Here is a 144179-nt window from a genome sequence, read left to right as displayed (position 1 = left end):
ATTTCTTCCAGACAGTAGAAGAGGGAATGATCACCATTTTATTTATTGTATCTAGAATTGTCCTGATACCAAAAATTAGTTAGAGTGGTGGAGAAAAAGGGGAAAGTGATGGATTGAAATTCCACATAAAAACGTAACAATTTGGTGCTGGAGCGATAGTCCTGTGGGTAGGGCATTTGCCTTGCACGCAGCCAACCAGCGTTCAATTCCCAGTAACCCATGCATTCCCCAAAGCACCACCAGAAGTAATTCTTCGGTGCAAAGCCAGGAACAACCCCTGTACATCTCCAGGTGTGACCCAAAAAGCGAAAACAAAAAAGAGTAACAATTCTTCCAAAATATTAAGTTCAGAAATATTTAAGAAGGATAGAAGACCATACAGGTTTTAAAAGTATGCAGCCCACTCAATATTCAAAAAATAATCAATATAATTTTCCATAAAAACATTTAACAATACTCAATGCTTATTCATGAGCAGAATTCTCAGAGAAGTGTGATAGAAGATAACTGCAACCTGATAAAGACCATCTACAAAATAACTATAATTAACATCATATAACACTGAAAATTTTCTGCTTTCCCCAAAATAGAAATACAAAGCAAGAATCTTATTCTCTCTATTCCTATTCAACACTACAGTAGGGGGCTGGAGAAATATATAGTGAGTTGGGAATTTGCCTTGCATGCCACTGACCTGGGTTAGATCTCCTACACCCATATGGTCCCCCAAGCCCACTAGGAATGATTACTGAGCACATAACCAGGAGTAAGCTTGAGTACCACTGAATGTGGACCCAAAGAAAAATAAGAACAACATCACATTAAAAGAGATAGCTAGTGCAATAATACAAATATATCAAAATTAAAATGGTACCTATTTACAGTCAACATAAAAATGTCAAGTTTAAAAAATTCTATAGCTTAAATGTGGCTTTATCAAGGTCATAGGATACATAACCAACATATGAAAACCAAGTATTATTTCATACTAGCAGTAAACTGGTGTGAAATAAATAAGCAAAAGAAGTTAATGGTGGTGAAGGGATGGGTATTCGAGCATTGTATAACTGAGATTTAAACCTGAAAACTTTGTAACTTTGTAACTTTCCACAATAAAAAATTAAAAAAAAAAGAAGTTAATGGCATTTACTATAGTTTCCTCCCAAAATAAATAGTTTGAGGGACTATCAGATTTAGTCAACAAAAGTATAGCATACCTAATTTAATTAGAATCCCAAATAGTAAAACATATTTTAATATGATCATGTCCCAAGTATTACATGGATTTAAGTAGGTATATACAAGTATGCATACGTTATACTAAAATTTTACATATTATTTATCTGAAATTCAGATTCAACTTGACTGCATTTTATTTGGCAACCTTGATTTAGGAATAAATCTAACAAGACTTAGACATAACTTATTTGTTAGAAAGTTGATGTTGGGGCTAGCAGATGGGGCATTTTCCTTGCCCACAGCTGACCCTGGTTCTATCCCTGGCACTACATGTTTTCTCCTGAACCCAGTGATCCTAGCGCAGGACCATGAGTAAGCTCTGAGAAGCACCAGGTGTATAAAAAAGAAGGAAGGAGGGGCTGGAGCAATAGCACAGCAGGTAGGGAGTTTGCCTTGCACGTGGCCGACCCAGGTTCGATTCCCAGCATCCCATATGGTCCCCTGAGCACCTCCAGGAGTAATTCCTGAGTGCAAAGCCAGAAGTAATCCCTGTGCATCGCCAGGTGTGACCCAAAAAGCAAAAAAAAAAAAAAGGAAGGAAGGAAGGAAGGAAGGAAGGAAAGAAGGAAGGAAGGAAGGAAGGAAGGAAGGAAGGAAAGAAGGAAGGAAGGAAGGAAGGGAGGGAGGGTGGGAGGGAGGGAGGGAGGAAGGAAGAAAGAGGGATGGAGGGAGGGAAGGAGGGGGAAGGGAGGGAAAGAAAAGAAAAGGTTGATGTTGGCTAGCGCATACCTACCAACAATGGTTCAAACTTGAATATGATTTAACACAAATTGTAATGCATATGTCAACATGTTAAGCATGATACTGCATTGACGATATCAAATATTTAAAGATGTAAAAGACAGGAATAGAAAGGTAATACAGAAGCCACAGTTTATATGTGCAGACACTGGTTTGATCTCCAGCACCTCATATGGTCTCCCCCTAGCATCTTCAGGCTCGCTTCCTGAGCACAGAGCAGAAGTAGACTGTGAGCACAGCCCAGTATGACCCCACAACCAAAAAGAGAAAAAGAAGTAAAAGATATAACATTCTATAAAATCAATGGACTTGGACAGTGTCACTCTGAGAGAAATGAGACAGGAGGAGAGGGACAGATATAGAATGACTGCATTCATTTGTGAGATATTTAAAAAAAAGTGTGAAACTAATATCCAAGGCCAGGAAAAATGGGCAAGTAGGACTGGTCAATTGTTGGAAATTACCCACAAAGGTTTGGGGTGGGGGTAGTTAAGATAGATAAGGATCTATTATGACAACATTGGTTGGTGATCATCACTCTGGACAAGAAATGACTGTTCAAGGAAGTAAAGGAATATACATGATAACATTTAAGCATCTGCATTGCAAACCATAATGCCTAAATGAGAGATAGAGAGAGCAAGAGAGAGAGAGAGGTGCCTGCCATAGAGGCAGGCTGGGGTGGGAGATGGTAAGTGGGGGGAAGAGGAATTGGGGACATTGCTGCTGGAAATTACACTGGTGAAGGATGGGTGTTGCAACATTGTATGACTGAAATCCAATCATGAACAGCTTTGTAGTGCTCTATTTCACGGTGATTCAGCAAGATAAAAAATTAATATTAAAAAAGATATGGCATGTTAGAAGACATAACACATTAAAGTCAGGATTTTCCCAAAATTGATTTGTAAATTTTACCAATTGCAATTAAAAAGTCCAGTCATATTAATAAGGAGAAGCTGATCTTTTTTAATTTATAGAGTAAGGCAAATAAAACTAGTCAGGCCAAATTTGTTAGAAAAGAATGAAATTAAAGGTGTAGGGCTGCCTGATTTTTAAACTTACTATAAAATACAGCAAATGTGATCATGTGAGGAGCTGGAGCAGTACTATACTCTCCTTGCATGTGGCCAACCGGCATCTGATCCCCAGCATTCCATATAGTCCCCTGAGCACTGCTAGTAGTAATTCTTGAGTGCAGAGCCAAAAGTGAGCCCTAGCATCACTGATAAGGTGTGACCCCCAAACAAACAACATTATATGATCATGTAATATTGGTGAAGGGTAAGAAACAGAGATTCACAGGACAGAATTGAGTTCAGAAACAGAACACAGTCAACTCACTTTTTTTTCTTCTTGAACCACACCCAGAAGTTCTCAGGGCTTGCTCCTGTATCTGTACTCAGGGATCACTACTTGGTAGTGCTCATATGGGATGCCAGCGATTGAACCCGGGTTGGCCTCATGCAAGGCAAAAGTGTTTCTATCACTATGTTCTATCACTATGGACCCCCAAGGTAAATCACTTTTAACAAAGGTAATAAAAGCAGTCCAATAGATAACATACATGCTTTATTCTCAGCAAAAGGTGTTGGGATAGAGTGGGGGAGGAATGGACACTTGTGTGCAAAATAAGCCAATCTTGAGCTTAACATCAGATGTGCAAAATTAGCTAACATGGGAGACCTCATGGGACCAATCTAAAGGGGCCACTAAATGAAGAAGAATGGGCCATTATTATCTAGATAAACAACTCCATTATTATCTGGATTTCTCAAATTTAAAATCATATGTGTCCTAGGATTCAACTGGCATATAAATTAAATGAGCTGAGGCAGGAATGAACATCTTTGACTTGCCTGAAAACAGATTTGTATTGAAGTTGTTTACAGGGCCCCTGTGCCTCTCTCTGTAAGAGGGATCTGTAAAACTCAATAGCTACCATGCTCACGACTGATCTCCATAGGCTTGGATGAGCCTCACCCATGAGTGAATCTCCTGACAAATCCAGGTATAAGGGACTTGTGACTGAAATCTCCAGGCTCGCATGGAGGCAGGCAGGAATGGGTGACCTGTCCCCATCTCCCTGTGCTTCTGGTAGCCTGGCAGTCACTGCCTCTGGCTAGTAACAAATAAGCTGATTAATCACCAATCTAGAGACTCACAAATAAATTTCTCAGAAGAGAGAAACATGAGAGCAATACCAGACTCCAAAGTCACCATCTAATTAAAAAAATTAAATTGACCTCAGCTGTATAATTAAAAATTTTAGAATTCGTGCAGCATGCAGCTACATTCACAGCCATGCAACATCTCATACTCTATACCGCTGATATACCAAGAGTAGCACACTACATTTAATGGGGTGTAAAGTAGAAGAGGGATTAAAATGCACACACACACATATAAGCACACAAGTCTCTGTCTTTAACAACATGTTAGTAATATCTTATATAAGGGTTTAATAGCTCCAATGTGAAATACCACAATCTTTACACACTTTCCTCTAAGGAAACTTTTTTGAATGATTTTAGTGGATTATGCATAACAAGCAATACAAAATAAATTATTTAGTCCTGCTTTGGGGGCAAGATTTTGGGGTTGGGGTGGAAACATTTGAAATATGGTGGTGGGAAGGTATGATGGTGGCGGGATTTTGTTGGAATATTAAACACAATAAATTATTGTGAATAACTTTATTAAAAAATAAAATTTTATAAAAGAGGGGCCCACAGGCAAGGGGGCCAAAGCACTGCAGAGTCAACCACCCTGCCACAGATGCCCTGCGGTGAGGCTCTCCCGAGCAGACCTCTGAGGAGAGGCTGTGGTGACCTGTGAGTCAGCCCAGAAAAAAAGGAGACTACTTAGTTTGGTCCAGGTCAGAGTATCACAACGAATGAAAACAAAACAAGTAGTCATTCAACAGTACTTATTCAGGAAATATGTCTTGAGCCCCTACTATGGGGTGAGCTGTATGCCAGGGGCTGGGAATGGAACAACAAGGAGGACAAAAGGAAGGAGTTCACATTTTGTAGAGGAAACAGCCAAGGCAGCCAGACAACAAACAAGCTGGTACATAAGTGAGTGGAGAAAATCCAGGGGAGGGAGAGTGGGGCACACTGTGTTCAGAAGGGAAGGATGCAGAGGGAGGGAAAGGCTGGTGGCCATGTCTGGAGGGCTGAACACACAGAGAGGCTGCCCCTTCCTTTGTCATGAGTCAGAAAAGGGAACAAATGGAGACCAATGGAAGGAAAATTGTGGGATTTGGTAGTCCCAGAACATTTCCTGGTGACAACTGTTATTGTTATTGTCCACCTAACTAACAGAATCATTCTGGATCCTGCATGCCACAGAAGCCATGGACCAGTAACAGATAAGCATATCCATTTCTCCATACTTGCTTCCTCACAAAGGACAATGACACCAACACACAGGATTTGTCAGGAGGAGTCACTGAAGCACTACATTTACACATATTCCATTAATGTGTACCACTGTGTCTAGAAATAATTCCCCAGGTAATGTTTTATTTGTGAATCTACTATTTGTTTGGATAATACTCAGTATGTTCAGGGGTTATTACTGGCTCTGAACACAAGTATCACTCCTGGAAGTGCTCAGGGGGAGGTTGAGTATTGATGGGATGTTGAGTATTGAACTCAGGTTGGCTGTATACAAGGCAAGTGTCCTACCTACTGTACTGTCTCTTAGCCCTGGTAGTGCATCTACTTTTATTTGTAAAAACCAACAAAACTAAGAACTCAGAATGATAAAGTCTATTCTTAATTTTCCTGGGAGGTTTCTTTCATTTTTCAGAAGTGACAGACACTTAAAATCTTCCCCTGCTGCTTTTCATTCTCTCTGCAGGATCAGGGGTTGCCATCCTTTCCAGCTACATGTTTTCCTACAGGAAGTTCTTCCACAAAGCAGAGAAAATCAACTTTTACAACTGGGGAGCTGAAAGAAGATAGGACATATGTGGGTTAGGTGGGATGCTGAGCTGATCTGGAAGATCTTTAATTGTCGAGTGTGCACACATGGTCTCTTTAAGGCAGCACAAGACAGAAGTTAACAAGAGAGTGATTCAGAATCCTCTTTATGCTTTGATGCCAAACACACTCCACTCTAGCTCTGCAATTAGGTCCAAATTCCGGAGTTCACCTATGCTTCTCTGGGCTGCCTCAGAACCTGTGTCTCAGTTAACAGGTTAAAGATCCTTGTTTAAGTCACCTAACAGTCTATGTCCTCCTGAGCCCACATGTGTCCCACAATACAACACACACATACATAAACACACACACAGAGGATCAGGGAGTGCCCATCATATCCAGCTACATGTTTTCCCACAAGGGGCTCTTCCATAGAGCAGAGAATGTCAACTCTGAGCAAGTCCAGTTCTGAAGTTATTCAGAGCAGAAGCATAGCCAGTGTTGATGTTTGAATCACTGTTCTGTCATCAATGTTTTCTCATCTGCGAAGATCCTCTTCTAAATATACTGCCAACAACCACATCACAGCTTGGAGACAGGAGAAAGTAGCCTTAAAAACACAATATTGAAGCTTAGAAACTTCCCTCCTCTTATGTATACTGCAGTCCATATCTACAAAGTCCAAACAAACTCTTAAGCTTCTAGGAAACTGTCTTTCTAGTGCCAGCCTATGCTACTGCAATGACTAGAGCCCTCCTAGCCCCTACCTACAGATCTGCAAAAAGGATTCCTAAGATTCCAGTCTGGGTGTTGTTGCATCATGTTTTCAATGTCCTTTGACCTTGAGGTTTACAGTGGCTTTCTACAGTAGTCCAAGCTGCAAAGTATTTGGGAACATCTGGGGTTACTTTGGATTTTGGGGCCATGCCCAGTGGTGTTCAAAGGTTAACTCCTGTCTCTGTATTCAGAGGTCAATATTGGAAAGCTAAAGGGTACACAGTTGTCTTAGGTTTGTCTAAGCCATATACCCCTGCCTTGGCATGAGTTATGGGTCAGGCTCTGATGAGGCACACAAATCTGTTCTAGACAAGCCAAATCTGAAAATACTGATCTTTTATTAGAGGAATATAATTTTAAAAGTATTATTAAAAATTATGTGTTAATACTTTTAAAATGTACATAAAATAGGTAAATCCTACAAAAGTAAAATTTAGTATAAGAAAAGAGAAGAAAATTTTTTATTTTAAATTTTGGCCCACACCTGGTGGTGTTCAAGGGCTGTTTCTGGGCTCTGCGTTCAGAGGTCACTACTGGTTTACTCAAGGGACTGTACGGGATGCTGAGCAGCAAAAGCCAAGTTGCAAGGCAAGCACTCTATCCACTGTACTATCACTCCTGCCCAAAGAAGAAAAAATTAAAAAAAATTTTTATTGAATCACCATGAGAACAGTTACAAAGCTTTCAGGTTTAAGTCTCAGTCATACAATGATCAAATACCCATCCCTTCACCAGTACACATGTTCCACCACCAAGAATCCCGGTATACTCCCCATCCCACCCCCCACCTTGCCTGTGTGGCAGATGATTTTCAGTTTACTCTCTCTTAACTTTGATTATATTCAATTTTCAACAGAAAACCCACTATTATTTAGGATTTTCCCCCCAACAATCAGACCTGCTGAAAAGGCATCATTTGATAATTTGTTTTCTATTGCTGGTAATGAAGAATATATGATTTGGATTTCTGGTATTTTAGTAATTAAGTCCATAGTGATTTTTGCCAGAAGCTACTGGGTTCCGAAATTGGTTTGTGTACCTCTGGAATCATGGCCGTTCAGGAGCATGTTCTGGGCAGCTGCTCAGGGTCTTGTCTGCGCGGGGAGCAGCGCCAGTACCGCCCCCCCATCCCAACATTTCCCGTGCGCTCGTCCCTGCAAACTCGTACCTCCATCCAATGGGCTCTGAAAGATGGCGGTCGCCATGCCGCTGCCGCTGAAAGGAAAGGCCAAGGGACAAAAAACTTTCCCCTTCCAGGGTGGTACAGGGCTGTAGTTTAGTTCACAGTCTAGAGGCATTTCTGCAAGAAGCCACTGGCTTCCGAACTTGGTTTGTGTGCCTCTAGGGCTCTCTCTCACTAGTTTTGGGCATTATATTTTGCTTGAATACACCACCATTCAAGCCTGCCTTCTAGGGGCAGATGCTAGATCATCTATTTTCTATTGCTCACTTTGTATATCAAGAAAGGTCACGTGGTGCATAAGTGACCATGCAGTTTGGAGAAATAGTACTGGTCCCCACGTACCGGAGCCATGTTTGTAGAAACTCAGTTTCACCAGGATTCCATCTGGAGAAGGCAGAAAGACTGCACCTCTTGCATGTGGGGCACTTCGGTGTTATCAGCTCGGTTTGGGGCAAGGAGGATTCTCTGGTGTTGCGTTGCCCACCGGCCAGAATTCTTCACTCCCAAAGAAGAAAATTTTAAGGAAAAATATGAGTAGGCTATACAGGTGTGTTTTATATAAATAAAGGGAATATTAGACTTACATTAGAAAATATATATAGTTTATATGGGCTGGAGCGATAGCACAGCGGTTGGGCTTTCACCTTTCATGCGGCCAACCCGTGTTCGATTCCTCCACCCCTCTTGGAGAGCCCGGCAAGCCAAGGAGAGTATGGAGCCCACACAGCAGAGCCTGGCAAGCTACCTGTGCGTATTGGATATGCCAAAAACAGTAAAAATAAGTCTCTCAATGAGAGACGTTACTGGTGCCCGCTCGAACAAGTCAGTGAGCAACGGGATGACAGTGACAGATATATGACATCATGTATGTCTGTAATAAAATTTTTTTTCATCCAATAAGAAGCCATAACTTTATTAATGATAGAAACAGTACAAATTTCAAACCAAGCTGCAGTTACTCTTTTGAAACACCAAAAAAAGTGTCTCCATTTTTCCAGATGGCTATATTGTTAATTCCATAATAACATTTACAATATCATTACTGTTGTTCTTCAGGGCTCGGACTGCCTTTGCTCTCGACACATTTGCTTGTGATACGACCAATTCAATATCCTTAACTTCCACACCCGTTTCATCAACCTCTTCCTCTTCACTCTCCTCTTGTACAGTTGGAGTCTGGGTGTTTTCTTGCATGTTTGACAGAGCTTCACCTTGAACTTTGAATTTCTCGGCAGCTGCTAGCTGTGCTTGTTGAGGTAAATCTTCGATCTTTGCTTCCCCAAAGGCTATGTAGGTATCTGAAGCTGGGCTCTTACAGATATCTGGCTTTATGATGACAAAGAGGATATTCTTAGACTTTCGGATTGTGACTCTAGTAACCCCTGTAACCTGTGGAAGACCCAGTTTGGACATAGCCTTCCGCGCCTTCTTTTCACTTCGGCTCTGTTTTGCTTTACTGACTGGTTCTTCATCGATGCCAGCTGCTGCCGCCCGCTGAGCTTGCTGTGTGGTTGCCTGTATGGAATCCTGTTCCTCGAGTTCTGGTACTGATTCACCACTGTCAGATTCTGTTCCAGATGCTGTCTCAGCCTGGGGCTGTGGCTACTCCTGGTTGGTGGCAGGGACGGTTTCTGTGGCTTCACGGGGCATTTTGTGCGGGGAACGCGGAACCGAGATGGCGGCAGAAAGAGAATGAGCGAAAGTGTAATAAAAATTTCTATGGATAAAAATCTGACCAGACTTAGAACATTCAGTATAAATGCTAATTTGTTATTGAAAATATGTAAAATGCGTTAGCAAGCTAGGAGTAAACATACCTTTCTTAAAATAGAGAGCAAACCATACAAGCCATGAGTTTAATGCCATACTCAGTGCCAAGTTCTGAGAAATGTGTCTTGTCTTTTAAAGAATCTAATGCTTCTTGCAAAACTGGTTTCAAGGTTCACTAAGCTGTTGCCTGTCCATAAAGCTCTATATGCTTCCTTCACATCTGAATGATAATCTAGCTGGATAATGTTCTTCGTGAGACTTTCATTTTATTGACTTTTTGTACTACATCCCTCCATTTTCTTCTGCCTCGTAGAGTCTCATTTGATAGATCTGCTGTACATCTTATGGGATTTCCTTCGTATCTAACTTCCTTTTTTGAGCTTGGTGCTTTTAATATTCTGTCTTTGTCTTTGGATTTTATCGTTCTGAGTATAACGTGTCTCAGAGTTTTCCTATTTGAATCTATTTTTACAGGGCCTCTTGCACTTGATTGCCTGCTTTTCTCAACTCTGGGAAGTGATTAATTTAATTATCGATTCTTCATCAAGTTCACCTTCTTCAGGGATTTTGATGCTTCTTATACTGTTCTTCTTGAACCCATCTCATAGTTCTTTGGTATGCTGTTCATTTTTAAAAAGATTTTTCTCCTGTTCTTTTCTAGAAATTTCCTACATCTCACCTTAGAGCTCAATGATTTTTCTCCGCTTCTGTTATCTTGATGCTCAGACCTTCTAAGAATGGTTTTTTGTAATATCACTTAGCATACTTTTCATTTCTGATCATAATTTTCTCATTTGTACTTTGCTACTTGTGCCATCATTATTTTGAGCTCATTAAATATCTTCACTGTGGTGTCATAGAAATCTTTCTCTGAGAATTTACAGAGCTGGTTGGTATGATTTGAGCTTTCTGTGTAACTGTTTTTGCTTGTACACTTGGGCTTGTACATGTCTTCCTCATTGGGTCTGCATTGCTCCTGCTGTGCTGAAAGTAAATCAATTTTGTTGGTCCCTCTGGGAGTTCCTGAAGGACTGAATTGGGAACTGTTCTTTTTCTTCACTGCCCTTCTTCACCCACTGAAAGAAAATGACTGAGTAGTATGAGATTTGGTGAGTAGAGTTGTCACATGGTCACATACGCTCCAGGAGTTGTGAATTGGATCCATTGTATGTCAGAGGTCAGGCATGGAAGCTGCCAAGACCTAACCAGAAGGGAGGGATAGATGTCTCCATTCTGAAAAGGGTCCAGAGATGCCAGCTAGGAAATTAGTCTCACCTGGAAGGGTGGGGAAGCAGGCAGATGTGTGGCAGTGAAAGAGGTCAGGCATGGAGACTGCTGGTACCTAACTGGAATGGAGGGGCAAGTCAAAGTAGTTTTAAATGCCCTGTAGCCAATAGGAAGAGGTGATGACTTATGTACCAAATCATGTAGTTCAATTAGATAAAGCAGGACTGAAGGACCAGCTTGTGGGCCTGAGCGCATTCTCTGCAGGTGGGAGGCCTAAGTTCCACCCTCAGCACTACATGTTCCCCCAAGCACTGTCCTGCGAGTACTGCCACACAGCACCTGAAGTCCTGCTGCTTGGCCCTGGCTGACGACAGGGCAAATAAAAATGCTTCTCACAGGCTGCCTGCAGCCTGTATACCCTTGCTAAAGGGACCACAAATGACACTATAATAGTCTAATGGCCCATGGCAGAGAAGGGTTCCTCAGCCCTGCCATAAAGGCAAGACAAGGAAAAGTCAGAACAATTGTCAGGATTGTCAGCCAAGGAACATGAGTCTGGAATCACCCAAGGAGACACATCCAAGGAATTTCCTGGCTTCTATTTCACTCCTTGACACAAGCAGCAATACCCTATATGCCCTTTATTATTCTTTACTCAGCTGTCCTTGAATTTGTAAGCCAGTGTAGGTAGGTTGTTGATTAACCAGTAAAAGCAATGTTTGCAAAAACTTGAAAAAGGCTAGACAGAGGGTGCATGGGCTCCACCCTGCACGGCCAAGCTCTGTCTTCTTTCCTGTATCCTTCACTCACCTGCTCCACTGTCCTCTCCTTTCCCAGGCAACTGAGTGTATCAGGTCCTGCAGTGAAGAGTCCCCCAACAGCAGCTTGCTCCTGGACAGAAATAATATTTCCTACTCTCGAGAGCGCCAGGTGTGGACCTGAGGAAATGCCTTCAGCTCATTTGGGTTCTGGGTCCTAGTCCTGCCTCTAATCCTATAGAGAGACCTGGGCCCAAACCACCTGGGCCCAAGCCCACTCTGGTTTATCAGAACATTCAGCTTCGGTGCCACAAACACATCTGCCAGTCACCTCCCATGCTGGGATCTGGAAGGGGCAGAAGCTGTGTTAGGGCAGAACTCAAACATTGGGGATCTTCAACACTTTGGGACATCATCTGTTCTCAAAAGCCAGTGCCAAGGAGGGATGGTGAAAATAGGGAATTCAAGTGTGGTCATTGGAGTAAACAATCTCAAAACCATGCTCCTTATAGTTAAATTCCTGGCAACACATTGTGGTCTGAGCCTCCCCAAGAATGATATCTGAGAGAAGGGAGGGAGGGAGAGAAGGAGGAAGGGAGGGAGGGAGGGCCATAACCCAAAATTTCCCTGGGCTGGGACATTTCTAGTTCATGGTGGGGTCTCACCCAGAGCCCTTGTCTTCCAGGCACAGTTTTTCCTTTACTTGTATCACTTATATCACTTGTCAATCCGTTGATCTTTGATTTCCTCGAGTGGACGCCAGTAATGTCTCCATTTTTCCCTGTCGTGTGCTAGTGTAGCCCAATGATATCTGCTCGCTCCAGGAATAGGAAGACCCTCAAATTGTTCATTTCATTTGGATTTTGAAGAAGTCTGATCACTTCATTGGTGGGTGGCCACGCGGTCTTTTGACGTACCATGGAATCCAGTCGGTAACAGCTCTAGTCCAGTCTCTGAATCGCATCACATTCTGGCCCATCTGATTTTTGACGCCTTGGCAAATGAGACAGCATCCCTGATTCTTGACCATCGACGGAGGTCGGAACTCCGGATTCCTTCTCTCACTTGAGTGAAATGTGATACTCCAAGCATAGCTCTTTTGATTCCTCTTTAGGATACCAGAATAATGTTTTCATCCTGTTTTCGTAAGGCCCAGGTCTCTGAGGTGTATGTTAGTGCAGGAAGAACGATGGAGTCAAAAAGATGTGCCTGGAGCCGGAGGTTCTTTGTCCTCTTAACCACTTCTTCGATGTTCTTGAAAGCATTCCACGCTGCTCTCTTCCTCCTGCGCAGTTCTGGCTCCAAGTCGCTCCTCATGTTGAGTTCTTGACCCAGGTACACATAGCTGGTGCATTCAGAAATGCTCTTTCCATTGAGAGCAAATGGAATGTCAGGGACTAGTTTGTTTTTCATTGACATCGTTTTGCTGAGATTCAGCTGCAGTCCAACCTTTCCACACTCACGGTCTAAGTCAGCCAGCATTTGTGCCGCTTGGCTAATGTTTGGTGTTATGAAAACGATGTCATCATTGAAGCGGAGGTCGTGTAGTTGCTGACCATCTATCTTCACTCCCATTCCTTCCCATTCCAGTAATTTCATGATGTTCTTGAGGGTGGCACTGAAGAGTTTCGGTCAAATGGTATCATCCTGCCGAACCCTGCTCTTTATGTCAATGATCACTTCCTTGTAGAATGGTGAGATCCTGGTGGTGAATCCATAATACAGCTTGCGGAGGATCTTGATGTACTGAGTTTGAACGCCTTTTTGGCTAGGGCTTCGATGACCACTTCAGTCTCAACAGAATCGAAGGTCTTCTTTAAATTGATAAACGTTAGACATCTTGAACTCTCGCAAAACTTCAATGAGCTTGGTCACTGTGTGGATATGATCGATCATGTTGAATCCTTTTGGGAACCCGGCTTGCTCGCATGGTTGTCCTTCATCTAGTGTTCTCCCTATTCTATTCAGGATGACTCGAGTGAACAACTTGTAGATGACAGACAACAGGCAGATTGGGCAATAGTTGCTGATGTCGTGGATGTCTCCCTTCTTGTATAACAGAACGGTCCTGCTGGTTTTCCATTGGGATGGAATCTTGCATTCAGACAGGTAGCATGTGAAGAGCTGAGCCAGTGTATTTATGAGTACTGGAGGCAGTACTTCAGGTCTGACCTTATCTGGACTGGGTGCTTTATGAATCTTTATTGACGAAATGGTGTGTCGGATTTCAGAAGGGAGGACGTTGGGATGACATATCCATCCTGCAGAATTTGGTATGGAGCAGGTGGGCGTGCTGTCAAAGAGATCTGAGTAGAAGTCATGAATAATACTCTCCATTGCCCTTCTGGAAGATGTGATAGATCCATCAGGACATCAGAGGGCAGTCATCTTGGTCTTGTAGTTGGCGAAGGACAGGCGAGCGTTGTGAATACTTTTCCTGGCTTCTGCTGCATCGGCCAACACTGCTGCTCTTTTCTCTTTGAGGTCTTCCTTTATCACTTCACTGCACAGCTTTGCAAGCTCAGAGGTTAGCTTGTGGTTTCCTGAGGCTCATGCCAAACCACGCTGGCGAATGAGCTTGAGAGTTTCCGAAGACAGGCGTTTGTTTGTGGCTTTTCCACTCTCGGCATTCTTCGCGCAGTCATGGAGGTGCTGAACCAGTGAATCGTATTCCTCGTAGATGTTGTCAACGACGGCATCTTCCCCCATTTCCTCAACAGTGCCAAAGAGCTCCCAGTTGGTGCTCATTCTGGGAGTTCTCTTCTTAAATTTTGCAGTCCTTTCTCCCCACTCTGTGAAGTAAAATTTTGCATGAAGGAGATGGTGGTCCGATCCTGTTTGGAATTTTGGGACAACAGCGATATTGGTCAGGCAAAACCTTCGATTGAATATGTGGTCAATTTCTTTGTGGAACTTTCCACTGGGAGACTCCCATGTCCAAAGTTTAGATTCGGCCTTCTGGAACTGTGAGTTACCATGGATGGTCTTGGTCGACATGATGAACTCAGGCAGTCTCTCACCCTGTTTGTTCCATTCTAGGCCATGGTACCCAATGTGGAGTTCTTCGAGCCAACTTCTCAGTCCTATCTTGGCATTAAAATCACCAACAATGATCTTGTAGGTTTGGTCTTCTTCATAGAACTTCTCCTGCTCCATGTAGAACTTCTCAATTTCTTCTTCTTCGTAGTTGGATGTTGGTGAGTAGATGACGAAGATAGAAAGTGCCAGCGGTGAGCCACATCTATTCAAGTGTAATCGTCTGATTCGGGTTGTTAGGCACTTGAATGAATCATTGGTCATGCCCAAGTTCGTGTTGATAAGGACACCAATACCACTGACGCCTCTGTTGTCACATATTCCAAGGAACAGTTCTTCTTTAGTGTCGAAAATGACATGATTTGATTGATGCCTTCTAGTTTTGGTCAGACCAATAATGTCATACTTGATCTTCTGTGTTTGCACCATCAGGTTCTTGATGTATGCTTCTGATGCCAGCGTACATGCGTTGAAAGTACAGACAGTCATTTTAATCTTTCTTCATTTTGGCAGACTAGTTCATCCCTGAGATTTTATCATTCTCTCCTTATTCATACTTCTTAACGTTGCTGTATTGGGGCCTCTTTCGGTGTCAGGCAAATGAGGCCCATTGTTGTTACTGTTTTTGTTATATAGAATATGCTATGGATAGCTTGCCAGACTCTGCCGTGCAGGCAGGGTACTCTCAGTAGCTTGCCAGGCTCTCCAAGAGGGATAGTGGCTTTTAGGGCAGCCTCCAATCGCCCTTATAGCTGTTCCCATGGTTCACACCATCTTTGTAGCCCATCAAGTATGGTGCGAAAATTATGGAAAACAGGTATTAAGTGTCTTATGCTGTGTCGCATAGCCGCAAAGTGGCCACACCGTTTGGAAAGCGGTGTGGAGCCTAGCAGTGGCTGGGTAGTGGAGGTAGTGGAGGTCTGCTGGTGAGGTATTTATCTTGTTAATTAGCTGATAACTGTAGGTAAAATAGATTACCAGAAAGAGCAGTTTTTCTCAAGTTTTTAAAGCAGAGTGTGGACCTAAAGCCTGAAAAATGAAAACCTTGTGTTTATATTTCACTTCATGAGAATTTTGATGAGTAGCCTTCCCCACCAGCTTCTCATCAAACATGGACACACTCAGCTCCATGGGCACCGGGCCATCTCTCCCTGCCACAGGCCAGGCTGCTCACACCCCCCAGCAAGGCAGGTATGCTGCAAAGACAAAAACAGGAAAAGAAAAAAGCTGGTCTGTCCTCTCCTAGACTAGAAAAGCAGAAATTCAGGAGACTAGAGAAAAGGACTCTTGGGCTGAGAAAAGGCCTTCCGATCTGGGCCTGCCTCCCCACAGCTGCAAGTCAACTCTCCTGGTTTACAGAAAACTATGAACCTGCCTGGATAAACCCCTGGGCCCCCAATGACTGTCAGCTGAGATGTCAAAGGTAGGGAGGCCCTTGGGGTCACTGTGGAAAGATGAAGGTTTCAGGCATTCAGTGTTCCAACACCACCACCACCACCACCAGAGTGTCAGCATCTGTCCACCATTGTTTCTAGATCTCCCTGCACCTCACAACCGCCATCCCAATCTTTTGGCAAACTCAATTCTGTAGGCCAATTCTCAAGGTCTGTTTTCATTGCCCATTGGTTATTCTTTTACTATGTTTCTTTCTATTCCACAGATGAGAGATCATTCTGTGTCTATCTTCTTCCTCTGATTCAATTCACTAAGGGTGATGCCTTGCATTCATTCCTGTGGCAGTAAGTTGCAGAATTTCATCCTTTCTTAGAAGCTGAGTAGTATTCCATTTTGTATCCATATCACAATTTCTTTCCTGACTCATCTGTACTTGGCTATGGCTGTTTCCAGATCTTGGCTATTATGACCAGTGTTGCAATAAACATAGGAGTGCCAATATCCTTCCAATTAATGCTTGTGTGGTATTGTGATAAATGCCTAGCAGTGGAATCGCCAATCACATGGAAGCTCAATTCTTTACTTTTTTGAAAAGTATCCATACTGTTTTCCAAGAGGCTGAGCCAGACATTCCCAGTAGTGGATGAGGGAGCCTTTCACCACATGTCTCCACGAACAGTGGTTACTTTGAAAGTCATTTCACACCTTCACTACTATCTTTTTCTGTCAGCAGGACACTGTTTATATGTTTCCAGGGATGATCCAGATGTGCCCTCTGCCCTCAGTCAGACTGAAAGCTGGTAGCAAAGTCCACTGGGTGAGCAACTTCCAAGAGTGCAGGTCAGGGGAGATGGAAGGAAGACAGTTGAGACTAGTAAGGCTGTGCAAAGTGACTAACATTACAGACAGGAGTCGAAGGAAACCTGAGGAAGGAAGGCTGAGGGACCAAAGTGGAAACACCCAGGAAGCATAGAGCCATCAACTGTGCAGATCAAACTGGAGCCTGGTTCTCCTGGGTCCCAATCCCAACTTCCACCAGTCTGGTGGTGATGTGACTTTGCCAGGCAGTGAATTCATCCTTCCGAGTCTCCTTTTCGTCTCCTGTTGACAAGAACTTCTATCTGATACCCTGGTTCCTGTCCTCTGCATCACTTACCAATGGTTGGAGTTAGAGAATTCCCATAATAGAGAACCAAATAGAGAGTTCTAGTCATAGAAAACCAGTGTAAGTAGAAGGAGGCCATGCCTTAAATGTGCTAAGCCTGATACCTGCCCAGAGAAAGGCTCCCTACACATAAGCTGCCTTTGCATTTGGGGTCCCACTGAGCAATCCTATCTGGATGCAGCAATCCTGTTTGGATATAGATTTCTCATCTCAAGGATTATGCACATTTCTTGGTATATCTTCAATACTCACTGTAACAGAGTCTTTTTACCTTAATCAATGGCTGAACAAATAGTAGTACCTCTACATTATTAAAAATAAATTATTATTTTGAACAACTTATGAAAAATTTAAAAAATTAAAAATATTTTTAAAAAATGTGGAGTTCATGTTTGCTTCAAGCAGCTTAATCAGAATCAGTGGCTGAATAAATAGTACTCAGTCACTGTATCACTGTCATCCCCTGGTTCATCAATTTGCTCAAGCGGGCACCAGTAACGTCTCCATTCATCCCTGTCGTGTGCTAATGTAGCCTGATGGCATATTGGGTGCTCTTTCAGGATCAGGGGAATGAGGACAATCGTTGTTACTGTTTATGGCATATTGAGTACGCCACGGTTAGCTTGCCAGGCTCTGCCATGCGGGCGGGGTATTCTCTGTAGCTTGCCAGCCTCTACGAGAGGGATGGAGGCTTTTGGGGTGGCCTCTAATCGCCTTTACAGGTGTGTCCAATCTATTGAATGTAAGCTTTTGGCCAACTGGTATGTAGTAACAATTTGCACACTGACAAACATGCACCTGACTACATCTCTGGGCAGCACCTGGGACATCTGCAGCCTCAGGTTGATCTCACTGAGGTTGATGGGGTGCGGCTAAATGTTGTTGAGCAGCTGGCAGAGCAGGACCCTATTGCAGAGGGTCTGTTTCAGGTTGAACACCTGCGCCGAGTCTCAGGTCACCCAGTGGTTGGTTGACAGCATCCCGCAGTGGATGAGCCACAGTGCACACTGCCGCCACAGCTCTATGTCCGATGGTGCTGCACCTTGGCACAACTGGGGCAGGTGGTGACACTGCGACCGCCATTGAGGTTTCTTCATGCCCCACCAATGTCATTCTGTCCTAATCTTGCAAAACAGCCAATGATGTCCATCAGAAATCACACATAGAGTTCCAGCAGGAATCACGCGTAGAGTTCCATGCCTGGCATGCTAAGCTACGTGCTATCTAAGGCGAGATGGTGAGCTGGGCTCAGGAGAGCACAAGGGGTTCGGGCGGCATTGGCACCATCTTTTCTCCAATCAAATATGGTGTGGTAATTATGGAAAATGAGTAGGAAGTGTCTTATTTTGTGGCCACGTGGCTTAGGAATGTTCACGCATGCGTGACACGTGGCCCGAGTGGGTGGGGAGCAGCCTGGATCATGGCAGCAGTTGGGAGATGGAGGTTGGCTGCTGGGGCTGGGTCCCTTGGGGTGGGGAGGGCTCTCACCCGCCCACCTCTGGGGCGCCCCGAGTTAAAACAGCCTGATGTGGAGTCTGGTGTTATGGTTATGAGGGCCTCATTTTATGCTCCCTTCTGGGAGAAGCAGCCCTGAGTAAAAATAGTACTCTACATTAAAAAAAAAAAAAGAAGAAGAATGGCCCACCTCCACATCTACACAAAAAAAGAACAATGTGATCCTAAATCTTCCTAGGTGGATCCAGTCTATGGGCTGAAAACTCTGAGGCCTTCTTAGAAATGGGAGTGGGCATATTCTCTTTTCTGCTTCAAGGCACAGCAACCCACAGCCATATCCAACACATTCCAACTTAGGAATGGTCTAGCTCCACAACCAAACCTTACCAAGCTGCCAAGCCACCAAACTGTTCCAGCTCCACAGCTCTTGGACTGCACTGCCACACTCTTAGTCAAGTAAAGTCACAGCAAATCTCATGGGAAAGCTGCATAGAGGACCACGCTCCTCGAGTGAAAATAACACAGAAGGTTCAATGAGCACCAATCAGGCCAATAAATCCTCAGAGAATGATTTCAGTAACACCTTGTGAGATATAACAATCATCACAAACTGACTTTTATTTTTTTTATACTTAGTTCTTTTATTGAAATGTCAGATTTGCTCCGATCATTAGCAATAAAACAAGATTATGAGTATTTAGTGTTTTTTTAAAAATTATAATGAGTTTGAGAGTTTCCAAAGACAGGCGTCTGTTTGTGGCTTTCTCACTCCGGCATTCTTTGTGCAGTTATGGAGGTGCTGAACCAGTCAATCTTATTCCTTGTTGATGTTGGCAAGGACGGCATCTTCCCACGTTGTCGCGATGGTGCCAAAGAGCTCCCAGTTGGTGGTTATTCTGGGAGTTCCTTTCTTTTATTTATTTTAAATTTATTTATTTTTAATTAGTGAATTATCGTGAGGGTACAGTTACATATTTATACATTTTTGTGCTCATGTTTCCCTCATACAAAGTTTGAGAAACTATCCCTTCACCAGTGCCCATTCTCCACCACCAGTAAACCCAGCATCCCTCCTACCTTCCCAAATCCCATCTCCCCCCACCTCACCCCGCCACTGTGGCAGGGTATTTCCTTTTGTTCTCTCTCTCTAATTAGGTATTGTGGTTTGCAATAAAGGTGTTGAGTGGCCACTGTGTTCAGTCTCTAGTCTACATTCGGCCCGCATCACCCTTTCCCCACATAGCCTCCGACCGCATTATACTTGGTGATCCCTTCTCTGAGTTGCCCTCTCCCCAGAATGTGAGGCCAGCCTCCAAGCCATGGAGTCAACCTCCTGGTACTTATTTCCACTATTTTTGGGTGTTAGTCTCCTACTCTGTTATTCTATATTCCACAGATGAGTGCAATCTTTCTATGTCTGTCTCTCTCTTTCTGACTCATTTCACTTAGCATGATACTCTCCATGCCGATCCACTTATATGCAAAATTCATGACCTCCTTTTTTCTAACAGCTGCATAGTATTCCGTTGTATAGATGTACCGAAGTTTCTTCAACCAGTCATCTGTTCTAGAGCACTCGGGTTTTTTTTCCAGATTCTGGCTATTGTAAACAGTGCTGCAATGAACGTATAAGTGCAGATGTCATTTCGACTATACTTTTTTGCTTCTCTGGGGTATATTCCCAGCAGTGGTATTGATGGGTCAAATGGGAGCTCAATTTCTAATTTTTTGAGAAGCGTCCATATTGTTTTCCAAAAGGGCTGAACCAGTCGGCATTCCCACCAGCAGTGTAGAAGGGTCCTTTTCTCCCCACATCCTCTCCAACAGTGGTTGCTTTTGTTCTTTTGGATGTGTGCCATTCTCTGTTCTGTGAGGTGGTATCTCATGGTTGTTTTGATCTGCATCTCCCTGATGATTAGTGATATAGAGCACTTTTTCATGTGCTTTTGGCCATTCGTATCTCTTCCTTGGGAAAGTTTCTGTTCATTTCTTTGCCCCATTTTCTGATAGGGTTGGATGTTTTCTTCTTGTAGAGTTCAACCAGTGTTTTATATACCATTAATATCAACCCCTTATCTGATGGGTATTGTGTAAATATCCTTTCCCATTCTGTAGATAGTCTGTATTCTGGTCACTGTATCTTTTGCAGTGCAGAAGCTTTTTAGTTTAATGTAGTCCCATTTGTTGATCTCTGTTTCCATTTGGTTGGCCAGTTGCATGTCATCTTTGAAGATACCTTTATCTTCAATATCGTGGAGGGTTTTGCCGACCTTGTCTTCAATGTACCTTATGGTTTGTGGTCTGATGTTGAGGTCTTTAATCCATTTTGATCTGACTTTTGTGCATGGTGTCAGGTCGAGGTCTAAGTCCATTCTTTTGCATGTGGTTGTCCAGTTGTGCCAGCACCATTTGTTAAAGAGGCTTTCCTTGCTCCACTTCACATCTCTTGCTCCCTTATCAAAGACTAGATGATCATACATTTCGGGTTGTGTGTAGGGATATTCCACCCTGTTCCATTGGTCTGCGGCTCTGCCTTTGTTCCAGTACCATGCTGTTTTAATTGTTACTGCTTTGTAATAAAGTTTGAGGTTGGGGAGGGTGATGCCTCCCATCGTCTTTTTCCCAAGAATTGTTTTAGCTATCCATGGGCGTTTGATGTTCCATATGAATTTTAGGATTGCTTGATCCATTTCTTTGTAGAATGTCATGGGTATCCTTATAGGGATCGCGTTGAATCTGTATAATGCTTTGGGGATTATTGCCATTTTTACAATATTGATTCTCCCTATCCATGAGCAGGGTATCTGTTTCCATTTCCTCATGTCCTCTTTTATTTCATGGAGTAGCGTTTAATTGTTTTCTTTGTAGAGGTGTTTTACTTCCCTGGTTAAGCTGATTCCGAGGTACTTAGTTTTCTGGGTCACGGTTGTGAATGGGATTGCTTTTTTCATGTCCCTTTCCTCTGCCTCATTGTTTCATATAAGAAGGCCATGGATTTTTGGGTATTGATTTTGTAGCCTGCAACTTTACTGTATAAGTCTATTGTTTCTAAGAGTTTCTTAGTAGAGGCTTTAGGCTTCTATAGATGTAGTATCATATCGTGTGCAAATAGTGAGAGTTTGATTTCTTCCTTTCCTATCTGGATGCCCTTAATCTCTTTTTCTTGTCTAATAGCTATCGCAAGTACTTCCAGTACTATATTGAAGAGAAGTGGTGAGAGTGGGCATCCTTGTCTTGTGCCTGATCTTAGAGGAAAGGCCCTCAGTTTTTCCCCGTTGAGGGTAATGCTTGCCGTAGGCTTGTGATAGACGGCTTCGACTATCTTGAGGAAAGTTCCTCCAAACCCCATTTTTAAAAAAATTATTTTTAATTTTTTTAATTTTTAAAAAAATTTTATCACCCTGTGGAAAGTTACAGAGTTCTCAGGTTTATGTCTCAGTTATACCATATTCAAACACCATCCCTTCACCAGTGCCCATATTCCACCACCAAAATCCCCGGTATACCCCCCCCCCCACCCCAACTGTATAACTGATGAATTTCACTGTATTTTCTCTTCACCTTCATTACGTTCCATATTTCAACACAAAACTCACTATTGTTGTGGGAGTTATATCCCCAAACAAGATAACCCTAATAAGGAGGCATTTGATAATTAGTTTTCCATTAAAAGATTGTATGTTTTCAGGTTTGAGAAAAGGTCGCATGGCCGCATAAGCAGCCGCACGGCTCGGATGTGTCCCAGTCCCGAATCCGGGAGCCATGTTAGTTGCTGCTCAGTGTCGCCAGGGCTCCATCTGGAGAAGGTGTGCTGGCGGCACCTCCTCCTTCTGGCTCCCCGGTGTTGCTGGCCCTGATTCGGGTCCGGAGCATTGTCCGGGCCGTGTTGCTCACCAGAATGCCTGCCTCTTCTCTGTGGATTGTGGCAGCAAGATGGCGCCGAAGGTGGGTCGAGGGCGTGACTTCCGGCAGCCGGGACCACTTGGAGTTTTGGGCTGGCGCCGCCCCACTCCAGTGCCCCCCCCCCCCGCGGCTCAGATGTGTCCCAGTCCCGAATCCTGGAGCCGTGTTAGTTGCTGCTCAGTGTCGCCAGGGTTTCATCTGGAGAAGGTGTGCTGGCGGCACCTCCTCCTTCCGGCCCCCCGGTCCAAACACCATTTTGGTGAGGGTTTTCATCATAAAGGATGTTGGATCTTGTCAAATGCTTTCTCTGCATCTATTGATATGATCATATGGTTTTTATCTTTACTTTTGTTGATATGGTGGATTATGTTGATTGATTTCCGAATGTTAAACCATCCTTGCATCCCCGGGATGAATCCCACTTGGTCATCTTTTTGATGAGTTGTTGGATCCTATTTGCTAAGATTTTGTTGAGGATCTTCGCATCGGTGTTCATCAGGGATACTGGTCTATAATTTTCTTTGTTAGTGGTGTCTTTGTTTCCTTTTGGTATTAGGGAGATGTATGCTTCATAGAAACTGTTTGGGAGAGTTCCTATTTTTTCAATTTCCTGGAAAAGCTTGAGGAGAACTGGCAACAGGTCTTCTTTAAATGTTTGGAAGAATTCACCAGTGAAACTGTCTGGGCCTGGGCTTTTGTTTTTGGGGAGGTTTTTTTTTTTATTAGTTTATTTTTAATTAGTGAGTCAACGTGAGGGTACAGTTACAGATTTATACTTTTTTGTGCTCATGTTTCCCCCATACAAAGTTCGATAACCCATCCCTTCACCAGTGCCCATTCTCCACCACCAGAAAAACCAACATCCCTCCCACCCTCCCCAGTCCCGTCTCCCCCCACCCCACACTCCCACTATGGCAGGGTCTTCCCTTTTGTTCTCTCTCTCTCTGATTAGGTGTTGTGGTTTGCAATAAAGGTGTTGAGTGGCCATTGTGTTCAGTCTCTAGTCTATATTCGGCCCGCATCACCCTTCCCCCACATGACCTCCGACCACATTTTACTTGGTGGTCCCTTCCCTGAATTACCCAGAATGAGAGACCAGCCTCCAAGCCATGGAGACAACCTCCTGGTACTTATTTCCACTATTCTTGGGCGTTAGTTTTATAGTCTATTATTCTATATTCCACAGATGAGTGCAATCTTTCTATGTCTGTCTCTCTCTTTCTGACTCATTTCACTTAGCATGATACTTTCCATGCTGATCCACTTATATGCAAACGTCATGACCTCATTTTTTCTAACAGCTGCATAGTATTCCATTGTATAGATGTACCAGATTTTCTTCAACCAGTCATCTGTACTAGGGCACTCGGGTTTTTTCCAGATTCTGGCTATTGGCTACAGTGCTGCAATGAACATATAAGTGCAGATGGCCTTTCGACTATACTTTTTGGCTTTTCTGGGATATATTCCCAGCAGTGGTATTGCTGGGTCAAATGGGAGCTCAACCTCTAGTTTTTTGAGAATCGTCCATATTGTTTTCCAAAAGGGTTGAACTAGCCGGCATTCCCACCAGCAGTGTAGAAGGGTCCCTTTCTTTTTGGGGAGATTTTTATCACAGTTTCAATTTCCTTATCATTGATGGGTCTATTCAGGTATAGACCTTCAAAGTAGTCTCTAATGATCTTTTGAATCTCACTGGTTTCTGTTATGATGTCCCCCTTTTCATTTCTGATTCGATTTATTAGGGTTCTCTCTCTTTCTTTGTGAGTCTTGCTAGCGTTTTATCAATCTTATTTATTTTCTTGAAGAACCAGCTCTTTGTTTCATTTATCTTTCGGATTGTTTTTTTGGTTTCAATGTCATTAATTTCTGCTCTAATTTTTATTATTTCTTTCCTTCGGTCTAGTTTGGGTTCCTTTTTCTGGTCCTTTTCTAAGGTCTTGAGCCGTGAAGTCAAGCTATCTATGTGGGCCCTTTCTTCCTTCCTGAGGAATGCTTGGAGAGCTATAAAATTTCCCCTTAACACAGCTTTAGCTGCGTCCCATAGGTTTTGGTAGCTTGTGTCTTTATTCTTTATTCTCATTTGTTTCTAAGTATCTTTTGATTTCTTCCTTGATTTCCTTCCTGATCCACTCATTGTTCAACATTGAGTTAATTTCTAGGTGTTTGATTGGTTCTCCGTGTCGGTGAGTGGTTAGCTTCTATCTTCAGCGTATCGTGGTCTGAAAAGATGGTTGGTACAATTTCTATTTTTCCGATTCTATTGAGGTATGTTCTGGGGCCCAGTACATGGTCTATTTTGGAAAATGTTTTGTGTGTACTGGAAAAGAACGTGTATTCTTTCTTTTTGGTAGACTGTTGCAGTGCTTCATTCATCTCCTCTCTTAATTTATTGGATGTCTGTTCCATGGTTGCTTGGAGTACGTTGACTCTCCTCCAGATTTCAACTCTGAATTCTTTATCTGAGAGGTCTTAGATGTGATCAGCCCCTGTTGATGTTTCTGGAATCTTTTCTTCTCCCTCTCTTCGTGGAGGGGATTTTCTCTGCTTCTTCATATTGTAGAGTTGGAACTTTGTAGTTATTTATTCCTATTCCCTCTTGTTGTGGGAAGGAGGGGCTCTGGTTGTGCTAAGCTTGCCTTATTCAGTGATAGCTTTTATAAAGTTAAACTAAGCTAATGGGTATTTTGCATAAGTGGTTGAGATGGCTAAAGTGATTTTCAAAGAAATAGACAATACCTATTGTGCTAAGGTAAAAAATAATAACTGCGGCTGCTCCGACGGGAGGCCACGCCCACTGAGATACAGGCCACGCCCCCAGTATCTTCCTGGCGGGGTCGTGGGATGTGGGCCGGCTGCAGGACATCTGGGACCCCTGGCGGCTGTGGGAATCGGGGGACCGAGGAGGTGTGGCCGGGGGTTGGTCTCAGTACCTGATGAGAGGGCCGATATTAGAGAGCCAGAGGGGAAGACGGGGGTGGGGGGGTGGGGAGGGGGGGAGCGGGATGCGGGGCGGGACGGCTGCAGGACGTCCACAAATTGACTTTTATTGATCTAAGTTTTGATAATTGCCTTTGTGTTGTAACAATATGAAATAAGCTTGTGCCTGCTAAGAGGGTAGGCTGGGGGCAATGGTAGCATATTACACTGGCCATGGGATTGGTGCTGAAACATTTAATGCGTAAAACAATTGGATTATGAACAACCTGGTTGATCACTGTGCTGAAATTAAAATTTTTAAATTTTTTTTAAAAATTAAATTTTAATTTTTTTTTAAAAAAGAAGAAAATGTTAGAGGATTTTGTGTGACACATTTATGCGTGTCTGGGGAAGCTGGATCTGATGAAATGGAGAACTGGATACTGTAGCCTGATCTATGCAGATGGTCCCTTAGAGTTTTCCAGCTCCACCATGCTTGGTGGCTTGTTGGTATCACATCTGCTCCCAGCCCTCTCTGGGGAAGTTGTTGTCAGAGATATCCTGGCAGTGAGTCAAGTTTCTTTGGCACAGATATCTTGGCATTTTCCCCAGCACCAGTGTGGACTCGAAGAGATGACTGCCTGGTGACCATTATTTGCGACCTTTTTTGTACACTGAACTAAGTATCTGCACTCTAGGTGGACAGGGCATCAGCCTTTCCCTACTTCAGGTAGGAACAAAAGTTGCATTGTCCCTGCACCCCATTCTTCAGTTATAAACCAACAGCTTCTGGACTGCTGGAAACTCTAGTGAGGCTAGTTACCCATGGCTAGTACAATTCACAGTCACAATTCCTCAGACTGTAGTGTCTAAAAATGGAGGTTAAGTTCTCAGGCATTTATTGAGTATGTAGCATGGGTGACATAATGGCTTGTATTTTTAATGTTGAGATAGAAAAAAGGTCTATTTTCTATTTAGTTTCTAGTTTCCTGGAACTATGTAGAACTTGATTTTTTCATAAAAGCTGACAAATTGTGGATAAAATGTTCCTTGGGTTTTGAAGGAGTGTTTTATTTATCCTAATGATAATGGTGTAGTTCTAAACTCTAGGGAAGGTTGGGTCAAGACTGACCTCAGGCTCTTCAGGGTCTAGTTGCTGCTTGAGACCTGGTGGTTGAGATGACATTGCCAAGGACGCACATACAGGTGATACTGTGCACTGTCATACCCAGCCCCACCACTGCATGTACGAACCTGAGCAAAATGCCTGTGCTGCAGTCTCTAGTGTATAGGATGGAAACACTGTGGATGTCACCGTGAGTCATAATATTGATCAGCATTCAGGAAGGAGAATGATGCTGAAAGTGCTCAGTGGCTATTATCAGGTCTATATTTACCCAATTAACAGTAATTAAGTTCCTGTTGTAAGCCAGCTACAGAGAGCACAAAGCCAAGTGCGACTTTGTGTGTGCAGGCCGGGGAGGGAAGCAGACATATCAATAATCACAGTGGTACAAAATGCCGAAAGCAATAATGGAAACATTATAAAATGTTTCCATAAAACAAAAGCATTCAATCACTGTGGAGCAGAGGCTTCACAGAGGAAATACCACTGAGCCTTGCTTTCAAGGAGATGAGGTCAAGGAGAGGGGAGGGGGGATAAGTAACTGTATTCCAGATGTACAGAAACAGAGAGAAGGCCCAGGGGCATAAACACATTTCATACTGGGAAGTCAAGGTTGTAAATGGCTAAAGCAGGGAATCTGCAGCCATTAGGCAAAAAAGTCTTCTAATTCCATGAGACCTAACTTATCAAAGATTAAGCGTTTAGAGTTTTCTAAAATAGGAATAGGAAACACTGGTACTGTTTTCATCTTTTTCCATTCTGCTGTTGAGCCTTCTATTGCATTTTGGTCCAGCTACTAGATTCCTCAGCTGACATTGGTTTGGACTTTTCTCATTTCTCTCCTATGTTGTTTCATGCTCCATGGCTCTTCTCCATAGATTTCACCATTTCTTGTGGCTGTCCTTCAAAGTTCTCAGGCAGCAGGCATATCTGTGCTTGATAACGGGTTTCAGGGTGTCATGATCTCCCAGTGTGGATGGGTCAGCCATATCCCCTTTATGTCTGGTGCTCTATGAGACCTGAGTACTGGCTGGAATTTGTGTTGAAACTAGCCTGGGGGATTTGAGGTAGCTAATACTGGGGCCACCTGAGTACTGCATTGAAGGCTGGGGCTGAAACTTAAGGTGCACCAGGCTGCCATGGTCCTTGGGGAACTCGCCTGACAGCCTGACAGCAAGTGCACTCCAGGGATGGTGAGGAGACCCTTAGTCCCTTTAGGGAGGGTTTTTTTTTTTTTTTTTGTCTATATGGGGTGTTATTTTCTTGCACAGTTGGCTGACAGGCTCTGGGTCTGTTGCCCACCTCCCCTTGGGGATTTGCTCCCAGAGATCTATCTTCCTTCCTGTCTTCCTTCCTGTCTCCCTCCCTCCCTCCCTCCCTTCCTTCTGTCTTGAATGCACTATAGTGTTGAATATAGGCCTCCTGTCACATTGACAATTTGTCTCATGATAGGAATTTTTTGGGGTTTCTTTTTTTCTTTTTGGGTCACACCTGGCGATGCACAGGGGTTACTCCTGGCTCTGCACTCAGGAATTACCTCCTGGCGGTGCTCAAGTAACCATATGGGCTACTGGGAATCGAACCCGGGTCAGCTGCATGCAAGGCAAACACCTTACCCGCTGTGCTATTTCTCCAGCCCCCATGATAGGAATTTTTGAAATACAGATGGGAACAATCGGATTCTTAAATTGATAAATATATGTAATAATGAAAAAATGTTGGGTGCCTAACCTGTTTTTTTTTAGACATTCCCTTATTGCATCCAATAATCTAACCCACTAAGATCTATTTTTCATCATTCTATCACCCCCGCTTTCTTTAAAATTTAACAAGACAGTCAAGGGTTAAGGCATATACCCGGCATGCGGCCAATTTGGGTTCAATCTCTGGCACTATATACAGTCCCCTGAGCATTGCTGGGCGCAGCCCTGGAGGCATCGAGCATGGTTAGGGTAGCCCGGGTGCTCCCCAGGCACTGTAAGGATGAGCAGAACATCCTCCATCCTTGGGCTGCACAATTTAACCACTGGCTCAGTTGACCAAGATTTGCCAGTAACTCCCCCTTCCTGCAACCAAAAATTATTTAGATACCAAACCGGAAAGTTTTGTATATCTATAGACAGTATAAAAGTCCAGCCAATAAACGATTCACTTTATAGTCCAAAACTTTATTTTTATTTAGCTGATATGCTTAAGAAAGTGTTTTGCAGCTGAAAATAAATAGCATCATAAAATTATTTCCACCTGAGAGAAGAAACACAGCTGTGTCGAAAGAGACACAGATAACCTGTGCATTATCATATCAAAAAGTGCAGAGTTTATCACTGTGCTATCTTGTTTCTGGGCCTAGCAGTAGATAAATAGTAGATAAAAACTTTGTAATGATGTCAGTCTCAGTAAAATACAAACCACAGTCCATTCTTCAGTCTCATTAAACCCAGGGCCTCCCCCAAGCAAAGGATGTGCTCTAACCACTAAGAAACTTCCCCTGTGATCTTTTGAACAGACCAGCACACACTGTCAAAGATGTGGATGGTGGGGCAACTGCAGCATTAAAGAACAGTTAACTTAGGTGGTCCCTAAGTTACCCTCCCTTACAACACTATGGATCATAGTTTTGTGCATACACTGTTCCAACATTAGAGTGCCCCTTCCCTCCACCAATGTCCCAAAGTCCCCCTCCAAACCACTCACAGGTAAGCTCAGTTCTGCGGCCCAACACTACAGTTCTTTGGCCATTCATGGCTCCCTCCCTGTTTATACCCCGCATATGAAAGATCATTTTCTATCTGTCCCTCTGACTCACCTCAGATATTTTCAATGTCTCCTATGAACCTGATCACAATTAAGAGTCTCCTAAATCTTAAAAATCTGAATGTGTTGATGGAGAATGGGCAGTGGTGGAGGGATGAGTATGACCGAAACGCAAGCATGAAAGTTTGTAAATCTGTAACTGTACCCCACGGTGATTCACTAATAAAAAATTTAAAAAAAAAATCTGAATGTTCTTAAAGAGCTTAAAAACAATTTATCTGAGATCATGCCTGCCCAAACTTAACACAACATAAATAAAAATTTTGCCCCTCTCAGAATCTTGAGATTGATATTCATTCACTCAAACCACCTCCCTCTTCCCCATCAGGGAACGGAGAAGGGATGTTTCTCATCTTCCTATTCTCTATTTTAGGCGACTAAGGGCAGTATGATGTATGTATCCTGGCATGAAAAAATACAGCTAAAATGTGTCCTGGAATGGAAAAACACGACTTGAAAGATACCAACTCTGCTGTTTGCCCTCACTCTTCCTGTCCTATCTGGGAGGAAGTTTAAGATTATCTTGCTAAATCTCCAGCAGCTGAGAATCCCACCCACAATGGTCAAACGGCAGCAGCTCAAATACTCCATGCCCAGCAAGGACTCCTTCCACTGCACAGCCAGAATATCCTCCTTGTACTTAGAACTGTTCCTCTGCCCTTCAAATGCTGCACCAGTTTTCAGTCCCATCGTGATGGTTCCTTGTTACCCAGCTCTTAGACAACAGTCCCATCACATCAACTCCAGATTAGCAGTGACCCAAGAGAAATATGACAGAATCTTCAGATGGCTGCTCTCAGAAGTTCAAACACCAATGATCATGACCATCAAGGGGCTTTTGAAAACTGCATATACATGTATACATATATGTAAAACATATATATCATATAGTTTGGAGTTTGGGGGCCATATCCAGACATGCTCAGGGGTCACTCCTGGCAGTGCCCAAACGAGGTACACAGTATAAGTAGGGCATGTGTAAAACAAGCACCTAACCCCTATGCTATTTCTCCACCCCTCAAATGACTTATTTCCCAAGATAAAAAAAAAATATCTCAGGAATCTAAACCCAGCGGTGTTACTAACTGCAGACTTAGGAATGACTTGTCTAATCAGTACAGCAGGACTGTTTTTCCTGACTTTCGATTCTTTGAAAAGAATTAAGAGGGATGAAGTTTTCTTAATTATGAGGTACAAGCTTTCTTAATTAAAACTCATCAGAGTTTAATTCTAGGGTTAATCATTGATAGGTGAGAAAATTTAATACAGGAAACAGCTATTATAAAGTAATAAATGGTGTTTAAGAGAAAGTTTGCTTTCTCAGCAGGGGTCTATAGTGGCTCCTTCAGTGAGAATTCCTGGTGTGTGGGGGGGTAGTTTAGAGCCTCTCTTTAGGGAAACTAGAAGAAATATTCTGAAACTACGAACAATTTTATAGTTAATAGGCTTCTGAAGTTTACAAACAATTCTGAATAGTCTTCAATTCTGTAATATTTGGCATTCCCCGCTGCTTTGTGATTTAACCTCCAGACTCCTCTCAGTCTCACACTGTGACTGTGTCTCAGTGGGGGGGTGCCAATGAAACCTTTCAACCATGAACTTCTCCATGTCTGCAAAATTTTCTCCATGTTCGAATCTACAACTGATAGTCTGAGAAACCTGTTTCTTTTGATTGACACATTGTGGTTAATAGTCAAGACTATGCCTACAACTTTCTTCATCATCATCTAAAGTGTGCAAAGACATTTGTAAAATATTCATGACTTTTAAACTCTCCCAAATATGCTGAAATAGAACCCTTCCTAACACATTCATGAGAAGCCTGCATCACTACTGTAGCACTGTTGTCCCGTTGTTCATCCGATTTGCTCGAGCAGGCACCAGTAACATCTCCATTGTGAGACTTGTACTGTTTTTGGCATATTGAATATGCCACGGGTAGCTTGCCAGGCTCTGCCATACGGATGGAATACTCTGGGTAGCTTGCCGGGCTCTCCGAGAGGGGCGGAGGAATCGAACACGGGTCGGCTGCGTGAAAGGTGAACGCCCTACCACTGTGCTATCGCTCCAGCCCATATTTACATCAAGGAAGACTTATTGAATAAAGGAACAGAGCACAGAATCAACATTTGTGCATGGCCAATAACTTTTGATGTGGTGGCCCACACTCCAACAAGTGGTGCTGGAGAAACTGGATATTCACATGCGAAAGAATGAAGATGGAATCTTGCCTACTCTTTATACAAAAATTAACTCAAAGTGAGTCAAAGACTTACATGTAAAAGTTAAAACTACAAAGTGTAGAGAAAAGAAAAAAGCTTTAAGACACTGGATGTGGTGACGTCTTGGATATAACAAAATAAAATGTAATTTGGATGGCATCAAATTTTTACAATTTTGTGTACCAAAGGATACTATCTAAAAAGGAAGCTCAAGAATGAGAGAAAAATATTCACAAACCATGTAGCTGAACAAATATTTAAATGTAGGCCTGATTAAAAAAAAACCCATACAACTCAACAACAATTAGTTTTTTTAAACGCGCAAAGAAAGATACACAGGCTGGGGATATGGCTCAAAGTGGCAGGTCTGACTCCTTCAGTACACGGTCTTAGTCCTCAAGAACCAGGGTGGGAGAGTAACCCCAGGGCAGCAATGGATCCTGTGCCCCCTACTCCAAAGATTAAACAAATGACCAATAAGCATGTAAAAATGTGTGCAATACTAGTAAGTCATCAGAGAAATGTAAATCAAAACCACAATGAGTTCCTACCTCATACCAGCTAGGGTGGCCACAATTTTTTAAAAAGCAACAAAACAGAAAATAAGTATTCTCAATCCAGAGAAACTAAAATTCCTGGAACTGTAGGAATGTAAAATTGTGTGGCTGAATTTTCAACACACTGGAAATTTTTCAAAAACAGCTAAACAGACATTCTGAATATATCTTTGAAAAATAAGACCGGGCACAAATGGTTGTGTACACATATTCTTTACATTATTAGTCTAATGTGGAAAAAACCCAGATGACTATCAAGAGATGAATAAAATTGGTGGCATAACCATTCAATGGAATATCAGTCTTGAAAATAAAGAGAAATTTTGACACATACTTTTATCTTTGAAAACAGTACACTAAGTGAAAGAAACAGGGCGGAAGAGAGAAATACTATTCAATTCCTCTTGTGTATCCAGTAAGTAACTAAAGCAGGAAATTTATGAAGACAGGAAGTAGAAAATAATCTATGAATCTATGAAACAAACTTCAAGTACAGGTTAAATAACCATGTTACAGATTTTAAGGTACAACTGTTATAGGGGGGCTAGAAGGTGGCAGAAATACCTTCTTTCTTAAAGGAAATAATGAAGTATTTTTCCTTTAAGATTCTATCAAATGGGTTTCTTTTGAGAGACAATACTATTACAAAGACAAAGCAAGATGAGTGCTGATCAAACACTGGTGCATATGGGTTTCTATTTTTCATACATGGTGTGCTATCGGTGAAATATCTGTGGATAATAAAAATAATACCTTCTGGTCAAAAGCCATAAGACCATTTCCAAAGCATATACTCCCAATTTCCAAATGCTTTTTAGGTATAAGGGGAGAAAAAACACACACACACTTAAAACCCCACAAGCACAAATAAACCAACTTTAATAGATATTATTTTGTATTTATATAGTGCTTTCTTCAAGAACCTTAGATGCTTTACAGTCATTATATCTAATTAAGCCCCACAACAACCCTGTGAGGTAGGTATTACTCCCATTTTACAAGATAGGGAGGCTGAAGCACAGAGAGGTTAAGTGACTTGCCCAAGGTCACACAGTTAAATTCAATGAAGAACCAGGACCTGAGCGCCTTAGCTTCCCAGTTCCCAGCTACCTCACGAGAATATCTCATGAGAATCTTTAATGAAAAGTATCTTTAAAGAAAGTATCAAGAGTAGTATGTTAAAACAAGGGGTCTTTCCACTGCTATCCAGGAATGAAAAACCCTACACCGATGGTTAAGTGGCAACAAGACCTGTATTTTATTACACTCCTTTTGTCCCCTTTCTCCAATTCCCATGGCTCTTGTCTTGAGTGAGCTACTGGTAAAATTTCCAAGACAGAAGCCCTATGACTTTGAAATGAGACTTAATTTAGCATATTCACTTTTAATCACGACAATTTATAGAACCTTTTATTCCAATATACAAAATATGTGACAGCTGCCCCCACACACATGTACACAGAGAGCAATCGGTTGGCATGTGCCACTGAGGCCCGTCCCTCCTGTCCCCAACAGTCACCAACACACACACTCTCACACTCTGCCTGACATGGGGTCACTTCTCTTGGCGACTCCCTCTGCACTTTCCCTGCAACCATGACCCCGAGTGCCTCTAAAGTATACTGAATTTCTGATTTCCAAGCTTCTGACACTTGACTTAGCTGCAGCTGCACTGAGAGCAGAAAGTTTAGTGGAGGAGAAACATCCCACAGTGTGTGCCCCCCACCCCCACAAATCACACCTACTGAACAGGGTGTGAGGTGAGCAGTGTGTGACTGCTGTGGAGCTCAGTAAAAACACTGATAAGTTAAAATGCTCAAGAACTTGCTTTCACACAAAATGTCACCTTGGTGTTTACTCTATTTTCTTAAATGTGAAATGTAAAAACAGATACAACATAGTATTTCCAACACTGTACCTTAATGCAAATGACTTCATCTATCTTTCTTATATATGTTGTGGCCTCACACATGTGAAAATTGATCCAGCTTCAATTTACTCTTCTCTATACTGAAAGCTACATGAACTGCAAGCTTTAAATTCTAGACAATTTGGTATAAGCCCTCAAAATGAAAAGATACCCACTGCTATGACCTTCTCACATTCTCTGTTGTGATTCTCTGTGCAATGTTGGGAAGGCCAGTAATTTACACAAAATTCCAGGCAGGGTAAGGCTTTAGAAACTATATCTTAGAAAGCAATTTGTCAAAAATACATAATCATTTCCTCCCAGCACATCTGTTTAAGCAGTCCAATTAGTTGAGTGACCCTGTTAAAGATCTGTTCAAGGAATGAATAGGTGAAGTCATTTCCTGAGCTAAAAGATACAGATAATAAACATTAGTAATAGCAGCAGACAAAAACATTCTTTTCTGTTGTTTCTCATAGTCAACAGAATTAGTAAAAATAAGTTTATAAAATTACAGCAATTAAAAAAAAGAGTACTGTCTAAAAAGATTTGATAGAGAGCATTCATGAACTGATTGCTATTTTTAATATATGTTCAATTGTTTTCTGCAAGTTACATCGGCCACTGTCAGACAACTTACTGATTCCTAGAAAAGTGTCGTTTACATACATTTTACATTACATACATCATTTATTAAAACTCCCAATAAAACAAAGTCTAACAAACACAAAGTTTAATTTCTGAACAATCTGTCAGTAAAATTCAAGTTGGAATGGTGGGGTGGGGTCAAGGGGGACTTGCTTTGTGTCTTCCCGGTTTACATCCCTAAAATTTCATCTTTCAGGGGTTTTAGCCAACCATTCAGACTGTGGGGGTTACAATGAATGATCTCTTCTTTCCATATTACTGGAAATAACATAACTGGTATAACATGGATATCCCAAGCATGGCCTAAACTCGAAACATTAAAGTTAATAGTTCTAAATATTAGTATGCTACCACTGCAACCAGAATTTTTTTTTTATCATTTTATCAACTAAAGGCAACTTCTGACAGTTTTTCATTTTACTGAAATTAAAGTTGAATAAAATAACTGAGCTACAAGCTAAACAAAGGGACAAATATTTAGCCAGAGATATCAGTTCCTCCTGAACAAGAATATTTACCTCCTCTCATTGCAATTTTTCTTTAGGTATCTTACTGATATAAAATAGTTTAAAATTCACCATAAAAATAGAAACACACAAAAGACTAGTTAAACAGACAAAAACTAACAAAAATATGCTCAAATTTACTGACAGAATCATGGACACTTCATACAATACTTAGACTCTATCAGTTCTAAGTAAAATAAATAAGAAAAAATTGTAATTACAAAGCCAGTCTTTCCCCTTGGGGAAACAAAAAGTCACGTTTGACCAATTGTTCCCTACATATACATATACTGTATATTATTATAAGCTTCTTCAGAGAAGCAAAACATATTTGTCTTCCTGACACTGGATTCCAGTATGTCAGTTCTTTTTTTCCTCTAACATCAGGAAGGCAACTCCAAGTGTTGGGCCCAAAAGTATTTTATTTTTGGTTCACGTTTGCGAAGACCACCCAATTCTGCTATACATACTCAACACAGGCAAATTTATGCCATGTGTTCAATGTACCTCCTTATAACTGACACAACTTAGCACAGATTCCTATTCTTCCTACTGTACCCCAAGGAGTTCTGATCATTATTGGTACAACTAGTAAAGAGAAAATGCATGTCAATTACTGAAAGGTTTAACTAGAGGAGCTGGTATCTCTGATCTCATTTCCTTGTTGCATGGGACTGCAGATACAGCACGATACCTGAGCAAAGAAATCAACTGCCATGATAGGAAGAGCTTGTTAATCATAGTCTTTGCTTTATTGTGTGCAAAGTGTGCTACTGCCCCCTGAGCTTCCTGCATTTCTCTTTTCTTAAAAAAAAAAAAGAAAAAGAAAAAAAGAAAGGAAAGAAAGAAGAAAAAAATCAGTGCTTGATCTTTCCCAAATAACCAGAGAAGAAACGAGGCAGAAAGTATCTCTTCATCACTGTTCTCCCTCAGTCCCGGGACTGATAGAAAAGAATGTAACCAGACTCAGAGTTCTTTGAGATATCTGATGTCAACCCGTAGAATTCTTCAATTGCTTGTGCATCTATTTTCTGGGAGGCAAAAAATAAAAGTTAGTGTATAAATGAGCTCTTCAAAATGCTTAAATCCAATAGAATCTTTAGTATTTCTTAGAATCATGCTTTTATGTCCTCATTCATAAATAGCTCTAAACAGAATGGCTTAAATTAAAGAGATCATCACTACCAAGTATTCATGATAACATGGAACAGCTAGAAGACACTGGGTGGGAGTGTGTAGATACTGGTATACACTTTTTGTGTAAACACATTCTCTTCTACAGCTGAACATACAACTACCCTTTGGTTAACAACTCTTAATTCCAGAAAGAGTTGAACTATATAAAATCACAAATTGTCAACCATCTGAGAAATCCAGAAACCTCAATTTCTTTCAGTCCAACCTAATCGATACCAACAAAGAACAATGAGTGCATGAGCCTAGTAAAAAAACTTTTAAAATAAATATTAGATAAACATTTTTCTAATAAATAGACCATGAAAAATTATACAGTAATAAAAGAAAACTGTTATTGCAAGTACTAAGAATGACTCTCACAGAGGTCATGAGTGGAAAAAAACAAAACACAAAAGTAGTTAGAATGGATAATTCATTTACATTCAAACACAGGTAAAATGAATCCTATGACAAAAATCAATTCTGTGATGTTTCAAGGAATGGTGGGCAGAGGGGAGGAGAGCTGTGGGTGCCGAGCATAATGGGGACTGAGAAAATGTACTGGTTCTTGGTCTGGAAGTAATGTGCAAGTGTGCGCACACGTGCATGAATGTAGATGTTAAAAGTCATGATTGTTGCCTAGGGTTTATAAATCTTACTGCATGCCATGCTTGCCGGGCTCTCCGAGAGGGGCAGAGGAATTGAATTTGGGTCAGCAGCGTGCAAGGCAAACGCCCTACCCGCTTGCTATCGCTCCTGATGCCCGCTCAAGCAATTCGATAAGCAACGGGATGACAGTGACAGTGACTGCATGCCATGCTCAATAAAACTTTTTTAATAATGTATTTTTTAAAACTAGCTATAGCTTGATAGCTTTTCCATGTTTTAATCTAAATGTGGTCAAGGTCAGATGATCATCCAAGACAGGATTCGACAGTATGGAGCAAGCCCTGGGATCAGTGTGGAGATCAGGCAAAAGCTCACGTGGTGGAAGAACACACTGAAGGCTTAGACACATATACAACTTTGAAGAAAAACAAGAGATGAAGAAACTACTTACCTCTACAATGTCGTCATCAAACAACAACCAAAACTCATGACTCTTAACTATTGCAATGTAATGGCCTCGATTTGGACCACTAAAATAAAGCAAAAGTTAATTCTAGTAAATGTTTATTAATATTACTTTTTCTAAACCCAAAATTTAATGTTTCATAAAACATTTAAATAGATTAAAAAATCTTAACCTATTCTCCGTTCTGCATTGATCTGTACTCCATTTAATTAAAAAAATTTAAAAAATACCAAGAATTACCAGTGTTTTTTAAAGGTATGCTATTCAAATTAATATATTTGTAAAAATTTTACATTTCTTTATCATGATTTTTCACATATGCCTCTATGAAAGATTTAAATAAACGTATTAGCATTATGAGGAGAAGAAAGATTGTCTTAGCCAGAATAAGCATGTTCTGCACAGAACACACAGAATAATGCATACGGAAGGATCTCTAAGTCTTATACTGTATGGCAATAGTTTTCTCTTGAAGAATGATCTCAATATATTCCTCGAAAGGGCAAAGATACTAAATTCATGATTCAGAAATTCAAAAATAAAAAATAAAAAAATTTATACATTTAAAAAAATTTCTTTCTCTTTTATAATAACTGCTTTAAAAAGGACATGGCAAGAAACCACAATAGCTAATTAGAGGGAGAGAACAGAAGGGAATGCCCTGCCACAGTGACAGGGTGGGGTGGGGGGAGATGGGATTGGGGGAGGATGGGAGGGATGCTGGGTTTACTGGTGGTGGAGTATGGGCACTGGTGAAGGGATGGGTTCCCGAACTTTGTATGGGGGAAGCATAAGCACAGATGTGTATAAATCCGTAACTGTACCCTCATGGTGATTCATTAATTAAAAATAAATAAATTTATTAAAAAAAAAAAGGACATGGCAAAGAGTTTAACCTCTACCAGTTTAAGTATGATTCATTTTAAGTAATTTGAAATAATGACTCTATAACTGATACCACAGAACTTAAAATTAATTCAACACTATGCATTCTTTATGGTGCATGCTATTTTAACAGTAAGGACCTCATGCATCAGAAGAGCCACTAGGATGTCGCAAATCTTTTGATCTGCATGTGAAATAAATTTTAGGTAATAAAATGACATGAAAGAGTACTTTTTCACTCACCTCAAAGCCTCAAAACTTGTTTCAAGAAATATCTAATGCCAAACTAATCTGCTTTCGCTGTTTCAGCTAGAGTCTTGTATTTTGTAGTGAGACAGTAAGAAATACTCTAATTTTAGAGAGGTGAGAAAAAGTGAAAAAATCCTAGTAGGGTTGAGGAACAGTGCCTCAGACTAAGGCTGACAGCAGATCTGAGTGGAAATGTGAAAAGGTTAGGCAGCTGTTTCCTTTGGCAACAAGTCTGAAAAAGGGTGTATAAGAGCAAGTTACAAAAACTAAAATTAAGATGAAGAGTGGAGGCTAACAAAAGGAATGAACTTTCATTTGAGGAAGCTGTTTACTGCAGACTTGGATTCTGAACCTAAGACATGTTCAGTTGTGCATATACGTGTGCCGAGTGTTTGCAAACACCTGTGCTGATTGCTATGGAAAGAAAAGACTACAAGAAAACTATCCCAGAGACATGACCAACCCTGTTGAAGCTCCAAAGCCAGAACACAGGGCAGAGCAGGAGATGACCATAGTAACAGCATGGAAAAACCACATCCAGTAGGAGAGAGGAACAAACTGAGAGACCCAACACTGATCACACAGTGAGCTGAGTCTGAATAGTTTATGGGATGATATCAAACAATGCAGCAAATATTTCTTGGCAGTCTCAACTACACACCAGCACTGGTGGCAGAAAATGAGTGAGGTATATTAGTATTAGCATTCTGAACATGAGATGCCTTGCTAGTTAGAGCATAAGGGCAAATGTAAGCCCTTTCCCTGATAAATCTTAAAGAAGGGCTGGAGAGACAGTACAGTGGGGACAGTGCTTCCTTATGGACACCTGAGTTTAATTCCCAGAACCACAGTCTCCTGAGCTCCAGTGTACCACTAGAGTGATCCCTGAATACAGTCTGGGTGTGGTCCAAAAGCAACAACAATGAAACTTTCAAAAGAGAAAAAGGGTTTCAAGTACTATTACTTTTGCTAGCACAACAATTATTTCCTGTTAAGATGTGCTGATTTTCATCAAGAAAACAGGCACTGCATACCATAAGCAGTAAGTCATGGTGAGCAGTATGCCCCACTTTCTCCCCCTGCTGTGCCCCCTCCCCCCACACTTGAATAGAGACACGGATGGGAGACTGAGGCTGCAGAGAAGGACCCTGGAGACCAGGGAGCAGCGAGGTCTTCCAGTGAGATGTGACAGCGGAATCAGGAGAGAGCAGAAAGAAGGTAGCAGACAACGTGTAATGATGGTGAGAGACATAGAAGAGCGGGAAAGGGGGCCGTGGGCAAGGGCCCGCTGAGAATCTGACCAGAAGGTTTTCCACTGAGGTCAGTTCACATTTCCGGGCAATTTTCTAGAGCATTCTGACTGCTGAGATTGAAGAAATGGGTAGAGGGATGGCAAGATAAATTTCAAGTATTTGTGCAAACCTGTACTCAATAAATGACTGATGGTAACACTTGCAGGAGAAGCAAGTGAAGGCAAAAAAAGAATTTGTTAAAAAAAAAAAAAGGAAAATGGTCAATAGATGGTCAATAGTCTAAGGGTTTGGGTTAGAGAGAGTACAGCATGGGGGATATTTTTACTTGCAGGCCTGAGTTCAATCCCTGGCACACCAGGCATGATTCCTGAGCAGAGAACCAGGAGTAAGCTATGAAACAGTGATCTCTCTCTCTCTCTCTCTCTCTCTCTCTCTCTCTCTCTCTCTCTCTCTCTCTCTCTCTCTCTCTCTCTCTCTCTCTCCTCTCTCTCTCTCTCTCTCTCTCTCTCTCTCTCCCTCTCTCTCTCCTCTCTCTCTCTCTCTCTCTCTCTCTCTCTCTCTCTCTCTCTCTCTCTCTCTCTCTCTCTCTCTCTCTCTCTCTCTCTCTCTCTCTCTCTCTCTCTCTCTCGTGCAGCCATTCAAGAAGATCTGGTCTAATTTTAGTAGCGGAAAACGTCATTGAATTTGAAGAAACAGTTGAAGAACAGCAGGCAGAGTCAAGGATGCAAACTGTTTTTATTATTGCTATTACTAAACAGTAATAATAACTTAAGTGACTTGCTCCTAATACTTTTACTCCTAATAGTTCAGAGAGGTGGTCATACTATTTGTTTGATAGAAGAAAAAATCGTGGATTTATGATGAAGTCACACTAGTCAGAAATGGCAGGTTTCTCCCACTCTAAAGCCTCTGGTTTGAAGCAATGCCCATGAATTTATTGAGTTACACGAACTTGCCTTCATATACCACACTCTTAACTTTAATACAAAAAGCTCCCCCAAAATGAAAGAGATGATTTCTGGGGATAGAATGCCAATAAATGCAGATGGAAGCGACTGAATGTCAGAACCATCACCTTTTTCCAGATGCTGTTAAGAGATTCTGAGTAGAAAGCTGGGAGAGACAGCAGGATATGAGGAAGCTGGGATTTCAGCTGGATAAACATGCTGTTATTATACAAGTTTTGAAAAACCAGGCAGGAAAGGGTGAGTGCCCAATTTTAAAATTATAGGAAATCTTGGAATAGAGATGAATATCCTGTCACAGACGCCCAAATATACGGCCACTTAATATCTGACAAAGGAGAAAGAAATGTGAAGTGGAACAAGAAAAGCCTCTTCAACAAGTGCTGCTAGGAAAACTGGATAACTACATGCAAAAAAATGAACTCTGACCTCTGTCTAATGCCAGCACAAGTCAGATCAAAGTGAATTAAAGACCTCAACATCAGACATGAATCTATAAGGTACATAGAAGAAAATGTAAGCAAACTCTCCATGACATTGAAGCTAAAAGCATCCTTAAGGATGAAACAGCACTGACCATGCAAGTGGAAGCAAATATAAACGAATGGGACTACATCAAACTAAGAAGCTTCTACACTTCAAAAGAAACAGTGACTGAAATACAAAAGAGCCCACAGAATGGGAAAGAATATTTACCCATTACCCATCTGATAAGGGATTAATATCCAGGATATACAAGACACTAGTAGAATTGTATAAGGAAAACCCTCCAACCCCATCAAAAAATGGGGAGAAGAAATGAACAGAAGTTTCCTCAAAAAAAAAAATATATACAAATGGCCAAAAGGCACATGGAAAAATGCTCCAAATCTCCAGTCATCAGAGAGATGCAAATCAAAACAATGAGATATCAACTCACACTTCAGAGACTGGCACACATTCAAAAGAACAAAAGCAACTAGTGCTGGTGTGGATGTGGGGGAAAAAGGGACGACTCTCTTTCACTGTTGGCGGGAATGCTGACTGGTCCAGCCTTTTGGAAAACAATACGACAGTCCTTCAAAAACTAGAAATTGAGCTTCCATATGACCCCGCAATACCATTCCTGGGAATATATCCCAAGGATGCAAAAAAGCACAGTAAAAATGACATCTGTCCCTATATGTTCATTGCAGCACTGTTCCCAATAGCCAAAATCTGGAAACAACCCAAGTGCCCTAGAACAGATGACTAGTTAAAGAAACTCTGGTATATCTACACTATGGAATACTATGCAGCTGTTAGAAGAGATGAAGTCAAGAAATTTGCTTATAAATGGATAGACATGGAGAGCATCATAGTAAGTGAAAGGAGTCAGAAAGAGAGGGACAGACACAGAAGGACTGCATTCATTTGTGGAATACAGAATAACATAACATGAGGCTGACACCCAAGAACAGTAGGTACAAGGGCCAGGAGGATTGCCCCATAGCTGGAAGCCTGCTTCATGAGCAGAGGGTAGAAGGCAGATGGAATAGAGAAGAGATCAGTAAGAAAATGATGGCTGGAGGAACCAGTTGGGATGGGAGATGTGTGTTGAAAGTAGATAATGGACCAAACATGATGACCTCTCAGTATCTGTTTTGCAAGGCATAATGCCCAAAAGTAGAGAGTATGGGGAATATTGTCTGCCATGGAGGCAGGGGGAGGATGGGAAAGGGGGGGTATACCGGGGATATTGGTGGTGGGGAATGTGCACTTGTGGAGGAATGGGTGTTTGATCATTGTGTGATTGTAACCCAAACATGAAAGCTTGTAACTATCTCACAGTGATTCAATAAAATTAAAAAAATAAAATTACAGGAAATCTTATGCATTAAATAACATGCTTTAAAGGCAAAAATGCAGTTCAAACCCTTTTTGAGTCATTTTATAAATAACAGTTTTTATAAATAAAAGTTGCTGCACTAAGTTAACAAGGAAAAAAACATACTGATTGGTAAAAATCAGAAAAATGGTAATTGGGACTGGAGGGTTAGTAAAGCAGGTAGGGCGTCTGACCTGCACACAATCAACCTGGTTTTGCTTCCAGCATCCCATATGGTCCCCAAGCCCCACAAGGAATGATCCTTAGCACACAGCAAGGAGTAAGCCCTGAACACAGCCGGTGTGTTCCCAATCCCCCACCCCCAAAATAAGAATGATGATTGAAGATTTTTACCAATAACCAAAAATAGAAAAACTAAACAGCTTCACAATTTTCTGACTACTATATAAATAATTTGACTAAAAGTTAAGTCTAGGCAATATACATGATTTTAATATACTGATGTTTTAAAGAGGAAACAGAAAACACTGTTTTGAAACAGAACTCTCTGGTCCTGAGGCAATGAAGGATGGAGTTTGTAAAAGCTCTTCTTTCCTTTCAAATCACCCTCCACCACTCTCACAGGCTTGACCTGGCAACTTAAGATTCCCCCAAAACCCCACAGAGGTGCATTACCTTCCACAGTGAACCACGACGGCAACAAGGTCGTACATTCGGTCAGGGTTGGTTGCATCACCTGAAGTGTTAAACAGACGAAGTTCTAAAGGAAAAACTACCCGGTAAGAAAGTTTTGTGTATCGATGAAGCTGATCCATGTATTTGAATCTCTTAAGGTGTAGAGCTAGGATCATGGGTAGTTTTTTAACTTTCATCCTGTTAAAAATAAAATGAAAACAGAAGCTCATAAAAGACATTCGCCACATCTCAAACACTTATCTCACTTTATGATTCCACTTTACTGTTAACAGTCACTATGTATTTCTACCAATTATTTTGCACTGGCAAAGTAACAGGCTGAATGTCTTCAGGCTAGCCTGCCTCAACCATTACCACCAAATCATTTGATCCAACATTCAACAAGGCTCCAGGACAGCTGGAATGCCAGCAGAACTTCATTAAGAAACATGTATCTCTAAAAGACGGGTCCTTTGTTATATAGCTAAATATACATGATGCTTATAATTGGTGGAAGAAAGCTAATTCCTTTGGATACGATTGGAAATAGAAATCTATTTTGTTCCTTCTCTATAAAACACAGGAACATGAAGAGTGTAAGAGGAGAAAAACATTAAAAATCATGCCCATAGTGGCAAAAGGGATAATATAGCAATTAAGGTGTGGGTCCAATCCCTAACAAACCAGATGATCCACCAAGTCCACCAGGAGTGATCCCTGAATACAGAGCCATGGGCCAGAGGATAATAGAGTAGGTAGGATGTTTGCCTTTCATGTATCTACCGGAGTTCGATCCCTAGCACCCCATCTGATTCCCTGAACACGACTAAGAGTGATATCTGAGTACAAAATCAGGAGTAAGTCCTGAGCACAGCCGGGTATAATGCCCGCCCCTCTCCCCCTCTACCCCACAAACAAAACTTTAAGTGCAGAGCCAGCTGGATGTGGTCCAAAACCCAAACCAAAACAACAACAAAAAGACATGTTATAAAGGTGGTTTGCCATATTAGAAATAAATCCATTCTTAAAAATAATGAGTGTACAAATAAAATAATCTAGAAATTTAGGATTATTTTAATTGTGGAACACATGCTAACCTTATTATGCTTTTAAATGTTATTTCTCCCAGAGACTAACTTTATACCACATTCCTTAAAATGGTATATTTGTGGAGCTTAATTCATGTTATACCCCTGGGACAAATTACTGCTCTCTCCAGTTTTCCATCAGAATGTTAAAGATTTACTTCACATATATACAGTTTATTCCACTTCAAAGCACTTAAATGATCAGTGCCTTCTTGCAGAGTTTAGTTGCTTGGTAGGTAAATCATTTCATTCATTTTACTTCTCCACTAGCAACAGGCTTGGAACATGATAAATACTTGACAAAACGTACAAAACTGAATCTTCTGTACTCAGTAAATCTAACATATTTCATAATTAAAAAAATTTTTCTAAGTCACTGCCTCTAGTAAATTTTCCTAAATTATATATAACATTACAGTGAATCTGGATTCTACATATCTTAAAAGAGATGGATAGCCTGAACTTCAGAAATATTTTCTGATCTTCTAACCTGACTTTTGAAAAAAATTAGCAAAAGTAAATTTAAACATGTAATCATCTTGGAAACCAATCTAGCAATAAGACTTAAGAGCATCTGTGGGCTTACCCTCAATAATCCCAAATTTAGAAATTTAATTATGTCATCTCAAATACAAGATTGTTGAGAAAAATTCATTCCTAGAATTATCTCATATTATGGCACAGTGAGAAAAATCCTAATGATTCATCAATAGGAAATGTCAAAATAAATTACTATTAAAACAGGGTATTATGCAACTTTAAACAATGCTGACAATGGAAACTTAGAAATGGCATCAGAAAACATAGCAAGTGAAAAAGTGAAGATACAATACTATATGCACAAGCAAACTATAAAATATCAGATATTTGATTCAACTCATGTAGAGTTGATTTTTAAAAGTTTATGAAACAACAAATCCAAAGCACCTTTGAAAATTTCCAGTGGAGTAAAGATCCAGAAGAAAAATTTTCTCAGTAGTAGATAATTGTCAATGTAATCAATGGCAGTTAAGATTAAGGAAGTGGGCTAGCAGTTAGGAAAGCTGTGCCTTCAGAAATTAAGAACAGAAGGAGGATATCTAAATGGAGAAAAGAAAAAAAATCTAAACACTAGCTAAGATTAACAAAATAGGCTTGACCAGACATCACACAATGAGTATGACTGCCACTAACAGACACATCCCAAAGGAAGTACTTTTGGCTACCACAGGAAACCAAATGCTCGTGGGAGTAAAAGTGACAATGTCAAAAAGAAGTATCTGTGTAGCCATATTTCAAAAGGAAAGCTTAAATTTTTGTCCATATTAAAATAGTACCTGGGGCTGGAGCGATAGTACAGTGGATAGGACATTTCCCCAGCATCCCATATGGTCCCCCGAGCACCACCAGGAGTAATTTCTGAGTACAGAGCCAGGAGTTACCCCTGAGCATCGCTGGATGTGACCCAAAGAAGCCAAAAGAAAAAAAAAAAAAAGAACAGAAAATAGTACCAGAAGCAAAGAAGATACCACACATGTGCACACAAGTAAGGAGCCTAGATTTCATTACGCAGGTTTTATAGAGGGTAGGAGGAGACAGAGTGATTTCCTCTCAAAACACCTATTGCAGCACCTCCAAGGAATTTATAGGATTTTGGCTTTCCTGCAAATCAAACTTGTGTGGAGAAATGGTCAACAAAAAGAGTGCTGAATTTCTGTCATCTGGAAATAAGTGTTTTAGAAAGATGCCATGGGTTCAATAAAAAGCACACTGAAGAGAAAATAGGATACCAAGCATTCTTTTCATTTTAGTTATTTATCAAGTCTGAATTAAGTGTTGACGGCACCCTTTTCCTTTATACATACATATATATATGCATATATATATAACTGAATCACCGTGAGATAGCTACAAAACTTTCATGTTTTTCAGTCATACAATGATCGACCACCCATCCCTCCACCAGTGCACATTCTCTACCACCAATGTCCCCAGTAATAATCCCTCCCCCCTTTCCAACCCTCCCCCTGCCTCTATGGCAGACAATTTCCCCATATTTTTGCTCTACTTTTGGGCATTATGGTTTGCAATAGATACTGAGAGGCTATCATGTTTGGTCCTTTATCTACTTTCAGTGCACAACTCCCATCCTAAACAATTCCTTCAACTGTCACTGACTTAGAGATCAGATCACTTCTCTATTTCAGCTGCCTTATTCCCCAGCTCATGAGACAGGCTTTCAACTATGGAGCAATATTCCTGGCCCTTGTGTATACTGTCCTTTGATGTCAGTCTCATATTATTTTATTTTATATTCCACAAATGAGTGCAGTCATTCTATGTCTCTCTCTCTTTCTGACTCATTTTATGATACTCTCCATAACCATCTACTTAAAAGCAAATTTCTTAACTTCATCTTTCCTTACAGCTGCATAATATTCCATTGTGTAGATGTACCAAAGTTTCTTTAGTCGTCTATTCTCAGGCACTCGGATTGTTTCTAGATTCTGGCTATTGTGAACAATGAACATACAGGTGCAGAAGTCATTTCTACTATGCTTTTTTTGCACCCTCGGGATATATCCCCAGAAGTAGTATTGTGGGGCAATATGGAAGCTGAATTTCTAGTTTTTGAAGAAATGTCTATAATTGTTTTCCAAAAAGGTTGGACCAGTCAGCCTTCCCACCAACAGTGAAAGAGTTCCTTTCTCCCCCATATCCATGCCAACACTGGTTGCTTTTGTTCTTTTGAATGTCTGCCAGTCTCTGTGGTGTGATATCGCATTGTTGTTTTGATTTATATCTCCCTGACAATTAGCGATGTAGAGCTTTTCCTCATGTACCTTTTGACCATTTTTATTTCTTTTTTTCAGGAAGCTTCTCTTCATTTCTCTTCCCCATTTTTTGATGGGGTTGGAGGTTTATTTCTTGTACAGTTCTACTAGTGTCTTGTATATCCAGGATATTAACCCCATATCAGATGGGTAGCACTGTAGTCCCACTGTTTATTTGCTCAAGCGAGCACCAGTAACATCTCCATTGTGAGACTTGTTGTTACTGTTTTTGGCATATCGAATACGCTATGGGTAGCTTGCCAGGCTCTGCAGTGCGGGTGGGATACATTCCATAGGCTCTCTCTGTATTTTGGTCAGTTCCTTCTAAGGTGCGAAAGTTTCTTAGTTTAATGTAGTCCCATTTGTTTTGTTTCTACTTGCTCGGTCAGTGGTGTTTCATTCTTAAAGATGCTTTTAGCTTCAATGTCACGAAGGGTTGTCCCTGTATTTTCCTCCATGTACCTTATGGATTCAGGTCTGATATTGAGGTTTTTAATCTACTTTGATATGACTTTTGTTCCTAGCATTAGACAGAGATCAGAATTCATTTTTTTGCAGGTAGCTGTACAGTTTTCTCAGCACCACTTGTCAAAGAGGTTTTTCTTGTTCCACTTCTCATTTCTTGCTCCTTTATCAAGGACTTAGTGATCATAGATTTGAGAGTCTGGGACAGAATATTCAATTCCGTTCCATTGGTCCGCGGGTCTGTTTCTAGTCCAATACCATGCCGTTTTAATTACTATGGCTTTGTAGTACAGTTTGAAGTTGGGGAAGGTGATGCCACCCAACTTCTTTATCCCAAGAAGTTGGGATACTTAGCTATTTTTAGCTATTTGTGGGGGCTTATTGTTCCATATGAATTTCAGGATTGTTTTGTCTACTTCTTTGAAAAATGTGTCATAGGTATCCTGATAGGGACCACATTAAATCTGTATAGTGCTTGGGGAGTATTGCCATTTTGATAATGTTAATCCTCTTTATCCATGAGCAGGGGATTTGTGTATTTCTTACCGGTAGGTCAATGTTGTCAACTCCATCCCACAACATCCCCCAACATTTCCCTTCTTGGTAACCTGACTTCAGTCACCAGAGTCCAAGAGTTTACTTTCATTCCTTATCATTTACTTCCTTTATATACAACAAAGCCAAAAATTAGCCCACGTTTGCTCCTTACTTCTCAAATGGATTTTACTTAACGCAACACGACTCCCTTTAATTCTATTCAAGTTGTAGCAAGAAAGGATTTCCTTGCTTGTATGTGCATATTCCAGAGTGTGTGTATATGTGTGTATGCATGCATAAGTGTACACATATACAGCATCTTGATCCATTCATCTGTTGTTGGGGATTTGTATTATACCAAGATCTTGGAAACTATAAACAATGCTGCAATGAACATGGGTCTGCACGTAATTTTGCATTAATGTTTTTTTGAACTCTTGTGGTAAATGTCAAGGGGTGGAACTTACGGGTAATATGCTGATTCTATTTTTAAGTTTTTGAAAGGTCTTTGCTCTGTTTTCAATTGCTGAAATGGAGAACATTCTGATCATGAATGAGTGAGAATTCCTTTCTCACCAAATCTCCACCAGCAGTAGCTGCTTCCAAATTGCACTTCCCAAGAGTTCAATAGGAATGCTATAATCAAGAAGTCTGTAGGCAGAGAAATTCTGGAAATCTAGATAAGATCGTTTTTTTTCTCCCCAATTTTATGGCTTTTCTTAAAGACTACAATATTAAATATGAATGAATTATAGAAAAAAAATTTTTTGGGGGGGTCACACCTGGCAATGTGCAGGGGTAACTCCTGGCTCATGCACTCAGGAATTACTTCTGGAGGTGCTCGAGGGACCATTGGTATGCTGGGAATTAAACCCGGGTGGGTGGCATGCAAGACAAACGCCCTACCCACTGTACTATCGCTCCAGCACCTAGAGAAAATTTTTATTAAAAAGTCATTTTATTCTGGAATACTTGCCTGTTAGCACATTCATGACATTTCCAGAAATTGTTCTTCAGCTTCTTAAAATAATGGAACTTTTTCTTTTTTGCTTTTTGGGTCACACCTGGAGATGCACAGGGGTTACTCCTGGCTCTGCACTCAGGAATTACTCCTGGTGGTGCTCAGAGGACCATATGGGATGCTGGGAATTGACCCCAGGCTGGCTGCGTGCAAGGCAAATGCCCTAACTGCTTTGCTATCACTCCAGCCCCTGAAATTTTTTTAAAATTTATTTTAATACAAACATCGATGTCTTCTGAATGGTAGTGCAACTTTACCATGCACATTTTTAAACTGTGGCAAAATACAAGTAACCACTGTACTGACTTAAAAAAAAATTTTTTTTTTGTTGCATCACTGTGAGAACAGTTACAAAGCTTTCCAGTCTAAGTCTCCGTCATACAATGATCAAACACCTATCCCCTCACCAGTGCACACACTCCACCACCGAGAACCCTTCCCCCGCCTATGTAGCAGATGATTTCCATCTTACTCTCTCTCCGCTTTGATCTGATTCAATATTTCGACAAAAGATCCACCATTATTATTTGGAAGTTCCCCCAACATTTAGACCTGCCAAAAAGGCATCATTAGATAATTTGTCTTCGATTCTGATAAAGACCATTTTGAATTTCTGATATTTTAGTAGTAAGTCTGGAGGGATTTCTACCAAAAGCTGCTGGATTCCAAGATTGTTTTGTGTGCCTCTGGGATCATGGCTGTTCAGGAGCCAGGAGCCATTTGTGGGCGGCAACTCAGGGCCTTGTTGGGGCAGGGAGAGGGGCTGGTTCCACCCCCCCCATCCCGTGAGGCCCTGCATGTCACATCACATCACATCACATCACTGCAGTCTCATACCTGGCTGTCCAATAGGCTCTGAAAAGGTGGCTGGGGAGAAAAGGCAGAAGGGACAAACACCTTTCCCCATCTGAGGTGGCATGGTGCCGTAGTTTACTGCTCAGTGCAGATGCATTTCTGCCAGAAGCCGCTGGGTTCCTAGATTGGTCTGTGTGCCTCTGGGATCATGGCTGTTTAGGAGCCAGGAGCCATTCATGGTTGGCAACTTGGGGCCTCATCGGGGTGGGGAGAAGGGCCGGTTCCACCCCCCATCCCTCGAGGCCCCACGTGTCGCTGCTCTTTCTCCAGTTTTGGGCAGGGGCAGACATCTTTTATTTTCCATTGCTCACTTTGTATACCAGGAAAGATCGAAGGAATAGTCCTGTAGCCAGTCGCATACTGTAGGCATGCTTGTAGAAGCTCATGGTCGCCAGGATTCCATCTGGAGAAGGTGGGGAGACTACATCTACTCCATCTGGGGGTCCCAGAGATATTGGCTCGGTATGGAGCCCAGAGAATTCTCCGGTGTTGTCGTACCCGCCGGTTTTCTTCACTGCTGAGTGCAGCAGGATGGTGCCAGGGGTGAGCTGAGGGCATGACTTCTCGCATCAGGGGTGGGCGGGGAGCCAGTAGGAACTTCCCGGTTTCAGCTCCACCACGTGGTTCAGAGAAATAGTCCTGATAGCCACATACTGGAGCCATGCTTATAGAAGCTCATGGTCACTGGGATTCCATCTGAAAGGTGGGGAGACTGCACCTGCTCCATCTGGGGGTCCCAGAGATACTGGCTCGGTATGGAGCCTGGAGAATTCTCTGGTGTTGTGGTGCCCGCTGGTTTTCTTCACTGCTGAGAGCTACTGACATTTTTTTTTTTTTAACTGAGTCACCGTGAGATAGTTACAAAGCTTCCCTGTTTGAGTTTTGGTCATATGATGATCATACACCCATTCCTTCACCAGTGCACATTTTCCACCACCAAAATCCCCAGTATCCCCTCTGCCCCAGCCCAATCCCAACCTTTCCCCTGACTATGTAGCAGGCAATTTCCACAATATTCTCTCTCTACTTTGATCACATTCAGTATTTTGACACCAATCCTACCTTTATTACTTGGAATTTTCCCACCACCACTCAAAGCTGCTGAAAAGGCAATGCTAGAAAATTTGTTTTGTATTGCTTGTTATGGATAGCATACAATGTCATGCAGCCCCAAGAGTGGCCGTATGCTGCTGGAATTCTAAAATTTTAATAATCGCAGTCTGGAGAGATTTCTGCAGCAAGCTGTTCAGTTCCAAGATTCGTGTGTGTATCTCTGGATCATGACCATTTGGGAGCTCAATAAGTAGCCAGGGGGAAAGGGGAGGGCGCATTTTGTAGGCGTCACCTCAGTACTACCAGAACGGGGGGAAGGAGAATGGCAGGCTCCTCCCCTGTCCTGTGCAGCCTGGCATTTGCCACTACTCCCCCCGCCTACCTTGAGTTCTGGAAGATGGTGGCCGTCAGGATTCCTAGGGGGCAGGAGGAAGGACAGCATCTGTTCCTGTCTGGAGTAGCCTGGCCAAAATAGCCTATTGCAAGGCCCAGAGGCATCTCTGTAACGAGTTGCTCGGTCTCGAGATTTGTTTGTGTGTCTCTCTGTACTGACTACTTCTGCCTCTTCATATAATTAGAATCATACAGAATTTGTCATTCTGCAACAGACTTATTTAACATTATTTAACATAATGCCCTCCAAGTTCACTCACTGAACAAGACAGGATTTCCTTCTTCACTCATCTATAGATATGTACTTAAGTTGCCTTCACCTCCTGGTTATCACGAATAGTGCTGCAATAAAGAAAGAAATACTATATCTCTTTGAGAATCTTCTTACATCAATTTTTTTCAGAGACATGACTGGAAAGACACTAGATCCTATGGAGAGTCTAGTTTTAATATTCTGGAAAACCTTCATTGTTTTTAATAGTGGCTGTAACATTTTACATCCTCATCAATAGTGAAAAAGGGCTCCAATTCTGCCACACCCTCATTAAGCACCATTTCTCTATTTTTCTGGACGGTGGCCATCCAAACTGTCATGTAGTGGATTCTCACTAGACCCATCATGAAGATTAGCAATTTTCACTTTTTCATAGGCTTGTTGATCTTAGATTCTTCCCTGGAAAAGTGTATATCTTACTGTAGGATAACATGGGGTTTGTCCTTTTAGCCTTGCCACAGGGAACTTAGTTTACCTTAGAGCAATGCCCTTTCTGTATGGATACAGGAAGACAGTTAATATTATGCTTTGTAACTTGGGAACTGATTGACTCCAATAATATTTACTCCTGGGCATCTGCTTTCCTAGCACCCCAAAATCAGAGTCCCGATGAGGGACGGAATAGACCCAGGGCAAGCTGTGAGCTACCCTGGCATCGAAATGGGCCAGGCCAAAGCACCACAATACTCAACTATAAGTTGAGAGCATGGTCATAGACAAGTGCTGTCTATCATAGACAAGTGCTGTCATGATCCAAAAGTAACAATGAGACTAGGCCTGATGACTGTGGTCTGGAATATATAGTGAATGTCCTCAGGAAGAAACAAACTTTAAGTTTATATCTCTTATTGTGCTCATACAGAATGACATTGCTAGAAATATTAGACGTAAATTTACTATAATTATTTACGCGGATTACTAGCTGAGGAAGGAAGAAAGGGACACACCCTTATTTGGACTCCACCCTTGAGCAGATCTCCTAGTAATCTCATCAAAATCCTTAGATGAAATTTTGTTAATCTCCTTGAGAAATGGTCTTACCCTTCTTTGTTGATTTGTTAATGTTCAACCCACCTTTGTGTCACCACCCTATATAATTTGCTATATAAACTAAGACTGTGAGGGCACTGGGGGGAGACAGAAGAAGACGACAGGGGAGACAGAAGAGACAGAGAAGGAGACACACGAGAGGACACAGGAGAAGAACAGAGAAGACACCGAAACAGAGACAGAGAGAGTCGAAGAAACCACAGAAGAGACTTCAGAGACAGACAGACAGACAGAAGAGAGCACAGCGGCACACACAGAAGCAGAGCACAAGAAAAGCCGTCCCTATCCGGTCCTTATACAGCGGCTCGAGAACACCGAATGCGAAAACACTGAACGTGAGCGGCGTGTGCGAAAGAGAACTGCCCTGAGTGCCCTCGGACAACGGAATCTCCCCCTCCCTCGAGCGCCGCCCCTTGTGATTTGATATTTTTTATTTGATATCAAAAGATTTGATATTCTTTTGCCCTCTCAACGAGGTTTTCTGTTGAGCTGCAGGAATTCTTTATATATTTCCATAACTAACACTACTAAATATGTAGTTTTCCTGTTCCATAAGTATTCTGCAAATATTGTCTCTTATTCATGCCTCTTCATTCCTTTAATGTTTCTTTAGCTACGTATACGTTTTTAAGTTTGATGTAGTCCCATCTGTCCACTTTGCAAAATGGGACCAGGGGCCTGGGGCTACTCCAGATGTCTGACCTGGTGGTGTGGGTATGACCTGGTGGCTCAGGCGGAGCTAGGGAGTTCTGGGCATGACAGTGCTGTTGGCATCCAGGGCCACTCCTGTGGTGATGGGACAAGTTGGTGGTGCCGGAGATGGTACTTGGGACCTTGGATGTGCTAAGCAGGCATGCGACCATTTAAGTCAAACCCTTCGGCCTCATTCCCATTCATCTATTTGAGCTTTTGTGCTATATGCAGATATTACCGCCCAATCCAATACCATGAATTTTCCTTTTCTACCCCTCTGAGAAGTTTCATAGTTTCAGATTTTTGTCTTCAATTTTGACTTCATTTTTGAATATGGCATAAGGTACATTATACCTTTCTGGTGTGGACAACCAGTTTACCTAACATCACCTGTTAAAAAAGATTATTTTTAATCCCAGAAGATGACTTTGGCACACTGGAAGATCCCAGGTTATTCCTGGGATTCCCATTCTGTCCCACTGTTTGATATGTCTATCTTTATGTCAGTACTGCACTGCTTTCATTACTTTGCTTTCACATTTCTAAGTCAGGAAATAAGAGGTACTCAGCTTTTTCCTTTGCTCTTAAATGTTGCTTTGGGCATTTGGGTTATTTGTGGTTCCATGAAAATTTTACAATTGTTTCCTCCATTTCTATGAAACATTCTATTGGAATTTTTTGACAGGGGCTTCACTACATGTGCAGAATTTTTTTTTTTTAGTTTGCACTTTTAATATTAAATCTTTCAATCTAAGAGCAAAGAATACTTTTCCATCTATTTGTGTTTTCTTCAATTTCTTTCAACAATGTGTTATAGTTTTCAAAGTACGGGTTTTTTTCTTTTGCTTTTTTGGGTCATACCTGGTGATGTAACAGGGATTACTCCTGGCTCATGCACTCAGGAATCACTCCTGGCGGTGCATGGGGGACCATACGGGATGCTGGGAATCAAACCTGGGTTGGCCGTGTGCAAGGCAAATGCCTTACCTGTGGTGCTATCATTCCAGCTCCAGAGTACAGGTTTTCAAGCCACGGAGTTAAATTTATTCCTAGATATTTATTTCTTCTTGATATAACTGAAAATAAGATTTTTCTCAATTTCTCTAATGTTCACTATTAGTATACAGAAATGCAGTTGATTTGTGTGTATGGATATGCAACTTTACTGAAATTAAATAGACTTTTAGTGGCACACTTTAGGGTTTTTATATATAATACCATAACTTCTGCACATCATGACAATTCTACTATTTCCTTTCCAATTTATATGCCTTTAATTGCCCCATAGCTGGAAGTCTGCTTCATGAGCGGAGGGGAGAAGGCAGATGGAATAGAGAAGGGATCACTAAGAAAATGATGGCTGGAGGTATCAATCAGGATGGGAGATGTGTGTCAAAAGCAGATAATGGACCAAACATGATGACCTCTCAGTGTCTGTGTTGCAAGCCATAATGCCCAAAAGTAGAGAGAGAGTATGGGGAATATTGTCTGCCATGGAGGCAGGGGGAGGGTAGGAAAGAGGGGGTATACCGGGGATACTGGTGGTGGGGAATGTGCACTGGTAGAGGGATGGATGTTTGATCATTGTGTGATTGCAACCCAAACATGAAAGCTTGTAACTATCTCATGGTGATTCAATAAAACTTTTTTAAAAAAATTATATGCCTTTGTTTTTTCTCTTTCCTAACTGCTTGGCTCAGACATCTAATGCTGTGTTGAAAAAAAAGTTGTGACAGAAGACATTCTTACCTTGTTCATGATCTTAGAGGAAAAGCTGAATTTTTGACGTTAACTATGGGTATTTCATGTCTGGTCTTTCTTAAATTGACCTAGTTTCACCTATGTTCAATATAACTCCAACAATTTCCTTCTACTCCTGTTGTACTGGGTGTTTCGATCATGAGAAAGTGCTTCACCTCATGCCTTTTCTGCATCCACTGAGATGATCAGTGTTTCTTTCCATCAAGACAAGAATGTTTTTATGTTTCAGATTTCTGTTTCTCTAACTATGATCTCTATAACAGAGTCTTATCCTGCTGTTCTGAAACTACAGATAGTTTTTTAAGAGATGGTAGGGAATCTCAGAAGTCAATTAATCCAAGAGACTCAAAGTGATGAAATGACTTGCCTAATACCACATTGGAGCTTGTCAGGAGGGATGACACTAGATTCTAGTGATGTCATTTTTGTATTATTCTCCTTCCATGAACTTACTATAGAAATATTCTTTCCTGTGTCTGAAAACCTGCATAGCAGAGCCTGGCAAGCTACCCGTGGCATATTCAATATGCCAAAAACATTAACAATAGGTCTCATTCCCTTAACCCTGAAAAAGCCTCCAGTCGTTGGGAAAGACAAGTAAGGAGAGGCTGCTAAAATTTCAGGGCTGATTGTAACAGAGATGTTACTGGTGCCCGCTCAAGTAAATCGACGAACAAGAGGATGACAGTGATACAGTGATGTCTGAAAATATCTTTGGCATCTGTGTATGTGGGGGGGGAAGGGAGGGCACGGAAGGGTGAGCAGGGTGGGAATATAAATATAAAATATGTTCATCAAGGCATGCATATATATAATCTTCTCTGCAGGAGAGGATTTGTGTACTACAACTACAGGAGTGCAAAGCTCTGTGAGCACAGGAAAGAGAATGAGCATAAGTCCATGTGTGAACACCAGCACCGCAGTCAGGCGTGCAACTCCCAGTCGCGAAGCAATGTGGTAACAAAGGAAAGGTGGGACTAGTACCTTAAAGCACAGTTCGTGAAGAAAGATTAAAACAAGTAGGGCATTTGTCTTGAACATAGTCAACCCTGGTTCAATTTCCAGCATCCCATATGGTCCCACAAGCCAGTGGAGAGTGTAGAGCCAGATAAGCCCTGAGCACTGGGAAGGAAGACTGTAAATCACAGTACCTAAACAAAGATTTTTAAAGAGGAGGAAGAGAGGGAATCTGAAAATAAAATTAGGGGCTAGAAAGATAGTACTGTGGGTAAAGAGCTTGCCTTTCACACCACCAACCCAGGTAAAATCTCTGGCATCCCATAAGGTCCCCTAAGCACTACCAGGAGTGATCCCTGAGCACAGAGTCAGTAGAAGACCCTGAGCACTGCCCGGTATAGTTCAAAAACAAAACTGGAACAATTTTTTTTTTAAATTTAAAAAGTAGGATAAAGAAGCAGTATAGGTACTGTTCATGCAACTATTCTGGGTCTGAGATGGTTTCAAAATAAAAAGGAACAAGAATGATGATGATTCCATCAATGGCTCCCAGAAATGTAATATGAATAATTACACAAGAAACTCTAGGCAGAAACACTGAATGGGAACAGCACAAAAAAGTGGAGTTGAGGCAAGTCTTGAGTACCACTGTTTTCCACTAATGAAGACAATCCCAACTCAGCCCTTACAAAGCAGCAGTGCTCAGGGACTCCCTACTGTGTTGTGTCCTCCATCATACAATCACAAACCCCACGGATTGTCTCCTCACCCCTTCTCATAAAGAGAAACTTTATGTGCCCAGAAAAGTGTCAAAGCCAAATACTCTAACTGCTATTTATAGCTGTTCAAATATCACTTAATGCAGTAAGTCACCTGAGGGAACACAAAGATGTTTTCCTAGTAATAAATGAGTCTTAATAAAAATCAAGAACTGTACACAATCTAAATTTTCGTAAATCACTTTCAGGTCGAAACACCCATCTGTACAACAGCCATTGCCAGAGAATCATTTTAAAACCATCAGGACACTGGATTACCGTTTGTGTGCTTCCTGTTTGCTGCGACATTCTTCACAGTAATATTTATATTCACTGCATAGAGTTTCTGTGTTGCTAAAACCCCTGTATAAAATTTAAAATAAATCTGTGAATCTATACCAGAAAATCATGTATTCATTAAAAAATATTCTAAAGCAATGATAGTGACTGAATTTCAGTGTAAATAGCTCTACACATACCTTAAGCAATGAGTAATAGATGTGTTTTGTTCCACGTCAACAGAAAGGTCTAAGAAATCTTCGTCTTTGCTGCTTATCTGTGAAAATAATAAATTATTCTTGATTTCTTCAAATATCTGAAATCCACATTGTTCCAAAATAATGTAATTATATGCATTCTATACAGTAGTAAATAGATTCTCTTTAGCCAAGTTCAAAAGAAAGCTTCTTGATCTAGGCTGTCCAATGATTTTCATTACATATGCAGGTTAAACATCAACGCACAGATGTTACTCACTCTCACTGATACAGGTGAGTATAATATGAAATTTCACTATTTCCCAAAATCTTGATGTTACTGTAAAGCACAAACATAGCAACATATATTTATTCTTAAAAAAAAAGAACCAGTTGGGAAAAGGTATGATATCTTTATAATTTATTATTTAGGGCAAATAATAAATTGTAAAGGTATCATACCGGGTAAGGCATTTACTTTGCACGCGGCTGACCCAGGTTCAATTCCTCTGACCCTCTTGGAGAGCCCGGAAAGCTACCGAGAGTATTGTGCCTGCACAGCAGAGCCTGGCAAGCTACCCATGACGTATTCGATATGCCAAAAACAGTAACAACAAGTCTCACAATGGAGACATTCCTGGTGCCCGCTCAAGCAAAATCGATGAGCAATGGGATTACAGTGACAGTGATACAGTGATTTAAAGAAAAAAACTTAGGGCTGGGGAGATAGTTCATGTGTTTCAGGACTGATCCTGGCACTGTCTGGTCCCAAGCACAGGGAATGACCCCAGAGCAATGGACTAGGCTGTGATCCAACCCCCTACCCTTCTCAAAGGAAAACTCTTTGCTTAAAATGTCAAAATGTGATCTTCATTTTTGACCTACTTTTGCTTCTTAAATGTTGTCTAGAAAGGAGAGATGGTACAGCGAGGGTCCTGTAAACATCTAAAGCAGCCATGACTTGGGCTGAATCAGAGGCACCACATATGGGCCCCTCAGCATCACTAGGAGTCACTCCTGAGCACAGGGCCAGGAGCAGCCCAAAGCACAGCCAGGTGTGGCCCCAAAAGAAAAATAATAAAACTGCCTGACTTATGTGTACATATATATGTGTGTGACTATATATGTGTATATATATATCCATATGTATACATATATACACATAATTTTTTAAGTAACAACTTAAAAAATGACTTTTTTTCTTGGCAAGTGCAGACATTTATAAGTTCTGTAAATATCAAATATTCATTGGCCTCTTGAATCAGATTTAAGACAGAACAGACACATGTCCCAGGACTGCAGGTGAGGCTGGTAGGGGTTTGAGTGGGGTCATCCATCCTGGGCTGCCACCACCCGACCCTCACCTCTGAGACTACACTCCAGGCCATAGGTCCTGTGGCTGGGGCATTGGGAGGAGACCAAGTTATTACCCAGAGAGGGTCAGAGAAAAAGGTCAAAGAGCTTGAGCAAAAGTGACCTTGCATGGACTATGTTGCTAGTACAATCCTGGGTACCACCTGAACTTCAGGATGCAGCTCTGGTAGTCCTTGAGCACCTGTGTGCGGTGGCCCCCAACACTGCTGGGCAAGACACTAAACTAGTGAAGTCGTAGGCCCCTGCTTGGAAGTCCTTCTCCCCAAAAGTTATTACTTATTTAGATTAGGAAACACCCTAAATTTCTTTTCCCATTTCCTTCACTGGCCCAATGAGAATACGCAATAAGAACTATATTTTAAATAACTAAATAAATATCTGACTATTTACCCTATGTACCTCACCTATAATGACCCTGTAGTAAAAGTACTTTCCTGTTTCAATATTACATCAACAATGCAAATCATGACTAAAATTTGATAAAAATAAGGCTGTATACAAGGTAGAGTAACTCTACAACTAATTATGTTTGATTTATTTTTAAGTTAAACAATGATTGTACTGCTTGAATACTTGAATTTATGCAACCCAGGCAGAGGCTGTTGATGATTCATATTTCCAGTTGCGTGGGGGGTAGTTGGGGGGGGGGACTAATTTGGTTTTACAATAGAGGACCAACTGGTGAATGCATCTCTCAATTAGTATCAGATGGAATTTAGCGTCCTTATCCTGTTCTTTTCAAGATGATCCCAAACAGCAACAGCTTTCTTAACTAACTGCTAAGGATCCTCAGGAAGACTAATGATCATCTTCTTTATCTGCTAGATGATGGCTTGTATTCTGGGGAAATAATCTCAATTCATATGCTAATTTACTATCTGACAAATACGTATTTCGTGTTTTGGTGCCTAGCTGGGTTATAGGATGAGTTCTGAGGCTGACCCACAAGCGGGCAGAACCTTGGACCCCACTCATAAGTGGGCGAGGTGATGACTCAGGAGTCTGACTGACTGGAAGGGTTAACAATTCTTCCCTCAGCAGCCTTGTGGCCTTACTCTAACCCCTAGCATGACTAAGAAGTCTTCCCTTTCTCACAGATCCCAGACACAGCCTGGCTTTGGAATGCATACACTCTCTCACCTCTCTTATCACACCAGGCATGAGGGGTGTAACTCATGGAGCCTTCAGCTCAGCCTTGCATTCCTCTCCAAAGATTGCTGACCATTTTGTTTACAGACTTCACAGAACAAAGTATTTTCAATGTTCTGCTGTACCCTCCTGTAACCTCCTTTCCCCACTAATGACTCCTCTGTACTGGGCTCATTAGAGGTGTATATGCAGGACAGTAAATAAAAGGGCTGTGGGACGCTTCTCCACAGCTACTTTTGCCAGAGCAAGCGGACCGATTAATAGCCCTCCAGACCAAATAAGAATTCCTCTCGCATTTCTGTATCAGCGCCTCTGACCAAAAAAATATTCACACATCACATCACAGAAGAAAACAGTGAACCAGTAGATCAGTATTCGTCCATTACAGATCAAATTGATGAGTATTTGAGGATGGACAAGAATGGCTGAACTTTACACTTCAAAGTTGATGAATATGTTGCTGTTATGTATCATTGGTGGATCACACTTGGTTGTGGCTTAAGAAAATGTAGCACCAGGGCCAATGTGTTAATCCCTATCCTCCATCATCACCTGCCAAAAGGTAAATTCCAAAGGCTTAATGCAGCATCCCGAAGCCTCCACACAAGAACTTACAGAAAACTACCTTCCGCTTCCTCTGTTACCACTCATCACACTAATTACCAGATTCATCTATTTTCTGTTTTACTGAGGAAGGCTGAAGTGTACATACATCTTCCCATATACATTAAATTCCACAACACCAAACAATGAGCAACAACCAAATTCTGATTGTATCTTTTATTACAGTTGGAAAAATTGCCCCAATAACTGGGCAATGTTTCCTGAAGTTTGAAATTCTTTATATGATTTTTAATTGTAATATACAACTAAAAAGTTCATGCTCAAATAATTATCACTGATTAGCTTGAATAAACATAAGTATTGAACCCAATTCCTACCATCACTCTTTATATAGTCAAAGAGTTTACTGCAATAACTGATAGCTACAGCAATAAACAAAGATGACTATATCCTTACTCTAAACAAGTTGCAATTAATCTAGTCAAACATTCTTACCTATGCCCTGATCTGCCTTTATCATTATTAAAAATAGACTATAGACAACAGTAGGTCTGTAAATGCTGTTTGTAGTTAAAATAGCCATGCAAAATCAATATTTTAATAGACGGAACACTGCTGTAGGTGTTAATGGTTTCTACTGAAAGTCCCTATCATTTACTCAAGGGCAGATAGTGGGAGAAACAAGAAAGATATATAACAAACATTTACATTAACAGCAAAGAAAAAATAAATAGGAATAAATCTAACAGAATATATACAAGATCAAGATGAGAAAAACTACAAAAGTAATGGAAAAAAAGATGTAAATAAATGCATAGTCCATGTATATGAATATGAAAATCTTATATTATCAAGACATCAGTTCTTCCCAATTTGATCTACAGAAAGAACACAAATGTAATCAAACTTACAGCACAATACCCTGAGAATAATAAACTAATTAATTTTAAAATTTAATTTTAGTTTTATAAAGTTGTTCACAGTAATTAATTACATTCAATATTTCAACATCAATACCACCACCATTACACCTGACCCACCACCACTATTTTGAATTTTTCCAACCACCACACAAGCCTGCCCCAATGGCAGGCTCTAAATAGTTTATTTTGTATTGCTTGTTATAATTCTCTAAATATGATCAAAAAAGACTTCCTTAGAAGAAAGTGTGTGAAAATTGTTGTATCTCACCCTGGCGCCACTGAGCCCTTGTATGAGATTACTACTATGTTGTTACAGGTTGAACCTTGTGTGCTAATATTTTTTTTTAATTGTAATATTTTTTTTAATTGAGACTGGTTGCCTTCTACCTTACATCCTATCCAGTTGTGTGCTACTGCTGGTATATGAGTGGTATAGAATATGAGATGTCGTGTGGCCGCAAATGCGTGTGCATGCTCCAAGAATTTTAAAATTTTAAATAAGGAGTTAAATTTTTAACTGGATGGTGACTTTGGGGTCTGGAGGCATCTCTGTGGTTTGTTGATCTATCCTGAGATTAATTTATGACTCTCTGGATCATGGCCAGTTAATGAGCCTATATGGCGCCAAAGGCAATTTGTGAGTGTGCCTGCCAGGCTCACAGAACAGTGTAGTAGTAGGGAAAGAATAGACTAGTGGGTTAAATAAATACAGATAAGAAATAAACCCACACAAATACAGGTGAATTATCTTTGATCAAACAGCAAAGGCAATTCAAATAAACAGCAGCATTTCCAACATAATGATGCTGGTATTTGTAAACTCAATATTCTGACTCTCATACACGGTACCCCAGAAGGCCCACCACCATCCGCCCAAACAGAGCCCTGGCAGCGGAAAACCTCCACACTCCACAATCACTGTCATGCTGAAGGATGGACTCCACCACTCGGGTGGAGCCTCATCCAGAAATTGATTTGTTGAAAACTCAGGTATGTGGGTTTTGTGACCAAAATCTCCAGGCTCTCAAGGAGTCAGGGATGGGCTACCGCCCCCCCCCCCCCGCCCCACATCCCATCTTCCTATTCTTCCAGGGAAGTCACACCCATGAACTGTTTCTGGCTGGCACCAAATAAGCTCATTAACCAGCCATGATCCAGAGACTCATAAATAAATCTTGAAAGAAATCAACAAGCTGCAGAGGTGCTTCTGGACCCCAAAATCACCATCCAGTTAAAACTTAACTCCAGATGTATCACGTCAAATTCTACACTACTGATAAACTGGGAATAGCAAACCACATTGAATGGTATGTAAAGTAGAAGGCAACGAGTCTCAATTAAGAAAATATTAACACATAAGGCTTAGCCTGTAGCAACAAGTTAGTAATCTCTTACACAAGAGCTTAATGGTTTCAGGGTGAGATACAACAATATTCACACACTTTTTTCTAAGAAAACATTTTTTTTTCCTTTTTTGGGTCACACCCAGCGATGCACAGGGGTTACTCCTGGCTCTGCACTCAGGAATTACTCCTGGCGGTGTCAGAGGACCATATGGAATGCTGGGAATCAAACCCGGGCTGGCTGCAAATGCCCTAACTGCTGTGCTATCACTCTAGCCCAAGAAAACATTTTTTGATCATTTTTAGCAAATTATTAATAATAAGCAATATAAAATAAATTATTTAGGGGCCTGCTACTGGGACAGGATTAAGTGTTGGGTGGAAAAATTAGAAGTAATGGTACAATGGTGGTGGGACTGGTGTTGTAATAAATCATCACGAAAAACTTTATATAAATAAATCAAAAAACACTGAATATTCATTTACTTGCCAAAAGAAAATATAAAAAAAATCTGCACATAGACCTTATACTTTTCATATTCACATAGAACTTATACTTTTCACATGCTACCTTCTAAGAACAAGGGCATAAAAACAATCATCATAATGTGGAGAAAGTGAACAACACCATGAATGGAAAATTAGAATTAGTAACACAAATGAGGGGCAGACATGTGTCTTCCTTTGATATTCTGAGATAGACACACCATCATGAATTATGCCAACTGTGTAATCTGCATCTACTTAAAAGAAAACATCAAACTCAATATGTGAAATTTAGGTTTTTTTTAAAGCAGGAGGGGGAATATAATTAATTAAAAATGGAAATGTTCCTATCTTAATGCAGGAAAGAAAACATAACTGTATGCAAAACTTAAGTTGAAACTGGACTCTGTACTAAAGGGGAGGAAATGCTATAAATTATGTTATTTACAAAATGAGACAATGAATTATTTGACTGAGCATTTGGTCTTTTATAAACAACAGGGAGCACATTAAGTTGAACAGTTCTGTACATTGGAAGAGAATAACAAAATAAAAAGACAATCTTCTGACTGGGAAAAGACAGTTTCACATCAACGATGAGGGGCTAACTTTCATGATACATAAAAACTCTGAACATTAAAAGAAGGATAAAGAGCCCAAAGAGTGGGCAGAAGACTTGAACAGGCACTTCTCTAAAGAGAACACAGGCTCACAGGCATATGGAAAAATGTGTACCCCTGTTGATCATCAGGCAAGGAAACATATGACCACAAAAAAATATCACAAAGAGGCGGGTAGAGGGGGTTGCAAAGGTGGGGGTATACTGGGGACATTGTTGGTAAAGAATGTACACTGGTGGAGGGATGGGTGTTCAATCACTGTTGTGACTGAAACTCAAACATGAAAGTTTTGTAACTGTATCTTAACGGTGATTCAATTAAAAAAAGAAAAAAAGAAATACACCATGCCTATGAAATGGCTTACACTGAAGGCCACAATAAGAAATAATAAAGGTGTGTGAGAGGGCCGGAATGACAGTTCTGTGGTAAGGCATTTGTTTTGCACACAGATGACCTGAGTTCAATCCCTGATATCCCAAATGGACCTCCGATCACACCTGCCAGGTGTGATCCCCGAGTCAGAGCCAGGAGTAAACCCTGAGCATCTCCAGGTACGGCCCCCAAAATCAAAAACAAATAAAGGGGTGTGGAGAAACAGAAACTGTATGCTGCTGGTACAGACACAAATTAAAGCAACCAGTTTGGAAAAGGCTATAGATAGAGCTTCTTCAAGAAGCTGAAAATAGGGACCAAGCAGCTAGTACAGTAGTAAGGCATTTTCCTTGCATGTAGCCCACCCTCATTCAATCCCTTGCTTCATATATGATCCCCAAAACATCACAAAGAGTGATCCCTAAGCACAGAGCCAGGAGTAAAACAAAAGCATCACCAGGTATACCCCACCAATCATAATATACAAAAAAAATCTATCGTATCCCAATGTTTATTGCATTATTTACTATCGCTAAACTATGAAAGTAAATTAAGTACTTGGTGACAGATAAGTGGATAAGGATGAGGTGATACAGTAGAATACTACTGAGGTTAAAACAAAGATAAAACTTTCATCATCCTCAAAAGAGTTGGAAAAACTCAAGGAAATCATGCAAAACAAGTAAGAAGGAAAGGAGTATTGGATGATTTCAGCTATGTGTGTTTACCAATTTTATATCCTTATATAATTGAAATTATATAAGGATATAAAATTGGTATATATAAATATATATATATATATTTGGCATATATATAATTGAAATTATATAAGGATATAAAATTGGTAAACACACAAAAGGGGAAACTTGTGAACATAGATACTAGAACTATGTGACCTGAGAAGGGGGAATGGGTGGGAGGGATAGATAAAGTAGGAAAGGGAGTAAAATATAAATAAAAATTACAGCTCATAGCTCCAAGAAAAATAAAATAAAAAAGACAAATTATCTTCACTTTTCACAAGAGAAACAGACAGCAAGGAAGAATAGGAATGTTGGATTACTGATGACTCCAAAGATGAGGCAAGACTCATCTTTACAAAGTATCCAGGAAGCAGACATTTACTCTTCTTGAGTATACAATATACTTTTATTTTTTTTCTAAATATAAAAATTCAACATAATTGTGGGAAAGGGGGGAAAGTGTTAAAAGACCTCCTTAGCCTGTAAGTTTCTTATAAACTAAGGCATATAATTTATAAATACAAGACATCCTATATTGAAATAAAATCAAATAGTTCTACACCAGTATTTTTGGCATATATACTATTAATAAGCAGTATTATGAAAACAGACACATCCTGTAACTCTGTATCTTTTACCATTTCATATACTTAAGAATTACAACTTGAAAGTATATAACCTACTTTGGAAAAAAAATGGTTTTGGACCACAGGTAGCTGTGCTCTGGGATCACTCCTGGTAGGCTCAGGGCACCATGTGGGGTGCCATGGATTAAATCCAGGTCCAACACATACAAGGCAAGTGCCCTATCAATTAACTTATCTCTCTGGACCCCATCTTAATCCTCTTAATCTTTGTATAAAGCTTATGATATACTTACAGTCTCACAAGTAAGACATCTGGTTTCATTAGTTAATGTTCCCTGAAATATCTCATGGACCCAGGTTGGGTCTGGTGTGCTGTTGTTATTTTCACCGTCGATATTACCATTAGGTAGACGGCCATTTTGTTTTTCCTGCTTTCTCTCTTCTTGCAGAATATCAGCAATTGTATTTAGTAGGTAATTTAAGAATTCATGGGCATCCTGCTGCATGTAGTTGTCAAAAAGCTCTGAAAATAAAAATATATTAGGGAATTGTTTCAGAAATTACTAATTTCACTGAGAAGCTATATTTGAAAAAATAGATATTACAACAAAATACAAATGTTTGGAAGTTAGTAATGTATAAGAATTTGATTGCTTTCATATCAAATTATGCTCTCACATGATTGAATTTGTTTAAAACTATAAATGAGCTAATGAAGAACGTTTATTTAAAAAACTACTGATTCTAGAGATAAGGGAAACATTTATAAATATCATTATACATTTATATAATACACAAAAGAAACAACTTTCTATTAACTCATTTAATCTATCCCACAACACTGCAACACAAGTCCTTTTTACGTAGTTATCTTTGTTATATCTTTGTTATATATTGACACAACTCTATTTACTACAGACTGTTAGAGGTTCTCACTGGCTTTAGTTTTTCATTCATTCAGTTATGAAGTTAGAAAATCCACTGTTTAATTGAGAATGGTTGAAAGGGCTAAACACTATCTCAAGTGTTGTAATAATTTTTCCCCCTATAAGCATTCCTTGTCATTTCAATGTATAGCTCGCCAATAGAACGTTCTACTCAACACAGGTTAAAGTGTGGCTCTGGAGCTAAGTGTTAGAGTTTACATTTCTAACCTTTTCCTCCTTTTATTTTTACTAAAGAGCAGTTTTCAAAAGGAGTCAAATGTGCCCAATCTTTCAAACCAGCATCATGACATATTTCACACCAGAAGCTGAGCCACCTTTGCCAGTGTCCAGTCAAAGGCATGCAGGACACATACAAAACTGGTTAAGATAACAAATTTCTGGGGAGCTCCTGATTTAAAAAATCAGAGATCAGGTCTAGAAGCTGAGGAGGTTTCAAAACTCCAGATGACTCCAAAGATATCAGGAATTACCTACTCACTCCAGATTGTAACTAAGGACCCTCCCAAATGTGAGATTTTAAAATTCTCTAAGAAGGAAAGTGTCTGCCATAGAGGCAGGGGTTGGTGGTGGGGGGGGGGGGGATGGTGGGAGGGATACTAAGGACATTGATGGTGGAAAGTGTACACTGGTGGAAGGATAGGTGTTCGATCATTTTACGAACATAACTCAATCATGAAAGCTTCGTTACTGTACTCATGGTGATTCAACTAAAAAAAAAAAGAAGTAGAAATAAAAATAAGTGGCTTTACCCTGTGCTTGGCATCACACCCACTAAGCTAGCAGGCAAGACAGTATCTCATGGGATTCCTTTATCTCACTGTCACATCCTTGTGACAGTGCCTGTAAGGACATACCCAAGCAAAAGGAGGAGCAGGAAGTGGGGTTAGAAAAGGAAAAGTTGCACATTAGGGCCAGAACTCACACCACCCTGCCATGCTGCAGACAAAGCAACATGCCAGAAGTACTCTACACACACACACACACACATACACACATACACACACACACACACACACACACACACACACACACACACACACACACACACACGAGACCCAGGGGTTAGTCAACAAAAAGCACCCAGCGGTGAATTTTACCTGTGGATCCGTGATGCACATTTAATAAATTCCAGAAAGATTACAGTTAACATTTTTCAAAGGAAAGCATATAAATTTAGGAGAAAATTTAGGTAGTTTTTCTAAGATAAAAGGAAAAATAATAACAAAAAGACACTTTAGAGGACACAGATAGGATGACATAAAGTTAAGTTCTCTGCAGTATAAAGTTTACATTTGAAAGTCATACCATGAAACTTTAAGTGACCATTTTAAAATCTGAGGAGAGTCTTGTTTACAAAAGGGCAGGGCTGCATGGGTTGGAGTGCGTGACTCAAAGCAGGGAGCCTGGGTTTGAGGTCCAGTACTTCCACTCCCACTGCTCCCCCTCAAAACAGAGAACAATAACAGAAAGGCAAAGGACCTGAAGTCAACAACTTACAAAAATTCGAAAGGTTAAGAAATATGAGAAAATTCTATGTAAATCAGAAATACCTTTGTTTCCATGTATGTAAAATAGCCTAATGCCTCCTTTTCTTTTAAAATTTTTTATTAGTGAATCACCATGAGGTAGTTACAGACTTACAAACTTTCGTGTTTGCGTTTCAGCCATACAATGATCAAGTACCCAACTCTCCACCAGTGCCATTTTCCACAACCAATGTTCCCAGCATCCCTCCCACCACCTCCACCCTGTCCCCTCCACCCCACCACACCTCTGTGGCAGGGAATTCCCTTTTGCTCTCTCTCTCTCCTTTTGGGTGTTGTGGTTTGCAGTAGAGGTATTAAGTGGCCATCATGCTCTGTCTATTACCTTCAGCCCACATCTCCCATCCTGAGAGGGCCCTCCAAGCACACTTTACTTGGTGGTCCCTTCTCTGAGCTGCCTTTTCCCCCAGCATGTGAGACCAGCTTTTAGGCTGTGGAGCAATCTTCCTGGTACTTATCACTAGTATTCTTGGGTGTTAGTCTCCCATTCTTTACTTTATATTCCACAAATGAGTGCTTTCTATGTCTGTCCCTCTCTTTTTGACTCATTTCACTTAACATGATACTTTCCATGTTGATCCACTTATATGCAAATTTCACGACTTCATCTTTTCTAACAGCTGCATAGTATTCCATTATGTAGATGTACCAAAGTTTCTTTAATCAATCATCTGTTCTCTCGGCCACTGTGGTTTTTTCCAGATTCTGGCTATTGGAAACAGTGCTGCAATGAACATATAGGTGCAGATGTCACTTTTACTATACTTTTCTTGCATCTCCGGGATATATTCCCAGAAGTGGTATTGCTGGGTCAAATGGGAGCTCAATTTCTAATTTTTTGAGAAGCGTCCATACTGTTTTCCAAAAGGGCTGAACCAATCAGCATTCCCAGCAGCAGTGAAGGAGAGTCCCTTTCTCCCCCCATCCTCACCAACACCGGTTGTTTTTGTTCTTTTGGATATGGGATGATATCGCATAGTTTTGATCTGCATCTCCCTGATGATCAGTGATGAAGAGCATTTTGTATTGTGACTTTTGGCTATTCAAATTTCTTCTTTGGGAAAGTTTCTTTTCATTTCATTGTCCCATTTTCTGATGGGGTTGGGTGTATTCTTTTTGTAGAGTTTAACCAGTGCCTTGTAAATCCTTGATATCAACACCATATCTGAGGGGTATTGGGTAAATATCCTTTTCCATTCTGTAGACTGTCTTTGTATTCTGGTCACTGTATCTTTTGTGGTGCAGAAGCTTCTCAGTTTAAGGTAGTCCCAACTTGTTTATCTCTGTTTCCACTTGTTGGGCAGTGGAGTGTCACCTTTAAAGATACCTTTAATTTCAATGTCGTGGAGGGTTTTGCCGACCTTGTCTTCAATGTACCTGATGGATTCTGATCTCATGTTGAGGTCTTTAATCCATTTTGATCTGACTTTGTGCATGGTGTTAGGTAGAGGTCTGAGCACATTTTTTGTATGTTGCTGTCCAGTTTTGCCAGCACCATTTGTTAAAGAGGCTTTCCTTGTTCCACTTCACATTTCTTGTTTCCTTATCAAAGATTAAATGATCATATATTTGAGGGTGTGTGTAAGGATATTCCACCCTGTTCCATTGGTCTGCCGCTCTGCCTTTGTTTTAGTACCATTCTGTTTCATTATTACTGCTTTGTAGTAGAGTCTTAGGTTCGGGGAAGGTGATGCCTCCCATTTTCTTTTTCTCAAGAATTGCTTTAGCTATTCATGGGGGTTTATTGTTCCATATGAATTTCAGGAGTGTCTGATCCATTTCTTTGAAGAATCTCATGGGTATCATGGGATCACAGTGAGTCTGTATAATGCTTTGGGGAGTACTGCCATTCTGACAATGTTAATACTCCCACTCCATGAGCAGGGGATATGTTTCCATTTCCTCATGTCCTCTTTTATTTCGTAAAGTGTTGTACTTTTATTTTGTACAGGTCCTTTACCTCCTAAGTTAAGCTGATTCCGAGGTACTTGATTTTCTGAGGTGTGATTGTGAATGGGATTGCTTTTTTCATGTCACTTTCTCCTCTCTATTTGCATAGGAAAGCCATGAACTTTTGGGTATTCATTTTATAGCCTGCGACTTTACTAAAAGAAACAGACTCTCCCAAACAGTTTCTATGAGGCATACATCTCCCTAATACCAAAAGCAAACAAAGACACCAATAAAAAGAAAACTACATGCCGATATCCCTGATGAACACGGATGCAAAGATTCTCAACAAAATATTAGCAAATAGAATCCAACAACTCATCAAAAAAACTCATCATGACCGGTGGGACTTATCCCGGAGGTGCAAGGATGGTTTAACATTTGGAAATCAATTAACATAATCCATCATATCAACAAAACATAAAAACCATAAGATCATATCAATAGATGCAGAGAAAGCATGTGACAAGATTCAGCACCCATTTATGACAAAACTCTCACCAAAATGGGTTTTGAAGGAACTTTCCTCAATATAATCAAAGCCATTTACCACAAACCCATGGCTAGCATTATCCTCAATGGGGAAAAAACTAAGAGCCTTCCCTCTAAGATAAGGAACAAGACAAGGATGCCCAGTCTCACCACTTCTGTTCAATATAGTACTGGAAGTACTTGCAATAGCAATTAGGCAAAAAAAAAAAAAAAAAGGATATTAAGGGCATTCAGATAGGAAAGGAAGAAAGAAAGCAAGCTCTCACTATTCGCAGATGATATAATACTATACTTAGAGAACCCTAAAGCCTAATGCCTCCTTTTCAAGGTAACTGCAAAAATAAAATGTGAACGAGTGAAAATATTTACTAGGGAAGAAGAGCAAAATAACTCAGGAATTTTGATCCTGGTATCAAAAAGACCTTTTCCAAAAAAGGTTCAGGCAGCCATGAGAGCAAGACAGTTTTGACTCCTACTCTGGACTCACTCTGATCAGATCCATGTGTTTTGGCCCTGAAGTCTGGCTGGAGTTGAGCCACACAATATTAGAGCCACACTTCCATTCTCCACTATGAGTTTATCCTGGGGGATTTTTAATTAGATTAAAGAAATCCCCTTTTATTTTTACCAAGGCTAAAAGCCTTGAGCTTTAACAGTGACTGTATCCCCCCACTGTACTCAACATCACTTGGAATTGCTGGTGGAATACTGTGCATCCTGGGTTTCTGCCCACAGGGGAGACAGAGCTCCAAGGAGCTGAGGCCACTCCCTGCTCCAGGTTCACCATGGAAGTCTGGGTACTCAAGCCAGCACTGTGAGGCAGCACACAGCTAGCTATGAAATCTCCTCCCCCCATCCCCCATCCTGCCACCACTTGACTCAAGCATGTTCTCAGATGTTCCATCACTAGCACAGTCATACTGTCATTACTGTTATTTCTCAAAGCGATAATCTTCCAGGCCTGAAAACAATACTCCTCCCCACCCCGCTCCCATCTTCTACTACCCTCATTTGCTTATTTTATTATCCCTTCCTTGTTCTTGGGTATTTTTCTTCTTTCCCAACTCCCTACTGTTCTTTCTAGGAACCATTTTTGTGTCCTAAACTTGTCATCTCTTCAACCTCAAGGAATATTCTCTTGCTCTCTGATGCCAAATCTAAACCATTATGCTTTCACCTGCACGTGCAAAATGTGCCCTCAATTCAAAAAGCTCTTCAAAGCTAAGGGCCTATTTGGAGTGTTAGTGCAGGATGGCCATGCAAGCTTGAGGCTCTGCATTCGATCCCAGCACAAGACGTGGCCAAGTGTGATGTCAGTGGCTCTGATGTCCCAGATCCCCAGGGGAGCAGCATGCTAATATCTGGGGTACTACAGCTCTCAAGTCTGATGGGAGCACCGCAGACCGAGTGTGCTGGCACTGACCTGTGCCACCCTGAGGTAAGCAGCAAGTGTGCTCATGCTGGGTCCGCAGTCAGGTATGTGAGCCCTCACCATCATGGCAACAACAACTGGCTCGACTCCCCTTGACACTCATTCTCCCTGTGGTCATCTACCAGCATCTCCTCACGAGTCCTAGAAGCCTCAGTGACGGTTTCTCCCTCTACCCTGACTTTTGTACTAATTTTAACACCTTCAATGACTAGGCAGCTTCTCTAAGTCCACAGAAACCCTTTCAGAACTAAGCGATTTCACCCCTCATTCACTCACCAGTCCTGGTCAAAATTCTAGAAGTTCCTCTCCTCAGGAGAACCACTGAGATGAGGACTGGGAAGAAATTTTGGCGGAAGGAAATAGGGGGCTTAAGAAAAGTAGAGCAAATGTCAACTACATATTAACACCACCAGTAAATCCTTAGTGCCTGTAGTGGCACACTAAGATGAGGATGTTCAATGAGTTAAAAAAAAAATCATTGAACAGGTGTCAGCAAAGCACTACAAAGTATGATAGAATTGAAATGAAAAAGCTACCATAGTCAGAAATGATAGAAATGAAGACCATGGTAGGAAATAAAGTCAAAAGAAGCTCTGAACAACAGAATAACAGAAGGTTGAGGAGCTAAATGATGAGGAAGAAATCAAAAAGAAACAACAGAAAGTGGAAAACAATTTGAAAAGAAATGAATAGTATACCAGAGAACTGATGGGATGAGTTCAAGAGGAACAATGTAAGAATCATCAGAGTCCCTGCAAAATAGGAAGGCAAATGTTTTATCAGTAAGAACTTCCCAGAATTTAGGATTACAGTCACAGGGTCCCAAGAGGCCTAAAGGGTCTCAGTGAAAGCAGACCCAACTAGAATACCTCCATGACACAGCATACTCAAAATGACAAAATCCAAAGATAAAGACAATACGGAAAGCAGCAAGATCAAAAAAGTAACTTACATACAAAAGAAAGCCCATAAGTAGTACAGCAGTCAAGTGGGACTCTAAGAGTCACAAGAGTACGGAAAGAAAGAATACAAAACTCAATGAAATGAATAACTTACCAAGAAAACTCTATCCAGGAAGATTATCATTCAGATTTAAAGGAACTATGCAGAGCTTCGTGGACAGGTAACAGTTTGGGAAATTCGTAGCCTTGAAACCAGTTTTTTTTTTTAGAAGCTTTAAAAAGAGTTCTTTTTTAAAGAACAAGAGATTTTCCCAACATGTGACACTGAGTATGGCACTCACTAGTGCTGCATATGCCTGACCTCTACTAGATTAAGAAAGGTTAAAACATACAGCAATTAATCATCACATATTGACTCTTATTGATTATTCCCTGATAATTCTATTCGCCATTCCTTTAATTTTTATTGGACCAAGTAACAGCAAATAAATGTTTTATACCTGCCAAGGGACAGTCTGGGAATGGGAGAGATCCTAGGGGTATTAGTGGAAAGCATGGGACATTGGTGGTGGGACTGGTGTTGGAACATTATATGCCTTAATAAACTCCATTATGAATAGCCTTGTGAAACAAAAAACAGAAAAGTAAAATGAAATGGAAGCCATGGAAGAATGGTATGCATGAACCAGAAAAAGACTGTGTACACTCTTATGGGCCTCATTCTTATGGGACTAAATAACTCATTATAGCAGATAAACACAGGATGGCATAATACCATAACTAAAGTTGCCTCCCTTGTTCCCTTAAAAATTTCTGCATGTTTTTTTGTCAAGACGAAATGCATATTTTTGGATTTTAGCTTTACAAAAAAAAAAAGAAAAAGAATTACTTTTTTGTAAAGATAAAACGGGCGAATGAGTTTGTTGTTTAGAAGTCTAAAACATCTTTTGGGGATATTTTTTTAACACAGAACAATAATATTATTATTGTTAGATATTAAATATTATTCTTAGAACTATTTCAACTGAATTAAATGCTTACAAAATGAGAAGCAAATTATACCAAGAAGTACTCTAGTTTCTTGAAATACTTAATTTCTAGTCCACAGTACATGGAATGTGCTAGAATCTTGCAATGTCTATGAGCAGCCACTCCAGTTTTACAAACATCAACTAAGACCCCATACACATCAAGACAATATTGACTGAATGTCTCAGAAACCTTGACAAACACTATTAACCCATTTTTTCAAACCTGGGTTATTTTATGAATTGTCTTCCTATTTCCTCAGCACCACTGTGGGAAAGCAGATGCCTAGTTTGCTGTGATCAATCAAATCTATTCGTTCATGCACTTAACAAATATTTAGTAAGCACCCACTATGTGCCAAGAGCAGGAATACAACGTGCTGAGAATACAATGGTGAGCCAAGACAAACGTGTTCCCTTCATCATGGAATGGACAGTCCAATGGGAGACGTAGACAATGGCATGATTACATTCATGCATTGGAAATGTATAAACTACCAGAGACCTGAAATAGCTGCAAGGTTAATGCCAAAACTGAGAGGAAAATTTAAAACTGATTTAAAAAAAAATTTTAAACTGATTTAAGTTACACTGTTTCCTTCGTAATTCAGAAACAGCTATACACCTGCACTACACAAAATGTTTTTTCATGCTTCTTAAGAGAAAATACCTGAAATGAATATGGAAGCTACTAGAATCTAATAGGAATTATCTGTAAACAACTAGTATTTCCTCACAGGCTGGAGTGATAGCACAGCGGGTAGGGTTTTTGCCTTGCACGTGGCTGACCTGGGTTCGATTCCCAGGATCACATATGGTCCCCTGAGCACTGCCAGGGGTAATTCCTGAGTGCAGAGCCAGGAGTGACCCCTGTGCATTGCCGAGTGTGACCCAAAAAGAAAAAAAAAAAGATGTAAATGCACGTATTCATGTATTTGTATTTTTGACTCTGAGCAGCACTAGTGGCATTCCTAGACCATATACATGTGTCTCCTAAGAACAAGTGCACCTTCCACCCCCTTCTTTGCTGCATCTCCAGCTCTAAGAACACATTTGACCAGTCTTTGAAGGAACAAAGGAGCAAACAGAAGCTGAAGCAGCCAAAATGACTTGAGAAGAGTAAACTAACCCCCAAACAACAAACTCTACTACAAAGATTGCTAAAACCAGAGAATAAGAGCACACAACTACAGTAGCCAGTTGATCTGACAGTCACAACTCCCTTAAAAAACCACCTCTTTGGCAGAGACAACTCTTAATAAACATAATTTGATCATCATTCTGTTTTTTAGCTCTTCTAAAATAAGAGAGCCTCTAAGAAGTCAGATAAAGTTAATTCCTCCCCCCTCCCCAAGGGCCATCCCAGCAGTGCTCAGAAGCTGGGGGACTGAAAGTTAAGTGCTCTCAGCTTGCATGTAGCCTGGAGTTTGCACGGAAGCCAATAGGTCCATATAGCCTACAGTGCTGAGGAGGAGGTCCATGGACTCCAGCTACTTCCAAGGCCAGATTCTCTTCTCCCCACTCCATCCCCACTTCCTGTGGGTTTTGGGTCATTCCCAACAGTGCTCAGAGCTTGGTGCTCAGGCTTATTCATAGGTCAGCTCCAGGCAAGTGCCTTACTCCTGTGTGCTCTCCGGCCCAATGTCTATTTTGATTCAGTCTGCTGCAATAACACAATGGCTGGTCTTCATGCTTAACCACACCCACCTGTGTCCCCATGGACACTCAGCAGCCAGTGGGACCTTTCCCTGACACAGTCAGGACATACTACATACCTGCTCAGAACACGACAGGGATAAGACTCCCATGGCTTTAAATCAAGCTCACCAAGCTCTTCTGCCTTTCTGACCATGTCTTCAGTTGGGTCCACTCTATCAGACTCATTTTCTCGCTATCCTCCAACCATTCAGGGCAACTGCTATCTGTTCTACCTGCATGAAGCAATTCCCTCTTAGATCTGTAAGTTCAAATGAGCCCTTATCAGGCATCAGTCTCAACCTCTATATCTCAACTAACAGCACAGAATTCCTCTACCCCCTTTTCCTGCTTTTGTTTTTTTTCAAAGCAAGGAGACCTGATATTGCCTGAATATTTATTCGTCTTCTCCATCAGTAAGTCAGCTCCGTGGAGGCTGCAGCCTTGTCATATCTAGATCCCCAGTTCCTTCTACATGTCAGAACAAAATATGTAATAATCAAATCAGTTACTTTCTGATATCAGAGGCAACACATTTGTGGAGCAAGGGTTATTACTGTACATAAGAACAGAAATGCACTAGTCTTTGTAGGCTGTGACTAGGTAACACAAACTAAATTTTTAAAGAACAAAACTTGATTACTATATAGAAATCAAAATATATATTCTTAGGTTGGAGTTGTAGCTCAGATGGAGGATACATGTCTTACAAGTATGAGGTCCTGGTACCCACATTAAACAAAGAGGTTCTTATTTCCAAAGAATATCTAAGTGAGTACTGGTATTATAAAACAATGGCTAAAACAATATGGTGCTATTACCTATTGAGAACATAGAACGTGACGTTTTAACATAACAGGCAAGGAAAATAGTTTAAGAACAGTCCAGCAATGAAAGTGCAAATAATGAAAATGATAAACCCATTTTCTAGAAATTTAAAAAAAACCAGCAAATATAATCTCAAAGGGAAAGAAATGTAATAGATAATCTATCAAGTTCCTTTTGACAAAAGACAAGAATAAAAACATTTTAAATATTTCAAAACACATTTAAGCGGCTGGAGAGATAGTAGAGGTAGTCAAACATAGGCCTTGCAGATGGCCTACCCTGGTTTGTTGACCAGTACCATGTTGTCCCCAAACATTGTCCAGTACTGTCTCGGAGGCCTTCAGGACCACTGGGTGTAGAAATGGAGAGTTCTAAGCACTACTGAGTACTCATGGGACCCTGCATTAACCACCAGTTCAATTACGCAAGAATGATTAAGAGAGGCCCCGCCAGCAGTATCAATTAATGTATTTTTCTTAATTTCTGAATATAGAAAGTAAAACTAAACTCATGAGAAGATGGATCAAGAACTGATGTAAATGTGCATAATTTACTATTCCCAAACACTGAAAAAAATTTAAAAAGTCAATAATTAAAAATAACAGAGCCGGGGACAAAATGACAGAATTCATGCCTCATCATGCATGAGGTTCAACCCCAAAACCACAGAAAAAAAATAAATGCAATTGAAATACCCAACTTTCACAAGCACTAATATTTAATTACATAAAGTTTTCAAACATAGTAACTTGAGCTCTGTGTTAAGCCTAAGAGTCCACCTAAACATTAAAAGCTCCCGAGATAAAGATTATGTTACAGACTGCATTTATGTGTCATCCCTCAAAATTTATACCCTGAAATTTCAATCTCCAGATAATGCTATTTGGAGAGGGGATCTGTGGCAGTTAACTGAGCTCGAGCTGACATTAGTGTTTTTTAGAAGAAACTCAGAAGAGAGCTTGCATTTTTTTTTTCTTACCACCAAGTCAGACTACAATGTGGTGGCACTTATCAAAAGCTGACTGGCAGATTCTGAATCTGGGACATTTCTACCTCAGCAATGCTGAGAAATAAATGTCTATTAAGTTACTTATTAGAATATGGCACTTTTAAAATAGCAACCAAACTAAACAGGGTGCATATAATGCACCAAACAATAGTTTTATTTTTAATTGCTACTAAATGAAAAGGAAAATACTGTGTTTTCAGTATAAAGTCCTCATGTGGAAAACTTCTAAAATATGAACCTACAGAAATAGGATGGCATAGCCAATTTTCCTGCATTTGAATTAGCTACCAAAAAAACTGTTTAAAATTTCCTATCAACTGTCAAAACACTGAGAAGACGCAAATCAGTCCACATTCTAACACAACTGCAATTGGCTGTCTTAAAAATAGAAGATATAATATAGATCTGAAACACATGAAAGTAAACACTTTTAAACATTTTTTCTTTTCACCAAAAACACGTTTTTCTTTGTGAACAATTAATCAAATATTTTATGTGTGTGTGTGTGTGTGTGTGTGTGTGTGTGTGTGTGTGTGTGTGTGTGAGAGAGAGAGAGAGAAGAAAATTTAAAGCTTAAAGCATCAATATGGGGGGAGGCTAGAGTAATACTATTATGTCCTAGGAAACTATGACCCACTCATCTCAATTTATGAGATGATAAACTGTCAATTTAGGACAAGATTGGTTTATTAACATCCAACCTTAACAGACCTCTCAAATGTTACTCCTGTTGGTATCTTTCTACATGTTAGACAACAAATTAAAACTACCACTAATTTCATTTCTACTGAAGACAAAACAAAACTCATATTTCTTTCATTTGTTGTTTTTGGTTTTTTGGGCCACACCCAGAGGTGCTCAGGGTTAGTCCTGGCTCTACAATAAGGAATTGCTCCTGGAGGGCTTGGGGACCATATGGGATACTAGGGATTGAGCCCGGTTTGGCCACATGCAAGGCAAGCACCTTCCCTGCTGTACAACTGCACTGGCTCCAAAACCCATATCTCTGTGTGGTATTTAAATTCACTGCAATTTTCTGAAGTGGCTTGGAATCTTAGAAAGAAACTGGATCTAAACATCCAAGGAAATCTCAAGTGGGATGCTGAAAAGTAAGTGACCAACCTGACGTAAGTGTCAGTTGGGTTGCACAAAGTGGAGTAATAAGATCTAAGTAAGAGGCTTGTCATGAAAATTAAATGAAAATGTTTTAAGAGAGAGAAATGATGTAAGGCTAAACAGTAACTGTTTTTTAAAAGAAGTATGGAGTAAAAATTAGAACAACCCCAACTCCCCACCATCATAACACCACCATCACAGACACACTAGTCAGAAAACTTGGTTTATTGTTCTGGTTCTTTCCTTTTCTTAGAATGTGATGTAAAATTTTGCTGTTTTTTTCTTCCCTTTTTTTCCACCATCAAGCTATAAATGAATAAATAGCATGCTTTCTATATCAGTTTATGATAAGAATCAACTGAATTGACATAAAGTATTACAATAACAACATATTAACAATAAGGTGGGGGAAAATCTTCATTGTTGATAGAAAAATAGGCAGAGAAATGATGATTTCTCATTTTCTGGCATAAAAAATTTGATCTCTGTATACTACACTTCAAACATGAGTCATGCCTATCAATCACTGTGAACTATTCCTCACTACATTAGCACATCCTTAAAGATATGAACATCATCTTTAGTTATTTCACAATTAAGACACTCAGTCAATGCTTCTGAATTGTACTCGATGCTATATTTACTCTTTCTGTTAGGTAGCAAGACAGTAAGAAGCAGAGGAATTACCATTTTCTTTCCGTAATCTTGTTATGAACTTCTTTGGTGGTATTACTCCAACCTTTTTCTTCTGAGTGGCTATGCTATGGAAGAGATCTGCTAAGCATGTAAGAAGGTTCTCCTTCTTCCTAGGCTGACTCTTGTATGCTAGAACTTTTTCCCGAAATGGACGGCAAAAATAAAGTGCTTGAAGAACAGAATTGCAGTAGCAGGTATTTCCAAACTAGAATAGAAAAAAAAATTATTATTACATTTGAGGCCACATATTAAAAAGTATTTGGGAGTAGAAATAATTATTCTGAACACAAATGATCTATCTTAACATTAAACAGATGTTAATGGGTATCAGCCTATAGTTAAAATTGAAAAAAGTATAATATACTTGACATTTATGAAAATTGATTCAAAGAATTACACAGAAAGTTGAGTTAAAAGTTGTGTACACTGGTGAAGGGATGGGTGATGGAACATTGTATGACTGAAACCCAATCATGAACAATTTTGCAACTGTGATTCAAACTCATGGTGATTCAATAAAAAAAAATTTTTTTTAATTAAAAATACAGGGGTTGGAGCGATAGCACAGCGGGTAGGGCTTTTGCCTTGCACGCGGCCAACCCGGGTTCGATTTCCAGTACCCATATGGTCCCCTGAGCACCGTCAGGAGTAATTCCTGAGTGCAGAGCCAGGAGTAACCCCTGTGCATTGTCGGGTGTGACTCAAAAAAGCAAAAAAAAGAAATTAAAAATACAGGAAACAAATGTTACAAATCTGGGGGATATTTTTCTCTTCTTTTTAAATTGTTTCAAAGTTCCCATTTGAACTTTGAAATAATTATAAAGTTATTAGAAATAAATAATATAATTTTTATTATATAAATATAATATAAATTTTAATATTGTTAAAATATATAAATAATTATAAAGTTATTATAATGTATAAATAAAAATAATATAAATATATTATAAATAATTGTAAAGTTATTATAATACTGGTTTTCAATCTATATATTGATATATCATTTTTTCAAAGAACTCAAAAATTCTTTCACAAAAACTCATAGAACTAATTTTTCTATCAAGTCCTTACAAGCAGTTCAAGACTACCACAAATCCTAAACTCATGGGGAATAATGCCCTCCAAATGTGCTACTAAAAATGGTCTGAGTCGCCACTGAGATGCCTAGACACAATGTTCCTTATTACTAGAAAGTATCAGAAATATGGAATCCAGCTCTCAAGTTCAATCCTCAACTATGGTCTTTATCTAATGGCCTCTAAGATGTGGAGTTAAAAGCCTTTCCTCTAAGATCAGGAAAGACACAGGTGATCTACTTTTATGTAGAAACAAGTATTAAAATGTATCAAGCTGGACAAGAAGAAATAGAACTATTACTTACTGGCACATAACATGACATATAGTAATCCCTAAAAAATAATGAATAAACTAATTCTATAGAGTTGCCATATATAAAGTAAGTAGAGCACATGTTTCGCATGTGTGAGATCCTGTTGGATGTCCAGCACTATGTGAAAGTCATTTGGCTTTGCAAATAGCCAACCCTGGTAGGGTCCCTGGTCAGCTACACATATAGTCCCTGAGCGCCACCAAAGTGCTGAGTACAGAATGGGGAGCAACCCCTGAACATCACCAAGTGTGACCCAAAAACTAAAACAAACCAAAAAAAAAATACTTCACTAAAGCTTAAACTTTACAAACAAATAAAGATTAGAAATTATGTTTTCTTCTTTATACCCCAAGAGGTCATCTCACATATCACATATTTCATTTGGATTCTAGTGGATCTAACCACTATTATTTACTTTTTATTTATTTATTTTTGCTTTTTGGGTCATACCTGACAATGCAGAGGGGTTACTCCTGGCTTTGCACTCAGGAATTACTCCTGGTGGTGCTTGGGGGACCACATGGGATGCTGGGAATCGAACCCAGGTCGGCCACGTGCAAGGCAAATGCCCTACCCACTGAACTATCGCACCTGCACCGATTTACCTTTTAAATGCCTGCCTAGATGGAATAGAGAAGGGATCACTAAGAAAATGGTGGCTGGAGGAATCAGTCGGGATGGGAGATGAGTGCCAAAAGTAGATAATGGACCAAACATGTTGACCTCTCAGTGTCTGTGTTGCAAGACATAATGCCCAAAAGTAGAGAGAGAGTATGGGGAATATTGTCTGCCATGGAGGCAGGGGGAGGGTGGGAAAGGGGGGATATAACTATCTCACAGTGTTTCAATTAAATAAATAAATAAATAAATAAATAAATAAATAAATAAATAAATAAATAAATAAAAATAAACGCCTGCCCTGCACCCCATCCCTCATGCTGGCTCTTGGGGCCTTCCCTATCAATACCCATTTGTTAGAGAAAGCCTCTTGCCCTGTGACAGCCCCTGTGGATCACTATGCCCCACGTTCCTTACACACCACGTCACTATAGTCACATGGAATGTCCTCCAAATACACCCTCTTCCATCACAGTGTATACAGTCTGCATCCACACCATTACTCCACCACCCTGTGCTCTTCAGAGAAATTCACCCTTCACAAGAGCTTTGTAGGGCTGTCAGCCACAAGACTGTTCACAGATGAGCCAGGCACCTCATCTAGTCCAGCCAGAACACACAGCAAGCGTCACTATCAGACAAAACATGAACATTCTCTGGGATCTCTGATAATGTAAATTCCTTATGGCCACAAAGTGCAGAGAAAATAAATGAACATAATACAAAAGAAAACAGAACCAAGAGACATTTGCTTAAAGAACTTTATAGCCCACAAAAGTTTCTTTTTATTTTTCTCCCTTGCCCCCAAAACGGGTCCATGCCCTGGATCCAGAAAGTAATGAATGACCACTAGCAAGTGGTCATCCTTCCACAGCTTTTGATAAGATATCTTTGGAATAGGATCTTCCCACACCACAGCGTCCCTCTTCTTTAGGGATGAGGTGGTTTGTTAGTCATTTCAGGCACATGAACTTTGTTTCTCCCCCTTCTATCACATCACTGCCAACCTAGTCTGTGTTTGTCTCTGTGGCCTTCTGAGTTTCTCCCTAACTTACTTTTATAGTCATTTTATTGGGACTTCATGGGGGAGCTGATTTAAGTGAGTACATTTAATTTCTGTTTATGAGAAGGTTGGCCTCTTTCTAATATCCAAATATTCATGCTCACACACAATATTGTCTAGTGATCAAAAGACTGATCTAAAGGCTGTTGATGGCAGAACCCCAGTTTCTGCAGTCTCTGCTTCTCTTTGGCTACCACCCTTGCTTGGTTTACATCCCAGAGCTAAATGCTTTTGCCCTCAGAGTGTCCCAGAAAAACCCATTTTCTTTAGCATAGTAGTGTGTACATACTAAGTCTGTTTTTGCCGTTATCCAGAACCAGTGTCAGTATTGCCTTTTTCCTATTTTCTGTTTAACTGTAACTTTTGTTTGCAGATAACCTCAGAACAAGTGAAAAAAAGTATCCCAGATAAAATCCTAGAAGTTTTAAAGCTTATACTTTTCCTATTTTTGTGTTGTTTTTAATTTAATATCAGTATCACAAGACTAGAGTCAGTTATGTACAAAAAGGGTTTCTAAGAAGATATCATTTTTGTGTGTGTATTTGTGTTCTTCATCTTGTTTTCTATTAAGATAGCATTAGCTTACTGTAGGTTTCAGGTTACTGATTCTCGCCTTGGCTACTGATATGTCACTCCACACCTGCCACAAAGAATCATTTTTATTATACTCAGTTGATTATTCTGAACTCGGAAGGTACTATTTGTACTTTTCTCTGGAGCTGAATAAACTAGATTAAATAAAGTCAAGATTAGCAGAGAAGAGTCAAGTTTGCAAAAAAATATCAAAGGGATTTTTGTAGATATCCTCTAGGGGTTCTTTTGTTGGATGTAAATACAGTTTCTGATCTCTGGCCTAATTATTATGATTGAAAATTGGTATATCTGAGGTAGCCAGGGCTCTGATGAGGCAGGATTGTTGGACACCTGATACAGACTGAAAAGTGAGTTGGTGGTCTGAGAAGATATAACAGAAGTAATAAAATGGATAACTTTTATCAGATCCTTTGAAAGTGTGGTTGTTACCTCTACAGTTTTCTGGGTTATTTTTTTCGGCTCCTATTTTCCAAATCCTATTTTTTAGATTTTAAATTATTATCCATCCTTTGTGGCTAGGCTCTGGAGGTCTTCAGCCACAGGAGCTCTGCTTGGGGGTGGGGGGGGAGGTAAGCTGGAGCCCACCCCCTCCGAGGGGCCCCGGGGTAGACAGCCAGGCTCTCGGGCAAGAGACTCTTGTGTTGCTCTCTTCTGGGAGCTTGGTTTTAAGTCTCTGGATGTTGGCCGTTGGTGGAATTACACAGTGCCGGGGTCAGTCCCCAGTTGTGACCGCCTAGCTACTGGAAAATAGAAAATCTGGGCAGAAGAGGCCCAGTCCCGATCCGAGGCCCTGGGCGGAAGAGGCCCAGGCCCCTCTCCACACGTTCAGACGAGCCTCACACATGAAGGTACCGGCAGACGAACCCAGGTGTGTGGGACCCGGGGCTGAGACCTTCAAGCCTGCTCAGATCCGCCCAGATTTCCCATTTTTCAGTAGCTAGGTGGTCACACGCAGAAATTTGTAGCTCATCTTTCTTTTTACAGTTTTAAATGAGGCACATGGATATTATCAGTCTGTTCTTTGCTGAGTTTTCATTGCCTTTTAAAAATACCTATGCTGAAAAGTTCCTATTAGATCTGATGACCGTGTCCCTTTTTGTGTGTGGCAGAGAGTGCATATGGGGGGTCAGTGAAGAGATTATTTGTGCTAGCAACCTACTCGTCTTCATTTTCAGTTGCAGATACTATTTTTCTGGAAAGGTTTTTATCCTATTTTATTTTTGTTTTTGGGCCACACTTGGCAGTGCTCAGGATTTAACTCCTGGTACTGTGCTCAAGGATCACTACTCGTGTGGCTCAGGGGATCATGTTGGGTGCCAGGGATCAAATTAGGGCTGGCTGTGTGCAGGAAAAATGTCTTACCACTGTACTTTCTTTCCAGCCCCAGAAAGATATTTTTTGAAATGATAATTTTAGAATAGTTTGTTCTTGGTGAAGGATAATTTTTATGTCTTTACTGGAATTTAGAGGAGTGGTGATTTCCTAAGGGTTGACTGCCTACTAGTGTATTAATATTCTGATGTTACTGGAAGTTGAGAGAGGAGTACAGGGATGATTGAAGCATTGTTATTAATAAAATGTGCCCCCTTCCCACACCAAATTAATAACAATCAGAAACAGGGACAGCCGATCTCTACAATCTCGTCCATGACTGAGTCTGTTGAAAAACTCAGGCATATGGGTTTTGTGACTGAAATCTGCAGGCTCCCACAAAGTTGGGAATGGGCGACCTCATCCCATTCCCCTCCTTTTCCAGGAGCCTGGCAGTCATGCCCAAGAACTGCCTCTGGTGCCATTAAAAGCTTATTAACCAGTCATGATTCAGAGGCTCACAAATAAATCTTAGAAGGGATCAACAAACTGCAGAGATGCCTCCAGATCCCGAAGTTACCATACAGTTAAAAATTCAACTCTAGTTATTTTACTCATCTCATCCAGGTATCCACCTGGTATCCAGGGCTCCTTCCCAGAGTCGCGGGACCACTTCCCAGCGGGCTTTTCACCTGGAACTGCACGGGATGGGAACTGAAGCATACCGTGCGCACCAACAGTTGCAACCTTTGGGGGTGGGGGGGTCCTTTCTCATCCCATCCAGGTACCTGCCCGCGGCATGGAGTTATTCTCCTCCTCCATCTCTCATAAGAACCATAAGTTATCCTCTTAGGTGGAACTTTCACTAGGGCAGCTTAACCACCAGAAACACAGTAGGCCAATGTCATTAGCCCCACCTCAATTAATATGGCACCAAAAACACAAAAGTAACTGCGTGAAGGTCTAAACCACACAGTGGTAAAGGAACGCGGAAACCCACCAAGCTTATTTAATGAAGAGGCTAGCCCAGAAGACCCCAACAGTAATGAAGTGCTAGACAACCTCTCAGATAAGGAATTCAGAATAAAGATACTAAGAAGGATGCATAGGGAGTTAAAAGAAGCAATGGAATGCACCGCCAATAAAATTCAAGAGGGTTTGAAAGTTGAAATGCGGAAAATGCAAACAAAATTACAAATGGAAATGTCAAATCTGAAAAACCTGGTAGGCAAATTGAAAAACTCAGTGGAAGGCCAGAGCAGCAGAGTAACAGCTGCTGAGGACAGAATCAGTGAGCTCGAAGATGAAGTGCAGAGAATCTCCAGACAACGGAAGAAAAAGGAAAAGAGACTCACAATCCGGGACAGATGTCAAGAGATGATCGGGATGAAACCAAGAGGAATAACATAAAAATTGCTGGAGTCCCAGAGGGACAGGAAGAAAACCCTGACGAAGAAGAAACCGTCAAAGACATCATTGCTATGACATTCCCAGAGCTGAAGAACACAGGCCTGAAGGATACCAGCTAAAAGAAACCCGAATAAAAATAACCCAAGACACATCCTGATCAAAATGATGGAAACCTTAGACAGAGACAAAATTCTGAAAGCAGCAAGATCAAAGAAAGAAAATGCCTATAAAGGAGCATCCTTAAGATGCACAGCCAATGTATCTGATAAAACCCTCACAGCCCGAAAAACTCAACGAAATAAATGCCTCACCAAAAATACTTTACCCAGCTAGACTCTCTCATTCATAACAGAAGGAACAACACATAGTTTCACAGGCAAACGACAGCTTCAGGAACTTCAAAGACTCAAAACCAAGGTTACTAGAACAACTAAACGGGCTACTTTAAGACAAGACAAGCCTCTCAAATACACCAAATTTCAGCAGAAAGATGGGACAAAATCCCATAACAATAATCTCTCTCAACATCAATGTGCTAAACGCACCAAATAAAATACACAGAGTGGCAGGATGGATCAGAAACTTGAACCCAACATTCTGCTACCTGCAAGAAATACATCTCAACAGACAGAGCAAACACAGATTCAAAGTCAAAGGCTGAAAAACATTCCTATAGGAAAACAGCTCCCATACAAAAACTGGGGTAGCTATTCTGGTATCAGACCACATTGATTTCAGACTGAAGGTCACAGGAGAGAGTGAAGGTCATTTCTTATTGATCAAGGGATCTGTAGAGCACGAAGAACTTCCACTACTAAATATATATGCACCAAATGAGAAACCAGAAAAGTACTTAAAACAACTACTCATAGACTCAAAGAAAGACATCAATAGCAACACAACACTAGTGGGAGATCTCAACACCGCTTTATCACCTCTCAATAGGTCAACCAGATTCAAGCTTAGCAAGGACACACTTTATCTGAGGGAAGAAATGGAAGAAAGGGGCATAGCAGATATATACAGGACACTTCATCCTCAAAAAGCTGAATACACATTCTCCTCAAGTGTGCATGGAACATTCTCCAAGACAGACCACATGCTGAGACACAAAACATACCTCCATAAAACTAAAAAGATAGAGATTGTATCAACGATCTTCTCAGACCATGATACACTGAAAATAGAAGTAAATCACACACACAAACAAAAAATCAAATCAAACACCTGGAAATTAAACAGTTCACTATTGAACAACGAATGGCTTAAAAAGGAAATCAAAGAGGAAATTAAAAGATTCCTGGAAATGAACGAAAATGAGGCACGAATTACCAAAACTTATGGGACATGGAAAAATCGGTGTTAGGACGAAAGTTTATAGTTCCATAAGCATTCCTCAGGAAGGAGGAGCGAGCCCACATAAGTAACCTAACCTGCCAGCTTAAGAGCTTGGAGAATGACCAACAAAAGGAGCCCAATCCAAGCAGGAGGAAGGAAATAATAAAACTCAGAGCAGAAATTAACGAGATGGAAGCCCAGAAAACAATTCAAAAGATCAATGAAACCAAGAGCTGGTTCTTCCAGAAAACAAACAAGATTGATAAACCTCTACCAAGACTCAAAAGAAAGGGAGAGAAAAAACCCTAATAAACCAAATCAGAAATGAAGAGGGAGACATCGCGACAGAAACTACAGAAATTCAGAGAATCCTCTGGGATTACTTTATGCCGCAAAACAAGAAAACCTCAAGGAAATGGATAAATTCCTGGATTCCTATAGCCTCCAAAGGCTAAACCAAGAAGATCTGGAATACCTGAATAGACCTATCACCATCAAGGAAATTGAAACGGTAATAAAAAGTCTCCCCAAGCACAAAATCAACTTAACCAAAGAGGTGAAGGACCTATACAAGAAAAATTACAAAACACTACTTCAAGAAAAGAGGGCACTAGGAAATGGAGACACATTCCCTGCTCTTGGATAGGGAGGATTAACATTATTAAATAACAATACTGCCCAAAGCACTATACATATTTAATGCAATTCCTATCAGGATACCCACAACATTTTTGAAAGAAATAGACAAAACACTCCTGAAATTCACATGGAACAATAAACCCCCACGAATATTTAAAGCAATCCTTGAGAAAAGAAGACGGATGGCATCACCTTTCCCAACTTCAAACTGTACTACAAAGCAGTTGTAATTAAAACGGCATAGTATTGAGCTAGAAACAGACCTACAGACCAATAGAACAGAGTTGAATATTCTGCCACAGTCTCCCAAATATACGACCACTTAATCTTTGACAAAGGAGCAAGAAATGTGATGTAGAACAAGGAAAGCCTCTTCAACAAGTGGTGCTGGGAAAAATGGACAGCTACCTGCAAAAAAAATGAATTCTGACCTCTGTCTAATGCCAGGCACAAAAGTCAGATCAAAGCGGAATTAAAGACCTCAATGTCAGACATGAATCCATAAGTACATAGAGGAATATGTAGGCAGAGCCCACCATATCACTGAAGTTAAAAGCATCTTTAAGGATGAAACACCACTGACCAAGAAAGTAGAAACAAACATAAACAAATGGGACTACATAAAATTAAGAAGCCTCTACACTTCAAAAGAAACAGTGACCTAAATACAGAGACCCCACAGAATGGGAAAGAATATTTACCCAATACCCATCTGATAAGGGATTAGTATCCAGGATATACAACACACTAGTAGAATTGTCCAAGAACAAAACCTCCAACCCCATCAAAAAATGGGCAGAAGAAATGAACTGGAGCTTCCTCAAACAAAGAAATACAAATGCCCAAAAGACACATAAAAAAATGCTCCACATTGCTAGTCATCAGAGTGATGCAAATCAAAACAAGATATCATTTAACACCACAGACACATGCAAATGTTCAAAAGAACAAAAACAACCAGTGCTGGCATGGATTCGGGGAGAAAGGGACACTCTTTCACTATTGGTAGGAATGCCGACTGGTCCAGCCTTTTGGGAAAACAATATAGACATTCCTTCAAAAACTAGAAAATAAGCTTCGATATGACCCACAATTCCACATCTCAGAATATATCCTGATGCTGCAAAAAAGCACAGTAGAAATGGCATCTGTACCTATATGTTAATTGCAGCAATGTTCACAATAGCCAAAATCTAGAAACAACACAAGTGCCTGAAAACAGAAGACTGGTTAAAGAAACTTTGGTACATCTATACAATGGAAAACTATGTAGCTGTTAGGAGAGATGAAGTCATGAAATTTGCTCATAACTGGATAGACATGGAGAATATGTGAAATAGGTCATAAAGAGTCCGTAAATCAAATGAGTTAGAAAGAGAGGGACATATATAGAAGTACTGCACTCATTTGTGGAGTATAAAATAACATAACAGGAGGGGAGCTGGAGCAACAGCACAGTGGGTAGGGCGTTTGCCTTGCACGCGGCCGACCCGGGTTCGATTCCCAGCATCCCATATGGTCCCCTGAGCACCGCCAGGGGTGATTCCTGAGTGCAGAGCCAGGAGTAACTCCTGTGCATCGCCAGGTGTGACCCAAAAAGAAAAAAAAAAAACCCATAACAGGAGACTGACACCCACAGACAATAAATACAAGGGCCAGGAAGACTGCTCCATAGTTGGAAGCCTGCCTCATGAGTGGAGGGTGGGGGTGGGGAGAGGTAGCTGGAATAGAGAAGCGATCACTAAGAAATTGATGGTTGGAGGAACTGGTTGGGATGGGAGATGTGTGTTGAAAGTAGATAAAGGAGCAAGCATGATAACCTCTCAGTATCTCCACTGCACACCATAATGCCTGAAGTAGAGAGAGTATGAGGAATATTGCCTGTCATGAACGCAGGGAGAGGGTGGGAAAGAGAGGGTAATACTGGGGATATTGGTGGTGGGGAATGTGGAAGAATGGATGTTTGATCACTGTATGATTGAAACTCAAACATGAAAACTTGTAACTCTATCTCAGGATGATTCAATAAAATAAAATAAAATAAAACATTCAATTCCAGCTTTATCACCTTGTTTAAAATTTTAGAATTCCTGGAGGCTGAATCTGCATTTGTGGCCACACGACATCTCATACTCTATACCACTCATGTACCAGGAGTAGCACACATTGGATAGGATGTAAGGTAGAAGGCAACCAATCTCAATTAAAATAACATTAGCACCAACGTTCAACCTGTAACAATATGGTAGTAATCTCTTATACAAAGGCTCAATGTCACAGGGTGAGATACAACAATCTTTGCACACATTCTTCTAAAGAAACTTTTTTTTGATCATTTTTAGAGAATTATTCATAACAAACAATACAAAACAAATTATTTAGGGCCTGCTACTGGGACCGGATTTGGGCCCAGTTGGTTCAGAAAATTCAAAATAATGGTGGTGGGATTGGTGCTGGAATACTGAATGTAATAAATTACTGTGAACAACTTTAAAAAAATAAAATATATAATATCAGGAAGAAAAAGAAAGAAAAGAAATAGGGCCAGCATGCTAGTATAGCAGGTACAGTGCTTGCCTTCCACACTGAACCCAGGTTCAACCCCGGCACCACATATGGAGTATAAAATAACATAACAGGAGACTGACACCCACGGACAATAAATACAAGGGCCAGGAAGACTGCTCCATAGTTGGAAGCCTGCCTCATGAAATCAACCCTAGCCAGGAGTGATTTCTGAGCACAGAACCAGGAGTAAGCCTGAGCACTGCTGGGTGTGCACTCCCCTCTCCCCCCCAAAAAAAAGAAGGAAAAGGGGAAAATTTAAATATCTAGAAATTAAACAAAGAAAGAAATTAGAATGTTTTGGGGGGGGAACCAACCAGGAAAAAAAGAAAGGGGGAGGAAGGGAGGGATGGAGGGAAGGCAAGAGAGGGAGGGAGGGAATGAGGGAGGGAATGAGGGAGGGAGGGAAGGCAAGAGAGAGGGAGGGAGGGAATGAGGGAGGGAATGAGGGAGGGAGGGAGGGAGGGAGGGAGGGAAGGAGGGAAGGAAGGAGGAAGGAAGGAAGGAAGGAAAGAAGGAAGGAAGGAAGGAAGGAAGGAAGGAAGGAAGGAAGGAAGGAAGGAAGGAAGGAAGGAAGGAAGGAAGGGAGGGAGGGAGGGAGGGAGGGAGGGAGGGAGGGAGGGAGGGAGGGAGGGAGGAAGGGAGGAAGAGTACTAAGGGAGCAACAAATGGCCAAAGGTAACAGAACTGAAAAGTTGGCGTATAGAACTGAGTGGCTTACTATTAGCAGTATTATAAATCCTAGTAACTAAAAAAATGAAAAAATTGAAATAAGAAATTTAAAAATAGAAACAGCAGAGGACAAGTGAGCTACGAAGAGGAAAATGGAACGAGAACTGCTCACAGCAAAATAAACAAACATCACTGAGAAAAGGCTATAGCTATTTGAGCAGGGAAGGCGTGCTTTTTCCTAAAGCCAGCCTGCCAGAGTGGCATCAGTAACACACAGGTTAAATGAACACACATGCTACTCCAATCTGTCTTTAGAATTCCGCTTTTATACTATGAGTGAAATTTGAGAGCAAATTCTAGTAGGAAACATGAGAATCTAAAACAAATGAAGCAGACAAAGAGCCAAGGAAAGGAAACGGTCTCATCTGTGGGGCCAGGCAAGGCACCCAAAGAAAATGCCTATGAACTAGACACAGGACCCAGTGCCTGAGCTCCTTGGAGACTCTGGCTGCCCAACCTCTCCTCAGCCACAGACCCTGGAGCCCGGGGAATTCCTGGGAGGTGGCACTGACTCTGGATTAGTGCCTGACTGCAGTGGTTCCTGGAGTATTCGGTGGTGCTCGGATTTTAGTATGAAGGACAAGAACGAGCTCTTTTAGTCAGATATCCTAAGACATCTGACTCCCAGTAAAGAAAGGTTCCCTTCATCCTGCAAATACGCAACACTGATTTGCATGGAACAACAAAGTCCACCAGGGCATGGAGAGACAGCACAGAGGTCGGGAGGGCCATGGGCTCAAGTGCACACCTGGCATGCATGAGGCCCTGAGTTTAATGCCTCTTCCCAAGCACTGCTGATGTAAGCTCCAGTACCCAGTGTGATCCCTAGTACCACTGGGCTTCAGGCTGACCAACAGTCTAGCCCCCACAGCCAGAAAAAATTCTGTGTGGAGTGGCACCAGGGTGCCCTGAGCCCTACTAAAGAGGCCAAAAAAGAACAGAAAAATTAACTTAACGTGATTATTCTGCATATAATCACTGCAGCAACATTCTAAAACTGGGGAAGATGAACACAAACATCAGGGGACACTACAGCACATCATGGTTTTTCAAAAACACTATGAAAACAAAACATGATAGAGAACATCCTTTCAATTTGCCTGCTTTGTTGCCAGGGTGAAAGGGCTCCAAACAGTGGTGAGTAGGTCTGGGCCCTTCTGAGCTACTATACATAGGCTGGTGGTGCAACATGAGGGCTTGAGGATGTGCTGCTGCTTACTCCTTGGGACCACCAGACCCGAGGGCCTCAGGGCCTCCAGGGCTACACCTGGAGATTCTCAGGGGACAGATTCTCAGGGGACAGAGACCAAATCTGGGTCAGCGGCATTCAAGGCAAACTGCATCAAGGCAATCAAGAGTCAGAAATGAAAATAGCTCTCTCAACAATATCAACTGAAGTCTGAAAACAACCTAGCAATGCCTTCACAATGCCAGAAGACAATTACAACCATGTAGCCACAGCAATGCCCCAAACAGAAACAGACCTCAAATGCATGATGGAACCCCTACTCACAATACCTAAAGAAGCAGCTACACATGTGTTCATATGAAATACACACTTGTCCAGTTCGTCTCCACAAAGCACCAGAGAAAACAAAGAAGACAGACCCTACAGAAGAAGTAAAGGGACTCTTCAGGGGTTGGGGGTAAGGGGAGGGGATGGTCCAGAGCCACGAGCAGCACAGGAAGAAAGAAGACTGAAGGAGAGGGGGCCTGAAGGGAGCGGGAGGCCTCTGACGGGCAGTCTCAGTGGAGACTAACGTCCAGGTCAGTTTGGCTCTCTCATTCTTGAGAGACTGAGAAGAATCCCAGACCTGAGAGAGTAAAGACGAGAGCTGAGAGAGGGCTCTGAAGGCTAAGTGCACGTGGAAGCCCAGGCTTGACCCTGGCACCACAGTGTCCATGCCCGGAGAACGTGAGGACACTGACAGTAGGCAGGGGCAGCTGGAGGAGACTGCTCCATCTCCCATTCACTACAACAGGAGGTCAATCAGGTTTTTTTTTTTTTAATTGTTATTGTTGTTCCTCTTTTTAAATAATGTAAAACACTTTAGAATGTATGGCCTAGATTCTAGGCAAAATAATCAAGGAGCGCCTCTCATAAGAATCAGTGACTGTTACAAGCTTTAACAAAGCACACTTCCAGAGAGTCCCAAAGCAAGGGAAACATACATACATACAAGTAGGAACAAATGTACTGTAACTGCTGTCTTCAAATCACAGAAGAAATCAAATTATCTTAGAACATAATTATGGACTAGCACTTAGTGGAAGCTCAAGTTATTTATAACTTACCTTGTAACCAAGTATTATTGCTAAAATATGTATTTTAGAACACTCATCATGGGTTATTAAACAATATAGTATAGTGACATAAACAGAATTTATAGTAACATAAACACTAATGTACAATACAGATTTGTAGCATTTTCGGATGAGTCAAATAAGCCTTGGAAATTCTAAAGGAAGTTCTTCCAAAGTTCTAGTAATGTGTAATTATTACAATTACCACCACAAGGATTAGAATCTTTTTACCTCTTATTACTTTAATATCTTTATTATTGGGGCAAAAGCAGAAATAAATTTATAAGAAGACTATAGATATATGGGAACATTTACAAAACAGTAGTTATATCTATGTATTTGGACAGGAGCACTTATATTTAGACATTTTAAGTAATTCTCAAAGAATAAAAAAGTCATCCAATCTATGCCATGTGAAAGTATGGTTGTGAGAAACTTTTGATACAAAGTAAGAAAAAGCAATCTGACAAGTAGAAAATGATCTAAGATTTTCAAGACTTCAGGCAACTTTGTTTCCCTTCCATTAAAGATGATTTTAAATTTAGAAATTTATTTGAAACAAATATTTTAACATTGTCTACCATTAAAAAAAGAACAATTTTCCCTTAACAAATTAAGATTTGCATTCATCATTTTAAAAACTACTGCATGCCTTACGTTTCAATGCACAGCACTAATGGATACTTACATTGACTAATCCAAAATAATGCTCATTGACTGGGAACTGTTCAGGACCAATCTCTTTCTCTAATGCCGAGGCATTGGCGCCCTATAAAATCAAAGACAAATATCTTAGTACTTGTAGTATTTTTAGAATGGTCATTGTAAGTATTATGAACACATCCTTTTAAAAGCTCTGTGGAGCAGGGCGAAAGATAGTATAGGGGATGACAAAGGCACCTGCCTCGCACACAGCTAACCCTGTTCAATGCTCCCACACTACATATGGTGCCCCAGCACCACCAAGAAGGACCCCTTGAGCTCCAACAGGTATGATCCACCACCCCTAGAACCCCAAAGAATAAAAATCAAAAACCATATTGTCTACAACTAATATTACTGCAGGGAAATAAAGACTGATAGTAAAGAACAAATATGGCAATAAAAATCAATCTGCAGGAACTTTCTCATGAAACCAAAGCCTATATTAAGGAATTACTTTCATAATTTTCTTTTTTTCTAAGCAAAGAATTAAAGCCCCTGAGCATCATACTCTTTTTTTTTTTTCTTTTTGGGTCACACCCAGCAATGCACAGGGGTTATTCCTGGCTCTGCACTCAGGAATTACCCCTGGCGATGCTCAGGGGACCATATGAGATGCTGGGAATTGAACCCGGGTCGGCTGCGGGCAAGGCAAACGCCCTACCCGCTGTGCTATTGCTCCAGCCCAGAGCATCATACACTTAATAGGAATAATCTGACTGATAGCAGTCATCTCAGTGAGCTAAAAGTTAAATGTGCATACAGTGGATTAATACTGTTAAACTGGCAGTCCTATCCAAAGCACTATACAGATCCAATGTAGTACCAATAAAATACCCATGACCCTTTTTAGAGACACACACCAAATCCTGCTAAAATGTATATGGACAATAAAAACCGTGGACCAAGATTAACCTTATGTCTCCCTGAGCACTGGCTGGATGTACAATTCACTCCCCCAAAAAAGCAATAAACATACTTATGCAGATAGGATATAGCTGAATGAAAGAGAAAAGGAGAAAAGAATATGCAATCTCACGAGAAGCCCTGCACAGACAGTAACTGTAGCATGGCTTTGGAATCCAACTAATTCTGTGCAACTGAGGTTCTGGAGGAAGGTGAGAGGGGGAAGGAGATGCACAGGCATTGACGCACAGCTAACACTGAACAGATGCCAAAACATGGTCTGAAATGAAAGTGACAACAATCATAAAAACCGAGCAAGCTGGGCACGGGCACTGACAAACTCCCAAGAAAGCACACCACTCATACATGAATGTGGCTGAAAAGGCCTGGGCGCTGTGAAGCCCAGTGTGCCAACCACACCTGAGGTGACATCCTGAACTAGGCCACCAGCTCCTGCCAGACAGCACATGTCAACTGCTGGGTGGGCCAAGTCTGAGAGGAAGTGCTGATTCAAGGGGCCTGGTGCTTCCAAAACAAAGCACGGCCTCAATTCTCTTCCAGCACTCAGATAAAGAAATGATTCTGCAAAGAAAAATTAGTAATTATTTCATGCATGAACTGGAGCTACAGGACAGTGGGTGGGGCATTTGCCTTGACATGCGGCCAATTCCTCTATTCCTCTCCGACAGCCCAGCAAGCTATCGAGAGTATCCTGCCTGCATGGCAGAGCTTGGCAAGCTCCCCATGGCATATTCGATATGCCAAAAACAGTAACAAGTCTCACAATGGAGATGTTACTGGTGCTTGCGCAAGCAAATCAATGACAACAGGAAGACAGTGCTATTTCATACACTGTATCAAATCTTCATATATTCACTAACTGAGTTCATGTATTTCTAAACTTGGTTCTTAATGAAGTGTTTAGAACATCAAATTCCATATTCATAATTACAAGTTCCAGGGAACAAAACTCGTAGTGTGGTGAGGATGTTGCAAGTCCCACTCCTCTTCCTGCCATTATAAGTATCTTTACCAAAGCTCCCCACACAGGTGAAAAAATACCAGCAAACTCAGATGTTTACCACCAACAGGTTTAAACCAATATCAATTCATTCTAATGAAATTACCCAATCTGACACACTAAAGGTGCTATTATCCAAAATACCTCTTCCCTTAATTACTAAGGTAGGGTGAGAAAATGCCAATATATAGATTTTGGGAAAGTTCACTTTGAAAGAACTGAGAACAGAATATTCGGACATTTTCTCTTCAATCACATACCACATCTGTCCCCATGAAATGTGTAACTTTCATGAGCTGCTCATTCCTGTGTACACGGTATGCACACTTTCTGCTCTGACCTGCCTCCATTTCTGTAGCTTACACTAAAGAGGGCAAAGACTCTTGCCCCCGTGCCTGGCTGTCTTCACCGGGGCCCCTTGGAGCCAGGCAGGTTGAGTTTCTCTCCCTGCCCCGAGCAGAGCCCCGGCAGCCGAAGACCTCTGGAACCCAGCCACAGCCATGCTCAAGGCCCCTCCCCACAAGTTAGGCAAGCCTCACACATAAAGGAACTGGCAGAGGAACCCAGGTATGCGAGACCTGGGGCTGGGATCTCCAAGCCTGCTCGGATCGGGACTGGGCCTCCTCTACCCAGACCCCACATTTTCCAGTAGCTTGGCAGCCACACCCACAAACTGCTCCCGGCACCATGTAATACCATCACTGGCCAAAATCCAGAGACTATGAAATAACGCTCCCAGAAGCACAAGGCCACATTTACGGCCACGTGACCTCTTATAGCCTAGTTCTCCCTCTCAGAGAACCTGGCAAGGTACGGAGAGCATCCTGCCCACACGGCAGAGCCTGACAAGCGCTCCGTGGCATATTTGATATGCCAAATACAGTAACAACGATGGATCTCATTCCCCTTACCCTGAAAGAGCGTCCAATGCGGCACTGCTGGGAAGAACGAATAAAAAGAGGCTGCTAAAATCTCAGGGCTAGGACGAATGGAGACGTTACTGGCACCTGCTTGAGCTAATCGATGACCAACGAGATGACAGTGATACAGTGACACACTAAAGATTAATTTAGACACCATATTATCACTACACATTTCCTCAAAAGATGCAATTAGAAACTCACGGCCCTCCTGGTGAAAAGAACCCCAAATATTTTACTGAATTGATAAGCAAAAATCAAAGCAATAGGGAAAAAAAGTGAAATGACTCGTAAGGGTGTTTTTTTTTTTTTTAAATAATGGTAGATTTGTAGAAGATAAGTAAATGCCAAAGCCAGATTTCACACTGGGGATATTTGCCAACACTAGTGACCTTTAGACTCTGTTCTGACAGCTGAATGGAATGGAGTACAGGAAAACAGGCCCTTAAAATATCAGGTCCACCCAAGATAGGAATGTCTTCAGAAGATGAAAGAATAATATCTTCAACGAAAGAGGAACAAAAGGGGGTCCTGTGTCACAGGAGACAGCAAGAAAATGGGCCTCCTTGTCCCAGACACTGGATACCAGGAATGGAGAAAGGTTCCTAACACAGGTTGGACCTCATGCAAGTTCGTGAGTTTGTGACTCCAAATGACACCAACAATAAAAGATCTCTAAATGAATAAATAAATTTAAAAAAAAAACAAAGAATCAAACAAACCTCAAGCAGAAAGTTTAATCCAAAGAAATGTCAATTAATAGCAATAGTGCTGGTAGCTGATAGCTGATATCCCACAACTAGAAAGATTACAAATGGACACTGGCAGACAGCGTGTCTGCCAACAGTGTGTCTACCAACAAATATTTCCTACAAATAAAACAGCAAGATGCTATTCATGTATAAGGCCCTAGGTCTGATCCTGAGCCTCACATACAAACAGTCTAAAAAATCACATATACATTAAAACAACAGAAAAACAAAGTGACATTAATAAAGACCAGCAGAATCACATATAACAGAATTGGACTGAGATATTCACATTACAACTATTTTAGAAACAAAGCTAATGTGTGCCAAAAAATAACTAATTATCAGGAACAAAGAGGTATTGGGGAGAGAGCTCAAAGGGCTGAAGCAGTTGCTTTGCATGCTGGAGCTCCGGATTCAATTCCCAGCACCACAGATGGCCCGGTGCAAAGCTAGGTGTGGCTGAAAACAGAAAACAGAAAAGGGGGAAAGAATAAAAACAAAAATAAGACTCCAAAGTTCAAGTGGATTTTTAAAAGACCTAATAGCACTAGAGAGATAGTGCAGGGGTTTGTGCACTTGCCTTGCATGCAGCCATCCCTGGTTCAATCCCTGGCATCAGATATGGTCCACCCACGAAATACTACTAGTCATCCCTGACCATCATCTGGGTAATACTTTTAGTCAGTATTCTTGTCGGTATAATGCTACTACTGTCACTGTCATCCCATTGTTCGTTGATTTACTCGAGCAGGCACCAGTAATGTCTCTATTACACTCAGCCCTGAGATTTTAGCAGCCTCTCCTCACTCGTCTTTCCCAACAATTGGAGGCTCTTTAGGGTCAGGGGAATGAGACCTATTGTTACTGTTTTTGGCATATCGAACACGCCACGGGTAGCTTGCCAGGCTTTGCCCATGCAGGCGGGATATTCTTGGTAGCTTGCTGGGCTCTCTGAGAGGTATGTATATATCTGTACTGTATTTTGGATATGAATATGCCACATGACAAGTGACAATACGCAACGGGGAGCCTGCCAGGCTCTCCCAAGTGGGCTATAGTCTCTCAGTAGCTTGTCAAGTTCTCCAAGAGGGAGAACTAGGCTATCAGATGTCGCTTCCAGGAGCTTGGTTTTATAGTCTCTGGATGTTGGCCATTGATGGGATTACAAGGCACTGGGGGCAGTCTCTGGGCGTAAGAAGCCCAGTCCCAATCCAAGTAGCCTTGGAGATTTCGGCCCCAGGTCCCGCACACCTGGGTTCCTCTGCTGGCTCCCCCATGCGTGAGGCTTGTCTGAACATGTGGAGAGTGGCCCTGAGCATGGCCGTGGCTGGGTTCCAGATGTTCTCAACTGTTGAGGCTCTGCTGGGAGTGGGGGTGGGGAGGGAAATGCAATTCGTCCCCTCCGAGGGGCCCCAGTGAAGACAGCCAGGCACCGGGGCAAGAGACTGAATTGCTCTCTTCAGAGAGCTTGGTTTTATAGTCTCTGGATGTTGGCCATTGATAGATTACACGGCGCCGGGGGCAGTCTCTGGGTGTGACTGCCTAGGTTCTGGAAAACGGGGGATCTGCGTGGAAGAGTCCCAGTCCCAATCCAAGCAGCCTTGGTATAATGCTATTAGATAAAACTATAGTTGAGGGATGGGGGGTTGTTGGTTTATTTTTAATTTTTGAGATGCCTCTCAAGTAATGCTCTAGGTGCAGGGAGCCACTTTCATCCTATGATATGAGGATCTGAGGAGGCCGTGCTGCTCAGTTCCAGGGACCACCAGAGAATCACTGGCGGTGCTCTGTGTGTGTGTGGGAGGGGGGGGGGTCCCCTGGTGCGAGGGTGTAACTCAAACCCATGTTTGGCACCTGTAGAGCATGCACTGAATGCAGCATAGTCTCCACAGCAAAGATTCCATGGAAGAACAGCTCCATTGAGCTGCTACAGATAGACCACAATCTTCTAAAAGGAGCATGAACTGGTCAACCCAGAGACTCGATCTGTCGCAAATCATGCTACCACTAAGAACTGGTAAAATGTCACGGTAAAACACACTTCTCTCTCTATACCTCATTTACCTCATCTTTCTAAGATCCTGCTGTCTCAACTGTCTTCTACCTTACATTGTTAGCAATATGGATCTATAGGCTTGTCCAGTCACTTCAAAACATCAAATAGAACAAACTGGATGATCTGTCAAGAGCCACGGATCTGAATCAACATTAGGACTTAGGATCACAGTAACTCATCCTCAGAAACAGCTCTTCTGAGGTCCTCCTTCAACCCACAGATCCTAAATCTACGAATTCCTAGAAAGCTGAACACTCCTTTTCTATATATTCAAATGTATAGAAATTTGATTTCTATGAATTAATTTTAAAAAGACTTTTGGTTAGTAATTAATAGTATTGAATTTTCCTGAGTTGTTTAGATGAGCAATTTTACATACATCAAATGTTACATATTTGTGACTCTGGTAGTCAGGCATCAAAGGAGAAAATAGGCTATTTTAATTTCTTTTGGGAAGGATTTTGTTCTTTTTCCCTCCCTCCCTTCCTCCCTTTGAGGCCACACCTGATGTGATGCTCAGGGCTTACTCTAGGCTCTGCGCCCAGGGATCACCCCTGATACGCTCAGGGGACCACCTGGGGTGCCAGGGATAAAATCCAGGTTGGAGATTTCTGTTTGTGAAAACTTGGCAGAAGACTTCTTTCTATATGTTGCACCCGTATTGGGATTGATTGGAGGGTAGGAGTTGAAGACAGGATATGGTCATGGACAGGTAGACACACCACTGGTCAGTCTGCCTCTGTGGTTTCTGTGTCTTCCTGGAATCGATGCAGATAGTTTTCAGAAGGCCTGTGAGTGACAGGCAAGAGCCTGTCCTTCTAGAATGTGTGATCAGAGCTGGTTAACTGGTGGTAGAGTATTCCATTTCTCAGTGAGAGCAAGATGCTTGGGCTCTCTCAAGGCCACTGCTGCTCTGTTGTGTTCGGGGATTTGGGTACTGTATCCCAGTCAAGGGTGGCTTGGTCTGGTGCGGATCTCTGGATGTACAAGTGCATTTGCAGCTGGAATATGATGGTCCAGTGCTAGTTTTAAGTCTGGTCAGTCTGAGAACCCTTTGTACTTTCAGTGACACATTTTAACTTGGGTGCAAAGTTAAAACCAGGGGAGGCTGTGACAGAAGCCTACACTAAGACTTTTACAGTGATTGCCCATAAATGTGAGACCTTCAGGTGCTCTCTCCTTTACGTTGGGAATTACAGTGTTTTGAGGGGTTCATCTGAAAGTAGGAGTCAGAAAGAGCAAAGGGCAAACTGTTTACTTATGGTGTCTTATGCCAGGCATTGTTCTAAATATCCTCTGTAGTTTTCAGAAACAGGCTATGATGAGATTGTCATCTGTCCTGTTTTGCAGATTAGGAAATTGAAACTCATAGGGTGAGATATCTTGCCCTAAAATGCTAAGTTTGATTATGATTGTATATTGTTTCATTACTGTACAGATTGTAGCATGTTGGATTTACAAGTGGTGCCACAGCTCTGATTATTCACCCTTGCTGAGGAGATATGTGTATCCCTGGCAAACATATTGGGTTTGGAAGCAGGCATGCTGGCCGTCATCACTGGGTGCCCTGCACACCTTCTGTGGTGGGACTGTGCACGGGGCTCTTTGAATGAAAATGCCTCAGGTACCCCTGAAGGAAGGTAAGTGCTCAGTCTCCATGGGTCTTCTGGTTCCTTTTGTTTCTGCTGCCTTTTACCATAACCCAGCTTTCAGTGTTTTCCTGGCTGGATATTCTAATTTAATATTTGCTTGCTTTCATCTATCTTTATGTGCATTAAAAAAATGTTTTTTACCTTTGTGTCATAACAAGTTTTTTTTTTTAATTTACTTCGTACTCTTCAATTGGGTTCTGGTCGTAGATTTCCTTTTATGCTTTTGCATCTTTTATAGCACAATCAATAAAGATGTTAGCATTTCAGACCATAGAGAGACCTAGATTTAAAATTTAGAGCTAATACAGGCAGCTTATATATGGAAGCAAAAGTTTCACTGCCCCAATTTACTCTTAGTAAAGTGCTGTGCTAAGCTCCCTAAAGTAGTTGTGGCCCGCACATACCCACTCACTTGCAAAGTCATATTCAGCCCTTTAGAGCAGAGCTAGGTAGAAAGAACAGTCAGCTGCCTAGCAGATTCTGTCTTTGCCGGAGGACTGCTGCTTAAGATTTATGACCCTTGAAACTTAGGACATGGCAAAGGTAGTTCTTCTGTAAAGCCTTTGTTGTTTTGGGGAGCCTGTGTTTTCCCTGAGAACTGGTAGGAGCATGCAGCCTGTTGCCCTTTCTGCATTTCCATGGAAGACAGAGACTTGTTTCTCATGTCTTTGGACTCTGGGTCCGTGTTTTCACTGCTCACACTCACTTCCTATCTCTTATGGCCACATCTTCTCATGGCCCTTCCGGAGCTTTCAGAACTTTTCTTAGCCTATCAAGGCCACTTGCTTCTCTCATCTTTGGGAAGCATTTCCTGCTTGTTGGGGCAATTCTCCTGTGAATACTGACCTGATCTAACCCTTTCCAAATTAACCTCAGAGTGACTGCTGGACTGCAAGGTAGAATTTGATCATATGTGTATGATCTTATTTTTATGTTAAATGGAAAGTGTCCTGGAATCTAGCTTGCCCTGGATCCCTATCACTATCACTCCAGTCCATCTATTTCATATTTAAAAAGGAAGGTTTGGGAAGGTTTGGACTGGAGTGATAGTATAGAGCATTTGCCTTGCATGTGGCTGAACCGGGTTTGATCACTGACACCACATATGGTACCCTAAACACTGCCAAGAGTAATTCCTAAGTGTAGAGCCAGTAGAAAGCTAACACTGCTGTGTGTGACCCCAAAACAAACAAAAAAAGCATTTAAAAAATAGAAAGAAAGGTTTCAGGTGTAGACTCTGATGAGTCAATCATATGATTAATATCCGTCACAGTTAAAACTTATTTTTCTTTTGCATGGGGCCCAGGGTGAGCTGTGAAGGTCAGCCTTGAGGGTGATGGTGATTGATTTCTGGAGGTATGTGGATGCTGGGGTTCATCTGGTGCAGGCAGAGAGAGAGGACGCCTGCTCTCATCTGAGGTGCCCCGATGAGATCATCCCGGTGCATGGTCAGGAACCATCCCTTCAGTGAACTGCTTGGTTCTGAGATTCATTTGTGAGTCAAATATGCTGAAAAACCCAGGTACGTGGGACCAGTGACTGAAAATGCCAGGTCTCATGGGGTTGAGACTGGTCCGTCCCTTCCCATCTCCCCATACCTCTGGGGTCCTAGCTGTCATGCCTACTAACTGCCTCCGGGTGCTATTTAAGCACAGTAACGACCATGATCCAGAGACTCACGAATGAATCTTGGAACCAAGCAGCTTACTACAAGGATGGCTCCAGACCCCAATTATTTAAATTTTTATGATCCCAGGACCGAAAGCGGTGGCATGATATCTCATACTTTTTTTTTTCTTTTTTGTCCAATCACTGTGAGATAGAGCCTTATAGACATCTTACACTATTCATTCCAAGCAATACAAAATAAATTATCTAGCATCTGCCTGTAGAGCAGGCTTGAGTGGTGATGGAAAACTTCAAAATAATGGTGATGGGTAGGTGTAATGATGGTGGGATTGGTGTTAAAATATTGAATGTGATTAATTATTGTGAACAATTATATAAAAATCAATTTTTTTAAAAAAAAGAACTTTTTTTCTTGATGCAAGAACTTTCAAGATTCCCTTTTGGCAGCTTTCAAATGTCAATAGGTAGATGAATGATTATATGTGATGACCAGACTTAAAATTGGCAATGGGCCTTCATATTCCAGCTGCAAATGCACTTGTACATCCAGAGATCCGCACCAGGCCAAGCCACCCTTGACTGGGATACAGTACCCAAATCCCCGAACACAACAGAGCAGCAGTGGCCTTGAGAGAGCCCAAGCATCTTGCTCTCACTGAGAAATGGAATACTCTACCACCAGTTAACCAGCTCTGACCACACATTCTAGAAGGACAGGCTCTTGCCTGTCACTCACAGGCCTTCTGAAAACTATCTGCATCGATTCCAGGAAGACACAGAAACCACAGAGGCAGACTGACCAGTGGTGTGTCTACCTGTCCATGACCATATCCTGTCTTCAACTCCTACCCTCCAATCAATCCCAATACGGGTGCAACATATAGAAGTCTTCTGCCAAGTTTTCACAAACAGAAATCTCCAACCTGGATTTTATCCCTGGCACCCCAGGTGGTCCCCTGAGCGTATCAGGGGTGATCCCTGGGCGCAGAGCCTAGAGTAAGCCCTGAGCATCACATCAGGTGTGGCCTCAAAGGGAGGGAGGGAGGAAGGAAGGAAGGAAGGAAGGAAGGAAGGAAGGAAGGAAGGAAGGAAGGAAGGAAGGAAGGAAGGAAGGAAGGAAGGAAGGAAGGAAGGAAGGAAGGAAGGAAGAGAAAGGAAAGGAAAGGACGGGAGGAAGGGAGGGAGGGAGGGAGGGAGGAAGGGAGGAAGGAAGGAAGGAAGGAAGGAAGGAAGGAAGGAAGGAAGGAAGGAAGGAAGGAAGGAAGGAAGGAAGGAAGGAAGGAAGGAAGGAAGGAAGGAAGGAACCAAGTGCAACCAGGGGTATCACGCTGTGTCATGCTGAGTTAAATCAGTCACAAGTAAAGGAATAGGTATTAAGAGATCTCTTGTATGTGAGATATAAAGAAACACAGTAAGGGAAGAACACTGGCCAACAGCAACAGTGACAACTGCTCTACAGAACTGAACTTACCAAGAGATGTAGGGACGGATGAGAGAGATCCCTGGGACAATAGCTGGAGGAAGTAGACACTCTGGTGAAGGGTATGGTGGTGTAATGTTGCATGCATGAAGCCCTACCATGGAAAGTACTATAAATCACAGGGCCTCAAATAAAAAATGTGGAGTAGTTTTGGGGCCAAATCCAGTGCTCAGGGCTTACTCCTGGTTTATGCACTCAAGGAGCACTCCTGGCAGGGCTCAAACCCTGGTGCAAAAATAAGTAACCTGCTGGCTGTGCTATCACTCTGACCCTGCCTCAAATAAATTTTTTTTAAAAAAGAAAGAAAACATGTCCCATGCTTTTCCACTTATAAAACACTAACACTTGTATTTTTCCCAACTCCTATGTCACAGTGTAATAAGCTGTAAAGTCATTCACATTCCTGTAGAGAAAGGCACCCTACAGCTACAAGGTATTAGTACTAAGATAAAGTGAAATAAAAACTGACAATGGAAATTACTGACTCATTTAATTACCATCGCTCTAACTGCAAAGTTCACCAGATTCACAGCAACACCCCAGCAGACCATACAAAAAAGCCCAACTCTCACCAACCTGAAATGGTCGTTAGAAATGTTAGGACAGAAGCAACAGCCATGGCCCAAATCACCCTGGAGAGGAATGTGGGGGCCTGAACATGGCAATGAAGGAAGTACCACAGGCCAGCCTCAACTGGTTGTGACGTTGAAGGAGCCACAAGAACGGCCTGTCTCCCACTGCTCAACATAGAGAGCTGGGGTGTGGAGGCTGGACAAAGGGCAAGGCAGCAGGACCCGGTGAGGGAGCAGAGGGCAGCAGAGGCAGACACAGGACCTGAGTCCCTAGATCACTGGGAAGCAATGCGAACCTGGCCTCCACAAAGGTCTGCTCAAGCCGGAGGGTCCTTTGGTCTGTGTCCTCCGTTTCTGTGAAGGGATACGACAAGGGAGAGGGTGTCCAGGCACTTAAATAAATCTCTGCCAAATAATAGCTGACCAGAGATCATGAAAATGAAATCTCAGAGGCCAAACACAACAAAGAACGAGGACTGTGAAGTTAGTTTGGACAAGTCAGGAGAGAAACATACAACTGCAGCCCCCAAAACCAAGGAGTATGATGATACTCTGGGGGTTTTAACCCCAATCCTGTTCCTTTTAAACATGATTTCAATGACAAACACACTAAGCAGTAATGATAAATCTATGTTAACAGGTACATGATATACAAAGATGTAATCTCTGACAATATATAAAGGTGGGGAGACAGGTGTATGTGAGATATGCATATTACTAAAATTACATTGGAATTATTCATATTAGGTTTTAATGAATTATTAACTGTAATCTCCAAGAACACTAATAACTAAAATGTACAAGAACTCCAGGATTCGGGACTGGGACACATCCGAGCCGCGGGGGCCACTGGAGTGGGGCAGCGCCAGCCCAAAACTCCAAGTGGTCCCGGCCGCTGGAAGTCACGCCCTCGACCCACCCTCGGCGCCATCTTCATGCCACAATCCACAGAGAAGCGGCAGGCATTCTGGTGAGCAACGCGGCCTGGAAAATGCTCCGGACCCGAGTCGGGGCCAGCAACACCGGGGGGCCGGAAGGAGGAGGTGCCGCCACCACACCTTCTCCAGATGGAACCCTGGCGCCACTGAGCAGCAACTAACACGGCTCCAGGATTCGGGACTGGGACACATCCGAGCCGCGCGGCCGCGTTAGACCTTTTCTAACACCTGAGAACATACAATCTTTGAATGGAAAACTAATTATCAAATGCCTCCTTATTAGGGTTATCTTTTTTGGGAATATAACTTCCACAACAATAGTGAGTTTTGTGTTGAAATATGGAACTTAATCAAGGTGAAGAGAAAATAAAGTGAGGTTCATCAGCTATACAGTTGGGGTGGAGGGCGGGGGGTATACCGGGGATTTTGGTGGTGGAATATGGGCACTGGTGAAGGGATGGTGTTTGAATACGGTATAAATGAGACATAAACCTGAGAACTCTGTAACTTTCCACATGGTGATAAAATTAAAAAAATAAAAATAAAAATTAAAAAAAAAAATAAAATAAAATGTACAAGAAAAGAAAGGGTAATCAAAAGGGCACAACATTAAAAATCAAATAACAAAAAAAGGCACTAGGAAAGAATTGGAGTGATGAAGAAAAAACACAAGATACAGAAAACAAATAACTATAACTAAGGACAGAAATTAGTTCTTTTGTAATCCATTAAAGTAAGTGAGTCAGCTCTCCAATTCAAAGGCAGAGTTAAGAAGAGAAGTTCGAAGGATTGACCATCTATCTCTTTGGAAAACTGCTACATTGCTTCTGGAGCACAAACTACCTCACCAAAATCCATGTTTACCTGGGTGAAAGGCATAACTCCAAGGGTTACAAGGGTGAGTGATGCCTGTCAGTATCAAAAGCCCAACAACAATTAGCTCATACTTAAACAACACTGCTTTGCTTCAGCACACCATAACAAGACAAAAGAAAAATGTCAGAAAATACACACATGGTCCCCAAGTCCCACTTGGAGTGGTACTTAAGCACAGAATCAAAAGTAACCCTGAGCACTACCAGGTGTGGCCCTATTTTTTTTTTTATAAAAAGTAATTCAACATTAGAATAAAACTTTCATAGTCTGTAGGAAGAAATGGTGTCAATGTCCAAGACTTGAGTTTGTATTATGAAGGAGAAGGAGGAAGAATTGGTAAAAGACATTTCAGATGCTACAGGACAAGAGAAGACTGAGCAGCAGCCCCTTGCAGGAGAAGTGGGCAAGCAGTGAGTTGGCACCAGGAGTTTGAAACCAAGCTCAGTCCCTACAGCGGGGCAAGCAGAAGGCTGGCACAGGAGTCTCAGACTGAGCTCAGTTCCTACTTCACTATGACCTTGAGCTGAGCCACTGGTTCAGTCTTAAGTTTCCTCATGGTATAATACATGAAAACACTGGAACTGCCTACCCACAGGGTTGCTGCAGAAATAAACAAACAAAAAAAAACATGAAAGCACTCTGTAAAGGTATTATTAGAGGGATCCATCATTTAAATTTTTCTAAGTGATCATTTTATCAAACTGAGTAACCCAATGGAAAATTCCAGCAGAAGAGAGGGAAACACCTAAGCATACTCTGCGTGGAAGGCTGTGTAGTTATAGAAGGAAAAAATACTAATCTCTAACCTGTTCAAAGGCTGAAGTTAGCTCCCTGTGGACAGTCATTACATATACTTGAACAGGCATCAAATCCTTTTGGCATACCTCACAGAAAACTTGAATAACCACTGCATGCTTACCGTCTAAAGCCAACGCAAGCCAAATACAAACTTCGAAATAAAACATGAATATTATTATTTAACACTTCCCTTAAGGTTGCTCTCCCCAGAGACAACCACTGTTAACCATGTGGGTTTGGGTTACATGACGGTTATTATCACAATTTTAATAGGTGGCTAACCCAACAGCCTGGATATCTGAGTTTTGTGAAAGGAGAAGCTGGCATTTCTTCCCTCCCATTTCTTCTTCTTTCCCATGTCACCTCCTAATGTTCATTACACCCAACCGGACAAAACAGAACATTGCAAAAATCTAGTGGTTCTATACTGAAATCTTAAGTTACTCCACCAAGATCAGACACTTAGACATACCTGCTCTGACACAAAGGTAAACTGTTTACCTTTCCTTCTATTTCTAATTTCTTCCACCTCCAATTACTTCCTTATACTTTAGGGCAAAAACCATATTTGCTTCTATAATTACAAATAGATTTCTTGCTTTGCTGAAAAGAGTAAAAGACTGATGGACCAGATCAACAGTACAGCGAACAGGTACAAGCTGCTTGGTAAGTGGCCCACCTGTGTTCGATCCCCATATAGTCCCCTGGGCCCCACAGAAGTGATCTCAGACCACAGAGCCAGGAGTAAGCCCTGTACTCCACTGGGTGGTCCCAAAACAAAACAAGCATTTCTCTTATTAAATAGTACATACAAAAATGCAAAAATTTAGAGATCAAAGATCTAGTTCAGGGATATTTTTGCATAATTTATGAAAACAATTTCATTATAGAGTCAAATCATTAAGACACATCCACAAAGCTACAAATGAACAGGGACACAGAGGCTCACTTTATAGGGTCCCAGGAGGGCTACAGAACCGAACTGGACAGAGGCAACATATAAGGTAGTGTGATCAGAAGTGTGTCATTCATCACTTCCAGCTTGCCAACCACAGCACACTCTCCATTATAGTCCAGAAAGTGTTACAGAAAGGTAGAGGAAAGGTCTTCATTCAACATGGATGAAGAATTAGAAGGCAGTATGTTCAGGTGAGAATACACACACCTACACACCCAAGTCCATGATAAATTTTCTTCCAAATCTCTCATTAAAGGGGACTGAGGGGTGGGAAGGGGGGTTACTTTCTAGCCAAGTGTTATCAAGTCTCTTATAGACAAAACAAAACTACTCTCCTAATTTCTTCATTTAGATCTTTTGATTTGCACACATTTATTAGTTATTTCTACACATATGGTCACTGTGAGCATCACCTTCTTCATCTAGGTGCTGTTGGCCATGAGCTGCAGGATCTGAATGAGGAACTTCATTTGGGACTCTGCGCCAGGCTGCTTTCACTCATGGAGCCCCAGAGGGGGGCGAGTGAGAACCCTCCCCACCCCAAGGGACTCAGCCCTGGCAGCCGACCTCCACTACCCAACTGCCGCCATGCTCCAGGCTGCTTTCTGGACATTATAAGACACTTCCTACCCATTTTCCATAATTACCACACCATATTTGATGGAGTTCAGACAGTAGGCAACAAATCATAGAGTAACTTATATATACGTGAGTACATATACATGTATACATATATATATATATACACACACACACACACACACACATATACATACTCTGAGACCTACAGAGAGTATCCCACCCGCACAGGCAGAGCCTGGCAAGCTACCTGTGGCATATTTGATATGCCAAAAATGTTAACAATAGGTCTCATTCCCCTGACCCTGAAAGGGCCTCCAATCATTGGGAAAGATGAGTATGGTGAGGCTACTAAAATCTCAGGGCTGGGAGGAATAGAGATGTTACTGGTGCCCACTTGAGTAAACTGATGAACAACAGGATGACAGTGATACACTGATACACATACGGTCAGTATTCATATGCAATGGATGTTCTAATAAATAAGCCTTTAAAATCACTTATAAAAGAGAGAAAGTTTAGCATACAGGGACATCTTGGGCATATTGCAAAACAAAGAAACAAAACAAAAAGAACTGTCAGTATTATAAACAGAAATGCTATCCCAAGCCATATCCTCAGGCACCATCAAAAAGGGAAAGTGCAGCATACACTCACAAGACCTGAGCAATTACACTAGGTTCACAAAATACTGGGTCTGCCTGGAGACAACTATGACCAACTGAATGCAAATAAAACTGTTTCATAAGAGTGAAAAGCATTTACAGTTTGGGGAGGACCATTTTTTTGGCCAGGAATCAAACAGGGATCAACTGCATGCAAGGGAGTCCCTTCATCTCTGGCCTGTCTCTCTGGCCCCTGACAGGATTTTTTTTTTTTAATTGAAATCACTGTGAGACAGGGTTTCAGACCTGACAATTCACTTTGATCTCAAATCACTGTGGAAACAAACTAAGAGCTAGAGGAGCTTAGGGACAGCTCAGTGGGACAGAGCCTGTCTCAAACCTGACAGTCCAATCCTCTAAATCCATGAACAGAGTGCAACCACCAGCACACTGTATACCCCTCTCCTGCAACTAGTCCCCAGAGCAAACCTGCAACCACACAGCACAAAGGGAAAGAGTGGATAAAATAAATAAAAATTTATAGAAGAAATTGGGCTGGAGAAATTGGGCAGGGCCTTGTACGAGGCTGATCCAGGTTCAATCCCGACCAACCCTTATGGTCGCCCCAGTACCACTAGAAGTAATTCCTAAGCAGAGCCAGGACTAAGCCCTGAGCACAGACAAGTGTTCAAAAAGAAAAACAAGAACAAAAATTAAATACAAGTAACCCTTTCATACTAGTTTATGGCATATATAAAACAATAGGTATCTGCTACTTTATATCTGAGTACACAAGTAGAAGCCAAGTGAGGAAGACTTTTATCCCAAAATACATACCTCCAAGGTCTCACTTAGACTAGAATTTAGGTTCTCTCTCCACCACCTTTCCCTCCATAGGACCAAATTATTGCAAAGTTGTCATCCAAGGAACATCATCACAAGAAAAGCAAGTAGGAAGAGCAGTCCAGCCTCTGCTCCAGGGTTCTGAGGAGACTCACTGAGGAGCAGGTATTACCTGAAACAGAACCCTAATTTGCCACACCACTAAGGGGAGCAGCGTGAGGTGGCTGAATTCAAGCAAACTTCTCCATCTTCTCTTTGACCTACAATTTTCTTTCAAGAAACCCACAGCCATCGGGAAAAGTACCCCAAACAAAAGAGCCTTAAGTCCTAAGCTTGTGAACAACTAAAACAAACAGACTTTAATTAAGACCTAAGTAGTTGCACAGTGAAATCTATCCACAATAAGAGAATAAAATAGTCAAATAACCCACCTTGTGTTAGTTTGTAGACAATTTAAACTAGAGAATGCAGAACACCCTAATTCCCAGCAAATATATACATAAAATATGTAGCTCTCCGAATGTGTTCCAACTACCCACTAAACAACACTCACACAAATAACATCTGAATAATTTGATAAACTCAGATAGACATAGCATTAAATATAACATACATTAAATATGTACAAATCCCAATGACATCACATTTTAATAATAAAATAACTATCTGGAATTTGCTTCAAAATAAACTAAGAAGTAGGTAGGAACAAAGAAAACACAGAGTTAATGAAGAGATCATTTTTGCTATTATGACAATTATTACAGTGGCACCTAATATGATTTTGCCAAACTATATGTTTAAACTTTCCTGTGATAACAAAGATCATGCTTTGATAAGATAAAGTAGACTGCATGACCATCAACACAGTGCCTTAGATAAAACATAAAACATGTACGTCCCTAGGAAACAGTTCAAACAAAATCATGTGTCTTACCAGGCATATAAATTTATAATGCACATTTACCAAGTGAAGTAAGTAAAATGTAAACAACTTATGGATTTGGGTCATGGGTATTTATAAGTCCCTTGTACTGCTCTGGCAACTCTTCCAAAAATTCAAAATTATACCCCAAAGTCAGAGTAGTCGCCAATGGTAAAATCTAGACTAATTCTGAGCACCTAAAAGAATGACTGTCACTATCAAACCAACTGCAAAACAAACCACAAAACAATTAACAAAAATTTATCACTGTACTCAAAGGCAAAAAAAAAAGTAAAATAGAGAAAAAAACTTGTCCACAGAAATAGTGTGGACAACACTGAGCATAATACTGAGCCCTTATCCTAAAACAATTATTAGGAAAGCTAAGCATGTACTCTTACCATTTTAAAAGCAGAACCCTTACTTTAACTTCAAGTAATAAGAAAATCTCCTTTACCGAGGAATTATGACATTAAACATGGAAGGAATAACAGAATTAGGAAAAAGCCATTTTGCAACACCCAAACAAGTAATCCAAACTACCCTCCTCTTCAGTTGATCCAAGGGGCAAAAGGGCACTGGCAACATGCCAAGTAACTCAGATTACTTGCACTGTGAACTATTTCAGGTACAAAGAAGCGAAGTACCCAACTCAGCATCAGTGAGTGAAACAACTGCCATGATGCATTCTACACACTGAGTTTTTAACTTATAATCTTGTCAAAAACTGATTGACCTCAGTCTACTCAAGTCTAAGACACAATTTCCACCACATAGGAAATGTAAGAGACAGAGAGTAAATCTAAAGCTAGTACAAAGAAATACTTGAGAGAAAAATCAGGGTCATTATATGAGGCAACCTGACTTCTCTGTTCAAAACCTACCAGGAAACACAGATAAAAGAGAATTTTTAGATTCTAAAAGACTACACAGAAGACACACCAAATACAAAGGAAGAGGTTGGTTTGTACTCTCATTTAAAGGTCTCAGAAGACATGTGCTTTTAACATGAGATGTCAGAAAACTGCCATTACTTTTCTTGGGATTGCATGGTAATATTCCTTGATTTCTAGATCATCCATCCAGGATCAGCCTACTTACTCATTTAGAATTCAAATTCTAAAAACGAAAAAGAAAAGTTCAATGATTTCTTTAAGGTTTTTTTTTTTCTTTCTTTTTTTTTTTTTAGAGCAACACCCAGTGACACTAAGGGGCTATTCCTGGCAGTGCTCAGAGACCCGTGTTCAGGGCAAATGCCTTACCTGCTGTACTATCACTCTGGTCTCCTGTTAAATGGTCTTTAATTGTGCAACTGAAAACCTAGGAGGAGGTCAAGTTTAACACAACCACAGAGAAAGCTCCTAACCTGGATGGCAGGGGACATGTTCTGAAGAGGCATCACGTCACAGGAACTGTGGTAAGGCTTTTCCCCACGTTTCCCCCTTTCTCTTTCTGTTCACCTTGAAACTGCCCTAAGTTTAGGGTTTTTCACTCACACTAAGAAAATTATGTGAAGACAAACCCAGAGGGTACTAGGCTATCAAAGCTGATCTTGCTCAAACAAGAAACTCATTCTTTGTGCTTCCATGATCAGCCCTGGTAAGTGAAATTTCCTAGCAGATACCCAAAGAGCTAAAGAAGAAAACTGAACTTGATCCCTAACATACACTCTCTTTTGTTTTTGCCCCAGTAAGCCACAAAGAGCACTGTAGGACCAGCAGTTAAGCAGATACTACACATCAAGATGCAGATCCCAGAGCAGTGACCCTAATTCCAGCTACCTGTCTAAATACTGTGATGGTGGGAAATAATCCTTATGCTGTTTCTCTTTTCTTATCTACAAAGTACCAGCTCCAATCTCAGACGTGTCACGGCAACTACAGGAGCTTGTGTGTGTAAAAGGTTAGAATTACCCCACCTTGCTACATGTACATATCATTCTGGCCCATTTTTAGACAAAGGTAATTTGCCTATAACTGTATCAATTAAATGGCAGTGACACTTGAATGTAGATCTGTCTACTGCAGGGTCTCCACTCTTCATTACAAGAACTGCCTCACTAACCCCCTAAAATACCATATTTTTCTCAAATAGCAACTTTTCCCAGTGAACTTGCCTTCTGAAAACACACACACAGCAAGACGTGAAATTCTGAGCCCCCCTCTATACTGGTGGCAACACAGACCCTATAAATGAGCATACTTTGCCAGAAAGCACAGATGTTAACAGTGATAAAACACACCTCATTCATTTGGCTAAAGAACGGAATCCATGCGCTATTTCTATGGGAAGATGAATTTAGTCCAATGAACTGGCTTTTAAAAAGACTCTTTGAAAATCAATTTGCTAGTTGAGACTTCCTACATTTTCTTCTGATTTCCTTCCAATGCTTGTTATTCCAGTTTGGCAGCTTTTCAGAAGAGCAAATTAATAACAAACCAGCTCTGACACAACTTCAAGCTAAATTACTATGTTGAAGGAGTTTGCTTAGAATTTACTCATTACTGTGAAATATCATGATCTCAGACTTAGCTGTCCAGCATTACTTGTCACCATAAAACGCTGGTTGTCACAATGATACTTTTAACTCCAAAACCCTAAAAAAAATTTAACATCAAGCTTTCATTGTTGTCAACAGAAAAAATGGAAAGTCACATGTCACTTAACCACAGAGATTAAGTCTGAGAAGAGCTATTTTGGTGCTGAGTGAACACTATAAACAGAGCATATGTTCTTTTCTAAGGTGCTCCACTTCTTGGGTTAATTAAGTCTGGAAGCAGGACTGAGGGAGCCAGGATGCTTAGTGCCCCTACAGCCCACTTGAAGACCTTGGGATTCTCTCTGGGCCCAAAAACAAATGGTTTTTCATTTGTAATCTCCAACATGGCACCCAGCAAGACCCTGTGCTGGACAGCATAAACCTGGCTTAGATTTGGCCTCCTGACGAGTACAGAGGTTTCATTCATATTAATGATTGATTTCCATGGGACTGGAGCAATAGTACAGCAGGTAGGGCATTTGCCTTGTATGCAGGCGACCCAGGTTCAATTCATTCCATATGGTCTCCACCGATGACCACCAGAAGTAATTCTTGAATGCAGAGCCAGGAGTTAACTCTGAGCATCACTGGGTGTGACCCAAAAAAGGCAAAGAAGTTTTTTTAAAGCAGATTCACTTCCATGTGCGAATTTCCCTCCACATGCAGCTTACCTAGTGTCCCAAAAATTCCAGATCAGCACTCACTGACTTACCACTCACATTCACACTAAGTCATGGGAGAAATGCTTGAAAACATCTAAGCTACCCAAAGCATGCAGCAACACCATCAGAGCTGGGCAGAGCCTTTTCTTTCACCCCAGTAGTCAGTGTTTTGCCTTGATGATCATTAACTTGGGTTGAAGCAATTACATTTCTGTGTCTGCTCAGCAACCCCAACCCAGGACACTAAAAGTTTTCCTACATATGATACAGGTCCTGCTTTAATTTACATCAATCTGTGAAAGTAAGTAAGCATGCAGACCAGGCTCTTCCTGTGATGGTAGGCTTCAACTAGCCATTCCCAGGCAGTACTTTCCACGCTGGATAGTTTCAACATACAAATAAATGGTTAGCTGGGAGGTAACCTCATCACAAGTCAAGGAAGATTTAACTGAACTCACTTTCCTGACACTGTTTCAACAACTGTGCTTATAACTCTCATCTCCCACTAAGATCACAGCTTCTCATGAAACCACTCCTGCTCCACAGTTCACCCACCACAATACTGAATATTCTGAGTACTCCTTTTACTTATTTTTTTTTAATTTGGGGGCCACATCCATAGTACTCAGGGCTTACTCCTGGCTCTGTGCTCAGGTGATGGTATGTGGTGTTGGGGAATAGAATATGGGCAGGAAGTGCTGAAGAGTCTTAAGGACTACTCCTAGTGGGGCTCAGGGACACTACTTGGTGCCAGGGATCAAACTTGGGTCACTGATCTGCAAGCAAGTGTCTTAACCCCTGTATTATCTCTGGGGCCCTTAAGAGTATATTTTCCGGGGCTGGAGGAATAGCACAGCGGGGAGGGCGTTTGCCTTGCACGCGGCCGACCCAGGTTCGAATCCCAGCATCCCATATGGTCCCCTGAGCACTGTCAGGGGTGATTCCTGAGTGCAGAGCCAGGAGTAACCCCTGTGCATCACCGGGTGTGACCCAAAAAGCAAAAAAAAAAAAAAAAAAAAAAAAGAGTATATTTTCCATTTTCATAAGCTCTCCTGCTACAAATCTTGATTTGAAAACTTATCAAACGTTCCATATCTATTGGAAACAAACTTTCCTTAATGTTTCAGTGTGTCTTTAGTTTGTCCAGATGAGATTCAGGCACTAACAGTACTTGAAAACAAAGCTGACATCTTATTTAATGCAATATGTTTTAGATGTTAAAGTTTAAAACTTTGTAACAGCACAAAGGCCACCCTCCCACCTGTCATCCACACCCTGAAGGTTAGGACCTGCATGAACAGGTTTCAGGCAAGGGTAACTAATACTGCCAGTGAACAACCTTGAAAAGGAGAGAACTTTCGGGGCTGGAGCGTCAGCACAGGTTCGATTCCCAGCATTCCATATGGTCCCCCAGCACTGCCAGGGGTAATTCCTGAGTGCATGTGACCCAAAAAGAAAAAAAAAAAGAAAAGAAAAGAAAAGAAAAGGAGAGAACTTTCAGGGAATCTCAGGGTCCTCGTAAAATGGAGGAGCAACGCCATGTCTGACTCTGAAGTGAAGGAGGCTCATCTTCCAACCAAGCAATACAGACAGGAAGAAGCAAGAAAAAAGACTTAGCAACCCTGATTTTAATCCAGGAAGACACATTTCTATCTTACAGCCTTCAGAACTGCAGAATAACGTATTACATACAATATTTTAAGTTACTAGACATGTGGTGATTTGTTTTAGCTTTACTAGGAAGCAAATATACATGCTAAACTTTACAGAGAGTAACATACTCCAATAACCCTAAAATTTAAATGACTATTTCAGGTGTGTTTGTCTTATTTTCTAAATCACCTGCCCAAAATTGTAAGTGACATTACCAACAAGAACAGTAACTATGAAAATGAAAAGGAAGCTATTTTTTAAAAAGAAAAAGCTTGGATAGCATTAGAGTCAAGTTTTATCATTATAGTTCAGATATAAGAATTACTGGTCTTCACCGGGGCAACTTGGGGGGGGGGGGGGCGGCGGATTGAGTTTCCCTCCATCAGAGCCCCAGCAGCTGAAAACCTCCAGACCCCAACTACTGCCATGCTCATGGCAGCTCTCCACAGGCTCAGATGAGCCTCAACTATGAGGAATCTGCAAAAAACCCAAGTATGCAGGACCCGTGACTGAAATCTCCAAGCTCACTCAGATAGGCAATGGGCCTCCTCTCCCACCTCCCACGTTTACTAGTAGCTTGGCAGTCACACCCACAAACTGCCCCTGGCGCCATATAATCTCATTAATGGCCATGATCCAGAGACTCAGAAATAAAGATCCCGGAAATGAGCAAACATAGGCCTCACCCATGAGTGAATCTGCTGTATAAAATTTTAAATTTTAGAATTCCTGGAGTGTCCTCTCATACTCTATACCACTGATGTATCAGGCTTTGGGAGGCACAATTTGGAACTTGGGGTGGAAACATTCAAAATGTGGTGGTGGGATAGGTATATGAATATTAAATGTAAGGAATTATTTTGAACAACTTCATTAAAAAAAATTTAGAAAAATTCTCTTTAGCAGCTGAAGCCATGGTACAGCCGTCAGGGCACTTGCCTTGCACGCAACTACGCAGGTTCAATCCCTGGCATCAGATATGTGGGTATCTCCAAGTACTATCAGCAGTGATTCCTGAGCTTAGAGCCAGGAGTACAGCCTAAGCACCACCAGGTGTGGCCCCAAAACTAAAGCCCCTGCCCCGTGATCTCTTACTTATTCCCTTGTTCCCTCTCCTTATTTTCATTATTTTACTGTAGAATGTTTTTAAGTAGTCTCCCAAGTAACTGGGTGTCATCTTATTCTTTAACAATACAGTCAAACCTCAGTTGTTTATACCAATTTTAAATCTCTCATTTTGATTTTTCAAAACAATTCACTAATTATTAAACTGCAACTGAACTACAGAGGTATGCCTACATCACTTTTAAAAGTAACCAGCCCACTTTCTTTCAGTCAGCATCAAAAATAAATTGTTTGCCAAAATGACAGAAGGAAAATAAGATTAACACCTACAAGCCTTACAAGTCGAACAGAAATATGGTCCTCCAGATTTTTACAAATGTCCTTTTTTTTTCTTTTTAGTGAAGTAAACAGATTTTATTTGGAGGTTTTGAAGGAGAGGAGGGAGAGAAAGTGAGAGAGAGTGAAGAGTAACGTGTTCAAGAGAGAACCTGGGCTTCTCTAAGGGCAGAGAGAGCCCCTACACACATCCCAGCATTAGACATGAAAGCATGGAATTACACATCTCAAGATGTGTACGTGCTTGGGCACACATATTCTTGGCCACGTGGGCACAAGAAGCACATGGGCTGGGCAGTATAGCCAAGACTTTTATGAATGTTCTATCACGAATTTTCATTTCTCAACTGGGCCATAATTATTAAATCCAGCCGTCTTTACTTCACAGAACCAAGTAACATTTTACAAAGCTCCTTATTAACTAGACTGGGACCAAAAATAAATCTAAATATTCTTCTAATTATCCAACTTAGATGTATCATCTCTAAATTTACACAAATCCTTCCTTACATCTTTATTCCTAGATTACCGTTTGTGAAAGAAGCCATTTGATGTTAGATCTCTGCTAGTGAAGTCACATTCAACTTTAAGCAGTCAGCAAAGATAAGCCAAGTCATTAACAGAAAATAACAAGGATATTAACATATGAGCACTGAAATAGGATAATATCTACAATGCAGTTCCAGAAATGAAAAGGATTGAAAGTAGGGGGCATAAAGGTTTAAAAACAAACAAAAAGAAACCACCAAGTTTTAAGAACTAGGAAATAAAAAGTGATGAAACCACAAGACAAAGAAGGCTTGGAGGAGAAATTACCCTAACAAAGGCAACCAGTCGATCTGAAAGAACAAAAATAATGACCCACAAGCAAAGAATGAAAGATTTCACTTGCAAGCATCTCTGTCATTACAAAGGGCAATCAATAATGTCTTCAAAGAAGGAGAAGCTGCAGATATGGAATTATGGTCATCATCAGTCTCCTGCTTGCTTCTCCTAAGGCCAGTCACAACCTGAAAGTTGTCTCCTTTTGGTTTTCTATTTACAGAGTTGTCAAAGTCAAAGCATGAGAATAGGTCAAGTCTTTGTGAAGCCAAATTCCCTGAGAATGAAATCTTGAAACTGGGGTGGAGACTGCGGTTAAAACAAATAAAACCAAGAAACTCAAAGAATCAGTGAAAAAATAAGTAATGTGAACTTCTGAAAGAATCAGTGCTACAACCTTAGGCCTATAATGGTCAAAACACTTCCTTATTCAAGATCACCACGAAGCCAAAGAAAAACTTCTAAACATCGAATCGTGTTTCACAGAGACAAATATCCTTTCTCTCTTACTTTAAGACTTTGATTACTCCTCACTTAAACTTCAAAATACCAATAGCTACTTCCAAATGCTACCACCTTAATCTTATCCTACATACAGGTATCTTCATGATACAAAATAAACACCAGAGGATCTGACATCAGAAAAACTACTGGAACCAAAATCTTCAGGGGTGGATTGGAGAGACAGCACAGTGGGTAGGGCATTTGCCTTGCACGGAGCTGACCAAGGGTTCAGAATCAAGAATTCTGGACCTCAGCCCTCCTAGTGTGAGGATTACTTAAAGCTTGTTTTTCCAATCTGTGAAGAAGGGACAGAACTGCCCAAAAATTTCATTCTAAAACTGTCATTACTTCTAAGTCAATGTTCAAACTGACAAATCTGAAAAAAAAAAAAGGGGGGGGGGAGTCGAGTCATGACACTCACAAAAAATGAACTAAATGACTCTGAAATATCCCAAAGGGCAATGTATTTAACAGTTAATTTTCTTAGTTATCTCAATATTGAGGCAAGAGAAATAGTTCAATGGGCTGACACACACTTTGCATCTGGGAGGCCCAAATTTAATTCCTGGCACCACACAGTTCCACTGTCAGAAGCAAACTCTGAGCACTGAGCCAGGGTGCAGCCCTAAACACTGCAGGATATGGCCCCCAAACCAAAAATAAATTATAATACTGTCATTGTTATATACACAGTGCTTTCATTTTAAGCAGGTTTCTTTTTGTGCAATATACTCTACTCGCTCCCACGGCAGAGCCTGGCAAGCTCCCTGTGGCATATTTGATATGCCAAAAACAGTAACAAGTCTCACAATGAAGACGTTACTGGTGCTGACTCGATCAAATAGATGAGCAACGGGATGACAGTGACACAGTGTGATACAGTGATTTGAATTTATTATAACTGATAACACCTTATTTCTTCCATTGATTTTAAGTTCCTGAAATTTGGTTTGTGGTGGATTTTTTTTTTGGGGGGGAGGGTGTATTGTTGCTTTGGTTTGGTTTTATGCATCTTATTTTCTTAGATCTTACTTTAAGATCTAAGTGATGGTTTAAGTTCCTGCTGGTTTAGAAGCATTTCTTCTGTGGATGTACATTTATCCTTCATTTTTTTTTAAATGTATGTACAACTTTAAATTTTCCAGTAGTTGCATTTTTAGGGAAAAGACCAATAATAGGATTAAACTTCCCATTGAATACTACTCCAAGTCCATTCCATTTTATTACTTCCATCATTTTATCTGTAAGGAATACAACTTTTTAATAATTGATGATTATAAATTAATCTCACCAATATACTCTAGTTTAATTTTTTTTCAACCTGGAAGATATTCTTTATTCCAAGTACACAAGTTGAATTACACAACTTCAAAAAGCATAGGTAGACTGAAATAGTCAAGATCATTCAAAGACATTAGAGTCACTCTTTCAATATTTAGATAAGGGCCACTCATGGAAGCGTTCAGGAGACCAGGGTTATATCTATCATTATTACTCAGTGATATTGAGGGACACTGGGGTTATTCCTGGTAGGATTTTTTCATTTTCTCTTTTGTGAGTCACCGTGAGATATACAAAGTTGCTCATGATTTTCTTTTTTTTTAAATTTTTTAAATTTTATTGAATCACCGTGAGATAGTTATAAGCTTTCATGTTTGGATTACAATCTCACAATGATCAAACACCCATCCCTCCACCAGTGCACATTCCCCACCACCAATATCCCGGGTATACCCCCCTTTACCACTCTCCCCCTGCCTCAATGGCAGACAATATTCCCCATACTCTCTACTTTTGGGCATTATAGCTTGCAACACAAACATTGAGAGGTCATCATGTTTGGTCCATTATCTACTTTCGACATGCAACTCCCATCCCAACTGGTTCCTCCAGCCATCATATTCTTAGTGATCCCTTCTCTATTCCATCTGCCTTCTCCCCTCCACTCATGAAGCAGTCTTCCAGCTATGGGGTAATCCCCCTGGTCCTTGTATCTACTGTCCTTGGGTGTCAGCCTCATGTGATGTTATTCTATACTCCACAAATGAATACTCTAGTTTTTTAATTTTTTATGTTCACAACTTACCTCTGAACCAACAAGTCCCCTAAATCACATTTTAATGTCATTCTAACGAAGTCATGGTTTATAAGTTCTCTTAGTACTTTTGGTCTGGTCTACTTTTTCTCTCCAGTCTTTTTACTCCCCAAAATTCTTTACATACAGAATCACCTACACAATGTAAAAGCAGCACATTTTCTCATAAATTTCTACCTTGATGTAAGCACATCTGTATCCCCATCTTCCTGAACAATGAAATGAATGACTTTATTCACGAGGTTCAAATCTCTAAGTAACTTTTACCCTGAAGCATTCTACTTCCTGCCAGAAATAACTACTTTCTCTTTCACATATACTTATTCTTACTTAGACTAATAGGAAAACTATTTCATCACGCTCCTTCGTCTATCTGTTCTCATCAGATTATGACTGGTATAGGGTCTCTGGTCAATCCAGATCCTTTCTGGCTGTCCAAGAGACAAAAGGATTACTTTCTCAAAACAACATAACCTATTCAAAGCACAGTAAATGTTTACGAGACATGAGTATCATCTCGCTAGTCTCTGAACCCACATACACCCTCCATTAAAAGTCCATTAAACATTTTCTGAAAAAAAAAAAGGCACTCTTCACCAATGGGGGGAAAATTATTTTTTAATACTATTTTTCTGGACTGAAGTGATAGCACAGTAGCTAGGGTACTTGCCTTGCACGTGGTCGACCCAGGTTCGATTCCTCCATCCCTCTCAGTGAGCCTGGCAAGCTACCAAGAGTATCCCACCCGCATGGCAGAGCCTGGCAAGCTACCCGCTGTGTATCTGATATGCCAAAAACAGTAACAAGTCTCACAATTGAGACGTTACTCATGCCCACTTGAGCAAATTGATGAACAATGGGAAGACAGTGCTACAGTGCTATTTTTCTAACATTTCCTCCCCCTCCTCCCATGGGGTAGGTATGCGTGTGGTGGCGGTGCAGTGGGCCGACACTTATTTACGGTCATGCTTATTAGATCACTAAAAATCAAAGGCAATAATACTCTAATTCCACTAAAAAATATTATCATTTAAGTCACTCTTCCCAAGTAGGAAAGGTTCCTGCACACAAGAAATATTTCAGTAACAACTTCTGTTAGATATTACTGAAAGAAACATCCATTTTCTATTTTAAATTGGAAACAAATTTTTATTAGCATGCAGCTTGAGATGTAGATTACTGCAGGCTGAGATTCTAAACAAAATTATATACCACTCATAAAAAGTTTAGCAAAAGTGAATTGTTCTTTTGGTAGACAAGCTACAGAAAAGTGAAAAATCAGTGAACACCTAAGATTATGAAGAATGCCTTATACAGACATCTTCCATATTCTGTACTGGACACAATCACAAATTTTTTCAAAAGTGCACATTTATGAAAGCAAAGATAAGCTTTACTTCAAAATTATGCATATAAGCTGTTCCTTTCATCTCCTTCTAAACAAACTATTGAGATTTTAAGTGATCGGGGTCAGAGAAAGTGCTCTACAGGTAAAGTGCTTACATTGCATGCAACTGACCTGGGTTTGATCCCTGGCATCCCATTTGGTCCCTGACACACCGCCAAGACAAATTCCTGAGTGCAGTCAGGAATAACCCCTGAGCATAGCCAGGTGTGCACTCCTCCCAAAAAAATCATCATCATCATACCGTTGATCGTCGAATTTCTCGAGCAGTCTCAATTAGGTCTCCATCCTAGCCCTGAGATTTTAGAAGCCTCTCTTTACACGTCCTTTCCAACGCTGCCACATTGGAGGCTCTTTCAGGGTCAGGGGAATGAGACCCAGCATTGTTACTGGTTTTGGCATACAAATACGTCATGAGGAGTTTGCAAGGCTCTACTATGAGGGTGGGAAACTCTAGGTAGCTTGCCAGGTTCTCCCAGAGGGAGAACTAGGCTATAAGATGTCACTTCCAGGAGCTTGGTATTATAGTCTCTGGATGTTGGCCGTTGGTGGAATTACAGGGCGCAGTCCCTGGGTGTGACTGCCTAGCTACTGGAAAATGGGGAGTCTGGGTAGAAGAGGCCCAGTCCCGATCAGAGCAGGCTTGGAGGTCTCAGCCCCAGGTCCCCCACACACCTGAGTTTCTGTGCCTGTTCCTTCATGCGTGAGGCTTGTCCAAACGTGTGGAGAGGGGCCTTGAGCATGACTGTGGCTAGGCTCCAGAGGTCTTCGGCCGAGGGAGCTCTGCTCAGAGTGGGGAGGGAAGCTGGAGCCCACCCCCTCCAAGGGGCCAGCCCCAGGGAAGACAGCCAGGTGTGAGGGCAAGAGACTCTCTGCCTTCCCTCCCCCCAGAAAAAAAAAAATTTAAAAAAATATTTTAAATGATCAATGTCAATACAGGTTTTATTCCAACAATATTAGGTCTCAAAATTTTCATTCAGCAACCCTTAACTCTTCATAATGTTTCCAAATTTACCCTTTTCTTCCAATGTACTTTACCAATATTTAAACAATCTCTTCTAGTCCAGGAGACATGGAGAGAACATATTCTAGACCAGATATCTAAAAGCCAGATATCTAAAAGCAGGTTGACTAAGAACGTTATAGGTCTACAAGAGATGTTATTCCAATCAAGCACAGAGAATCAGGGACTTGAGCATAATAAAAATGCCCGCAGAAAACAATAGAATATTCTAAAAGGAAATAATGTCTGAAGCTGACTTTATTATACATACATTATTCTAACAGTGAGGAAAATTTGAAGTGCTTTTTTCTGAGTATTTTTTAAAGTAAGATTTTTCTTTAAAAGAAGTATTTCCAGGGGCTGGAGTGATAGCACAGTGGGTAGGGCATTTGCCTTGCACTTGGCCAACCCGGGTTCAATTCCCAGCATCCCATATGGTCCCCTGAGCACCGTCAGGGGTAATTCCTGAGTGCAAACCAGGAGTAATCCCTGTGCATCGCCAGGTGTGACCCAAAAAAGCCAAAAACAAACAAACAAACAAACAAACAAACAAACAAAGAAGTATTTCCAGTTTATTTAAACCTCCAAAATATGTTTGAGACCGTCACACTTTAGACCATTTTAATTTCCAAACAAAGGAAATAAAATTTCTCCCAATAGGTTATTTATGACAAAGAAATAAGACAATCTACCATACATCCCTAGTTTGTAATATGACAATCCAACCCACTGAACTTCAAAATGTATGTGTGCATTATAAGGGACATGTACTAAGTTAAAGTTTTTAATGACGAAAATGAACTGAACTAGTTCATACGGTAAAATTTCAAGTTTGGTTTCTAGTATTTGTTGTCTGGTTAAAAACAAAATATTTGTTGTTTGTTGTTTGAAGTTTGGTTAATAGTATTTCTTACTAGTATTTATTGAACTGATGTTAACAATATCCATCCAGAGGAGCAAATCACTTTTGGAATGGGGGGAGGGGACATCAACTATGCTCAGGGCTTACTCCTAGCTCTGTGCTCAGGGATCACTCCAGGAGGGGTCGGGGTGCTATCATGCAGGGCAAACATCCTACCCACTGTATCACTCCAGCCCAAGAGCAGATCACTTCTTTTTTTAAAAAACTATCTTTAAATTTAATTTTATTAAAGCACCATGATTTAAAAAATTTCTCATAGTTGAGTTTTAGACACACAATACTCCAGCACCAGTGGCAACTTCCCTACAGCAGTGTTTCCAGGTTCCTTCCCATGTCCACCCAGCCCATTCAGACTGCCCTCTTGACAGGCACCTTTTTAAGTTTAGTTGTTAAAGTTTGGGTCTCATGATTTCAGTGTTGTTGATTCAGTGGTCTGGATATTTAGCTCTATCATTTCTTGATACCACTAACATACCTGAATCTTCTTTACCCCGGCCCCCGTTGCTTCTTATTTGCCTCTTCTTCCCCTCCCCTCCACTCATTTCTTTCCTTCTCACTATATTCTGGGGTCAAGGATGATCCAGGCATGCCCCCTCTAAACCACTGTATTCCCTCATCCAGTAATTCTAAATACCACATGTAAGTGGTATCATTGTGTGTTTATTCTTCTTATTTTACTTAACATGATATCACCCATTCCATTCATGCAGGAGCTGATCACTTTAGAGAGCAGTGATAGCCACTGTCAGTCAGGTACCACTTTTTACAACCCCTATAAACTAGGTATTTATTGTTTTATCCCTATTTTACACACAACAAAACCCTGGCTTAGAGATATACCATAGAAACCACGTATCAAATAAGACAAGTAATTTGTCCAAGGTTTATCCTCACAGCCACAGAAACAGAGAATCCCAAAAATAGGAAAAAGAGAGAGAGAGAAAGAGAGAGAGAGAGATACAGAGACAGAGAGAGACAGAGAGAGACAGAGAGAGACAGAGAAGTGCTTGCCACATAGGCAGGCAGGATGTGGGGGAGGGAACTGGGGACACTGGTGGTAGGAAATATATACTGGTAAAGGGATGGGTATTGAACATTATACAACTGAAACCCAATCATGAACAACCTTATAACTGTGTATCTTACTGTGATTCAATTACAAAATAATAATAATAATGAAAAAATAGAGGAAGAATCCAAATTCCTTTTAGAAAAGGAAAAGTTTTAAAAATCAGTAAATAAAACTATTGAACTAAACTGTTAATGAATAAAATGGTGACATCGTTAACCACTGAATACTTTTTAAAGGGGAAAACTAAGCATACTTTAGTCTGGGATTTTTCATATGTTTTGTACCATTTTTGTTACAGACAGTACAGTGGGTAGAGCACTTGCCTTCCATGCGGCTGACCTGGATTCAATCCCAGCATCTCATATGGTTCCCCCAAGTGCACTGGGAGTGATCCCTGAGTACAGACTCAGGATTGAGACCTGAATACCACAGGTCTTAATTAAGACCCAAAAGCCAGAAAGAAAAGAAAAGAAAAAAACTAAGTATAACCCATACTAGACTATGTCTCATTTCATGCTCATTACAGTGTTTAAGATATGTGTTGAGCTCACAAGATGATAATATAAACTCTCAAAGGATCAAACAATATATATTTTTTTTTACCACGGGTTACCAAATTTATTTGTCTTAATACCCACCTTTTCAGGGGAAAACAGAACCAGTCAGTGCTCCCCTGGAAATAGACTTTCTCTAAAAGAACCGAGAAAACGCATCCCTACCCCAGAATTGCACCCAAATCAAAGTCCCTGGGTGGAGGCAGGGCAGGGGATAATGATGCATCATCTCACACTTTGAGAAAAGAAAGACTGTCTTAGATTTAAAACATAATTAAATGAGGAATGTTTACTGAAGGGAAAAATCAGATCCAAAACATCTGACGAGGGCCGGAGCGATAGCACAGCGGGTAGGGCGTTTGCCTTGCATGCGGCCGACCCAGGTTCAATCCCCGGCATCCCATATGGTCCCCCAAGCACCGCCAGGAGTAATTCCTGAGTGCAAAGCCAGGAGTAACCCCTGAGCATCGCTGGGTGTGACCCAAAAAGCAAAAAAAAAAAAAAAAAAATCTGACTAGCTTTCCCATGTATAAAGAAGATATGCTAAAATCTCGCTAGTAATATATCTTTATCTAACTGTCTGTCTTTAATACACCTTGCTATAAAATACTGTTCTGAGTTTTTGGAACTGAACTTCTGAAAGAGAAATCATAACAAATCTATTTCAATCTGAAAAATGAAGGTTTCTGGAAATAGTGCTTAAATAATCTTTCCCAAGACAAAGTTCTAGGAAAGTGAGACATCAGAGGCAGGAAGAAACGTGTGACAAATCGAAGGTGGGCTTAATGGGGGCTGGGTCAAAAGCCTTGAATCAAGTTAAATTGGACTGGCTGTGATCAAGGCTGGCTGAAACTGGCCACCTGGATCTTAGTAGAGTAGATTATTAACATTCTTTGAATCTGGTATAAAAAGATTAGCCAAAGATAAAAACCAACTGAAGCAAAGCAAAGCCACCTATAATATACACATATAAAAAATATTCAAAGATTAGTCATTGTACATCTCCCACATAACTGATCATATTTTAAGGCATACACAAGCATATTATGCTTCAAAAACAATGGCCATACCTTTGTGTTAACTGCTAAGATCAAAATAAACCTGCCATTTCTTTAAAAATTTCCTTCCTACTAATTATGTATCTTTACCCTGCAATGATCATTAGATAATCGGTTAATGACAGATCCAATCATTGTGCCTTACCAATGTGACAATCTCACCAGTTTATCATTTTAAAACATTAAACCCATGTTAATCATGACAGTGTTCAAATTTTAAAATAAGAATCATGTATGGGGGGAAAATGAGAATGTCAATGAGTTATCAGGAATATGAATTCAATTGTGGAGCACTAGTAAGCGAGTAAGGCACTTTCCTTGCACACAGCAGACCCCGTTTCAATCCCCACACCCCATATGGTGCCCAAGTCTGGCCAGAAATGATTCCTGAGCAAGAAGTAAGCCCTAAGCACCACCGAGGGTGGTCAAAAATAGAACAAAGCAGTTTCCAAATGTTTATATAATGAGAATGAACTCATTTTCTTTGCCATGCTAGGGATCAAATCCAGGGCCTTCCAGATGAGGCATACATACCCCCTTATCACCCAGCTATATCCTCAGCTCAGAAGCAATTTTTGTAACAATTATTCTAAATGTCCTCTCTACTAAGCCTCCTCATGTTCAATTAGACATTCCTTATGAGAATTAAGCCAGCTATTTATGTGACAGGGTTCAAGCTGACTTCCTTCACGTTTTACTTCCCATTTAAATTAACATTTACCCTATGAAAAACAGCAAAAATTTGGAATAAGAAACTATGGCAACTCAACCTGAAAAGGTCCCACAATAACAGCACTATTTACTTAAGAAAAAATTCACTAAAAATGTTACTAATTCGTCCCATTTCTCAAGGAGCAAAGAACTAATATTTACTATAGCCTTCTGACTCCATCGACAAGAGACAACCTACTTATCCTGATCAGCCCCAAGTCCTCCTCCGTCGGCCTCAGCGTGGCTACCATGAAAGCACACACACACTTGTTCTTCAGGAGCGAGGCCGATGCGATTCACACCACAACCAGTGACAAACGCCAGTGTTTCTGCGATGACTTCAACAGTGAAATTAAAGAATTTAAAGGTTTCTCAACTGTGTTTACAACTGTGGGCCTGTTCACCTGTGGTCCCCAAGATATTCTAAGGGGCCACAGGTAAAAATCACACAAATGGGTTGAGAAACACATTAGTGGTTAAAAGTACATATTGGTTCACACTTTCTCAGTGTAGACCCCACCAAGTAATATGGCCTTACCATATTGTTTTCAGATATGAGCTACACTGGGTGGTGCTCCAGGGGTCACTCCCAGAAAAGGAGGGAACCTAGGCATTCCCAACGCAAAGCATTCGCTCCAGTCCTTTCAGCATCTCCCTAAACTCCACCCTGCCCTTCCCCACAAATACACACACCATGCTTTTTGGGAGCTATCTTACCCCAAGACTTGGGTTGGGCAAGTGGCCACACCAGCACCACCAAGAGGTCTATCACCTACCCACTTCAGCAACTTCTCCAAATGCAAGCCCCCCCCCCCCAAATTAATCCCAATAAATCACGACTGCTACATCTCAACCTGGCAAAGTTGAGAACTCCTGGGGCTGGAGAGATAGTACAGTGGGTAAGTGTGCGGCTGACCAGAGTTCAATCCCCAGCACCCCATGTGGTCCCTCAAGCCCAACTAGTAGGATGACAATAGTGGTACCTGGCTCCAGGCAACATCCAAGGCCCACACTGTAATCATTTTTAGTGGCAAGCAGAAGTTGCTCTGCAACTTCACCTCAATTTCCAACCACTACCTCCTCTATGTGGACTCAGACATTTTTCCCATGACTTCACAATTCAGTATGCTATTAATATAGGAGGCGAAAAACCTGGAAACAACCCAAGTGTTCAAGAACAGATGACTAGAAAAGAAACTTACATATATACAACAGAATAGGACTCAGCTAGAAGAGGAAATCATGCAATTTGCTGCTACATGGATGGTTTTGGAGAGTGAAGTCAGGAGAAGGACAGATACAGAATCTCAGAAGGGAGGGAGGGAGGGAGGGAGGGAGGGAGGAAGGAAGGAAGGAAGGAAGGAAGGAAGGAAGGAAGGAAGGAAGGAAGGAAGGAAGGAAGGAAGGAAGGAAGGAAGGAAGGAAGGAAGGAAGGAAGGAAGGAAGGGAGGGTGAGTGGGTATTAAAGGCAACAGAGACTGAGAACCATTTTTCAATAAGGAACTTACCACAGGGGAGGGAATGGGGGAGAATGGAGGTGGGGAGCTGGAAGAGGGAAGGGGGCAATGAAACAGTGGTGGAGGGAAGTGGACACTGAAGGAAGGTGTGGTGTGGAAATGTGTTCATGATAGGAAACTATCATGAACAGTAATGTTGTAAACTACAGTGCTTAAAATAAATTTCCAAATATAAAATTAAATATAGGCAGTTACTTTGAGCCCCGAACACAACAGGATACTGAAGACATATCCCATGAACAAATAACAAGATGCTCTTCTATGGGTATCTTCGCAAATTTATGCATTGCAATCTAAACATAAACGTCCAGTTTGGGTCAGACTGGAAAACTAACTTAAGAAAACTGTTTTCACATGCAGAGTAAGAGATCCAGAAGAAAAAAAATTAACAGTGAATTAAGGTAGTCTTTTTGGCCCAGATAGCTTACGCTGACAAATGAAATAGCTATGTAAAATATTATTTATAGAATCAAATTTGAATTCATCATGTTTTCACAGCTGCTGGATCTCTGAGAAGTATCTTTCTCTGAGGCTAGCCTCACTTCTTTACAACCCCCCCGCAAATCAGCCGTTCTTAAGCAAATATACTTCCCCAAGAAGATGGGAGAAAGGGCTCCGGACACTTTCCACTGTATTCAGAAATCAGTATTCCACCAAACTGCAGAAATAAGTGGTAGTCTCTCCCTTAACACTATCATAATCCAATGAGGAAATTACAAGGAAAATGTACAACACAGGAAAGGTGCCATTGGATACTGAGATCCTCAGAACGCTGTGAGAGGGAGTGAGGGAGACAGAGTTGGGCTGGGCAGGGATAGGACTGCTCCAAGGAGTCTCTGCTAGAGAGAGCCATGCAGAAGGTCAGAGGAGGAGGGAGGGAGAGGTGCTCCATCCCAGCAAAGGCCAATCCACAAAGACGGAGAAGTAAACAGCTTTGTTCTTGTCAATTCTGTTCTTGGTCTGTTCTTTTCTTTAACATTAAGACTTGGATAGCATTATTCAGGGAAAGGAAGAGAGTGAAAGATGAATACAGATACCCCCACGTTTGAGACTACTTTGTGAACAATCTCATTTGACCAGGAGTGACTTTGTGTATGCCAGCCATACACCTACATAACACACATCACAAGCAATTTATGCCTATGAGGGGAAAGCCTAGAAAGAACCTTAGATTCTGACATTCTCTTTTTTTTTTTTTTTTTTTGCTTCTTGGGTCACACCCGGTGATGCACACACAGGGGTTACTCCTGGCAGTGCTCAGGGGAACATATGGGATGCTGGGAACTGAACTGGGTTGGAGTGCAAGGCAAACAAATGCCCTACCTGCTGTGCCATTACTCCAGCCCAAGATTCTGACATTCTTGAGGCTAGAATTTCACTTCTTCAGCATCCCCCTTGGCAAATCTGTGGCCTCCTTTACTTCATCTCATTACAGCAGGCACACCGGTTACTAATATGCTTACTTGAATATTGTTTGCATCTCTCAACCAGAATGTGAACATCAGAAAAGAAGAGGCATCTCCTAGACCCCAAGCTGTCTGCATAGCCCTCCTAGGGCTACAACCCATGAATGGAGAGTAGAGTGTAACATCCTTCCTCAAACTCTAAACTCTGACAAAGAAGTATGACCAGGGCAATATGTGCAGCTCAGCAACCTGGCATGATTATCACTTTCAAAGACTTAATTATCACATTCCTACAGAAACAGGAGATAATTGGCATATCTAAAAATAATCCAAGTAACCTCAGAAATCATTTTAATGGTCCCCTTTATTTTTCCTAACGTGTAGATAGTGAGAAAAGACTGATAGGGATAAATGGACTTCGGTCATTGATTCATTATTTCTTGGTACATCTGATTTAACCCTCCTCCTGAATTCAGCCATTTTTTAAATAGTCCTGCTCAGCGCGCAATACAGACCTGCTTCTACAGCTTCTTCCCAATCTGCATCAAAACTCCTAAAAGCATTTTAAAAAGTGGATTTATATATGTGCAGTCAGATGTATTAAAAAAGTAAGACATGAAAGAGAAGCAATTTCAGTACTCTCCAATAACATCATCGAGGCCTACGTTTCTAAGAGTAACTTTTTCCAGCAATGCCTCCCAATGATCCCTACATGCTAACGCCTAAGAATCTGACTGGGTCCTGTAGAAAACCGCGAACCTTCTGGCCCAGCACAGACAGACACAGACACAGACACAGACACAGACACAGACACACACACACACACACACACACACACACACACACACACACACACACACACAGCCAAAACAAACCCAAAGATCCACCACCAGATTTAAACGCACTCACAGTTCGACTTATGGACTTTGCAAACAAGCACGAACACTTTTCCCCTTAAATCGGCCTGAAAGTCCCAATATAAACGCAACTAAAAACTCCTCCAAGTCAGTCCCTACCCAGGGACACTTAAAAGCCACCCCAGGTGTGTCTGGGATTAAAGTAAACAAACGAACGACCGGAAGGCAGCAGTCTGTCCAGGTTAACGCGGATTCCCAAGGACAAGACTGCCACCTGGACACATGGTGGGAAAGTGGCGGGGGGAGCGAGGCTAAGAAAGGGGGGTTTTCAGCAGCGCTTATTTCGAGTTTCCCCCGTCCCGCACACCCCCTTTTCCCAAGCCAGGCAGGCCCGGGCACTCGGCTCGACCCTCTCCGGGCGCCCCGCGACCCTGCCCGCATCTCCGACGCCTGCTCCGGGCTCCGCCCAGGGCCTCCCCGGGCGCGAGGCCACACGGCGCGTCCGCGTCCTTCTGCTCCGGCCCGGTCGAGTCGTGCCCGCCGCCCGCGCCGCGGAAGAACCCGGCGGCCGAGGCCGGAGCACCGAAGCCGCCCCTGGCCACGTCCGAGCCCGGCCGGGGCCCCGCTCTGCAGCCTCGCGCCGCCCCAGAGCACGGGCTGCGCGGGGCCCCGCTCCCCGGGCCGCTGGGCCCTCGCGCCCGCCGCCGGCCAACCGCCCCCGCGTCCGGGCGGCGGGACCCCGCGCTAGGCCCTCCCGAGCCGCCCCCCGCAGCCCTCACCATGGTACAGATGGAGGCGAACTTGGAGACTGTCATTAGGATTTCCATCCGCCCAGCGCCATCTTCCACCCAATCACGGCAGCGGCGGGCGGGGATGTAGGGGGACCGGGCCGCCCGCTCGCACCGCAACCGGCGGGCGGACCCCGAGCCGCCGCCGACCCACGCACCGAGCCCGCTCGTCGGCCGCAGCCGTCGTCGCCGCCGGCGCCCCGGCACTCCCCGCCCCGGGCCCCAGCCCCAGCCCCCGCCCGCCCGCCCCCGGCTCCTCCCAGGCGCAGGGCGCAGCCGCCGCCTCGGGGCCCGCGCCGGCCCGCGTAGCCGCCCGCGCACACCCCGCCCAGCGCGCCCGGAGAGCGGGCTCCGCCGAGGCCCTAATGCCCGGCACGCATGCAGCTGAGCGGCCCGGAGCTCGCCCCGCCCACCCTAGCACGCCCCGCCCACCTCGCCGTTGGCTGGGGAGCGGGCTCCGCCGAGGCCCTAAGCCAGGCCCGCACGCAGCCGAGCGGCCCGGAGCGCGCCCCGCCCACCCGAGCACGCCCCGCCCATCTCGCCATTGGTTGGGGAGAGCGGGCTCTGCCGAGGTCCTAATGCCCGACCTGCCCAACAGCCGAGCAGCCCGGAGTGCGCTCCGCCCATCCGAGCACGCCCCGCCCACCTCGCCGTTGACTGTGGAGAGCGGGCTCCGCCGAGGCCCTAAGGCCCGGTCTGCCCGGCAGAGGCGCGGCCCAGTGGCGCGCCCCGCCCACCATTCGCGCGCTCCGCCCACCCCAGAATACGGTCCGCCCACCGCGGCCCGCCCCCGGGGTCCCGGAACGCACCACCTGGGGAGCTCCGGACTTCGCCCCGCCCCTCTCGCTGCAGGGGCGGGGCACGCACTGCCTCCGCCCAGTGTCCCTCGCGGTCCTAGAGTCTGCCCGTTCTCGGAGTCCAAACTGTCGCCTGAGCAAGAGTTGAGCTTCGGGGTCGGGCGCAGCGGGAGCGAGCTCCTGGGCAAGTCCCGAAAGCTTCTGGCTCGCAGCGTCCACCTAGGACGAGTGAGCAGCTAAATCCTCTCGCGCAGAGGGAAAAACGGAGGCGATCTACTGGATAATTCCCAATGGGTGGGAAAAAATGTGCGTGGTTGAAGTAACCCGGATAATTCAGTGTGATAAACTCTTAATAAAATAAAATCTCTCTGTGTCTCTGTCTCTCTCTCTCTTTCTCCCATATACATATGTATATGCGGTGACTCTTGGGTCGAAACTCTAACAGGCAAATTAATTATATGAAAAACAAAAACGAATACAAATTTTAACTTATATCTATGTTTAGCTCTTTGACAGAAGAACGGTAAGTCATGGGGAAGAGTGCAAAGCTGCTTTCCTGCCACCAATTTAGAATACGTTTAAATATATACGATCTAAATATATTTGTTCTGAAAACTGAGCTGCGAAAAGGAGCCAGTCCCGACACAGCGGCGACGAGGATGTGAGTGGAGCAGAGGTCTCTCCGGTGAGGCCAGCGCCCCGAGACCTGGGCAGTGTCGGGGAGCAGGACAAGCCTCTTCTCCGGTGAGATTCAGCGCTATGCCCTGCTCCTCCTGTCAGACAGCTCAGTTTTCTTTCCAACTATTTGAGAAAGCTGTGTCACTCTGTCATCTTGGCATTGTAAATGAACACATCAGAAAAGGTAATAATATTCTACTAGAGAACTGTAATGATGAGGCACCTTTGGTCCCCACCTCTCCCTCCCCAGTCCCCCTCACATTTCAGTGAGATTTGGGTCTGAATTGAGACAAAATTCAAAAATCAGATAGACTTTTTCAAAACATTCAAACAAAATTTAGGTAGAAAATAGATTTCTGGTACCTAAACGCTGTTTCCATAGTGATTCCCATTATAAATCTCCTGGGTGAAAAACACTGCTAATAGAATAGAACCAGTCCCCTCACCACTGGCTCAGACTTCAGGCTTTTCTGCCCCATGGAATCAGCTTTCTCTCTCTCTCCCCGCCCCCCGCCGCCCTACCACCCAAACCACTGTTTTTCACCTGTTTTTTCAGCTTCAGGCTTTATTTAGCATTTCAGCAAATATGTGCCCACTTGCCTAGTCTAGACCTCAAAATAGCATCCACCTTCATTTTATTATTTTAAAATTATTATTTTTTAACCACCGTGAGATACAAAGCTTTCCTGTTGGAGTTTCAGTCATACAATGATCAATCACCCAAACCTCCACCAGTGCACATCTTCCACCACCAAGAACCCCAGTATCCCCCCATCCCACCCCTCCCCATGCTCCTATGGCAGACAACTTCCCCCATACTCTCTTTTGTATTGCTTGTTATGAATAGCATAAGATGTTGCATGGCCACGAGAGCAGCCACGTGCTCCTGGAATTCTAAAATTTTAGATAATTAGGGTCTGGAGAAATCTCTGCAGTGAACTCTCAGTTCGGAGATTCTTTTGTGTGTCTCTGGATCACGGCCATTACAGAGTTTAAGTAGCAGCCTGAGGCAGTTTGTGGGTGTAACCTCCAGGGTACCACTGGGACAGGGGTGGCAGAAAAGGCCGGCAGCCTGAGAAGGACTGGCCCCTCCCCTATCCCTTGAGACCTGAAGTTTGCCGTCACTGAACCCTTGTACCTGCACCTCTCACTGGGTTCTGGAAGTTAGCAGCCACCAGAGTTTCTGAGAGGGCATATGGAGAGACAACACCTGCCCCCGTTTGAGGCACTCCGGTGAAGTCAGCCTGGCCCAAAGTCCGGAGGCATCTCTGCAGCGAGCAGCTCCATTCAGAGATTCTTTTGAGTGTCTCTGGATCATTTCCCTTGTTTCCATTTTTTTCAGAGAAATATACTATTGGCATATGCCCTGCAGGGTGTGCCCACTCGCCCACAGCCTGCCACCAGCCCTAACTGTAGCTTTTAATCTCTTTTGAGATGTATGGGCTCTCTGAAATAAGGCTAATAAATGAACTTGTATAGCTGAGCCAGAGGTGATTTATGGTCATGGCTCCCACATACCAACCTTTTGGCCATTTAATTTCCTGGTAAACTTGGCCCCCTATTGTTGGGGTCTGGTCAAAGGCACAGTAGCAATTTGGGGGTATCAGGAAGCCTGAAGGCACCATCACTTGCCTCACAGGTACAGGTCGACCTGCTGGTGACACCATACCCTCACACCTCCATTCTTTCTTACTAAATTCCCTTTTGCTTAGACCTCCAGGTACTGCAACCCCTCATTGCACTGTCACCCATGCTTCTGAACCCCACTAAAATGCAATGCCTCTCAATTCAGTGTTTACTGCCATCCTATTCTACCTGGATTATTCATGTGTAAAATTTGAGCTCCAACTCAATCTGCTTGGCCCTGAATCTTACAGGATCCTATGAACAGAGGTCACCAACTTTACACAGAATCTTACATAAAAACAAAATCAATTTTGTTTTCATATGGCCTTTTTCTGAAACCAATTTCTGACAGAATTATCTGCAGTTGTGATTAGTTAGATCGAGAGCTAAATTCATAGGGGGAAAACTGTAGACCCCAATTGTAGATCCTCATAATACCCTCCACTCCACCCTCAAGTTGACTGAAGAAGCATAGAGAGGAAAAAGGGAAAATTTTCTGTGCCTGTTCCTTGAACACAGGTGTTTGAGGGGTTGGTCTGGTTTGGTTTTGCCATGTGTAATGTAGTTAGAGATAAGATTTGGCTGAAACATCACCACACTTTTGCACTCAGAGCATCATCTGAGCGCAGAACACAATTTGTCAAGTCAGAGATATAGTACAGGGGTTTTGCATTGCACATGACCCAGGTTAGATCTTCTGAGTGCAGAGCCAGGAGTAAGCCTTGAGCACCGCTGGGTCTAGCCCCAAAAGAAAAAGAACACAGCAGAATCTGCAGCAGTATCAGCTTCACAGAGAGTGTATCATACCTGGGAAAAGATGGGTTTGTGTATAGTTAGTACTTTGGTGCCATCCTGAGTATGGAAGCTACAGAATACACCCACATAACTTGTGGAACCACAACTAAACAACTAGAGTTCAGACTTGTTGTCTGGCCAGCAAATGTCTTTAAAAGAATTTTTTATGGCCAGAAATGCAGTTCAAGTAATAGTGCATGACTTGCATATGTGAGACGCTGGGCTTGAGTCCAGACAAGGCAGGGCCCCCGCCTCCACACAGCACCACCAGGAGGGGCCCCATAACTGCAAAATAACATAAGGGCTGGGAATATGGCCTAAATGACTCAAAGTTCAATTCCCAGCATCAGGTCCCCCACACAAGCACAGATGGATATATCCTTGGTCGGCTCAAAGTGTGGTCACAGTAACCCAGGGGATGACAACGGGCTGGGCCCAGCACTGAAACATTAATCGGCATCAAGTATCCCCAGCTCAAGTATCCCCAGGCTAACTATCCTCATGATGCTAAATGGCTCATGATCTCCAACTACCACTGAAAAGGCTACTATTAAAAAAAAAGCCTATAAAAATGCTTAAATAAATATTTCCATTGGAACGCAGGATATATTTTCTGTAACTCATTCTGTCTCCAGCACATATCACTTGTCTATCTCTGCCATCTCTATTCTTTCTGAAAGCATTTGGGTTTGCAGCAGGAACAGAAGTGAGCAAGTTCAGAATTTGCTGAACTTGAGAGAAGGGAAGCTTTTCAAGTGTTTCCATTCAATACACTTTTCTTCTACGAAGAGAATAGAAACCAGTCAGAGCTTAACACACGTTGACACCTTGCCTAGAAATGCAGCTGTTCCAGTTCTACAATCCTTCTGTGATGGATATATTAATTACATTCTTTTTTTTTTAAATTTTGAGAGCCAAAGCTAGCAGTGCTCAAGGCTCACTTCTTTTTTCACTCCCAGAAAACTCAGAGATCATATGGGGTGCCAGGGATCCTAGGTAAGGTAAATGTGCTACCCTTTATACTATATCCCCAGTACCTTGAAGTACTGTAGCCCATACTTACCTGTCTTTCAAGCAGATTTTACTTGTGAGGTACTGGGTAGTCATTTAAAGAACAAAAGTCTTGCCCTCAAGTAGTGTGCCATCTAGTTGAAAGAGAAGTACAATTTAAACAGCCTAAATTGGACAAGTACCAATGGTGTGATTTTTGCTTTCATAAAGGTCAAAAGGAGAAAGTGATTCTTTTGTCTTTAAGGTGTATATATATACATATACATATACATATACATATACATATACATATACATATACATATACATATACATATACATATATATACACTATTGGAGCCAGAACCAGAGTACAGCAGGTAGGATAGTTGCCTTGCACGCAGTCAGCCAACATCCCACACGGTCCCCACAAGGTACATCCCTGACATCCCCAGGAGTGATCCTGAGTGCAGAGTCAGGAGTAACCCCTGAGTATTTCTGGATATGGCCCCAAAACAACAACAAAAAGAATATAAAAATTATATATATTACTGGAACAAGTAAGGGTTAACTTGCAGTTTCATGCTGCTCCCCATGTAATTCTTTGAATTAGAAATGCCTTATCTTGATGTATTGTTGTAGTGATGGGAAAATCAAAAACATAGCAGGTAACAAAGCACAGGTAACCAGGGGACAGCCAGAGAGGCAGGAGCTCCAAGTGACCTGTTCTAGGAACTGGGCAGAGATGAATAGGTTATAAATCATAAGTTATGATTCAGAACAGAACGACCCAAACCCACCTGTTACAAGTAGGCAGGAAGGGGAGTGGAATCACTGAAACAATTAGTAGATCGATAACTGTCTCTACGGGACCTAAAAGAGAATGTATGCATCACAAAGATTCCCAGCAACAAGGACCCTGCTCCTGCTAAGTTCAGTGTTGTGCCCCTCTTGCCTCAATGTATCTCAGAATATCATCACTATACAACCACTCAAGAAATTCGACTCCTGTGCCGTCTCTTTGTCTCACCATTGTTGTTATTGACAAAAAACTCCTATAAAAGTGCTCTGTACCCTTGCTCTGGGCTGAAATTTCAGGTGATTGCCTAGTTGTAGTTCATCTTCACGTGAAATTATTAAATCTCCTTGTTTTCTACCTAAGTATGTTTCAGTGTGATTAATTAAATTCTGTTACAACACTATTATATATTCAAGAGTCCAGTCATCTGATTTAATGGAAAAATTGGAAGATCTCAAAGAGTAATATATATACATGTAATATTATGTATACGTATTTTAAAATATACATGTTTAAATACATACTACATATAGACATAATATATGTCTATTATCTCACAATAATAGACACATTATCTGATAATAATAAACCTGGCTGTTTTTCACCGGGGTCCCTCGAAGGGGGCAGATTGAGTTTCCCTCCCCACCCAAGCAGAGCCCTGGCAATTATGGAATCTCTGGAACCCAGCCACAGCCATGCTCAAGGCCACTCTCCACACTTTTGGACGAGCCTCACGCATGAAGGAACCAGCACAGGAACCCAGGTGTGTGGGACCTGGGCCCGAGATCTCTAAGGCTGCTCGAATTGAGACTGGACTTCTTCCACCCAGATTTACCATTTTTCAGTAGCTAGGCAGTAACACTCAGAAACTGTCCCCAGCAACATGTAATCCCATCAATGGCCAACATCCAGAGACTATAAAACCAAGCCCCCGGAAGCAACATCGTATAGCCTAGTTTTCCTAGCCTCTTGGAAAACCTCACAAGCTACTGAGAGTTTACTGCCCACATGGGGGAGATCCTGGCAAGCTCCCCGTAGCATATTCATTTGCCAAATACAGTAACCCTGAAAAGCCTCTAATGTGTTACCATTGGGAAGGACGAGTAAAGAGAGGCTGCTAAAATCTCAGGGCGAGGATGAATGGAGACGTTACTGGGTCTGCTCAAGCAAATCAATGATCAATGGGTGGTACAGTGATACAGTGATATATAGACATATAATATATATATATATGTATGTGTGTTTGGGGACCACTTTTTGTTAAGCACAGGGCTTACTCCTGATTCTGGGCTCAGGAATCACTCCTGGCAAGCTCAGGGGGCCATATGGGATTAAACCATGATGATTTTCATGCAAAGCAAGTATCTTAATCCCCGTACTATTTCTCTGGCTGACAACTATATTCTTGAAATGACTGCCAGAGAAAAAATTCTTTATGGCCAGGTCAAGCTCCTGAATGATCCACTGGGATCTTTAGGGCAGAGGACATATGTGCTAATTATTCACTCGTATCTCCTACGAGAATTGATATTCCCAGATGGCCTCCATGTTGTTAGAAGATGATGAGTGAAGTCTTTGAAGATGGAGCTGGAAGGTGAGGCCTTAGCAGCTGAGGCCCCGAGCCCTAGTTTGTTCCTTCTGCCTTCTCCTATTCCACTGTCCAGCCCCTCAACTGGGGCACCCAGCTGGAACTTTGATTAAATTTCTGTAATAAAGACTCCTGTATACAAAAAAAAGGAAGAAAAGATTCTTCATAAGCAAATAAGGTATAATAGAAGTACCTATTCCAGGAATTGTTTTCAGGATTACATTAATTCACATGGGGGGTGGTTTTAATTTTGGTTTTTAGGTCACACCTAACAGTGCTAAGGAGTTACTCCTGGCTCTGCACTCAGGAACCGTACCTGGCAGTGCTAGAGGACCATATAGGATGCTGGGGATTGAATCTGTGTCGGCCATATGTAAAGCCTACCCACTTATACTACTGATCCACATGTCCATTAATTCTTATAAAGTACTTAAAAGTTCCTGTAACCTAAAAATGAAGTCCGCATTTTGTTCTTTCTTCAGTCCTCTCCTCCCCTCTTCTTTCCCTTCTTCCTCCCTTTTCTCTCCTTCTTCCTTCTCTCTCTCATCCTCATGAATGTGTCTGCAGCTAATGCACAGAACCCTTCTCTTTTCTTCTCTTTAGTCTTATCACCCTAGCCTCCACTTTGTTCCTCAGACACCAGCAAGTTCCCTCCCTCCAAACCCCAAGCTTAGGTATAAGCTACTCCTTTTAGGAACATGCCCCCCCTCCTTCAAAAGATCACCTCCTTAGGAAGACCTGCACTCCCCATAACTGACTCCTCTCTTCTCTTATAAGCACCTTAAGAAGCAGCTGTGTATATTTCTAGAGCTTATTCCCAACACCTGGGAAAGAATAGTAAGAGCTCGATAATACTTATTGCTCTTTGAAGTGAAACAAATAAATGCCTATTAGGTACTTCCAACTACAGAGCAAAGTAAAAGAAAGCAGTTCTTGGTACACAGAGGTAGTTCATTTTCTCTGATTCACACAGTCTATTAGAAAGATCCCGAAGCATTAACAAATGCTGTGTTAGCTTCCAGACTGGCTTCTGAGGTTGCTTTGCGAATTTCCCCTCTGCTTAAGGGATTTCTCTGTGGAGACAGCTTCGTCCTTCATCCTGTCCTCTCTATGAGCCATCTCTCACATACAGGCTTCTCTTTAGCAGTGACTGGAGTTTACCAATGAGATGAGTGTGTATTGCAAAAGTCTTACTCACACTTGTTTTTTATTTATTTGTTTTTCTGTTAGATTTGCCTTTTGGCACTCAACAGGCCTCCGTGCCACTTTACCTTGATCAATCATCCTGTGGCCCCCAGAGATGGGTAGTACTTGTGGGGATTTTCCTGAACAAGCTTTTCTCCTCATGGGCATACTGCCACTCCCTCCTTTTAAAAACACACCTAGGGCCTAAGAGCACAGGAGGTAAAACATTTGCCTTGCATGTGGCTAAACCTTGTTGGAATTCCAGCACCTCTTATAGTCAGTTCCCTGAGCACTACCAGGGCTTACTCTTGAGCATGGTGGGTGTGGCCCAACACATTTCCCCCAACCCCAATAAGGAGAAGCTATTTTTAAAATAAAATAAAAATAAATCTAGTAAAATAACCAAGAAAAGTCATATTAAGCAAAAGTGAAATTTCAAAAATATTGGTCTCCTGAAGAAAGTCCTGTCTGGGGACCAGAATGATAGTACAGCGAATAGGGCATTTGCTGTGCATGAGGCTGAACTGGGTTCAATTCCCAGCATACCATATGGTCCACTGAGCACAGCACTCAGGGTAATTTCTGAGTGCAGACCAGGAGTTACAGCTGAGCATTGCCAACTGTGACCAAAAACAAACAAGAAAATAAATAAAACTTAAATTATTGTATCACTGTCGTCCTGTTGCTCATCGATTTGCTCGAGTGGGCACCAGTAATGTCTCCATTGTGAGACTTGTTACTATTTTTGGCATATCTAATAAGCCACAGGTAGCTTGCCAGGCTCTGCTGCGAGGGCAGGATGCTCTCAGTAGCTTTCCAGGCTATCCTAGAGGGACAGAGGAATTGAACCCGGGTCAGCAGCTTGCAAGGCAAACGCCCTGCCCTACCTGCTGTACTATTGCTCCAGTCCTGCTATTGCTCTAGCCCAAAAAGCACTTTAATCCAAAATGTTTTATTGGCTTAATTTTATTTGGGAAGGGGATCCTCCCAGGCAGTGCTTAGGGTCCAGAGAATTTTCTCAGAGTAACTCTTGTCAACTAGACAGTTCTGTGTCAGGCCTGAGGATGTTATCACCGTTTGGCCCTGAGAGCTGGAGGTCACCAGAGCTACCCCTGGCAGGAGCAGCATATGGGGTATACATTGAGGCTGCTCTGGGAACCTCTGCAGAGTCCAGGGATCAATGGGGGTTAGGTGCTGAGCAATCCACCCAGGTTCAATCCAACGACATCCTAGATGGTTCCCCAAGCACCCCCAGGAGTGACTCCTAAGTACAGAGCCAGGAGGAACCTCTGAGCATTACCACATGTGCCCCCAAAATAAAAACAAACAAACAAAACAAAATAGTTGGCTGCATGCATTGGGGAATCAATAGATGTCTGCACCTCTATACATGTTTCCAGCTCCCAAAATTTAAACAGTTTATGAAACCAAATAGCAATGATTTTCCAAAGTATCAAGTGAAATTTGTATAAATCACCCCACATTGTTAAATGTTAACTCATTATTTCAAAGTTGTTGATACAAGGTACTGTGAGAACATACCCTTAGTAAACTTAAATGTATCAATAGGATATTTTAAATGTGCAGTACATTGGTAGAAAAAATAACCTAAGTTTTTCTGATGACACACAGATAGATTTTGTTACTGAAATTTTTATGCACATCTCATTTACAAAGCTTTTTTCTTTACTTTAGAAGAAAACTTAAATAAAAATATATTTATGTGATATTTTAAAATTATAATGCACAATCTACATTTTCTTTTTTTATTTTTAAAGGCAACATCTCATCATGAATTTACTTTAATCCTGGTTCTTCTTCTCTGCCCAACTAGAGCATGCCCTTGAACTCCGACACTTCCTTCCTTTGCACTCCTGGAGTTTTTATCTTTTGTCTTGGTTAGCTAAAAAGAACACAATCTTTCACTCTCTATCTCTCTCCCTCTCTCTCTTTTTATATCTCATTTTGTTTGTTCAGCCACTCACTAAAAAGCATTTGGTTTGTTTTACCTCTTAACTACCATGAATGTTGTCATGAATATTAGTGTGCAAGTAACTAGTTGCTTGTAAATTAGTAAAATTTTCAATTCTTTTCTTCCCACTTTATTTAAACATTGTGGTCTACAAAGTTGCTCATGATGATTTGTTACAGGCATTCAATATTTCAAAACCAATCCCACCACCACTGTCACCTCCTCTCCACCTTGTCTCTATTTTCCCAGCCATCCCTAGGGAAGACACAGTCTCTTGACACAAGAAGAGCAAGAGGGTTCTCCATGAATTGTTTCTCCTGCTCTTTCATGGAGACGAAATTATGGGGAAAGTGAAAGAAGAGACATGAACCCAGAAATTCCTCTGTTCTCATATTCCCAGTGTTCCTCTTCCAGACCCAAACAAAAGAAGATATAGTGTTCATAGGTCATCAAATGGTCATGTGACTGGTGGTCATGTGATTAGCATCACATGATTACATACCCATCACCTGTCCACAGAGCAGTCATGTTGCTGTGCTGGGTCCCAGTAGGTGCTGGTGTTCAAACTCAGGACCTACCACACTTCTGGAAAGGTGGATGTTCCACCGCTTGAGCTGTCTCCCGGCTCTGCCGATCTACTTTCACTTCTCTCTCTGGGCTACCCTAGCATCCTTTCTTTGACTTCTTGCCATCAACACTAATCCACTCAGGTCAGTGATTCAGCATCTGGGTAGGCGGTTGGCTCCCCTAAGATTCAGCTTCCTGGTATTTGCACCCCATCAGCACTCAGAGTGTGTCAAGCAGCTTTGGTCATTCTCTGCTGGTCAGCACCCGATGGGAAAGGAGAGCAGAAGTCACATGTCCCCCAGGCTGGGAATTTCAACATCATTCATACCTTCTTCCTCTCCACTCCTGCCTGTCCATACAGCCCAGTCAATTCCTCCTCAGCGGAATTTGCAATATATGAGTTTCTTTCAGAAGTCCCCCTGCCAAAGAGTGCACCCACCTCCTATGTGATCACTGTCCTCCAATCAAGGTTCCTTCCAGTCCATCCTCCCCTCCCTGCAGAATTTCTGTTCCTGGTGCAAATCTGGTCACGGTGCTGTCCTACTAAGGTCTTACTATACTATCTCTCTAGCTCCTCTGGTGTGACTCTTACTAGCCACCTCTTTTTATTCTCTCATGTATTCTGGTTTGGATGTGGCCACCAGATATTCCATGTTTGCCCTCAATTCTTTACCTGGCAAACC

The 144179-nt window shown here is 41.6% G+C and overlaps 1 protein-coding gene and 1 pseudogene across 1 annotated transcript; both read right to left on the bottom strand.

The window, feature by feature from the left end:
* Positions 1-8774: 8774 nt before the first annotated feature.
* Positions 8775-9519, bottom strand: LOC101541914 (nascent polypeptide-associated complex subunit alpha-like; annotated as a pseudogene).
* A 23559-nt stretch (positions 9520-33078) lies between these two features.
* On the bottom strand, positions 33079-132736 carry USP12 (ubiquitin specific peptidase 12). Its single transcript, XM_055124703.1, has 9 exons — positions 132492-132736; positions 94011-94091; positions 79350-79563; positions 66013-66242; positions 57562-57638; positions 57362-57445; positions 43365-43562; positions 37516-37594; positions 33079-36310 (listed from the first exon to the last, which is right to left on the bottom strand). Exons 1-9 carry the CDS (start codon positions 132537-132539, stop codon positions 36209-36211), a joined length of 1113 nt encoding a protein of 370 aa, XP_054980678.1. The 5' UTR covers positions 132540-132736; the 3' UTR covers positions 33079-36208.
* Positions 132737-144179: the final 11443 nt, after the last annotated feature.

The sequence above is a fragment of the Sorex araneus genome, chromosome 1 (assembly GCF_027595985.1).
Source record: "Sorex araneus isolate mSorAra2 chromosome 1, mSorAra2.pri, whole genome shotgun sequence".
Taxonomy (NCBI): Eukaryota; Metazoa; Chordata; class Mammalia; order Eulipotyphla; family Soricidae; genus Sorex; species Sorex araneus.
The sequence above is the reverse complement of the archived record's forward strand: the minus strand, read 5'-3'. Positions and strand labels throughout refer to the sequence as shown.

Excerpts from the sequence above, each read along its gene's own strand:
- USP12 (XM_055124703.1), bottom strand. The coding sequence starts at position 132,539 with ATGGAAATCCTAATGACAGTCTCCAAGTTCGCCTCCATCTGTACCATG. Across the intron at positions 94,092-132,491 it reads TCGCCTCCATCTGTACCATG|GGCGCCAATGCCTCGGCATT; the intron begins GTGAGGGCTGCG and ends TTGATTTTATAG. Across the intron at positions 37,595-43,364 it reads GTCGTGGTTCACTGTGGAAG|TGGTCCAAATCGAGGCCATT; the intron begins GTAATGCACCTC and ends GCTTTATTTTAG.